The 129,726-nt window shown below is 41.0% G+C and overlaps 5 protein-coding genes across 9 annotated transcripts; 4 read left to right on the top strand and 1 right to left on the bottom strand.

Moving 5' to 3' along the window:
• The first annotated feature begins 20,680 nt into the window (after positions 1-20,680).
• Positions 20,681-29,491, top strand: TEX30 (testis expressed 30). The gene is made up of 5 exons (XM_065648587.1): positions 20,681-20,752; positions 23,838-24,068; positions 25,508-25,559; positions 27,057-27,262; positions 28,449-29,491. Exons 1-5 carry the CDS (start codon positions 20,735-20,737, stop codon positions 28,620-28,622), a joined length of 681 nt encoding a protein of 226 aa, XP_065504659.1. The 5' UTR covers positions 20,681-20,734; the 3' UTR covers positions 28,623-29,491.
• A 1,824-nt stretch (positions 29,492-31,315) lies between these two features.
• POGLUT2 (protein O-glucosyltransferase 2) lies at positions 31,316-46,320 on the bottom strand. Of its 2 annotated transcripts, XM_065656615.1 has the most exons (10): positions 45,843-46,320; positions 43,091-43,296; positions 42,469-42,674; positions 41,632-41,709; positions 35,148-35,320; positions 33,893-34,130; positions 33,109-33,318; positions 32,668-32,757; positions 31,792-31,896; positions 31,316-31,575 (listed from the first exon to the last, which is right to left on the bottom strand). In XM_065656615.1, exons 1-10 carry the CDS (start codon positions 46,007-46,009, stop codon positions 31,558-31,560), a joined length of 1,491 nt encoding a protein of 496 aa, XP_065512687.1. In that variant the 5' UTR covers positions 46,010-46,320; the 3' UTR covers positions 31,316-31,557. The 2 variants fall into 2 exon arrangements, with proteins under 2 accessions (XP_065512687.1, XP_065512697.1); XM_065656625.1 differs by lacking the exons at positions 42,469-42,674; positions 45,843-46,320 and having other exon boundaries at positions 43,091-43,176.
• A 4,867-nt stretch (positions 46,321-51,187) lies between these two features.
• On the top strand, positions 51,188-67,714 carry BIVM (basic, immunoglobulin-like variable motif containing). Of its 4 annotated transcripts, none has more exons than XM_065639816.1 (11): positions 51,188-51,265; positions 52,598-53,201; positions 54,643-54,769; positions 55,686-55,781; positions 55,866-55,970; positions 57,841-57,935; positions 59,238-59,370; positions 61,606-61,677; positions 62,504-62,587; positions 65,228-65,324; positions 66,238-67,714. In XM_065639816.1, the coding sequence occupies exons 2-11, from the start codon at positions 52,712-52,714 to the stop codon at positions 66,526-66,528; spliced, it is 1,590 nt and encodes a 529-aa protein (XP_065495888.1). In that variant the 5' UTR covers positions 51,188-51,265; positions 52,598-52,711; the 3' UTR covers positions 66,529-67,714. The 4 variants fall into 4 exon arrangements, with proteins under 4 accessions (XP_065495888.1, XP_065495906.1, XP_065495898.1 ...); XM_065639826.1 differs by lacking the exon at positions 51,188-51,265 and adding an exon at positions 52,050-52,114; XM_065639843.1 differs by lacking the exon at positions 51,188-51,265 and adding an exon at positions 53,859-53,952 and having other exon boundaries at positions 53,127-53,201.
• A 1,673-nt stretch (positions 67,715-69,387) lies between these two features.
• Positions 69,388-83,718, top strand: ERCC5 (ERCC excision repair 5, endonuclease). The gene is made up of 16 exons (XM_065639802.1): positions 69,388-69,491; positions 69,942-70,063; positions 70,670-70,845; positions 71,363-71,478; positions 71,579-71,671; positions 72,392-72,452; positions 73,296-73,439; positions 74,305-74,512; positions 74,776-75,720; positions 76,124-76,356; positions 76,740-76,859; positions 77,714-77,927; positions 79,699-79,843; positions 80,684-80,886; positions 81,700-81,782; positions 83,119-83,718. The coding sequence occupies exons 2-16, from the start codon at positions 69,976-69,978 to the stop codon at positions 83,671-83,673; spliced, it is 3,384 nt and encodes a 1,127-aa protein (XP_065495874.1). The 5' UTR covers positions 69,388-69,491; positions 69,942-69,975; the 3' UTR covers positions 83,674-83,718.
• A 3,762-nt stretch (positions 83,719-87,480) lies between these two features.
• On the top strand, positions 87,481-103,645 carry LOC135993706 (protein-lysine methyltransferase METTL21E-like). The gene is given in 5 exon segments (XM_065643755.1): positions 87,481-87,550; positions 99,166-99,323; positions 101,846-101,963; positions 102,883-102,939; positions 102,942-103,645. Coding segments are annotated over 5 exon segments (768 nt in total). The 3' UTR covers positions 103,307-103,645.
• The last annotated feature ends 26,081 nt before the right edge of the window (positions 103,646-129,726 follow it).

Genomic DNA, 129,726 nt, shown 5'->3' with positions numbered 1-129,726 from the left:
AACCTGTGTAGTTAGTATAATTTCTTTTTAATTTTGACTACTAACTAGAAGCTGTACTTGCCATCCATGTAGTAGTCTGTCATGTAGCATAATTTCATAAAAGTCAGAAAACTGGGTTGCAATTGCTTGTAGAAGGCCATTCTTACAGCCTAAGGCAGGAGTAGCTGTACCTAAACCATTCCTGGCAGATGTTTGTTTGCTCTTCAAGATCACCAGAGAGATGCAGTCTTCATTTTTCTGAGGTCTATGATGAACAACAGATTGCAGATGCAGGGCCACCTGAGGGTGAGAGCAGGTTTGCACGGTTTGTTTTTGTACAGCCCCAGGCTGAAGCTCCAAATCAGAAGATCACTCAGCAGTAGCACAGTCATTAAGGACATTCCAAATCCCATTAAATCCAATAAGATTAAACTGAAAAATACATGTGAGCACTTTGCTGAATGACAACTGCAAATGTGTGTGAACGTGAGATGGGATGACTTGCCACCTCACTGTATCACTCGGTGCCTTGCGAGACTGAGACACACAGCAAGAGGCTACTCCAGCCCCTTAAGAGCCAATGAGTTTGACAGAGAACAGTAAGTGTTGAGTGTCCTGTGAGTTAAACTGTGCTTCTCAGCAAGATGACAGGGAAAAAGCTAATTTAAATAGAATTAATAGCATAGGTAGACAGATACAACACTCCTACGCCCTCTAAATTTCAAAAGTATTTCTAAACTGAAAAGTTGATGTCACTCATTGATGCAAACATCTATTCTGACAGAGGAACACATAGAAGGAAACTTCTCTTTGGTATGTTGTTTATTTTATTTTTTTTTTCTTTTCCAAACTACATCAGTCTGAAGACCGGACAAGAATGTACTCACTCCTGAAACCTGGAATGGGATCCTGCAAACAGAGCTATATCCAGCAAAGTTTTATAGACTCAGAATTATCTCCAGCATCTGTGCAGGAAATGTGAGAAAGGACATTCTCCTTCTGAGGTTTACGATGTTGCTAATGAGGGTAAGGTTGCCTCCACTCCCTCTTGTCAGCTCCCCCATGCACACTCAAACTATTCCATCATTTCAAGCTGTGCCCTTCAACACCAAACTGCTAAGTGTTTTTTTCTAAAGGCTACCATCTAACGGGTTGGATGTGCTGAGTACCCTTGGAAATGCAAGAAGACTTGTCTAAGAGCGTTCTCTGCGGCATCTGCCACTCTTCTGTATAAAGCCGGATCACCGTTTTGTGTGTTGTCCAACTGTAAAAAACATTTCTGAAACATTTCTCTGCCACACCACTGATGGGAGAATTTGGGACCAGTTAGGCATTGCCTTAGTCCTTGGTAACAAAATGCATCTTCAAAGAACGACACTGGCATGACTATCCTGAGCATGGTAGCACAGATCTTTTCAGCCAGCTGCTATCCAGGACCAGGACAGCAATAGCCAAAGGCACCAGAGTCAACTGGAAGCAGCCAAAGCAGCGGAAAATCCTTTAAAAACAAACAAGCAAACAAAACTTCCCATTTTCTTTTTTTTTTTTTTTTGAAAGTTTGACCAAAAAATATAGTCTCAGTTGAAGAGAACAACTTCTGCAAATGTACTACTTAACTCACAGCGTTTTAAAGTTTTACCTCTGCACTTCTAACTTAACATCTGGCTATGCTGCTCTGAATAGAAGATGACTTGCTTCTATGCTCAGAAGCTCCTTTAATAAGGATCTTTGATCTGTTGGTTTTAAATTACAGCTCAAAAATATCAAAATTCTTATTTGCTACTAATATGTAATAAACAAGAGAGGAAAAACATGCATACAGCTAAGCTTGTCCTATGCAATACTTATCTTTTTCTTTGAATTCACCAGTGAGCAGTTGTGACTTATTATAAAGGAGAATGCCATGCCAGTGTTTGCTAATCACTCTTCCTAACAGTAACAGATATCCAAGACGGTCCAACAAAGTGTAAGTCAATCTTAATGTTCAGTGCAAGGCAATATCCTGAAAGAAAAATGACTTGGGTAGTTTGTGATCAGCAACTTGAATTACAGCCTTGGTACTCTGAAGATCACACCGTTTCATTTAAGAAGCATGACCGCATGTTTGTGAAGTGAGGACTGGTTTTTTATTTCATTGCAGAAGCCAAATTAGAAATCATAAAGATAGCGTGATAGCAACAGCCTGCCTCATCCAGAGGAGGAGAAGTCAGAAACTAACTGTTAAGAGGGAAATAATTATATATATGTATATAATGGATATACTAATTATAACATTGGTCTGATGCTTCTGTGCTTGTTCCACTGCTCTGATCTCTGAATACAAACGTGATATTCATTTTTTTCCATCGTAAGTACCAATCCTTTCCAATTTGTCGGAAACACTTAAATGACTGGTGTCCTGTGTCTCCAGAAAGGTCTCTTTGATATAATCTGGGCTCCACAGCATTGCTCGAAGATGAGACAGAAGAGAAGCAAAGGCCAGGGGCTGCCTCCCTTTGTGTCCCCATCGGTGTCATGAAGGACGAGGCTGTGACCCTGCAGGCTCTGCCCGTGCTCCTGGAGCTGATTTGGCTGAGGACGTGGGGATGACCTAAACGGTGCCCAGTGCCTGCAGGGAGAACCTGCTCCAGTTATTACTCTGGAGGAGTTCAGTAATTTCTGACCCGCAGTCTTCAAGGCCTAATTAGCTCAGGCTGAGCTTCCAATGAGCCCCGAGACCCTCCTGAGTCAAGCATCACAACATCGATCACTGGATCCTAGATCTGACCTACTCAGCCCTCCATGGGGTGGGAGGGGACAGCCTGCATGGGCACCTCCAGGAGCTCTCCAGGAGGGGGACCACCAGCAAGCCAGGGCTCATGGGGAGCTTGGCACTGTAGCACCCACCTGCTCACCTATCGGCGCATCGAGAAGTAGCTACCCTTGGTGCAGCCAGCTGGCAGCTCCCCCTCACTGGAAGCAGGACATTTTGTGGTGAAGGAGGAAGAAGAGGAACCACGCTCTCACTTCCAAGCACCATCTCATGCCGGCATGGAGGCTCCCACCCTGCCAAGAGCCCTGTGGCTGACTCGTTTAAATGAATTTAATGGGGTACTCACCAAGAATGAAGCCTGTGTTCTGAGGGGTTGTTTTCCACAGGAGAGCTGCAGCCGCCCCTTCTCTGTCTTTTCAAATAATATTTTTTGGTATTGGAGTAGTTGACATCCTGCTTTATCCTTGGGAGAAGGACATCCCATGTAATTATGGGCTGGAAAAAGGTTGTGCAGCTACAGACATATGCGATGGAGTTATATAAGGAGTTGGACTCGATGATCCCTGTGGGTCCCTTCCAACTCAAGACATTCAATGATTCAATGATGATGATTCTCCAGCCAGAATCAGGAGTACCTGGATCCAGCACACTTGCATTGTACATGGACAGCAATAGAGATGTTGAGAGGTCACCTCACTCATTTTTTCCTCACCCTCCTTCTTACCCTCCTGTGTTTCCAGGACGGTCTTCTCGCTTCTTGGCTAGAAAAGCCACTGGCAGTTTTACACGAGTAAAGACTCCATTCACAGAAACAGGAGCTTTTCCAATCTTGGCCTGCTTTAAAGACGTGCATTTGGACCTCTGACCAAGTGCCTAATTAGTTGTTGTGGCTATTATAGCAGTCCTAGTTCAAGAGGACAGTGACTAACTCAGGCTGCCTTTTCTGCTGGGCTGCCGGACCATGGGAAGAAGCAGTCACACCACCTCACCCGGGCACCTCAGTCAGGTGGCTTGAGAATGCAGGAACCAGGATTATTGGTTCCTGATGGAAAGCTATGACTAAGAACTAGTCAAATGTAATTTAAACACACCTAAGAAGTGTGCTACTTATTGCATCTACAATGTAACATGGCCTCAGCAGACCAGAGACTCTGGCCCTTCCGAGCCTGCTGAACTCGTACCTAAGCAATTGCGTTATTTATTTTCACTTTTCTACTGTCAGTTACTTTCTCTCATTGACTCAAGTAGTGTTGAGTTTTCAAGAGAAGGTACCAAGTCAGTTTGCCTGTAAAGCACTCAGCATAGTGAGGTTTCCACAGCCAGCTGTCCTTTCATCCCGTCCAGTTGCAGATGTCCTGTCTGGACGGGGGTTTCACCTCCTCCTTCAGGCACAAGGAAGGAGAATAGGGAGGTGGTTAATCCTTTGAATTATAGACTTTAATATACACACACTGTAACTTCTCTGATTTAAAGCCACTTAGAGCAATGGGACATGTTCGTGCTGGAATGGAAACACAATCCTGTTTGCTAGAATAAACTTCACTATACAAACCAGGCTTCCTAATTCAACAATTTTATTTCGCTAAGAGAAGACCCCAAATTCTAATTCAATAAAGTTCATGGTGACACAGATCTGGCTTGTCACTTGGGCATGTGTAGCTCTAAGCATCAAATAATGCAAGGCATGCTCAAGTTATGGATGTGCTTAAGAGCTTGTGTTTGACGTTGGTCCCCAGCAGCAAACTCCTTTGGGTCTGACGTGGATGTGATGTAGTTTTAAGTAATCCCTTTTTAGTTAAATATGGCCTGGAAAGCAGATGTTTAATAAGCTGCAGATGCATTTAGGGGTCTTCATATTTAAGATTACTTCTTATTTTAAAAGAGACTGGGGGTGTTTATTTCTATCAGAGGGTGCAACTCTTCACAAGTAATTATTCTTGTATTCTGAGCTTCCCAGCCTCCCTCAGCAACTTTTCCAAAAATCCTTTGATTTTACTGTATAGGAGGATCCTGAAAGTTTTGGAAATAATGTGTTCCCTTACCTCAGTGCACTTCAGAGGTATCACCCTACTGGAACAGCCCTGATACCCCATTCAACACCTCTGACTATACGTACATCTAAGAGAAATTAAGTTTAGATTGAAATACCTGTATCCATATGTGTGTACATGGACTTCACACATACATGCATACACACATTTCTTTTAAAAAATCCCTCACAAAGCCTTTGACACGCACCTATTTAAAAAAGTGCAGTGAGTTTTTGAACCCAGTTGAACACATTTCACTTCAAGCACCCCTGAACACATCTGGATCTTTACCTGCAGCTGGATCCCTGCAGCACTGGGAAACACAACAAAGCTGGACACCTGGCATGGCCAAGCACCGTCAGGCCAGCTCTCCCCTGATTCTGCTCTCGACATCTCCAAGGAAAGAGGAAATACCCTGGCATGGTCCTTCCCCGGGAAACTGAAACCTGCAGTCAGAAGCACACGCTCCAGTCCCACTGTTGCCTCACCTGCCGCTCTGCCAGGATGGTGCCAGAGCGTCGCCTCTGATATCTGTCATAGTGTCAGAGGTGTTAACATCTGATTACAGGAAAAAATGAGCTCTGCCACCAAGGGAAAAACTGATGCTGCCTTTCTGGTGTCCTACGAGATTTATCTCCTTGGAGAGAGGGTTTTTATTCCAAGTGTGAAATAAATAAAATGACTGTGAGATGTGCTTCCATTAAATTGAAAACAAGGGGTTCTTTTAATGTGTAGATATTCTTCCAAAGTACAAGGGATATTATACACACAAAGATTTTGCTAATATACGAGAATTAAACTGTCTAGCACTATCAAAAACTGAAGTTATCTTGATCAACATCTGAGACCTCACAAGGTTTTGGAAACATAACTTACTTTTCTCCATTTTTATTCTGTTAATTTGACATGTCCATTGGCATGGGTTTTTTATGCCTGCAGTTTCCAGGGTCTGTGGTGAGCTGTTACATGAGTTATAAAGGCTGATGAAAAGAATGGCACCAGACATCACCCTCTGTAGATCAGTATTTAGGAACCCCTGGCTCTGTGAGGATTAGGTTATCGGTGAGTGAGAAGGCCTTCATGGTCAAAAATACCCTGGGGACAGTCCACTTCCCAACTTTTCATAATAAGCAGCAATGAAAGAAAATCAGCCATGGGTACCCACAGATGTAGCTGCTCTCGTCCCTCTCTCCCCTCTCTCACACGGATTTGGGGTGTCTCTGCCCCGGTGAGCTGCAGTTCCTTCCTTCACCCCAGGAGGAACTGGGAGAAGCTCTGTCTTGAGACATGCTCCCCAGGGGTGGCAGAAGCTGAGCTGTCCCTTTGCAGCTACAGCAATGAGATGGTGAAGTGCCACCCCTGGGGCCGGGCTGTTCCGACTGCTCCGACTACTCCTCTCACCCCACAGCGTGCTGATGCAGAAAACAGGGTGGGCAGGAAAACAACTCTAATGGGCAAAACTAGGAAGGATTTTCTCCATCTTTTTGCCTATTCAGTGCCCTGAATGCAGCAAGACTTTCTACAGGAGCATCATAAAGCAACTCATTGAAGGAACACAGGAGAGAGCAGGAGGACCAGGCAGACACTGATGGGGAAGGAGCATGGTTAAAGGGAGTGTAACCTCGCATGTCCACCTTCCCATGGGACGTGGACATCTTGTCTCACAGCAGGGGCTGTACCGCATGCTTGTAACTTCCAGCAGCCAGAAGAAAATGGAAAGAATATGAACCTTTGAAGACTTTCTCCGGCAGTGGGAAGTCCAGCCCTGCTCACGGCTCCTCCATGAACTCGCTGCCCGGTCCCCAGGAGGGTGCAGGCAGAGTGACCTCCCTCTCCAGCAACTGAAACAAAGAGAAAACCAGCCATCACCTCTTCTCCCACAGCCTGACCCAGTGGCACGCTGGGGCTGTCTCCTGCCACCAAGAGGATTGTCACTCCTCCTAGACTGACCAGCAACAGTGCTTTGGGGTGCTGAGGACAAGGTGGTGGTGCTCACTTGCCCAGAAAACAAGAGTCCATCCAGGGAACGGGAGCTGTGGGACATGATCCAATCGGGCTTTTGCAGGTATCTCTCCACAGCCTGGGGGGATACCTGAGCACAGCTGTGATGGAGGTCACCTCATGCATTTGGCAATCTTCTCCACAACCATTCCTGGCACTGCCTTCCTTGCCCTTCCTGCAGGCACCTGGCAATTTATTGATCATTCCTGGTGTCATTTCAAAGTCCACCACTCTGCTAGGCCAGAAAGCCCCAAAATTACTGTTTGGGACGTGGTGACAGTAGGGTGGGAGGCTCCTCCGGAGACAGACATTGAAAGCAGTTAGGGAAGTGGGCCCTGAGAAGAGCTTTGTGTTCCACCCAGACCACTCCTGTCTCAAACTCAGCCTCAAACATGATATTGTAACGGCAGAGCAAACACTCTCACCTGCCTACCCCTTGGTCACAGAGCTGCCTACTAACGCTATGTAGATCAAGTATGGCCTGAGGAGCATATCTAAAAAATTATGTTCCCCAGGGGACACTGATCTTGCAGCATCTGAATGCTGAAGGCGAGGAGGACACTGCTGCTGACTCCTGCAGCCCTGCCCAGACACAGACATTTTCTGAGGTCACTTGTAAGCCCTGCAGCACACGTGAGGATGTGCTGCCCTCACCTCTGTGGCATCAGTGGTCTCTCCGGGGAGACCTTATTGTGGCCTTTCAGTGCTTAAAAGGGGCCTCTAAGAAAGATGGGGATGGACTTTTTAGAAGGTCCTATTATGATAGGACAAGGCCTAATGCTTTTAAACTGAAGGAGGGGAGATTCAGGCTAGACATGAGGACATGAGGGTGGTGAAACACTGGGACAAGTTTCCCAGAGAGGTGGTAGATGCCCCATCCCTGGAGACATTCCAGGCCAGGCTGGACGGGGCTCTGAGCAACCTGATCTAGTTGCAGATGTCCCTGCTCAGTGCAGGGGGGTTGGACTAGATGACCTTTGAAGGTCCCTTCCAACCCAAACTATTCTATGATTCTATACATTTTGCCTAAGCTGCACGCCAGATGCCTTTTGTAAACGTGGTGTCCCTTGCACAAAGACTTATTTATTCATATATTGCTGACTGACTGATACCAAAGGATCAGGATGTCAGGGAGATACTCCACGTGTTTCTGCCCTGTAGATGCGCCTTCAAGCTCATTACCCTAAACACTGGTGGTCAGCTACCCACAGCAGCATGGGGTTCTGTCTAGGCTTCAAACCCTGTCCCACAACTGAACGGAACAGCTCAAGCTGTAGCTGTTGAAGTGATTGTGCCACTATACTCAATGCTGGTGAGGCCCCACCTTGAATGCTGTGTTCAGTTTTGGGCCACTCATCATAAGAAGGACATTGAGGTGCTGGAGAGAGTTGAGAGGAGGGTGACGAAGCTGGTGAGGGGCCTGGAGCACAAGTCTGAGGAGCAGCTGAGGGAGCTGGGGCTGTTCGGCCTGGAGAAAAGGAGGCTGAGGGGAGACCTGATCGCTGTCTGCAACCACCTGAAAGGAGGTTGTAGCATGGAGGGGGTTGGTCTCTTCTCCCAAGTAACAAGTGATAGGACGAGATACAATGGCCTCAAGTCGTGCCAGGGGAGGTTCAGATTGGATATTAGGAAAAAATTTTGTCATGGAAAGGGTTGTCAGGCATTGGAACAGGCTGCCCAGGGAAGTGGTGGAGTCACCATCCCTAGAGGTGTTTAAAAGGTGTTTAGACGAGGTTCTTCGGGACATGGTTTAGTGCTGGAGTTAGGTTATGGTTGGACTTGATGATCCTGAGGGTCTCTTCCAACCAAAATGATTCTAAGCTGAGGTCCATGCTGCAAGGTTTTACTGATTTGATGCTACCGGCCTAGGAGTGCTTTTTTGAGGGGCTTATTTGAAAGGAGGGCACTACAGACACACCTCAGGCTGTTTTCACAGCACCACTGCTCTCCCACTTCTGATGCATGTTTTGATGGGGATTTCTGCTGTCTGCGGAATATCTGGGGAAGAATTTTCTGAAGGGAGCAGCTGACCGGCAAGGGATCCAGCCACCCTCGAAGCTGTCATGTGAGATTTTTCACAGGATGCCAGAGAGGGCAACAAAATCAGCAAGATCACAGGTTTTCCAGGCATGGCTTCCCAGTCGCTATTAACACAAGCATTACTTCACAGTGAATAAACTCCACCTACTCCCCTTGCAGAGATGTGGTACGAGGCTTCTGCAACATTTAATGCTATTTAAGCTCGCAAAATAGGGCTTTAAAAAGGTTTAAATGCTGAGTTTGTGGTAGACCTTCCAGAGGGTCTCCTGCAGGCCTAACATTCATGAACTTGAAAACAACTTTGGTATAGGTAAAAAAAAAAAAAAAGGTGCTGTTTTCCATGTGCATAAGCATATCTGCATATTTTTGTGAGTCTTCCCATGTGCTGGTATTTGAAAATGCACCCCATTAAGTTTCTGGCCAAAGACTGGATGATATAAACATAAACATGAGAAGAGCTGGGGTGTTCTTCTGCTATATTTTATTGTCTGTAATAAGCACCATATTAGCACCGGAAATGAAGAATGGAAAGCTTCAAAACTGTGAACATAGCCCACCGATGTGTACACATTGCAAATCTCCATGTGTACGCACAGTGCACTGGACAGAAGGTGTTACCAATGATCCCTGTGGTCCCTTGAAGCTCAAGATGCTCTAGCCAGTCCTCGTGATTTGGAAAATCCTTCTATCAGTTGCTTGCAGATTAGTCAAGACTTGCCTGCTGTCATTTCAATGGCGTAATAAATGTACATGTATCTTCCAAAAATGTGGCCTTATTTTTACAGCTGCTTTGAGACTGGGAAAATGAAACTTTTATTTATTATTTTTTATTAATATTTCTGTCATTTGCTTCCCTTGCTTTTCTCAGCAGTTTCTCACCATCTCTAAGACACAGAAGGAGGAAGCCTATGGTTTCTATGCTCCTGCAGTTCTGGCTAAGACAGCAACTCAGTAGGCTCCAGGAAGACCATGCACTTCAGCACAAAATGCCAGCAAAAGGCCATCCATATGGATGAACACCTAACTTGCAATACGTACTAGCATTACCAGCATGGCTACCACTTTGTCAGCTTCAGTGCTCCTGCTGCTGAACCAATATCCTGTAGTATATGCAGGTGCAGTGGAGGCCAGGCTGCTTGCATTCAGTATGAGAAACTGTTGTGAGCGAAAGTAACGTCTGACTAAGCCTTCCTCAAGCTGACAACAAAAAAAAGCAACTGCCAGTGGAAGATTTAAGGGAAAGCAAGAAAGCAAGAAAGAGAGAAAGACAGAAAGAGAGAAAGAAAGAGAGAAAGAGAGAAAGAGAGAGAGAGAGAGAGAGAGAAAGAATGAAAGAGAGAGAGAAAGAAAGAGAGAGAGAAAGAAAGAGAGAAGGAAGGAAGGAAGGAAGGAAGGAAGGAAGGAAGGAAGGAAGGAAGGAAGGAAGGAAGGAAGGGTGAAAGAGTTGAGGAGAGTGTCCTTAGAAAGGTAAAGAAAGGGATGTAACTACAGGAGGAGAAAAAACAACACGACATATTTGCAGTATAATCAGCCTCAAATAATTAACTAGAAAACTTGTGAAAGGTGGCCAGAACAAGAACCCATAAGCACAGGAACGTAAAGGAGTAGTTCTTCATAAAACTGGGAAGTCTCCATCTCCAGGTTTTCCAGATTCTCTGGGTGTGTAGCCAGTGTCTGGTGGTGAGACCTCAGCAGGGTTTGCAAGTCACTGCTCAGATTCACACAGTTATGCACGGACCCAGGAGAGATGGCTGTCAGAAGAGACACTCGGCTGCCAACTGCTTGACTATCGGCTATTCAGTTTCACCACCTTGGTAACCAACAACTTCGGCCCATCGGTTTCCTTGGGAAGTATCTGAGGCCTGACAATGTGGCATTTCTGACCACTCTGCTACCCTAAAATGTGGAGGTGGGCCTGCAAGAGTTGAAGAATGGTAGAGTCGTAGAAAACAAATTCTTATCTACAATCCTCCATGGAACAAAGTCAGAGGACAGAGAGATAGACGGAAGTCCGTATGAGAAAGAGAAAGCCCCAAAATGGCATGTAACGTCCTCCAAGTTCTTCTTGATGGATTCCCCTGTACCCACCTGAGAGCCCTGCTTGTTCTCAAGTCAGAACAATCTGCTCAGGCCAAGCAACCTGGGGTGCCCACAAACTGTGCCAGTCTGCAGAAAATCGGCCTGCCCTGCCAAAAGAAAGGAGAAATGTTCTAGGGAGTAGTTGAATAAACACTGTAAGTACAGCTCAGTATTAAACATTATGAGACAGTATTTAGTATTATACAGGCAAGCCCTGGGACTGGGACTTTGCATTTAAATACGTTGTCATATGAACATTAAAATAAACATGCACTAACCTGCACTGTGTGTGCAAATAGAAAACAAGCAATTAGTTTCAAAAGAAGATACATGGTTGGTTGCGCACTTCCACTAGGCAGAGGGTGAGAGGACAAATATCTGATGCTAATATTCTTTAATATAGGTATACGCTTATTGGGAGTGAGAGGGCTGAAGGGAGTAAACAGATTACCTGCCATGTTTGTACTGACAGAGCCTCTTCCTCCCCGTTTGGGACTGTGTCACTGCAAACACAACTGCTGCCATAACGGAGTCTTAAAAGTTCTCAGCAGCTACCACAACAAATGTCATACAACATTGTACTGGCAGGGACAGGACGAGATGGCATACCTGGCTTCTAATTCTGTAATTTCTATGGTCTTAGGAAGATGCCCTACTACTTACAACAGACTTAACTGCAGTGATGTCAAAGCATCAACTGAGATGTATTTCTGCTGTCTCGTTCAGTGGGATCCCACCAATATATATTGAAAGAAAGATTTTAGGAATTTTAGTAGATCGATGTATTAATGCAAAATTTATGCAAACCCGTTATTTTCTTCCAACTCTTATTTGACAGATCAACTGACCAATCTCACCAACCAACTGAACTGACCTCCTTCTTTGCTGATACAAATTCAGACCTAGTTTAGATAGGGTACAGAGCACATGAGGGCCTACAACCTCAGCCCAGCATTTAGACAGGGTCGAGAGCTCAAAGCGAACCAAGCATCTGAGAGAACGACAAGTTAGTAAACGCAGTTGGCCACCTAAAACTGATTTGGCTACAGTACAACACTGGGATAAATCTGACCTTGATCCAAACTGAGGGCTGATAGATCTCCCTTAATCTGGAAGTGATTCATTTTCTTAAGGGTCAAAATTCTAAACTGAATGGCCTGCAGTCATTCTCTCTGGAAAATGAAAACCAAAACAAAACAACAAGGCCAAAACCTCTCCGTGCGCACTGGCGCACGCTGGCACAGTCGTGACACAGTTTGCCAAGCTGCCACCTTCTGCCTCCATCACCAAGTTGCCTCTTGACTCCAGGGGTGGTGTGCCTGATGTCACTGCTCAGACATCCTCAGCCTGATTTGCTGCCATTGGCAAAGACCGACGAATTCCCCATGGAAACAAGTCCTCCAACTTCTGAGTGTAATGTTACTATCCTTAGTGTTTTCCCAGAAGGCCAAAGTGTAATGAGCTTTTTTTTTATTTTTGGTTGTTTTTCAGCTAATGGGGTTAATTGCAAAACAGACATGTGAGAGACCTGTGATCTTAGATGCAATCTCCAAAGTAAACAATTTGGTTTTGCTTTTTGAAGTAACCAAGTGACCAAGGCAACGCTGCATGTCCCTAAGTTCAAAGGTTAGAACTGGGATGACCAGTCCCACATAAATAAATCCTGTAATTCTACAGGATCTTTGAAGTACTCACTGTAAGATGAAGTACTGCGCTTCATCTTTCTTCTAAACTTATTTGTGTCATATAATCTATTGATTTACGAGTGCTGAGGAAAATAAGTGCCAAGCACGTCTGGGGCTAAAAGCTGTCACATGGACACCAGTTAATTTGTTGCCCCTGCAGTGTCTTGTGGAAGATTTTCCAATTGGCACTAAATGAGTCCCTGTAAAAGGCAGGCAGATTCTGTGACGGGCAACCCATAAATTCAAGTGGAGGTCAGGCTACCTGACATCACTAACTTCACATAGCAAGAAGCTCAGAGAAGAAATAGGTCAGGACATATTTAATGGCATAACAGAGAAGCTCTTGTGATGTTCAACTTTATTTAAAATCTGGATTTTAAATGAGCCTCATGTACAATGTGAATGTTACTGCCTCAATTATCTACCAAAGGTCTTGGGAGTCTGGGGAGGTCCCTGCTGACTGGAAGCTAGTCAATGTTATTCCAGTCTACAAAAAAGGCATGAGGGAAGACCCAGGGAACTACAGACCTGTTAGTCTAACCTCAGCTCCTGGAAAAATTATGGAGATGATTATACTGGATACTATTGAAAGACATTTAAAGAACGATGTAACATCAGGCACAGTCAACACAGGTTCACAAAGGAAAAGTCCTGTTTAACTAAATTGATATCCTTCTGTAATAAGGTCACCTGCCTCATGGATGAAAGGAAGCCGGTGCACAGGGTGAAGAATGGGCTGCAGGGCAGAGCTCAAAGGATTGTAGTGAATGGGGCTCCATCTGGCTGGCAACCAGTCACCAGCAGAGTTCCTCAGGGCTCAATCTTAGGACCAGTTCTGTTCAACGTATTTATCAATGGTTTGGATGCAGGAGTTGAATGCACCACGAGCAAGCCTGCTGATGATGCCAAACTAGGAGGTGCTGTTGACTCTCAAGAGGGACAGGAGGCCTTGCAGGGGTATCTAGATAGATTGGAGCATTGAGCTATGACTAATGGGATGAGATTTAACAAGTCCAAATGCCGGATTCTGCACCTAGGATGGAGTAACACTGGGCACAAATAAGGATTGGGAGAGGAGTGACTGGAGAGCAGCCCTGCAGAAAGGGATCTGGGGTGCTGGTTGGCAGCAGCTCAGTATCAGCCTGGTGGCCAAGAGGGTAAACCCCATCCTGGGGTGCATCAAACACATCATCACCAGCTGGTCAAAAGAGATGATTATCCCACTGTATTCAGTGTTGGTGTGGCCTCATCTCAAGTACTGTGTGCAGTTCTGGGCCCCATCATTTAATAAGGATGTGAAGGTCCATAAATGCACCCAGAGGATGGCACAGGAGCTGGCGAAAGGGCTGGAAGGCATGTCCTATAAGGAGTAGCTGAGGACTTTGGGCTTGTCTAGTTTGGAGAAAAGGAGGCTAAGGGAATAACCTCATGGCTCTTTACAGCTTCCTGAGGAGGGGAAGTGGAGAGAGAGGAGCTGAGCTCTTTTCCCTGGTATCCAGTGATAGGACACGTGAGAATGGTTCAAAGCTGCACCAGGGGAGGTTTAGACTGGACATCAGGAAACATTTATTTACGAAGAGGGTGGTCAGACACTGGAACAGGCTTCCTAGAGAGGTGGTCAATGCCCCAAACCTGTCTGTGTGTAAGAGGCATCTGAACAATGTCCTTAACAATGTGTTTTAACTTCTAGTCAGCCCTGAAGTGGTCAGGCAGTTGAACTAGATGATCAATGTACATCCCTTCCAACTGAAATAGTCTATTAAACTATTCTGTTACATATGTCAATGCATGACAATGTGTAAGTTAAAAGAGGAAAATAAGGAGAAGCCAATAATTATACCTTTCAGTTCAGCTTCAATTCCTAGGCACTGTAAAAGTAAATACACTCTTGAACACTCTCAAGAATGGATTTGCTAAGTTGAATCAAACCAAATTATTTCTCCTCCTACACCAGGGCAGCAGATTTTGTGAACGGCAGTAGATGTTGACTTTAGCAAACTTTGCTACTGCTTCTTTCTGTCAACTAGAGAATCCTAATATAAATTAAACTTCCAACAGCAGACATGCAAGGCCAGAAAACCCTTCTCAGTGATGCAAGTGATATCCTATCGGAACACAAGAATAAATCAAAGAGGGTTCCATGTGCTCCTTTCTGGAACTCACTATGTTTAGAAATATCTTGGATTACTGAGTAGATAATGTGCTTCTTAAATATACAGGTAATGTGAGACTGAGAGGGACTGCTGGAATGCTTTGGAGAGTGGGGTTACAAGGCAAATGTCTGCATAAATGAAAGAAATGACCTGGAGGAATGATAACTGAGGAAGGTACGGCAGACATCTGTGGAGTCTCAGGGTTACTCTGCAGTTGCTCGTGCCCTGACAGCTTATGTACAAACAAAGAGCCTCATTTTCTAATTTGTGTGGATCCGTGTGAGCTAAAGAGAGGTGCAATGTCGTCATCTGCATCTTAGAATGAATCAATCTGTTAATGGAAGTGGAAATGGCCTAAGAGCTTGCAACAAGGAGCAAAACGTACTGAGTTCCCGTATTTAGGGGCTGTAACATGGCGTTTATAATTATAAATAGCAATAAACTCCAGATAAGTAACTCACTTGGATGACAGATGACATGACTGCAGAGGGTATCAGTTTTTTGGACTGAGAATTAAATGTTAAAGAGTCTCAGATCTTAACACAATGTTCACAATAAAGGTAATCCTAGCAGCGGCAATAATGTTCTTTACCGTCCCTAACCATGCTAATCTTCTGAAGAAGCAACTGACAGAAACACAGTGAAACTTCAAAGTGAAAACACAAACAGAACTGAGTTCAGCATTCAAAGATTGTACGAACAAGCCAAAACTATTAATTCTTCCTTTGCAGCAGCGGGAGCAGAAAGGTTTGTTCCACTGGCTCCTGGCCAGGCCAGCTCACCATCGGCCAAGAGGAGAGAATATCCGGAGCGACCTCCTGCCAGCAGTCCCCAGTGCAGTCCCAAAACACGCATGAATTGTAACAGCTGCCACTGGAAAACAAAAGTGTTTGCATTTATCGAGAACAATGAGGGAATACAAAATCCCTAACAAAGACCCTGAGAAATGTATAGCATCCGAAAGTTGCCATCCAGAAGCACACGTTGTGATGACACCTTCCTTAATTAAAGTAAGGACCTTCCATTTAGCACAATTTCAAAGCCAGGAATGTTCCCAAAGAGTCTCGTGCAGTTCGAAAGGGAAAGTTTTTATGCACTGCACATTTGTTAGCTGATGTCATCCATGCTCCCAGAGTTTGTGACCAATATAATGCTGCAAAGGACACCAGTTCTCTGTACATGTCATAGTTTCATAAAAATCAATATCTAACAAATAAGCATTACAGTAAGTGTGTTACTGCTGTATTACAGTCTGAATATGAATAGGCTAATTAACGATGGATGGACACAATGAGAAAGCTGAGATCACAGGAAAAACTAGAATAACAAAACAATGATATTGTTATTAATGCCAAGTGAATAAATCACCTAATAAATACATTTTGTCAGCCTGAATTACAGAATTACCACTAACAGGAATGGTTTCAGTTTGGCTTGAGTAGTTCACCTTCTGACTAGCCTATGCTCCCAAGGGAAGTTACAGCCAAGACAGTTTCTGACCTCGCTGGTGGTCAACATCTGTCTCTGCAGAATGCTGGGCACACAGCATGTGTACACGTTGCTGCATATCCACGGGAATCCTCAGGAAAAGAAAAAATGTAGGGTCTCAGTCAAAAGCCAAGTTTCTAATTTAGAGAGAGAACTGAACTTCTTAAACAAGTATGTATGTCTCCAGCTTAAAATAAACCAACCAACGAATCCTGTTTTGATGGTCTTTTATTAAGAAGTTTGAGAAAAGCGAAACATGGTCTGTTTCTGATCTCCACACACCCTTCAGCTTTTAGTTATTTTGCACTGAAATACCATAAAACTCCTCATATTATTTTATACTTTTGTAATTATTTTTATACATTTTAACAAATCTACTCCGACACATGATTTGTGGGAAAGGTCACAGAATCACAGAATGTTAGGGATTGAAAGGGACCTTGAAAGATCATCTAGTCCAATCCCCTCGTCAGAGCAGGAATACCTAGATGAGGCTACACAGGAATGTGTCCAGGTGGGTTTTGAATGTCTCCAGAAAGGGAAACTCCACAACCTCTCTGGGCGGCCTGTTCCAGGGTTCTGTGAAGAAGTTTCTTCTCATATTTAAGTGGAACCTCCTGTGTTCCAGTTTGTACCCATTGCCCCTTGTCTTATCATTGGTTGTCACTGAGAAGAGCCTGGCTCCATCCTCGTGACAGTCACCCTTTACATATTTATAAACATTAATGAGGTCACCCCTCAGTCTCCTCCAAGCTAAAGAGACCCAGCTGCCTCAGCCTTTCCTCATAACGGAGTGTGGAGGATGAAGACACAGACTCTGTCAGGGCACAGACCAAAGACCTTTATTTACACAAACTGCTATGCTTTATAGCTCTTTCTGCTGTCCACGTGCTATCAGCGCTATGCCGATACGGTAAAGTCTTGTAATCGTGTGTATTCTTCTATCACTGTGTTGGTTAAAGTCCTTTGTCCACACAGTGCTGCAACTCTGGAACCATATTCTGTTTCTTGCTGTTGCTTTCTCAAAACTTGCTCATTCTGCTTCTCAAGGGCACAGGCCTGTCTCATCAAGGTCAAACCCTTCCTCATATCCTACAAGGGAGATGCTCCACTCCCCTAATCATCTTTGTGGCTCTGCGCTGGACTCTCTCCAGCAGTTCCCCGTCCTCCTTGAACTGAGGGGCCCAGAACTGGACACAATATTCCAGATGAGGTCTCACCAGGGCAGAGTAGAGGGGGAGGAGAATCTCTCTTGACCTACTAACCACCCCCCTTCTAATACACCCCAGGTACCATTGGCCTTCCTGGCCACAAGGGCACAGTGCTGGCTCATGGTCATCCTGCTGTTCACCGGGTCCCATCTGTTGCTCCTATTGCATATAAATCTAAGTCTCTGATATGAAAAGCTTTATTTATAATCCAAGAAAAAGAACAGCGATTGTCTGATGCACTACCGAAAGTAAACAGGTCCCAAGTTTAGATTGGGGATAACGTCATTCTTTGATAAACAGCCACCGTTTCTTCAAACATAGCTGTCTGTGGCACATCAAACCTGTCAGACCTGCTTACAGCAGCGCATAGGTTATTATAACACACAACATACGTTCTCATTGAGACATGTCAAATCACATACCTTTCATAATTTTCATATTTGATGACAAATTTAGATTATTATGCACTATATAGTGTTTTCAGAATAAACTTCTATTTCCAGAAGTGACGTAAGGTTAAAGTTATAAAATGATGACATGCATCTATGAAACCAATTTTTCTTATATAACATTACTTCAGAAGTTCAGAAAATACTCATAATCAGTATTTTCAAAGGTGGGAGCTTAAACTTAGACTCTTAATTCATATTTAAGCATGTAAAGGAAAGCATTATGATTTTCGGTGACTCCTGGCAGCAAATACTTCTGGATTTCCAAAGCTATTCAGCACACTTGAAAATCAACCAGAATCTACTTAAAAGTCCTCCTAAACCCCATCATAAAAAATACACCCATGACTTGGAATCTAATACATGTATTTATATCTAAAGCTCCTGGCCTTCGGCATGTTAGCAATACTTGGGCCACTAAAAAGGACTGTTGTCTTCCAGAAGGAAAACTATTGCAGAAAAAGCATGGCAAAAATAGACTGGTCTGACTCTGTTCCCATGGAACAGAGGATTAAGGAACGACAGTCTGTCCTTCCTCCACAAATTCACATGTTCATGTGCACTGCTTAGGACTATACTGGCTCTTAGCCAGCCTACCTCAAACGCTGTGCTTATGCAGAGAAGAGTCTGAAGTACTGAAAGGAGATTTGGGCTAAGAAAATAAACAGAGAAAATAAGAAGTAAACTGCTGGCAGCTTGCTGTATGCAGAAAGCATAAGAAAATAGTTTTCTAGTGGCAGGGGGTTACGAATGGATAGATTTAACAGGATGCACATTCCACAAGCACTGGAAACAGCAGGTGAATAACAAGTGCAGGTGGACTGAAGAGGGAGGAAAAATTAAAAAAGAGAAAATGCAAAAATCAGACCAAGAAAGAAGCAAAACACCACCAAAAATAGAAACTATACCAGAGCACATAAGCATCCATTAAGTATAAGAAAGAAAGCAATGAAGAAGGAAAAAGTAAGAAAACTAATATGAAGTTTTCCTTAACTCTCTTCATCCTTGTATTCCTTTGTTCTGAATTGAGATTGAGGCTGAGGCTGCAACTGCTTCAGGATAACAGATCTTCTCAGTTCCCTTTTGCCAAGTATCTCCTTTATAAAGCCTTCATTGCTGCTAGGTATTAATTGGAATGGTGTGATCTGCACCCAAGATAAGTTAATCTGGCATCACTCTGCAGCAATTTCTTTCCCCTGGTCTGCTGGGCTCCCTGAATGTGAGCTCTGGCTCAAGGAGCAGCTGCCTCAAAACCATCCGGAGCTCAGCTCCCAGTGAAAGGCGTACAACACACGCAGGCTGTGCTGGTGGCTTTCACTCAGCTTTACACTTCCGCATCTCGCTTTAGCTTGACATTTTTTAGGCAAGGTAGACATCGAGACAAATAAAGCTCACTGTCTTTTTCAGCTTGATTACAGCTGAACTTCTCTGCTTCTGTCCTTAACATGTTTTATGATAACAATGCCTGGGCTGGGAAATTGCCTGTGAGGCCAGCAGTCCTTGACAGCAGGGGTGGTCACTCAGATAGCGGGTACATTCAAGTTGCCCTGCTGGATTCACTTCTCGGGGGGCTGTAATATTTGGATCCCAGCACTTGACAACACCCAGCAGAGTGAAGGCGAGACACTCGGAGCACAAGCCAGAGCACACTCAATTTCCAGCAGGTAAATATGTGAAAAACAAAGCTCCACTCGGTGACGGCACCTTCACTCAGCTAAATAATAGGGTCTCCTAATTTATATGTTTCATACACTGACAATGGAAGAAAACATGATCTCTGGCTAAACACTTTGCCATAGATGATTTTAGACAGGTTTTTTTACATATCTGTGAAATACTCAATACATAAATACCACAAAGCATTGTTGTAAAATACTGGTGCTCTCTTCCATCAGTTAAAGGCTGCTTTTATTGAACACGCTATTTTTTAAATTATTATTATACAATAGAGCACAGCCCAGGGGACAGCTCTATGTTAGTACCTAAACATTAGCCATGTAGTCTGTCTCTCCTGTCTGCGAATGCTGGGTAGTTCGCCTGCCAACAGCTGCCAGAAAAACTGCCCCATGTCGCTCTGGAGACCCAACTCATAGTACAGATCACATCCATGTTCCTTGCTGCCAGCGAGAACCCGATTTTCTGAGCAACTGCAAAGTAATTGTCTTTATTTCTTCTGTATTATCACTAGCTGCCTATTTTCCACTTGCGGGTAAAAAGTGTTTATGCGGAGTGGCGCGAACCCTCCAAACCGCATTAACTCAGTTGCAATTAATCCAGCAACTAAATAACCTTCACTTTTTAAATTCCCTCTCTAGTCACTGTGACATTAAGACATGTTTCTTCTTGGCAGACCAACAGGTTTATAAAAGCACGGTTCCTAGCCCCTGAGGCCCACGCGATGCGCACTTAACCCCAGACGCCGGTGCCTCTGGCGCTGCCGCTCCCCCGCGGGCACCGACCCGCTGCCCGACGGGCCCCCAGCGCTGCGCGGTCTCCCCAGGCCCTTTCCAGGGTCCCCGCCCCCCCCAGCATGCCTCAACCCGAACCCCGTTCAAAAGTCCCTCCAGCGCAGCCCCCGCTTGCAGCCAACACCTGCCCGCGCCGGGGTTTGTGGCGGTCCCCGGTTCCCCCTGCCCGCAGCCAGGCGGCCTCCTCACCAACCACCCCCCGCCTCTCCGCCATTAACTCTCCTCACAAGCGCTGCGCAGGCCAGCTTTTCACCTTTCGGGGCGGGGCCTTGCACACCCGTGGGCCAATCAAGCACGGCGGCAACCACCCACCCGGGGAAGCCCCCTCAAGCGGCGGGGTGCTATTGGACAGGAGGGCTGTCATTCGCGGGACGTGACGGGTGCGCTGCCGGGAGCGGGATGAGCGGGCCGGCAGAGGTATGGCCGCTGCCGTTGTCGCTCCTCCCGGCGCGGAGCCCGCCCGGGCAGGGCTGAGACCAGCCGCCCGTGGAGGACGCCGGTGGTTCAGGGTGTCTGTCAGGGCGGGAGGCGGGCGGCCCGCAGCCTGCCGGGGGGTCCGTGAAGCCCCGAGCCGGGGGCGGGTCCTGCGGCCTGGCGGGCCCGGCCGCACCGTGGGGTCACCGGCCCTTGGGGCCGCAGGGCTTGGCCTGACCCAGCAGCTGCGGCTGCAGGCGGAGCAGCCGCCCGTGGGGGTTCGTGTGCCTGTTTTGCCTTCGTATGTGTAAGGTCCTGCAGTAGCTGCCACCCCCTGTGAGGAGCCCCTGGAGCCGGGGGTGGGTGTGCGGCCGCCTCTGCCTTCCTAAAGGAGGGGTGTAAACTTGAGGAAGCGTAGTATTTCCGTCTTAATTGAAGAGAAGCTGCTAGATTCATGTATACCGTGATTGAGTTACAAAAGATATACCCGTCATTAACCAGTTGACATGATAAATGCTTTCTGACCAGCTGCAAAACAAGGGGATATTTTTCAAGTTTTAGGTTCTTCTGCATGACAAGTGGGAGACAGAAGATTAAGTGATACATCGTTTAGAAGCAGAATGCTTAGCTTATATTTAATAATTAATAGAAGTAAGTAAGAAATATAATTAACTTCATAAATTATTTCTTAGTATAGATGTATGTTAAAAATTTCCAAAAATGGTAATGAATATGGAATAATTGTCTGAATATAAGCAATGCAAGAGCATCCAGTCATTGGAGCACTTATGGAGAATAATTCCCAGTGTTCCCCAGTGCTGTCAATAAAGAATGCCCACTTAACAGTATAATTGACTCTGCTGTTAAGTTTATTTCTTTGTTTCATGATTTTAGTGTAGGCATGTATGTATAAATTAATCCAAGTGATTAGATGGGTCCAGTTACTCATCTGTTTTTAATATCTTCAATGAAAAGGTCCCGGGTGCCACAATAGCTGATTGTGGGATGTTGTCTCCAGCTGGGTACTTCAGTCCCTTGTATGACAGTTAAAGTGATAGAAGAGACGGGATTTCCAGGGGCTGCATGATAATAATTTATAGCTCTGTAATCTAGTAGTCCCAGGGTGCCTATAGCCTAGGAATACAAAACTTTGAATGTTCTGATAAGAATGCAGAATAACATCTGTCTTACGGGGATGTCGTCTTTGCCAAGTACTTGGCGTCTCAGAGGGTCAGGCCTGGAGTAGCTGTGGGATTCAAGAGTTCTCACATACTTCTACATGTTTGGGTTTTATTCCCTTTTCACATCCTTCTTAGTTCTCATGACACACTGATTTTGTGGAGGAGGGGGAGATGTTTTCATCAGATTCTTGTATTTCCCTGCAATATGCTGTATGCTTACCTGGGAAGTGGTTGAGTCACCATCCCTGGAGGTATTTAAAAGATGTGTAGACGTGGTGCTTAAGGACATAGTTTAGTGGTGGACTTGGCAGTGTTTGGTTTATGGTTGGACTCAATGATCTTAAAGGTCTTTTCCAACCTAAATGATTCTGTGATTCTGTGGCTGTTGGCCAGCTGAGCCCCGTCTGGCCTGGTGTCTTCACTGAGCGACGGCCTTGTAGTCAGGCAGCAGCAGTTCTGGCTGTCAGGCTTCTGACCATCTCTGCCACGTAGACATGGCTGCTGGCCGCCCCACACATCCGACTGCCGTCCTCTGGCATCCTCCACCCGTTTCAGCTGGGCAGAGGCTGTAAAGGTGGCAGCTTCATGACACCACTGACAACCTCCTTCTTCCCTGCACAGTGTCTCTGTAGGACCACTGCCAAGAAGAGCCTTTGGGAGGCAGCTGTGGCATGAAATAGTGTTTCAACCCAGCCCCTGGGTGTTTTCCTTCTTGCTTTCAGAAGCTGCAGCATGTACAGGGGCATATGTGCTGTCCAGTCCCCTTTCATTCAGCTCAACATCAGCTGGTTTTGTGTCTCATTCAGCTCCTCCAGATGTCTGTCACAACTGGAGGCTCTCCGCCAGCCCGATGCTGGCTTTGTCTGAGCCTGTGCTGTCACTCTCCTGTCTCTGGGGGAAGTTCAGTCTTTGACTATATGCTGGCTGCTCCTCCGCTGACTGGTTACTGCTGTCTAATTTGGAAACATTTGCTGGGCTGTGTCTTTATGGCCTATATTTCTGTGGTTTATGCTGCTAGTTGGGAGAATAAGTGCCTTGCTTATCTTAGAATATATATTATACAAATACATGAAACGTATCTTGTGACATCTGCCATCAGTTATTATTGGACTTTTAATGAAAAAAGTAATTCCTTTAGGGCTTTTTCTTATAGCGGCGTGTAATGTCTAAAACTTAGTATATTCAAATCCATTTTTCTTAATACTCTGCTGTGGTCTTTTCCCTATATAATGAAGCTTGTACATGGATGCTACAGCTACAGGACTAAATAGTTGCTGCCAGCTTGGAGTTCTCTTAGTCCTGTATACTCCATATGGCTCTACAGACCCAAAGTAATTGGTTGTAATAAATGTTTAGGGGCTTCCTTAATTCTTTTATTTAATAATGTCTGTGAAAGATGGGAGATAAAAATACTTTTTCCACTAGAGGAAACTGTGATTATAGAAGAGTTCATATTTCCTATTTATTTTTAAGTCTTATAGAACAGTAATTTTTTCTTATGGTGGAAGACTTAATATTCAAGTCAATTATGGCAGTTAGCTTTCTCAAACAGCTAGATATATCTATATAGAGAAGGTATGTCAGTTTATGCTGTGAAGTATCCTTTGAAGCTAGGGTTGCTTCATTTTGTAATGGAGAAAATAAGGATTGGAGTAATAAGGTGACTTGCTCATTATTGCATGGAAAACCTTTGAGTCAGAGGTAGAGTTACTTGTTAATACTCTTAAAGAGAAGGAGTAAAAGTGGACTTGCAATTTTGGTTTCTTTCTTAATTGTCTGATTTTTCTTCATCATAATAGGGGGCTGAGGACATGCTTTCCTTTTGGTGGTGTTGGGGTTTTTTGTGTGTTTTTTTTTTTAAATTATTATTATTATTCTTAATATATTGTGTTTTGTTTCATTTCTAGGTTAAAGTGACAATACCTTTTGGAAACAAGTATCTTGATGCTGTCTTTTCTGTCCCAGAGAAGAAACCAACATGCGGAGTGATTCTTACCCATGGAGCTGGAGGAGATATGAATTTCCCTCACTTAGTGTCTTTGGCAGCCTATCTTGCATCCCGTGGAGTTCTCTGCCTGCGGTTTACTTGTAAAGGCCTCAACATTGCTTATAGGACTAAGGCCTTCAAAACAGTTGTGGTAAGAAGTGACCAAATTCTGCCAAAGCTTAGATTCATGTGTGTCATCTTCTGGGCTTCTTAAATTATGGCCAGAGATTAGTCAAGCAACAGTGAGAAAATGGAAGTGATGGTTAGCTAAATGGAGCCCTGTCTGTGAACAGAAACAGCAGGAACAATTTTTATATGAGCAGTAGCTGGAACAGCTGCAGCAAGTCTGTGAATTGAGTATTTCTCAAGCAAGCTTGAGAAAAGGATGTGAAGAAAGGAAGGGTGTTTTGTGGGAAAACTTACAGCTTGAAAAAATGAAAGTATTTAGACTGGAAACAAGAGGTAGGTGTTCTAAGAGGGCTTGGTAAAGGGAGGGAGATTAAGTGATACAGCTTTGGGAGTGGTTTTGAGAGGAAAGAAGCTGACCTGGGAATTGTTCTGGATCTCTGAGAGTTGGCAGCTGGGACAAAAAGACTTGGGGGAAAGAGATGGGGACTCAGGGTCACAGGAGGAGTTGAAGCAAAAGAGATTGGGAGTAGCGTATGAGAGCCCTAGAACCTAAATAGTCACTGATTTCAAAATCAGTTTAAACTATTATATGCATGTACTGTTCTCTTTCTGCTGCTGCTACAGTATTTAAGATGTTCTCATGTACCTAGATTTTGTTAAAATGAACAACCTTTTGTTATAATAGAAGCAGCTTACAATATCTTCCTGTTCTGAGGTGTGTAGGAAGAAGTGGAAATTTTCTCCTGATTATCTAGCTACTTTTACTGGGGCATAGGAAGGTAGCTTGAGCTCTTTGCATTGAGCATCAGACTGGGACTCAAATCCAGTTCTGAAGGAATTAATTTGTATGATGTCATTGTGATCATATGTACATTAATTTGAAGTTAGACTTTACTAGCTTAAATGTGGATCTGTTCTCCTTTCAGCACAATGTTGTTAGTGAGCTTATATGCTGTTGTGTAAAGGTAATTCAAAGACCTCTGCGAAGATAACATCTGACTAGTTACCTTCTAGAAACTGAAAAATCAGTTGCTGAATTTTATCTTTTCTGTCAGACATAACTATTTGTGTCTTAAACTTTTCATTGGAAATGTGGGACCTCAGTGAAGGGCATTTTTGCTGACTTATTTTGCCTTTTGATGTGCTAAGTGTGCATGCAATCTCTTACTATAAGTTGATAGACAGTAATCGTGTATCTTTTGGTAACTTAATAGGGCATCTGATTAAAATTTTAGACTTGCTGAGATCTAATTTGAAATTGGTTATGTTTATTGTGTTGTTGCTGCAAAATGTTATGAAATCATTTGTGTCAAAAAACCAAGAGAGCACTTTGTATGTTCTTTGTTAAATCTGCAGTGCTGAAAAAGCTTCCTATTTTGTGTTTAGTAGCTACCAACAAAAAAGTCCCCGGCTTCTCAGCTGTCTTAATTCTGACTTGTAATGTTTATCTTATTTCTTTAGGAATACTTAAAGCTTTCTGATGATTATAAACTTTCGGGTGTCTTCCTTGCAGGTATTGTTTGAGTATCTATAATTTTCTCTGTTATACTGCCTCTGATGATACCAGTCTATAATTACTCCATTTTTGAAGTCCGTCCCACTTTGGTAAGAAGTGAATGAACAGATGTGCACAACAGGTTCCAGGTTGAGGTGGGCACTAAAAGCTTGCTGTCTAACATGGGAACAAGCTGAATAAAATCCCCCTTGTCAGTATTGCCTAGGGAAAGCAATTCAGCAGTTGGATGCTTTATAGCCTTAATTAATTGATTAGAAGTCCGCAGACTGCGATGGGAGCATAGGTGCCAGGCCCCCTTACAGATCTGCGTTGGAGTGTCTGAAGGCGACCAGCCCTGTGCTGGTGGCAGTTTTGCAGCTCGGCTTTCTTGCAGCTGGCTGGGGCAGCTACTGCTTCTCATGTCGCAAATGGGGACACCCAGTGTGCCGCTTTCACTGTGTTCTCTTGGGAGCATGGCTGTCTTGACCTATTTGTCCTCACAATGTCACAGGTCTTGCTCCAGAAGGAGGAAGGACAGAATAGACCATGTTTTCCAGGTACTTTGGGTGAAAAATTCCTTGTCACTTGTAAGCAACAGGGTGCAAGTTCTCTGATAATCCATGTGTACTTTTTAACTGCAGGTTTTGAAAAATTCTGGTTACTGGTAAATGGAAACCCATTTTCCCCAAGCAGATTTTGGTAAATAAAACCTAGTGGCAGACAGAAATTCAGTTATATTATGTGGAAAAGGGAAGTAGATGGCTGAGATGAGGAATAACTTGATATGGGAAACCCCAAATGTTCTCTGACTAAGCGAAACGAAATCTGTGCTGATGCAAGTTAATCCCACTGGAATCAGCCACTTCCAACACTCAATTACAGAGCATTGTCAGCTCATATGCCTCTTCTTTGAGGAGATATTTTGATATCCCCTTGCTATTACTGACTGACCTCAATGCTACAAGTTCACACTTTATTTGTTTTTTCATTTTCCCCTTTTACTTTTAGGCTGAAGTTTGAAGTGTGCATAAACACTTGCTGGATTAGTTTAGGGAGTAAGGAGCCTAAAATTTTGGTTTTAATTCGAACGGATTTAGGTTGCATGGAAAAAAAGGTACAAGATAATAGCATTGCTATCCGGAATTTCAGGTGTCTGGAGCATAGGACCTGTCCCTCTCTTCCCCCTGCTCCCAGGATGGGCTTTTCCTTCCAGTATTGCAAAGGATCCATTGTCATTTTTATATATATACATATATATAGAGACACGTATTTTTTTTTTTTTTAGTGGGGATGTGAAATCATAATATAACCAGACAAATATTTTAGCAGAAAATGTTGAAATTAGGATAAATATTTTTCACAGAGTAGGTGAATAAAAGTATCCCTGGCATTTTGTACTACTACTACGCTGAAATACACTCAGTTGGATTGTTTTTAGGAGTTGTTTCCTCAAACAGAATGTAGATGAAGTGACAGCAGATACACTTTTTTCCTTTATTTTAACATGCGAGAAAGGCCGTTCCATGGGCTCACGAGCTGCTGCCTCTGTGATACACCAGCTTAGCCTGGAGGATGATGATGACTTTATTCAAGGTCTAGTATGTTTATCTTACCCACTGCATCGACCAAAACTTCAGTCCAAGCTCCGGGATGAAGATTTATTATTTATCAGGTGTCCGGTGCTGTTCGTCTCAGGATCAGCAGATGAGATGTGTGAAAAAGTGAGTACCCCTGTAAATCCTGCTATGAAGGGGCAGTATGGGGGAACTGGAATTCCAAGTCTGAGTGACACCTATACTGATATACACAGCTGTGACTTTGATTAACAACCTTCTCTAAATTATATATATATATATATATATCTTCTGAAGGAAGCCTTGGGTAGGAGACTTCATTGGGCATAAGGAAGCCTGGGGGTACTTGGCTTTTGCTGCTTAAAACTTCTGGATTGTGCTTGATCATCCACTTTAGCAAACTCATCTTCGGGCCGCTAAAATACTGCTGATTTAAATGTTTTGTCTTTTTTGATAAGATTGTACAAATTAAAAGTGGCCTATGGAAGGAACGAGTTATATGCTATTCTGTTTTAACCGTTTCAAGTTACAAAACATAAATACTGTGCTGTGCGATCAGTTTCACATTCAGCACATTTTCATGACTAATTCTTCTAGCAAAGCAGCTCTACCCACAAGTCAGACTTCTGTGGCAGTGATATTTTTGTAAAGAACAGGTGTGCAGAGGCGAGAGTACAGCAGTTTTCTGCCTTGTTTTCTTGCAAATAAGTATCTGTTGTTCATGAACAGTTTAGCTTGAATTTGGGACTGTGTACAATTAGCATTTTGAATGCTTGGACAGTTTCTAAGGAGTTGTAATGATTTCATGAGGAGTTACCACCAAAGTCAGCCAGGCTGGCAACCAGCACATCCTTGGAGTGCCCTCTTAATGAAGGAATCGTTAAGACTTTTTGAGCTGGCGCTTAGATCTGTTTGCTGAGAAGGTGGAAGGTAGTCAAAGCCAGTCTCTAGGGAATTATTAATACATTGCTACTCTGCCACTGTAGACAAATCTGACTTGCGAAGTTATGTGATTTTATTACTAGCACTGTCATCTGGCAGTAAAAGTGGATTCCTTCAGTGTGGGGAAGGAGCCTTCACAGGCTTGGGACCTTTGCAGGTTTTGAAGTTCTAATTTTCTGTTGTTCTGTGTTGGAGTGAGGGCTAACATTTGAGCAAATTCCATCACTGAGCACAGTATCATCACATCTTTTCAGTCAGCTTGTTTTTAATGTGCACGCAGATCCATTTTAAGAGCTTCCCATTATGTGTTGCGCAGGCAAAGCAAGAGACATCTATGAGTTGCACGGTTTGTAGCAGCTCATTCTCTAACTGTTTCATTCTTATTTTCTAGCAACTGCTAGAAGGTGTGGCAAGCAAAATGAAAGCCCCTAAAAAGATCCACTGGATTGATAAAGCAAACCATGGGATGGCAGTCAAAGGACGAACAACAGATGATGTCATGGAAGAAATAAATGCACAGGTTTTTTCTTGGCTTAGAGAGAATATTGAACTGGAGCACAAATGATTTGCTGTGTTTAAGTGGTATCTTCATTTAGCTTTTCCTAAATGCAGCAAATTGGAGTCTTTTGTTTCTGAAAAGGATATTTTCAGAGGTCTAAGAGTAAATGCAAGTAAAACTTTTTTGTGTGTGTGAATGAAAAAAGTTACGCAAAACAATAAAGAACTTTTTAAAGGAAGGACAGAAAATGTACCAAGTATTTAAATATCATGGCAGCATTGTTTTCTGTATTTCTATGCACACAACTGTGAACAACACTTAGTGCTCTACATTAACAAGTAAATGCTGTTGACTGATTATTTCAAGTAATATAGTGGAAAGAATCTATTTTGATGGCAAACCTTTAGATGCATTTCATTTTTTACTATATTACTGATGCTATGCTTGTTTGAAATTAAAACCTCCTGATTTGTAGAATCCTGCAGGCACATCCGCTGCAGCTGGCTGGCATGGGGGTGCTACTCCGCCTTAGTGCCGTGCTGTGGCACTCCACTGTGCTTCACAACCTGTGACGCAGGTAGGGGAATCTCTCGTCATTTAAAATGTCACTGCCCTAAGGAGCCAGAATCTTGGTTTATGGGGGGAAGAGGAGGAGGAGGGAAATGGGCATGTGCTAATGGAAGCAGGTTTGTGCATCAGGAGCAAAGAACACAGAACCATAGAATCATTTAGGTTTGAAAAGACCTTTAAGATCATCAAGTCCAACCATTAACCTAACACTGCCAAGTCCACCTCTAAACCATGTCCCTAAGGACCTCATCTATGCCTCTTTTAAACACCTTCAGGGATGGTGACTCCACCACTTCCCTGGGCAGCCTGTTCCAGTGCTTGACAACTCTTTCCATGAAGAAAAGTTTCCTAATATCCAATCTAAACCTCCCCTGGTGCAACTTGAGGCCATTTCCTCTTGTCTTATCACTTGTTACTCGGGAGAAGAAACCAACTGCCTCCATGCTACAACCTCCTTTCAGGTGGCTGCAGAGAGCGATCAGGTCTCCCCTCAGCCTCCTTTTCTCCAGGCTAAACAGCCCCAGTTTCCTCAGCCGCTCCTCATCAGACTTGTGCTCCAGACCCTTCACCAGCATGGGTCATAGTTCTGAAAAGTCACTCTCCAGCCCTTCCCTTGCGTAAAGGGCTGGTCACATGGGCCCTTTGGAGAGATGGGCATGGACTGTTGACTAAAAACTGATAAAAGATAAATTATGTTTATACTGGTGGAGGAACTCCTAGGGGAGGAAGCAGTTCTGCCTCTGATGTGACACATTGCACAAGGCTTCTGTCAGGAGGACCCCAAAGAGGCATGTGGGGGTCTGGGCCTCGTTACCTGTTCAGAGGAGGAATTTGGGTCTTCGTCTGAGCTCTGCCGTTGCAGAGTGGATAAAGCACTGTGTGAGCTTGCAGCTGTAGACTTCTCTGTTATGGGTTATAGGTAACCTGTGAGTATAACCAAAGGTTAGAGCAATATAATAATGGCTTACAGCCAAGCCAATAGCAAGTAACAGCTGAACGATGACCCCCGACATGAAATAGCTGGTCAGTCCTCAGAAGTGCCCCTTGGCACCATCTCTTGAGATGGTGGTCTTATCTCCATGACCAAGAGTCCCCCTGAAAACTGCTCTGCTCCTTCTGCATCTTATGGCTCGCAGGTTGCTGAAGGTGAGCTGGCAGCTTTGGCTGGACGTTGTTCTTGGGAGGAGCTGTTGCGTGTGACACTGCTGAGCTGCCTAAATGTATGGTGAGTCAGCACTGGAGAGCTGGGACAATGTCTGTGGTGCTTTGGCCAGGTGCTGAGATCAGATAGCTGTATTTTGGTGCTGTATCATATATATAAAAAAAATCTATTCATGACCGTAGGTTAATATAGTTAAATTATATATACTGTTTACCACAAACAAGCTATTCCTTAGGCGTGCTTTTACTATAGTAAAAAATAATAGGCATGCAAAATTTAAAAATGTTAATCAGATAGATACAATATTATTCCGTTGTTTCTCACAAGATGCCTCAAGAATGCTGATCTCCCAGCAGTAATGTTGTTGAATAAGCACAGCACACATCTAAGTGTTTGCTAAGATAGCTATATGGATTTTAAACTGGTTGGCTGTGTTACAGATAAAAGAAATCCTCACTTTAGACTGGAAACATTTGCATTAAATTTAGAATTTGATGAATTTAGACTTGACTTTAAATCCACGTATGGATCATTTTCTGATGATGTTGATATGCTCAAAAATAACAGTTGAATTGCTTAATCAGTGGGAAGTGGGCATTTTAAAAATTGACTAGACTCCTGAAACAATGATGTGTCTAATTTCAGTAGTCACTGTTCAGTTCTACTTAATTATTTTCATATTCCCAAAGAGACAGAGTTTCACAGACAAAGCATCTATTAAAAATCATATGGAACTTAACACTTTTATCTAATATTCCTGAAGTGCCCAATAGCAATGTGCTTTTCCTTCAGGTTACAAAAGATGTATTATAAACCCAACATCATTTTCTTTGAGAATACTAATTCTCCCAGAAGGAGATGACTATGGATGGATGGATGGATGGATGGATGGATAGATAGATAGGATGGGGGGTACATTTACAATTTTTATCTGCCCTTTTTGCAGAACACGCTTGCACATAGACTCAGTATAACAAGCATGAGCAAAAAACCCCTGCGTTTTCAAGGTATCTGAGGACAGTAATACATGGCTGATACAAACATGGTTTTTATTAAAAAAAAGGTTTATGAAAAAGGCTCTGCAACCACTGCATGATTAAAAAGGCAATAGGGGGTGCTTGGTTTTCTTCCATACGTAGATCATGATACAGTAAACTTCATATAATATCCATTGACATTATCCACTGGCATTTTAATCCAAGTTTTTCTTCTTTCCTTAAGAAGACAGTCTGAATGTAGGTAAATATTTAAAAAATTATTTTATTTCTGTCAGAGTTCATCTTTGGCCTGCAGTCAAGAAAGAAGAAACATTCGTCAGTTAATTGGAAACTCCGTTTTTAACTGTCTAGTCCAGCAAATACATTAAGAACGGTTTCTAAGTTTGAAAGGCGTTAATGGCCTGGTAACTGATACCGTGGGGTATTGAGCAACAGCTGTTCCAATCTGCTTGAATAAGAACCAAAGACATCCAGCACTTAGAGTTTAACGCTGTATGTCCTGTACCTTTTTTCTGTGGCAAGTACATGGAAAAAGGTCATCCTCAGGCTGCTGCACTTTCTCCATCCCATCTCTGATTTTTGGCTCACTCACTTGCAAGTTGGCATATTCCTAGTTTTTAAAAAAGGAAGGTATAATTAATTCCTAAACTGGTAGATTGTACATCTGGTTGCACCCTGTTTCCCTGAAAATAAGACCTACCGTGAAAATAAGCCCTAGCATGATTTTTCAGAATTTTTGAGGGCACTCAAAATATGAGCCCTACTCCAAAAATAAGCCCTACTTACAGTTCATAAAGAAAGTCAATTTAAATAGTGTCCAGGCAGCTATAGATGTAAAAAAGTAATAAGTTTTGGAGCAAAAATTAATATAAGACCCTGTCTTAAATTTGGGGAAACAGGGTAAATACCTCACCAAATCAGCTGAGTAATTCTGTAAAAACTCTGGGGCTACACAATCTGTTACTCTACACTGTGTCACGGATGGGTTAAGCAGATGCCTGAGTGCAGAGAGGGGCCCCTTTGGGTGTCTCACTGGAGTTTTGGTATCTCGGTGCTAATGCATAGATATTTTCAGCTGTGGTTCACAGGGTGCGTGCATCTGATGTGAAATTCTTTCATCATTGTGGGCAACATATTCTTGCAGATTAGATCAAGATTTATGGGATCCGATCGCTTCTCTCAAAAGTGCCAGGGTAGTCTGAAGGGGTTTCATAGGGCAGAACCACACGCAAAGTTTGTAAACCAGCTGAAGTTCTTAATTGGTGCTGCTTGATTTGTGGCTTCAGTTACTGGACTGGCCAATTTCCAGCAGCTCTGTAGCCCTAAATTCTTTCTGTGGGACTTCTATTTTTGTGGTAGTAGCCGTTAAAAATATACCCACCTGTAAAAGTTTGAAATAGTAACAAAAAATGTGGTCTCCCATGAGATTATTTCTTGCAAATTCTTGTCCAGATTTTGCAATATTTTTTGCCTGGCAAAGAAAATAAAAGGGTTTTTTTTAATTCTCAAAAAATATTTCAGGATGCCAGTATCAATTCTGGAGTTAAGTATAGCATTGATAGTTTAGGATAACTTATTTTTATTTAATCATTCTTAAAATTAAGGCATTCTTATGAAAATACTATTTTAATTTTTCCAAAGTTCAATTTAATTTCAAATTAAGGGCAGTATTATGTATTTTTCAGAAAGTGTTTTTCTTATTTGTAGAATTGATGACAATAATTTTCTAAGCGCTTCTAATAGATTTTTTTGTTTTAAAGAAATGCACTTTTTGCCCTCTCTGTCTAGAAACATTGCTGAGTACTTCTAAATGTATATTTACCTCTTCATCGTGCTCTTTTGCCCACTGTAGTTTTTCCAGTAGATCGCTCAGGTCACTTTTAAATGGAATATAATGTTTCCATGGCTGCAGCTCATTATAAAAATGCTCATAGTAGATGGAATCTTGCTTTAGCACCACACTGTTTCCTGCCAGTAGATAAGGCAATCTGTATGCTGCCACTGTGCCATCAATATTGATTTGATATTTATACTGGAAAGAAAATGACCGTTACGTTATTAACAAACAGAAGACCCAAGTAGCTTGGTTAGGTTATATTATTCTGAGGGCGCTGGTATTACTGACTTGCCGATATTGAGAAATGTAGGATTGGCTAGGCAAGCATCAATGTTTAAGTAGCTTTTATTATTTAGCTTGGAATTCATCACAGTGCAGGGTACAGGGAGATGCCCTCTTCATCAATTAAGTTCTCTGGAAATTCTTGGATGCCCATCCTCGGATGCAAGGGTAGATGTGCCACTCCATCCACTGATTTTCCCACTATGTTAGTTATGTTAGTAGTCCTGATCGCTGAATCAGGAAAAAGAAATAAAAAGGAATTTGGAGTTACATAGATTACACGAGGTTCTACAGAACCTTTAGATGTAAATCAAACATTATTATCCTCAGCATTAAGGGCTACATAGCAGTTAATCCCACTGGAAGGATGCCTGCTCATGCTTGGTACTGGTAGTGTGCTGAAAAAACTAAAAATCACTTTATTATTAATAATATATACAAAGTTATTAGATAATGGGAAATACTGAGAACCTCGTTTAAGGCTTACCTTAAAAAAATCAAAAAATGAAATGTGCTTAACGATGGGGCCATAGAGGCTCTCATCATGTTTAAAAAAAAAAAAGTTTGTGAAAGCAGCATCTATGATCTCTGGGTATTTTCTACTCAGTTTCACAAGTTCAAGCCTCTCTTTGCGGCTGTCACGTCCTCTCCAGAATGCTGTGGTGTTCTTGTCTTCCCACGATGGGCCAGTATTTGCTTGAACTGACATCATATCAAGACTGACTCTGGAGGAGAAAGAAGTGATTTAATAGTGAAGCCTACTGGAAATTTTTTTAAGTGCAATTACTTGAAAGAGTTTACAGTACTAATAGGCAAATACCAATGATGAAGTTGTGAGCACGCCTGTATATATATTGTATCAGTATTTTTGCAGCAATAAAAACAAATAAGGAATGTCAAGTTCACAGATCTGTGGCAAAATGGCATCAGTTCGATGACAACATCACATGTGGAAAGAGAGTACCTGTCAGTTGTCATGGAAAAAAGTGGATAAAAGTGGATATGGTTGCCAGACAGATGAAGGTGATACAGGGTAATGCAATAGCTGATAATGGTGATGAAGCAGTCATGATAGTCCAAAGCAAGTGTTTTTAGTTAACTAGCTTAATGCAAGATATTTCACTTCCTTTGCTAAATTAAAACACATAAATTGGGGGGGGCAGTGGGAAGCCAATTTAGGAACAGTCTTGGTAATAAAGACAAGGAACCTGAACAGAATGCAGTGAAACGATAAACAAGTTCAAAGTTGATAACTAAGATCTCTTAGAAGCTGGCTTTTGAGTGTTTCAAGACAGCGACAGAGCAGTTACAAAGGCTAATTATCATGAGTAACCAAAGGGGAGTTGGTAGGTCCTAGGGTGAGTTCCGGCTATGTTGGGCTTTAAAAGGTATAGAAAAATATTTTAGGAAAATCAGGAAAAAAGGTACCTGGCCAGTTGTCAACGTGTTCATAAATATCTACAAAATATCTACCCTTGAAACATTCCCTCTAAGTGCTGTTTTCAGTGACTTCACCATGTTTAGATTAATTTTGATCTTTGAAACGGAACAGTGAAGTATTTTAATATATGTCATTTATGTTACGTATTACATAACTTGGTTAATACTAAGATGCTGATTATGCAGCTATTGCCTATCAAGTGCCAGTGTCTCAATGAATAAATAAAGAGTAAACCAATTAATATACTGTTAATACAAATATCTTTTTTTTAATTTTGTGAAAATGTTAAGCAATTTCTTACCGTCCCATAGTCTCCAAAACTGAGTCTGTCAAGTCATATGTTGGCATGACAATGTCTTTTGACTCACTGGACCCACACCATGAGAAGATGGGGTGCAGGTTCTGTGAGGATTTCCTTTTCTCCAGAGGCCAGTCCCCCAAATTAACAAAAAATTCTACGTCTGGCATTTTCACCTAAACAGAAGCAAAGTAGGCACAAATGCATTTTAATACAAAACACCATTCTCCTGCTGGCGTCTTGCATTTTGAAAACAACCTCAGTAAGAGAAGAAATGTCAGGTCTCTAATATACTTACTGTACCCGTAATAAATAGCTAAACTTTAGAAACACGTTAGAAATACTCAGACCACAGAGAAAAGCCTACAAGAAAAAATTTTTTTTTTTTTCTAAGATTTGCACAAAGTCACAAAAATGCCTTTTTTTTTTTTTAAGGGATAGGAACACCCCAGTTTAGAGGATGTTTTCTTGTTATACTTCACAATTGGCCACACAATTTTTGTACCAGGCTAGTACTGGGATCTAGTAAGCAATCATCTAGTTCTAAGGGAAAATGAACCACCTTGTTGACTGTACGGAAAATTGCTGTTGGGTGGTAGATTAGTTTTATGTTACATCCATGAACTGATTTGCCCTGTGTCTGCATGATGACTAAATCCAACAGGAGAGAAGTAAAAGAAACTTAACAGCCATGATGAAAAGTCCACATTTAGTCGGCACTGGGGTTTATTAATAAGCATAACTTCCTCTCACTTAGAATAGTTGATAGTATGGAACCATATCTGAAATTGCTATTGCAGGCAAAAAGCAGGCAAAATACTGTTGATGGCCGGGAAACGTTATAACAACATGACAGGGGGCATAATTTTGCTGCTATATGGAACTTGAACGCACACTCATCTTGAGCATTGTGTGTGGTTCTGGTATTTGCCAGTCAAGAAAGAGAAGTTACACCAAAAGGCAGCTGCTGTGATAGGGATGGACCAGCTGCCTTGTGAGGAGAAACTGAAAATGGTGGGACACTTCAGTTGAGAGAGCAGAAGGCTGAAGGCGACATATGGTTGAGTTTTACAGAACCCTGAAGGCATGGATAGTGTGCATGCAGAACTAATGTCACGTCTGTTCTTAGTTCACCCTTATCGTGGACATCGATTTTTTAAAATATAAAACTTCACTACATCCCTCAGTTGCCTCTTTCAAAGCAAAATAATCCGATTCAAATTAGCTTGTCTTTGTCCAAACATCCTTCTTGCCAGGCAGTTCTTTTTGAGAAAGAGATATGAGAACTGTGCTGTTTTCACAAGATAGGCACGTCACAGGTTTTATACTGTCACATAATATTTTTTTCATTTTTGCCTCCCTCCCTAATAAGTCTTAATTGGTTATTTGACTGTTACGAATATCTGATTATTATACTGACATTTTTGGAAAACTGTTAGAATAACTCCAAGATCTGTGTCCTGACTATCAGCAGGTAATTTAGAGATCACGATTGTATGTGTGAGATTAGGAACATTTTGTTCAAGTGTTATCATCAACTCTGTCAGTATCTGTATGAGAAAATACCTCCTCTGAAGGAAAGAACACTTATGATTGTTAATAATTCTCAAATGAAAATGTGTTATACATGTAAAAATAGAGTTGAAACATATTGCTGACTTCTCATTATATATATGCATAAAAGCATTTCTCCTCTCAAACCCCTTTATTCTTCAGGTCAGACTGGCTGGTCACAGCCTAACACTTCAGGATTCTTCTGTGTCCCAAATAGGTTTTGTTAAGTTTCTGATTTAATTTATACGTATGGACAGAGATAGAAATGAAAAATTTGCTAAATATCAAACACCCTCCTAAGTGGTTGAAGATATTTTTCTCTGACTTGGCAACATGGGAAAACCTTTGGCAGAGACACTCAGAAATTCTAAGGGCAAGAGACCCAAAGCAGGACTTTTTGTCTTCAGTATACAGACTGACAGAAAAGGTTTTATTGAGTACCTTCATTTCAAAGGGTGTTTGGCTACACCTTCTAATATTCGGCACAAAACTCTATTAGCACAGTGCCATCTAATGGTTATAATGGACATAGAAAAGCTATTTATCAAACATCTGTAAATTACACATTTCCTTTCCGAGCTAAGTAAAGTTGGCTTGTCCACCCAAGTAAAGACCGATAGTTTTTATCTTTAGTCCAATCTGGTGACAAATCATGATTTTAAAATTCAATCACCTCCCTCCAGCACAACAGCAAAGGCAACAGCATAGATGGCAGAACAGCAGTTCTAGAAAACACAGCAGGCTCGCCATCTCTGTGAAGAATTATGTTTTGCTTCACATGGAAGCGCAATTTATTATAGACATCAATACTTTAAGATCTTGCAATAGTTCATGCTTTACTAGCAAATATATGCACAACATCGACAGAGGTGAATAATGCCCAATTCAATAAATGATACGCAATATTTTCTTGTTGGGAGCTAGACAATCCCAAATCACTTCACAGTTCATAATAACCTGGATATCATTTTCCACATGCACCAATGGGAAATCCCATAAATTAATATTAGTGTCATTGGTTAATTCTTCAATTTGATCTTTAAGTTGTTGATATTTCTTTACTTTCTCTACTGCTGAATTGGCCAAAGACATTAATTTACTTTCATATCTAATTGTTATGTCAACTACCAGGGCCTGGTCTCCTTTAACAAATACCAGGTCCAGTTTATACAATTCACTTTTCTCCTCTTTCAATAACAGTTCTTGGAATACTACTCGTTCTTTCTTTTTAGCTTTGTCAATCAAAATTTCTCATAATCAGTTATGTCTTTCAATCCTGGCATCCTGAACTGCAGGACAATGCCCAATAATATGTGCACAGGTCTCATTCTCTACCTAGCAACATCAGCATGATTTGAGTTTCTTGTCTACCCCTTGGCAAACATTCTCTTGTGGGGTAGAAATTTGCTCTTAATCGTAGAGCACTAATGAGCTACCTGTGGAGAATGCCTCTGCAATATACAATCCATTCATTACTGTTTTTATCCCTCTCAAAGTTTGAAATCCCACAGACCTGGGCTAAGAGCTTGGTCCAATTTACCAATTCTTTTTTCCTCCAGTTACAAGGCCTCTGAAAGTTGATTTTTGGAGCGGGTCTCTCCCATTCTAAGTCTAGTTCCTCATGGCCCAATTCCTCTAATATCACAAGGATCACTCCAGGGTCCCAAATAGATGGAGCTTTATCCTTATGCCCTCTTGCTGCAATCCATTATCTTTCAAATGCTTTTCAATACCCTCACATTTAACGACAGCTCTTATTGTCTCATCCGAAGACTGCGCAAGTCTCTGTAAGTCTTTGGGCTTATACATTAGGAATCAGTGCTGAGAATCTGCTAATGCCCAGCCCACCGTCCCAAGTACTTGAATAGAGGATGGCACCACAAGCATTTGTTGGTAGATGTAACCATTCCTTAATAGCCGTTCGAATTGCCAAGTCAAGGGTTTCCAGGTATGGCTCTTTTACATTGGCCTGATCTGCTAAGTAGGTCAGTTGTGGAATAGCATTTCCTTTCAAGATGTCAGCTTTCTGAAAAGGCTCCCGTGCCACCTTTCTAATTTTTTGAATCCAGCCCTTTACTTCTTCCAGAAGTTCTGACTTTTATATTCCTTTCCAAGGGTCCACACATAACCCTAGATATTCTTCTGAGTTACCAGGTTCATGTTCAGTGGAGTGCCGCTGATCAACCAAAAAGGACAATCATTAATCATATAAGAGTCTTTTGCTGGCTGAATGTAAATGCTGTGGCACTTTTTTCCCTGTATTTTGAGGCCAGTTGTGTTACAAAATACCTTCAAAATGTCAATATTTTTTTGCATTCCTGCCCATGATCCACTCAACAATACCAGGTCATCTGCAAAGGCCACAATTGATATACTTTTTGAGCAGTGTAGGAATCCCTCTCCTTTCTCTTTCAATTTCCACAGCAGAGAGTCCAATGATAAATTAAATAAAATTAGAGACATTGGATCACTTTGTTTAACACCAGTCTGGATCCCAATGAGATCCAACTGTTCATTCTTCAAGAAAATATGAGTACAGATGTTATGGTACATATTTTTATTCAGGGCAATAAGAAGTTGGTCCACGCCCTTCCGTCTAAGAGCTGTAATGATATGAGACTGGCTCATGGTGTCAAAGGCTTTAGGTAGATCAATGAAGACCACCCCCAGGAGTCACTTTTCCCTTTTTGCACTTCAAACTGTAATAGTTTCAAATTTTCTGTACATCCTGATGACTTCGTAAGTTCCCTTTGTTGTGGGTTGATGGGACTTGCCTTGGTCAATCTTGCCGTTAAAACTGAGAACAACCTCAAAATGGTTGATCTGATGGTTACTGGCCACCAATTACTGATGTCACTTTGGTGGTCCGGTAGGGCCAATTTTGATATCAACACAGTCTGACGTTCGGTATTGTACCAGTTACCAATTTATTAGTACAGTGCCATCTAATGGTTATAATGGGCATAGAAATGATATAAATTATATATGGTCTACATCCTCAATGGCAGAATCATTCAACAGGTTGTCTTCTTCTCCAACCCAATCGATATATTGTGTTTCAGTGACACTGTCTTAATAGAAATTCCTACAGTGTTTAATGGGGATGAGACAAATTGTGTTTTCTAGATCTGTAAACAGTTTCTGTCTTTTGAGTTAGCAAATCTTTTCCAACATTTAGCCTAAATACCTTTGATGCAATTTAGTTCCATTATTTCTTGTCCAATACTACTGACATCAAGAACAGCTTACTTCCATCTTCCACAGAGCAACCTTTTAGATAATGAAAGGCTACATTCATGTCTCCCTTAGACACTGTCAGTTGAAACAATCCCCACTTAAATGAATCTTCATTTGTATGTCCAGTCATTCTTACCACTTCCCTGTGCAATGTCAGTAATGGAACAATCTTGAAGCCTGACAGCCAAAGGCAGACACAGAAGCACAACTGATCCATTCCTAATCCTGAGAATAGTGGAAAGGTTACTTTACATTTCTTTCACGTGTTTGTTCTGTTAATGTGTGTGTTTAGCTTTTCGCAACAGCACACCACTGTTGACTCATGTGAAACTTGTGATGCTGCAACCTTCACACTTTCCTGCAGAAAATAACCACCCACTCCCTATTTTAAATAGGTGCCATAACTACAAGACATCCAGCCTTTCCATACTATCCTGCCCTTGTCACTTATTATATCCATTTTTCCATACAATTTATCTTACTTGCTAAGAATTCTTTTAATTATTATGCTGTACCATAAAGTGCTTGCAGGTTCTTTCATTTTTGTTTTCTGAAAATTCAATAATCCATCATCCTAGTCTATCATTCAGTCAAAATATAACTAAGTTATTCAATGGGGACTGAGCCTAGGACAGTTCTCTGAAGAATGCATTTGTAACACAATTTACCTTTCTGGGAATATTGGCAACTATTATTTAAGTCAGGCTTTCCAAGCAGGTTACAGTAGCTGCTTCTAGGCAAAGTTTTCCTATGTTGTTTATGAGAAACTTGTGAGACCCTGAAAAAGCTAACTAAAATTATGATACTTGACATCCATACAGGAAACTTATTATCTTGTTATAGGACGAAATTACATAAGTATGGCTTGATTTTTTTGATCTTAAATGAATGTTTTTTCACACCAATTACCTTATCTTTCAGCTGTTTAATTTTTATGAGATTTTTAAGGAATTTTTGGGAGTCAACATCTCCATTTTTCAGTAGCTCTTCTATCTTCTTTCTCTCCTTTTTAAAGACAAGTGCTTTACCACTTTACAGTCAAAACCACATATTAACTCAGATATCTTCATCTTTCTCTTACTACTCTCTTTAGATAACGTCACATATTTGCGTGATGAAACTTCAGCCCTTCAGTCACTATGTACATAATGTCAGGATTTTTTTTCCAAGGTTTCCTTAAGGAAGAGTCTGTGTGGTACTTTTTGCTTGTACATCAAGGGAGTTTCCCCACATGTCACCCGCTGGGCTTTTGGTGGTCTTTCTGAACCATTCTTGTCTTGTTTTCAACTTACAGAATTCAATGCAGAATGATATAAATTCCCTATTATTTTCAGTCATCTTGTAAGATGTACTAGCAGAGACAGAATTTTCTGTTAGATGCTACAGGATGATTTACTTAGTCTATAGAAAAAAAACCCCAAACCAAAAAAACCACAACACACTTTGTCCAAATCTATGAAACTATAAAATCCTGCTATTCAATTCACATTTGTGATACTCCACACACTGATCAGACAGCATTCTAGAATATGCCAAGTTCAAATATGGAACATCCATCTGACTTTTCCATTATCAATCAAAGAACAAGAAAGTATTTTAACAGAAATATCCTACAAATATGCTGAAATGTATTTGTTAATCTCAGTCTTCTATAAATTAGGACATATAGAATAAACGACTGTACAAATGTACTCACTTTTCTTGTCAAAGAAAGCAGTATGGCATCCATGAAAATTCTGAAGCCAACATGTTCCCCATACGTCTTGATATAAACCTGAAAATAAATGAAGTTTTACTGGTCTGGTGTTTTAATTTCAGAGAACAGCCAGCACAAATTAGAGCTCTTTTAAGTAACTAGTCAGATTGTATGGCTGTATAGATTTATGAATCAGCTGAGAAGCTTTAGAAATCTCACCTCTCTAACTCATCACAGAAGAGAGACAAAAAAAAAAAAAGGACAAGCTTTGCTTGCATTTGCAGACATTTTAGGTCTGTCTCATGGAAACAAAAAGTGGTTGCCTGTTTCTGTTGTGTTCCATTGTTCTTGTTTCCATATGAAATTCTACTGAAGTCAGTTGAGTTTTGTTAAAAAGAATTGTAGCTCTGGTCCTCAGTGGAGCCAAAAGTAGTATTTCTTTACCTCAGAATTATGCACAACATAATTTATTGATGCATGTCAAATTAGATGATTGGGACACTCCACAGCAATATTACTCACAGAATGGGAAACTGAATTAGCATTTAGAAGACTTGGGTCTGTGCCCAGTACTCACACTGATTGCTTGGAAAGTAATTTCCCTTCACTGTGCTACAGTTGATTCAGTTGTAAGGTGGACAAAAAGCACTTTACAAAGTAGGACAGATATTACTGAGCTCATATGCAAACTGCAAAGTATTCAAGGATAGAGAAGCAAGTAAATGAAGTTTCCTGAGGAAGAGACAAGAAGCCTTTCAACTGGGAAGAGCCAAGCAGCCTAGTTGTATGACATGCCACCAAATCCCTATATGGACTTCAGATCAACTCATTCCGTACCTCATTATCTTTGATGGTGTAATGACACAAACTCTGTCTCTGTCCAAACCTCTGTGGAATTTCTTTTGCAATCTTATCTGGATCAACAATGGGAAAATTGGCTAGGTCTCTTTGAATCTGTGGAATGATTCGAGGGCAGTTCATCTCTTCCAGCCATGCACTGCTCTCCTCCTGAGGGCAGTCACAGTTTTCATGGTAAATAGGTCCTATCAGGAACACAATTGTTTTATTTTTAGTACGTCACACTATTGCGCTGTTGGGATCACAAAATCGGGTCAGGAACTGAGCATTCGCTGCTTAGGGCCAAACCTTCAGCAACTCTAAAAGGACATATTTGAACTTTTTTTTTACTCCAATGGTGTCATGTCAAGCTACATCAACTTCCATGTGAGCCCTCTAGATATATTTGCTAGGCAACAGCTTCAACAGCATTTGTTTCTTTTTACTATTTTGAATAGTACATGCAGGACACTTATAATGATTCCATAATTCCAACGGGATTTGATAGTCGGAAAAATACTGAGGTCCTGCAAAAACCTATGCTTATCCTAGAAGACATTTGGGGATACAGTTTGTGAGAAAAAGCCACAATAGAAATTCTATGTGTAGTGCTGCTTCTTACCTTTTAAAATATATGGAGACTTTGCGACATGTTTATCTCCAGTTTTGACTTCTATCTTCAGGGTTTTGTAGCTTGCATACATCCTGTATCTCACAAGGAAGGAACCATCTTTCCTATCTAACACTTGCACACCAATCCGAGTGAACTGTTCATCAGGAGCCGTGATCTTCACCTGGAATGCATTTTCACCTGGCGTTGAAGTGAACCTACCCAGAGAATAAACAGGAGCTTAATAAAAAAGGAATCACACAGCAGCTTTCTTAGTCTGATCACTGACAGATTTCCAGTGACCTTACTGAGCCATGCTAGGGCTTTATGAGCACATCCTAATGTTCACAAGCAAGGCATGATTTTTCCAAAGGGAATTTTGTTAGGCTACCTAAAACATCTCATGCTGTTAGAAGCAGAAGGTATCAAGAAGGTTCCATTCAGATACTCATTAACACAGCTTCAAAACTACTTGGTGCCCTATATGTTGAACGGTGTTGGAAATACAGTCTTTGATTACATGGGAACAGAGCACCTTTAGAAATTCAGCATAGTTTTTAATTACTAGTAGCTCAAGTGTAAAATGATGGGAAGGTAGAGAACACGCAGATATATGGACCTTGGTGGATGTATCTTGGTGTCCTGTACCATAGTGACAGGACAAGGGGCAATGGTTTTAAACTGAAATAGGGTAGATTTAGATTGGATATAAGGATTAAATTATTCACCATGAGGGTGGTGAGGCACTGGAACAGGCTGCCCAGAGAAGCTGTGGATGCCACATTCCTGGAAGTGTTGAAGGCCAGCCTGAATGGGGCTTTGAACAACCTGGTCTAGGGAAAGATGTCCCTGTCCATGGCAGGGGAGTCAGACTAGATGATCTTTAAAAGTCTCTTCCAACCCAAACCATTCTATGATTCTCTAAAAAAAATACCAGGATAAGCTTCACTTTAGCAGCTTAATAAGTCTGTTATTTTACATACAGAAGCAAAATATTTCCAGCTTACTTTATTTTCCAGGTATTGTTTAAGGAAGTAAAGAACAAAGTTAAACTTCTGAATCATTATGGTAGCTCATACAGGGGAAAAAAAAAGATATTGCAAATGTGAGTGTTTTGGTAGGGAAAAAACATAGTGGGATCATGTAATTCAATGTGTATGTATAACATTTTGGTAAAATTCATCATACATCAGTCACAGAAAAATTTCCATAAAACCATAAAATAATTTGAAAAATAATGAAGTTATCACATATCATAGAAGTATTAACAAAGTTAGCACAATCAAAATGCTGCATCTGCCAATTTTCTTCCAACTCTTTAAACATGGTCCTGAATATGTAGAGAGAACTTGGGATAAAGACAGAGTTGGTGGGAGTTGCTGGACTGACAGATTACAGCCCAGCAGTCTCGTCACCTTTCCCGAAACTTGGCCAGACATACTAGAGAGCTGCCAGTTCAACTAAATGCAGGAAATATTTACTGCCCAAGATAAACTGAATTGGCAGCTTCCAGACTTGTGTGTCCCACGGTGCATCTAATCTGGACAACGTGGATGGAGCACTCTCCTACCTAGCTTGTACAGTCAACATTTCTTTCCTGTAGAAATGGAAAGCCATGGGTGTTCTCTGAAAGTTTACCTATTTCGTTCCTACGAAGTTTATCTAATGGCCTACAGAGTATTTCCTAAATGACTCTACTGATCTTGTGCCTATGTGTTTAGGAGAAATATGGATGTTCCCAACAGTGGAACCAAGCAGGACACCTGAGCAGGTATATAATAAATGTATTATTGCTATGGTGTCGACAAAGTAGAATAAATCATAAATTGTTCATAGAATGTTCTGAGTTGGAAGGGACCCACAAGGATCATCGAGTCCAACTCCTGTCCCTGCACAGGACAACCCCACAGGTCACACCATGCGTCTGAGGGTGTTGTCCAATTGCTTCTTGAACACTGTCAGGCTTGGGGCCGTGACAGCTCCCTGGGGAGCCTGTTCCAGTGTCCACCACCCTCTGGGGGAAGAACCTTTTCCTCATGTCCAACCTAAACCTCTCCTGGCACATCTTCCTGCCATTCCCTCGGGTTCTGTCATTGGTCACCAGAGAGAAGAGATCAGCGCCTGCCCGTCCCCCTCCCCTTGTGAGGAAGCTGTAGCCGCCATGAGGTCTCCTCAGTCTCCGTTTCCAATTGTTGATTGGACCAATACATGTGTTTTGCTGTTGAACATTTTTATCATAGTTTCTTTCCTCAGCTCAGCCCCTTGAGCAGTTATTTGATACTCCTGAAAAGATTAATTAGCTTTTTTAAAGTGATACAGAGAAAAATTCACGGGGGCGGGGGAGGGAGCCTTCAGCACCAGTAGTTTCCTTTTCTGCAAGAAAATCCCATGCGAATATCTGCCTAAAAGGTGGAGGTGTCGGGGGCACGGGCGGGGAAGCTCAGCCCTGCCGAGGCCGGGCCGGGCAGCCGCGCTGGCACCGCTGCCGTTCCTGGCGGGGAGCAGGACGCTTCGCTCCCTCACGAAAAATCCAGCAAGTACGATTTGGACCCGGGGCCCGCAAATATTTCGGCGGCCGCCCAACGCGGAGGGGGTGGCGGTGCCCGGGGAAGGGCGCGTAAAAAGCTCTGCCGCTCCCCGCCCCAATCCCTTCAGCCGCCCGAGCGGGACGGGGCAGGGAACGCGACTTTTTAACTGATCTCTCGGATTTTTTTTTCTGCCCGCAACCGAAGCCTCCGTGAAAAGCAGCCGCCGCCGCGCTTACCTCTGCCCTTCGGCATCCACGGCCTGCACGTAGAAGTAGCGAGCGGGGAGCGCAGCCTCCGCCCGCAGCCCGGGCCCCCATACCGCGCTGCGCTCGGGGCTCGGCCGGCCGCCCCCGCCCGCCGCGACGGCTCCCAGGGCGAGGCAGAGCGGCCACAGCCGACGCATTGACAGCGCTTCCCCCCGACGGGGAAACACCGCCGGGGCGCGGGAATGAGCGCAGCCGGGACCTTCCTCCTGCCCTCACCGCGGCACCGGGGAGTCCCGCCCTCGGCGCGGCTGCATGGGGTGGGGGCCTGAGCGGGGAGGATCGCGGGGCCTCTGCCTCCCTGACTGTGGACCCGCCTGCCTGTTCGGCTCCTCACGGTACCATCCCCGCGGCGCCCGAGCGGGGCGGAGCGGGGCGGGGCGGAGCGCTCCCCTGCTTCCGCAGGAGCGGGGCAGCTGGCGCCGCACTTCCCGCGCCGAGCGGCGCTGCCGGGAGCCGTAGTGCGGCCGAGAGGCGGTTGGAAGCGGTTGGCGGCGGTTAACGGCCCACGCCGGGCTAGCCCGGAGCTGCCTCAGTCCCGGAGCGGCCTGCCGGCTCCAGGGACTCCGCCGGGATCACCTCAGGGGTAGGGGACTTGGTAAGAGGAACAAAAATCTTTTAGAAACCCCTAGGCATAATGTAGCAAGACTAAGCTTAATGTAGCAAGACTAGGCATAATGTAACAGAAACCTAACGGAGAAACAATAGCTTTATAGAGACAGGACATGAGGCAAAGCGGGATGCCCCTGGCTTGCAAGCTGGGAAAGTGGAATGTTTCACTAAATGAAGAAAGAGCTACGTGGCTTTTGCTGAGTAGCAGCACAAACTGACAACACACACGCTCAAGAAATCAGGTCAAGAAGCCGACTCTGGGGGGGCACCAGGCCACGAAGACAACAGGGGACCACCAGAGACCCCTGATGAAGACTCTGGAATACCAAAGATGGACTGCCAGCAAAGGGCGGGGTTACGGAAATAATTTATATTTAATGTTAAGTTTAATGCATCAACTAAGTGGTAGAAACAAATGAATATGCAACAGGTGTATGTAATAAATACCAAGAAGTGTGAATCATGTGCACACTCGATTAGAGTAATCCTCCGAGTGTCCGGCGTGCTGCAATGAAAGTGCCTGCTTTTTAGTGCTTTCAAAACAGCGTTAAAGAGTCTTTGCTGACTTTTCGGTATCGGACTGGGGAAAGCTGGCTCTGCCCGTGTCTCTGACTTGGGCATCCAGATATATCGGTGTCACTGTTTTCTCCATGTCATGAACTTGAGTGCTGCCATGAGCCAGCAGTGTGCCCTGGCAGCCAAGAGGCCCAACTGTGTCCTGGGATGCACCAAGCACAGCATTGCCAGCCAGGCGAGGGAGGTGATTGTCCCGCTCTGCTCTGCACTGGTGCGGCCTCACCTGGAGCACTGTGTGCAGTTCTGGGTGCCACAGGATAAAAAGGTTATAAAGCTACTGGAGAGCGTCCAGAAGACAGGCCATGAAGTTGGCGAAAGGTTTGGAGGGGAAGCTGTATGAGGAGTGGCTGAAGTAATTTGGTTTGTTCAGCTTGGAGGAGACTAAGAGGAGACCTAATCACACTCTACAGCTTCCTCACAAGGGGAGGAGGAAGGGCAGGTGCTGATCTCTTCTTTTTGGCAACTGATGACAGAACTCGAGGGAATGGCAGGAAGATGTGCCAGGGGAGGTTTAGGTTGGACATTAGGAAAAGGTTCTTCCCCCAGAGGGTGGTGGAGCACTGGAACAGGCTCCCCAGGGAGCTGTCACGGCCCCAAGCCTGACAGTGTTCAAGACTGGACAACGCCCTCAGACACATGGTGTGACCTGTGGGGTTGTCCTGTGCAGGGACAGGAGTTGGACTCAATGATCCTTGTGGGTCCCTTCCAACTCAGGACATTCTATAATTACCTCTATAATTTCCATAACATTAAGGTGAGAAATGAAGAGTTTACAACCAGGAAAGCAGGTTTTCCAAATTCACCCCAGAGCAGCAGAAACAGATGCACAGCATCTTGATGCTCAGGTCACTGTCCTGGATTGTCAGCTTCCTCACCAGCCCACTGCCATGGGGGCAATCGCCCAGCGTGCACCTTGGGTGATTCAGCAGCCCTTTGCCTGTCAAATGATCCAACCTCAGGTTTAATGAGCAGATAAAAAGCATAAAAAAGAAAAGCCACAATGTTTATTGCATTTTGAACCAGAAATATGCTGATTTTAGTCCAAATAAATACTCAGTGTCTCCATATTTCAGCATTCACCCCTGAAACTCCAAAATTTCTTGGTTATCAAGAAGCAAGCAAGCCAAAGGTGGTTCAAGTTGGACAAACGGCAATGATGCATGTGTGTATTGCTAAACAGAGCTTTTCTAAAAAGTTAAGAGTTTGTTCTGCTTTTCGGAATGATTTTACATATATACATAAAATCCTGAAAACCTTAAATTAGCATTGGACTCTGAAAAGTGATGTGACCTCTTTTGCACAGAGGAGCAAATGCAGAAAGCAAGTGTGAAATGCTGACACTATTCCTAAGTATGTACGTACACACACATACATAAATGCTTCTATTTGTCACTTACCTACAGAAACCTCACCAAAATTCAGGCTTCTTCATGGAAGAACTTCAGTTGCAAATGATACCTCCAATTTTGTTCTTGATTGCTTTTCTCTTGTTAAGGCAAACAACACAGAAAATTGAATCTCATCGTCAAGGAGTCATGAATTTTGAAGAGATTTTGTATATTGAAATAATGCAAATATGTTTGTAGAAAAGCACACACAAAGTCATTCACTTTGAGAAACTTGCAAGTTGAGAAAGGGCCACTTCAGCTAATGAATGTCGTCTTTTCCAGCCACCAACCTCATTACAAAATACCTTAAAAAGTTATCAAGCTCCAACTTCAAAAGGCACATTTTTTTCTCTCCTGCTGTTCCCATTTACATGATTTTTCAGGACATTCAGCTGTTAGAAGACTTGCAATTTCCAGTCTAAAAATTCATGCAGGTCCTAATTTATGTCCATGGCCCCTGAGCTCCTCTCCCTTCCCCGTCTTAACTCTCTTGATGTGTTTTACAGGTTGAAATGCACTAGTCAGCTTTCATTTTGCTGCATGATACAAGGCAGTCTCTTTTAGTAGAAAACAATTTTAAAGATGTTTTTATTTAAAAATAACTTTTACACCTATAGAATTCACAGAATGTCTTTCCTCTTCCTAGCAGGGCAGCATCATCACATTAAAAAAAGGCACAGCAGAGATGATGTAAAGGTGACACACTTATACCCCCCTGCCGTTCTCTCCTCCAGCTTTTCTCCCTCACATAAGTGCAGCTCGGGGAATCCATGTAGAGATCTGGCACTATTTGTCAGCACCCAAACAAGTTGTAAAATAAATCATGCAACCTAATTTTAGTCCTGGCTGGCAAAGCAAGCATTGCTGCTATCCTAATGCCTATAATTTGGCTCAGAGAAAAATGCTTTAGAGGCAGAATTGTTTAATTACTTCAAAGGCTGTTGGCCGACGAAGGCTCAACAGGCTTCCAGCTGGCAAAGGCATGAGGGACGCTCTGCATGATGAGAGGCAGGTTGCCTCAGGATGAAGCCACAACCAATTCTGAATCTGATCTAGGTCTGGTCTTACTCGTGTCCAGGGGGATGGCAAACTTGGCTGCGCCAACAAGCGTGAGAGGACTGCCCTCTGCCTAACCACTGAAACTATCAAATAAGTCTTAACGTCTGAGGAAGGATTTTATTATTTTTTCCATTACTTGCAGCACCTCTCACAGCAACTGCTGCTGGGAGCAGGGGCTCTGTGGGCTGAGGGCATCATGCTGTAATCACTAGCATCTAATCTTCTGCCAGCAGGACACCATATAACTTTTTGGTCTTCCTCTGCTTTGGTTTTCATTTAAAATTTTATAACTACTTTGTTATAAAAACAATAATTTAATATTACACATCTGAATATTTTAAAATAAATAATTTTTAAATACTTATGGCAGTACCGAAAGTACTCCGCTCATGTCTTCAGTGTCACTGTGTTTGTTCACGTTGAAAATATGCTGACTGCAATGCAGATGAGATGGGAAATATTGACAGCAGTTCCACACACTGTTACCTGAAATAATCTTTTTTTCCTTTATATAGTTTTCCACAAGCATCTTTGTTACATGTATCCTCACTACCATCAGGGAAACTAAGAGAAACCTGGTGCAAATAAAAGATCTGGACGTTTGTCCCCCACTCCCCCGGAGGAATCCAACACTCACATTTATGCTCCTACACCTTCCCCACCTTGAACGGGAATATTTGACTGTGTTAGAGGGCAATACCGAAACTGAGCCAAGACTTGCCGTGAGCCAAGCCGAGCCTACTTTAACCTAACGGAGCTCGGGGTAGCAGGGCCGGGAGTCCCAGGGTACCCTCCTGTCCCCGGAGCACCGGGCAGGCAAGAGCGGCCTCTGACCTCCCCACCTGCCCGGGTCCTGCGCTGGGCCGTGCGGCGGAGCTCCGGCACCGCCACCCGCAGCCCGACGGCAAGGAAGCACCGACCGCGGGCCCCGGTACGCGGGAGCGCCCGCATTCCCGGAGACTGCGGTGAGGGCGGGGGGTGACCCCGCGGCTGCCGGGGCCGCAGTCTCAGCGGTCGCCTGTTCCAGAGCTGGGCAGCTTCACTGCCAGGGATGACCGCCGGCGATCGGTAACTTGTATCAGGATTTTCTGCGGTCACGTACCCATTAGTCATCGCAGCTTCCCGTTCTGCACCTGGAGCCCCCCGCCCCCAGCAGGTAACGCCGCGCGCCCCGCTCCTCTCCCCCAGGCAGTGCCTCCCCTCGCTCTCCCATCTACCTCCCGCCTTTCCCGAATCCCCGTGCGGCACCCGGCGCCTCACCTCGGCGGGCAGGCGAGAGCGCTTCCCAGCCCCGGCCACTCCGGGGGGAGCGCAGCCGCCAGCCGGGGTGCGCACGGCTGCTCCCGCGGCCTGACCCCCGCCGCCACCCCCGAGATCCGTCCTCCCGTCCGCCTGTGGGCCAAGGCGGAGGAGACCATGAGGGCGAAGATGGGGGGGGGGAGACAAGGCTAAAGATGTGCCTCTCGCAGCGCCAAGGTGTGGTGGCTTCCACCTCCGGCAGACGCGCAGGCGGCTGCTCTCACACACCGTGAGAGGCCGCAGCGGGAGCACGGCCGCCGCCGCCAGGCCGCCCCGCGCCTCCCCCCCGGCCGGCCGCGGGAGTTGGTGCCGGCCGGCGGCGCTGAGGAAGCGGGGGGCGGTGGGGGCGCAGGTGAGCCCACGGCGCGGCACCCTCCCCCCGCGCGCCGTGTCTGCTTCCGGCGCGCTGGCGTCCCCGCTCCGCCGCGGACGGGGGAGGCGACGCAGGCGGGCGCCGCGCAGGTAACGGGCCGGGAGCGCGGGCTGCGCAGCCGCCATTTCCCTCCACCCCCACCGCCGGGTGCCCCCGCACCGCCGGCCTTTGCAGGCGCTGTAGGAGGGAGCGGGCCCGCCCTTCCGCCGAGCCGCGGGCCTTTCCCGCAACCCGAGGCTGTTCACTCTGGAACCGACTGTCGGCGGCGCGGGGGGCGGGCCCGCGGAGCCGCGCCGAGGTCTCGATTGGCGGCGCCTCAGCCCTCCCGCCCCTCCCCGGTGCTGGGCCCGGGTGTCCCGCACCCCGTGGGCAGCTGCGCGGGTTCCCCGGTGCGTGAATCCCCACGGAGATGGGGAGAGCGGATTGTGGCGGGGCTGGGCGCCGCTGGGCTGCGTTCGTTGCCAGCAGCTGCGGAGTACGTGCGTGTGTTTTGGTATTGCCTTGTAACCTTTCAAGTAGAGCCCTGCTTGTGTTTGGTCGCAAGACAAGCTCTGGCAGAGACACGCACTGTTGGTTCGCGTTCCGTGGCCAGAAGAGTCGGTATCGCAGGATTTTGCTCTTCAGTGAAACTCCTGCCTCCGGCGTGCCAGAGTTCCCATCTGCTGTGTGTGTCTTTACACCGCAGACGTGCAAGCTGCTGAGATGATGGATAACGAGGACTGTCAATTTGCTTTAAAAAAAAAAATCACTAAAAGCAAGCCAGCCTTCTAAGTTTGTTTTTGGTAATTCTTAGCAACTATAAACAAAATCTGATGCTTTGCTTTCTCACATCTTGAAGAATTGGAGGCACATAAAAATAAAAGGGAACCTTTAACAGCCATACAAGGACAGGAGTGGAACAGATTGAGGATAGTATTGTCAGTTTACAGTCAACAGAGGTAATAGTTACAGTAATTTTCTGTAAGCTTGAACTTCATTTTCAGCAAATGTGCAGGATTCTTCAGAATGAAGTGATTTTAGGTTGCTGTCTCTCTGATTTATTAATTTGCATGAATTATTTTGTGCTCCAATTATGCAAAGTATTGTGGCTATAAGGAAATAGAAGTAGTCAACCACAGCTATGTAAATGTAGGAAGGTTTTTGTTTTAGTTTTGTTTTTCTTTTTACTCCTGTATTGCTTCATAAGTGTAATCACTCATGTTGTATTCACTGTCGCTACCACTATCATGTGGTATCACTATGGTGTATGCTGTGGGCACCTCACACCTCTTAAGCACCTCTAGAATTCTACAAAGACACGGTGTGTATTGTGATGTATCTGTAAAGGTATTTCAGCTTTTATTGGATATGATTTCATAGATAAGTTTTGCGTATATTTTATGTAATTGAGACACCTGTACTAACTTGTCATTTTCTTTCAGGTACCTCATCAATAGCTTGCAGAGGCAATGGAGGCAATGATGCAAACTCTGTTGTAATTGAAACGTAAATAAAAAATATTCTTAGCTGTACGGTACTCTTTTCAGTATCATTCAATGCCTACCATTTCAGAAGATGAAAAGGAGAATGGTTCTAGAAATAATGGAAACACTGAAAACACACCTGGGAAAGCATCCCCAGAAGCTTCTCTTCATGATCCCTTGAAGCCATACTGCACGTCAGATGCCTCCACTGCATCCTTGGTGTCCAGGGGAGATGGGCATTATCCATGGGGATGTCCTGTGACTCATACACAAGAGAAATTTTATACCATCTGCTCAGACTATGCTTTTTTAAACAGAGTACCATCTATTTGTAAAAGCCCAAGTGCTTCAGTTAGTGCCTGTCTGTCAGGCAGTGCTGCCTTAAATGCTGGAAATAACACGCCTGGCTTACTCAGCATTCAAACCAGTGCTTCAGAGATAATCTACAGGGAAGATGCTGACTTGGAAAGCTTGCCTGGCGATCTTGGAAAGCTTCCCTTGGCGTGGGAAATCGACAAATCAGAGTTCAATGGCGTGACCACAAATCTGAAGAACAAAGCAGGTGAGGTGGTGAAGATTTTATGTTGTGATAGGAAAAGGCTTCGTGTTTACAGCTTCTTTGTGGAGGGGGCTGGTCAGCACAGGTATCTCTTGAGGAATTGCTGTAGAAGAGCCTGTATGTGATTTCAAACAATTTGCTGGGGAAGTGGCTCTAAAACAAGGCTGGCCTTTGCTTAACTGTGTATGGAGTTTTTTGGGGGTATTGCTTTTGGTGACTTTTGGTTTGGGTTTGTTTTCCTTTTCTTCTTTGGGTTTTTGGGGTGGTTTTTGTTTAGTAGGGCATAGTGCATTGTGCAGTGATTACATGTTAAGTACAGGTTTGTCACTTGCAGAGATGTTTCAAGGTACTTGAGAGATGTATTTTGAAATTAAAGACATGGTTTACTTATGGCAAGTAAATGAAATAATTACAGTTATTTAGGAAAGCAGTTGTTTTCTGTAATGAGAACATATGTATTTTGATTTGATATATGTATACAGTGTTAGGGAGCCCATTTCTTCAAAACTGGATTCTTTGCTGTTTCCTATGTTTTTTCTCTGCCTGGTCACAAATTGCAACTGTGAATCAGGCGCTTGCATATGCATTTGTGTTTTGTGTGGTGGGTTTTTTTGGTGTTGTTTTTTTTCTTTCCCACATAATCCCTTTTCTTATCTACAGCTGGCTGTAGCTGTTTTCCTTAACGGGTTGCCTAGCTAGTCAAGTTCCTGTTTTGTCTACTAGCCTGAAACCGGTTTAGCAAAACTTAAATACGGTTAGTAAATTGCCACTGCCTTTTCATGTGTATTTCTGGTGTCTTTAAAAATAAGAAAAAATGATAATATTTTACAGGATGGTAAATTTTGCTAAAATATATGTAGTATATTTCATTTGGATATGATGGCTTTAAAATGGAACAAAAATATTCCTGCTCTAGCATGTGGCCCAACTCTTTCAATTTTCCACCATCTCAGTGGCTTACAAAAAGGAAAAGACCTTGCGGGTATATTATTCTCACTGGATTTGCGTGGAAGTTTTCATCAGAAAGTGTAGCTGGTTACAGAGCATGGCTGTAAAAAACAAGTGCTTCATTATTTCTCCTTGTACATTTAATGTTAGGAGATTGGAAGTCCATGTTGGCCTGAGAGTCTATTTTTGGGATGGATGATTTAACGCATTAGAATAATGAGATTTACTGCTCTATCTGAACAGTTGGGCAGGTCACCATTAATTCTATTCAGAAAAACATGATGTTGTTTACAGAGCTAATGGCAGCCTTACAAACCTGTTGACAATCTTGACTATACATCTGAGATTTTTCATTCAATTAATGTTTAGTTCAAGTTTGGACTTACTGACACAACCAGTGTCTCTATTGAGGTTCATGCTGTAAGTAAAAATATTTAAGAAGATAGATACAAAAGGTAAACTAGGCATTCATTTGTTTCTGAAATCTGTTTTGCAGGCAACATGAAGAAGCAAGTGACAAAGAAAAAATCCCTAGACAAAAAAAGCAAACAATACAGGGAGTGTTCTCAGCATTCTGCTCTTGAAGATGTGAAGGAGAGGAAAGTGTTGGACCTTCGGAGATGGTAGTATTTATGAATTTTATTTGATTATCGCCATACAGTTTGTTGGTAATCAGTCTTGCTGGTTATCTGATTTCAAACTTCTTAGTAATGTCTTAATGCTTTTCTTTCAATTAGAAATGGGGATATGTTAAACATGTAAACTAAATCTCATACTTTCTACAAGAAGAATGAGAGCTTTCCTCCCATTTTTTTAAATTGTAAAAACATTTTTCTTTCTAAACATTTTTTTCTTTTAGTAATGGGGATTCATTGCTAAAAAACCCCAAGTTCATTAGCCTGGTCAAGCAAAAAATAACCTTAAGCATAGTACTGATATGTGTTACTCCTAATTTTTCTTTTGACAGGGAAATACTTGATCAGAATCTGTCAGTTCTATACCAAATATATCATATGAATATAGTTCACTAAATTCACTTAGTTTAATGAATGGGTCTGGTTCTTACTGTATATCTGTGACATCAGAAAGGTGGAGTTAGCCTAGAGAATCTGCAACCTGGAATGACATTCTTTAGTAAATTGATAGAGGTGCAACTTACTACATGTTCATGTGTTAGAAGAGACTGGATCAAACTGTACATTATGTTAGTACAGAACCGTTTTTTCCTACAGGATCTTTTGTACAGAACTCCCATGGGGCTGTTAGAAATTTGACTGATTTGTGTGAAATAGGGTGGTGGTATCTGACAAACTTAAAGAAATTGTTAACGTATTTGCTCTTTGTGTTGTTGTTGTTGTTAAGAATGTACTATTCTTTCTCTTCTTTTTTTTTTTTTTTTTTTTTTTAATACCGGCTAAGTAAAAGCATTTAATATAACATGGCACTTCAGTGGCACGACACACAGAAAAGTAGTTCAGGTTGCTCCTCTAACTAAATCAAGAATTCTTTCTAATGTGTTTGGGTTCTTGTTTGGTTTAGGTATTGTGTTAGCCGACCTCAATACAAGACTTCCTGTGGAATTTCATCCTTAGTGTCTTGCTGGAACTTCTTATATAGTACACTGGGAGCTGGAAGGTAAGTCACACACAGACCACTTTGCCTCTAGAGAGTCCAAAATATATTGCTAATCACTTCATAAAACAACTTTTTTTTTTTTAGTTTACCACCTATTACTCAAGAAGAAGCTTTGCATATACTCGGCTTTCAGCCCCCATTTGAGGAGATTAGGTTTGGTCCCTTCACTGGAAATACAACTTTAATGAGGTATGTCTGGTGCTTTTGATGTAGCTTGATTGTTAATGTATGCAGAAATAACATAAAGCTAAGAGACAGAACCTTTATAGTAATAGTTCATTTATTTAAAAAAAAAAAAAGTGGCTGACATGAGTGAGTTAGTCCTCTTAAGCTTTAGAATAATGAAGCATACCTGGGTATTCTGACAGTGTCCAAAGAAACCTTTAGAAGAGTTTTTTGTGCTAGCTGTTTTGTATAGTGCAATGTTGCTACACAGATCAGGTGAACATGAAATTCTGTTTGATTTTTGGTTCAGTTTGTTTAATGGTTGTATGTCTAATGAATCCAGTCTCTTGGTTAGGAAATTTTTTCTTCACCCTCACTTTCCTGTTTTTGAAAATGCACGTCGAATGCTTGTTAATGTCATTGAAACAGCCTGAAAAGGCAATTAATATACCAGTAGCTTTACATAAAACTTAATTTAAGAATTAAAAATGCCATAGTGAGTGCTGCACCTTTGCTGCAATGGAGCTGTTCAGGAAGAGGAGGGGGGAAAAAAAAAAAAAAGGAAGATATGAGGCTGGAGTCACAGAAGACTTGGACTTTCAAATTCTGTTTCACTTCTGCTCTGCTGTTTCCTGATCTTGATGAGTTGGGTCTAAAATCTTTGTCCTTATTTTCCTGTTTTATTAAACTCATAAAGAATTTTAGGATTAAATGGGGCCAGGAGCATATTGTACTTGAGTGCTGAACGTCTATACAGGGCTTTGGTGTGTTACCTTCCGTGAGATTCCAAAATTTTGCAGTGTTTTTGCCTGTTTCATGATTTGCATTTGATATAGTTAGTATTTTTGAAGGCAATATATAAGGTTTGGCACAGAACATGGGTGCTGGATTTGAAAATGTGGCAGCAGTCTGTTCTTTAATGGTAACGTACTGGCTAGATCATTGCAGAGTGTTACGAAAACTTCCTTCTCTGCTTAGGAGACTTGGATCTAGATTTTGTATCTCTTTAGGAGTACATCAGTGTATAGCAACCCTTATAGACTAAACTGATAAAATGTTCTGTCTCTTTATGTCAATCGTCTATACAGGTAAAAGTTAAACTTGGAATTCTTCTTCTTTTTCCCCTGTGAGTGCCTTAAGTGCTGCAGAAGAGTTACCCTTATTAGGTGGTGTTCTTTTTTTGTGTGTTTGTTTGTTTTCTGCCTGGTTAAATTATTTTTAAGTACTTGGCATACTGGAAAACAGGAGGGCTGAGAGCCAACACCATCACCCAATGTAGCTTTGTGATTGAGGTATCTTCAGACATGTGAATTTGAATGTTCTTATGTGGAAAATTGAATATTTAAGGCAAAGTCGTCTTTGCAGACCTGTCCTCACTCCCTGCCGCTGTGAGGTGCTGCAGTATGGGACTCTTGTAACACCTTGGCATTGTGAAACTCATGTGACAGAAGTGCAACATGATTTGCAGAAAGTCTCACTTGAAGGGTCGTGCCTTCTGGTGTCTTAGAAGATTCCCTTGGTGTAGCTTACAAATCGTGGTTGAAGTTTGACACTTCAGAATTTGAGTGTATTTCAAAAAGCTGAGTAACTGAAAATTAAAAGTGACTGGATGGAGCACAATAGGACCAACGTTTCACATCCAGCCCTTTGGTTATTATGGATCTATGTTGGGTCTGAAAAAGCAAGGTGAAAAAGCCTTTGTGTATTTATTTGTCTCTCTAGGATATGTTAAGTTTTGTTTGCGTGATGGTTCTCTACAATCTTTATATCAGTGTGGTAGGTACTTAGTAGCACACTGAGACTTTTTTCCTAAACTGTCAAGCAGGGGAAAAGTGAGAGAAAATTGCATTTAACAACTCTTGAGTTACTACAGTCTCTAAGTTTATTGTTTCAGGTGGTTTAGACAAATAAATGATCACTTCCATATCAAGGGATGCTCATATGTTCTGTATAAACCTCATGGGAAGAACAAGACAGCTGGAGAAACTGGTACGTAGCTAATCCTAAAACATTCATCTTACAGTGTATAAACTGAAAAATCCTGCAATATGTAGCATTTGAGTGGACAAATTCTTCAAGTGGTATTTCCAGTTTGAGATAAGCAATCAAATAACGCCAAGTTGCCTGTTTTTTCTGGTTTTACTCTAATTTTGCTAAAACTTAAATTTGTAGTTTTATTTTGATAAAATATATTCTGTGCTGTAAATTCTGCTATCACAGAACTGGAATTTTAAGGTATCTAAGAGGATACTGCACTGCAGTTCTGTGTTGGTGTCCTGGAAGATGTGTTTGCTGTAATACACTGGGGGAGCAACACATTTTTATTTCAGCATTTTGGAAATCTATGTTGTATAAAAACTTAGAATGTACAGCATGAAAAATATTAATATCTTTAATGCATGTTTAAAAGTACAAAACATTCATTTTTTGAAGTTAGTGAACTCATCAGTTCTCCTTGACTTCAACAGCTGTCTCTAAAAGTTAGGTGATTATTCTAAATTAGTTTATGAAGCTGCATTTTTATGTCTACTTTTAAGTGTGTTCCCTAAAGAAAAATTGTACTTTGATACATGGTTTATTAGCTTTTAGTATAGTCTGGGTAATTACCTTCTAACTGGAGGGTTTTTAAAAGGATAAAACTACGCTGAAAAGTTTTGGGGGAGATTGTTAAAGGGGAAATCTTTCTTGTTGTTGTTCTTGGTATCCCATTTGAGAATTCTGTCATGTTTCAGTGCCTTTTCTAGTCTTTTCCTGAAACTGAGCACTGCAGTCACAAAATATTGTATGCCCAAGAGTGGGAGGTGTTCCTGAGATGGGAAGCTCCAAGAAGCTCACGATATCAATAAGTCTGAAAGCTTTCAGAGGTTTCAGCGGTATCATTGATGTGTGCTACATTTGACTTGGGGCAGTGGGACTGCTTTGTGTTGCAGTGTGTATTTCCTAGGTTAAGAGATACCTTTTTGATTGTTTGGTTGGTTGGGGTTTTGTTTTGTTTTGTTTTTTGTTTTTGTTCTTTTCCCTTTTTTCCCAGAGCAAGTAACTTTTAATAAGACTTTGATCTAGATACAATGCATACTTTATATTGCGTTTCCCTAGTACAGACTGTGTGGCAGATGTTAATATTTTTTGTACCAGGCAGGAAATTAAATATTAAGAAGTTTGAAATCAAAACTGTATATATGTGCATGCCTGTCAGGTCATGTCCTCTTATTTTAAAAAGCAGCATAACTATTTTATATTATCAAACAGGATCCAAAGCACTCTGGGCTGTAACCTCATCTTTCTTTGTAGCTGCAGGGGCCCTTGCAAAGCTAACACGTGGACTGAAAGATGAAACTATGGCCTACATCTACCATTGCCAAAACCATTATTTTTGCCCAATTGGATTTGAAGCAACCCCAGTAAAAGCCAGTAAAGCCTATAGGTAAGATACTGTGTTTATGCTTATTTTAGTGAAGGAAACATACAGAAAAATTTAGTGCAAGTTAATAACCATTTTTATCCCTAAATAACATTTCAGTGTATGTTGTAAAAGCATTTATGTCTGAACTAGCAAAACACTACTGTGTCATTTGAAAGGACTTAAACACAACTAAGCAGACTAGATTGAAAGAACGTAAACAGAAAACTGTGAATGGTAGGAAGGAATTGTTTAAAGACATTGTTGCCATATATAGAGAGGGTAGTTATTTACTTGAAGGACAAGTGAAGATAATTGGTCTGAAAAACAAAACCAAATGGGCTGAGAAATCCCAGGTGTTTTTTAAGAAAAAAAAAATAAATGAAAAGCCAGCTAATTACGCGGGGAATCTGCTTCTAGAGAGCTTGGGAGAAACAAAATAAGTGTGTGTGCGCGTTGGCATTTTTCTTTATAAACTATAAGCAAAAGGCCTACAGTTATATTAATCCATTACAATGTGGATGTGAGAAAATCTGCATTTTCGGAAACCCGTGTTTGTGTACAGTGAGAACAGGGAATGTGTAGCTATTGCAGGATGGTAGTTATGTACTTTTTTTGCAGTATTGACTAATGATGATAAACTGCAACTACTGGAGTGTAAGGCTTAAAAAAAGTAAAGATATCTGAGTAATTTGTTACCAAGAATTGTCGAGGGGCTGGAGGAGAGAGAATCTCTGGACTACCACAGTATGTTTGGCTTTTTAAACATTGCTTGGAATGCTGGAGCACTTCTCAAGGACCGAGAGAAAAGTTAATGTGCCAGTTGTTTTAGAATAAAAATACAGTTACCCAAATAATTTCAGATTTGTCAGGGTGACATTACTCATGATAAAATAATGGAATAGGTGATATAGGTGTCAATTTAATGTAGGTTTTAAAAGAGGATAATAGTATTGATATTCATACTGAGTTTAGGGAAAGTCTTGTAATAAACCCGCAAATTTTAAGTTTGAAAGATTTTGTAATCTTGAGGCAATGTATCTTAGCTTTTGTAAGGTCTTTAACTTGCTGCTGTATGATATGCTGAGAGTAGTTTGCTTTATCTCATTCACAGAATCATATTAAATTAAACTTTTTCCTCTGTCAAAGTATTAATAGTTGCAAACACAGTATGTGTTGGAGGTTTCTGTTGGACTTTCTCAAGGTTCAACTGTTGGTCAGTATTTGTTAGTATTATCATTGAGCATAAGAAGACAATCCCTGACAAAATTAGCAGATACCAATAGCAGGGAGTGCTAAACAATGAAGAGAGTAGGTCACTGGTGTAAGGTGAGACTCAGTCTTGCACTTCTCTTCCCAAGCAGTCTACCGTTGGCTGTGTTGAAGACATAGTCACATTAAGCAATGGAGAATTCTAGCTCTATTTTAGAGTTCAAAATGGTAATCGTTTGGAGGGAATAAAGCATAACATCTGGATCTCATTTGTTCCCAGTGTGAGTCCAACCATAGGGTTAATGAAAGCTTTTAGTATATGAACAGAAGAATACAGAAGGTGTTTTAAGACTGCATTGACTGATATGCCATGTGAGTGATAAGGGTGTGGAAAATATGGCCCAAATAGAAGCCCAACACATCAGGCTGCTTAAGTTTACCAAAAGGTTCATGGCTTACTTGATCAGTTACTAAGAATCTGCACTAGAAGAGCAAAGTAAAAAAAAAAGTTCACTCGATCAAAAATGCAGTTTGAGAAATAATACAGTCCAGTGTGTGGAAACTTAACATGCCTTATATCTAGTTTGAATTTATATTGTTTAGTAATGAGCAAGAACAACAATTTAAATACTTTACCCATGGTTGAAATGGATTCTCAGTCACTAGTGATTATGTTTCTAAGTCAGTATCAGGTTGTCTTCCTAACAACAAATCTCTTCTAACAATCTAACATGAAGTAATGAGTTCAAGGAGCTTTTATAGCTTTTATTGTAGGCTGGAGGCAAGACCAGAAGAGCACCCTGTTCTCTTCATATCTTTTAATAAATTACTGGGAAAAAATATGCTTAGGTTCCAGAAGCACTATCAATAGATTCTGCAGCAGTTCTTGTTTACCCGTTTTTGCATTCTAGTTACAAAGGCAAGCTTCTTTAAAAAAAAATAATCTAAGAAACATAGTAAGTTCCGAAAGAAATGGGTAGGTAGGTTGCTAGGCTAAGTTTAGGAGGCAGTTTTTAGGTCACCCACAGACTTCCTGTATGATCTTAGGTTGCTGGATTTGGACTCGGGAGACCTGGGTTCAGTTCCCAGTTCAACCACAGACTTCCAGTGTGACTTTAGGTAAGTCAATCTATCCTGTGTCTTGGTTTCCCATCTGTACAATGATGGCATACTTTGTTATTTTACAGGGAATTATAACTAAACAAATTATGGTAAGCAGTAAGGCCTTATGCTGTCTAATTCCCTAGGCAGAAAAATCTCAGTTTTTGTTACAGTTGAAACTGAAGTACTTTTTCATAGGATAATTATACACAGGAAGTCACAGAACAATCCTCTGTATCTCATCAGTCTGCCCTGATAACAGTCACAAATTTTCCCTGACAGGGTTACTGCAGGCTTTGAATTTCTTGGAAGCTGCTCACAAACCTGAACTAGTATTGGTTGAGGGTTTTGTTTTTAATATGTGATAATGGATGCTTAGGAGTTGTTTTCATACAGGTTACAGCTGTTTGTAACCATGGTCAGCTGAGGTATAGCTTAAAAATAGTGGAAGGGACTCTTTCGTGACTCTGTGGGACATCACAGATAGGGAGGAAGATATTTGTTCCATGTTTGTGTGGCTTTCCACAGCTCTTATTTCCATTGTTATGTTTATATTTGGATCTTAGAGTAAACTGCCTTTCATCCAAGTAACACTTTTTCATGAAGATCTTTTTTCCCAAATAATAAGCAATAGCTTCTATCTTGCTTCCAGGCCTTGTGAAACAAAGTTTCCCCATATGCAATTGCAAACACTATTTATAGCATAGGAGCTGTTTTCTAGTTTGGCTGAGGAGACAATCTTAAATGTTAAAAAATCCTAAAAAGAACAATAGAATGTCAATCTCTCTTTTTCTTTTTAGTATGCACAATAAATCTTACTAGGATTGTATCTTCTATTGAACAGAGGTCGTGTCTTGCAGCAAGAAGTAGAATATTGGATCTTAATTGGAGAGCCAAGCAGAAAACATCCAACAATACACTGTAAACGGTATGTTACTTAGTAAGAATATAAAACAATATGTTTTCTTTCAAAACCATTTGTATTTCTTTACTAAGAGTCACCAAGTGACTTTTTAGTTCTTTCAAATGAATATACTAATATATGCTAGGCTTGGATAGGTGTAATCTTAGATGGGTAAAAAAGTGGCTGGATGGCTGGGCCCAAAGAATTGTGGTGAACAGAGCCAAATTGAGTTGGCAGCCGGTCACGAGTGGTGTTCCCAAGGGCTCCGAATTTGGGCCAGTTCTGTTTAATCTCTTTATCAATGATCTGCGTAGGGGGATTGAGTGCACCCTCAGTAAGATTGCAGACAACACCAAGTTGGGTGAGAGTGTTGATCTGCTGGAGGGCAGGAAGGCCATATAGAGGGATGTGGACCGGCTAGATTGTTGGGCTGAGGCCAACTGTATGATGTTCAACAAGGCCAAGTGCCAGATCCTGCACTTGGGTCACAACAACCCCAGGCAGCACTACAGGCTCAGGGAAGAGTGGTTGGAAAGGTGCCCGGCAGAAATGGACCTGGAGGTGTTGATTGACAGCAAGCTGAACATGAGCCAGCAGTGTGCCCAGGTGGTCAAGAAGGCCAATAGCATCCTGGCTTGTATCAGGAAGAGTGTGGCCAGCAGGACTAGGGAACTGATCATTCCCCCTGTACTCAGCACTGGTGAGGCCTCACCTTGAATCCTGTGTTCAGTTTTGGGTCCCTCACTGTAGGAAAGACATTGAAGTGCTGGAGAGAGTTCAGAGAAGGGCAATGAAGCTGGTGAGGGGTCTGGAGCACAAGTCTGATGAGGAGCAGCTGAGGAAACTGGGGCTGTTTAGCCTGGAGAAAAGGAGGCTGAGAGGAGACCTTATCGCTGTCTGCAACTACCTGAAAGGAGGTTGTAGCATGGAGGGTGTTAGTCTCTTCTCCCAAGTAACAAGTGATAGGACAAGATGAAATGGCCTCAAGTTGTGCCAGGGAAGGTTCAGATTGGATATTAGGAAAAAATTTTGTCATGGAAAGGGTTGTTGGGCATTGGAACAGGCTGCCCAGGGAAGTGGTGGAGTCACCATCCCTGGAGGTGTTTAAAAGATGTGTAGATGAGGTTCTCAGGTACATGGTTTAGTGGTGGACTTGGCAGTGTTAGGTAACAGTTGGACTCAATTACCTTAAAGGTCTTTTCCAACTTAAATGATTCTGTGATTCTATGGTATAAAGTTGGTGTCTAAATTAGACCTACAGACTAGGAGAGCTACAGGGCACTATGTAGAAATTTCATTTATTAGTTATATTTGCCATGATAAATTAATAGAATAGTTTTCTGAGCTTTACTTTACATGCTAGTTCATAATGCTTAATATTAATTTCTGAAATGACGGAACAGTACAAAAGAACAGTATTTCTTGATAAACTAATTCCATGGCCAAAACATAAGTTTTATCAAATAGATTCTCTGCCACCTCCTGAGTTTATTATAGAGTGATTTTTCTCGATACATTAGGAAAAGACTTGTGGGGAGAAAAAAAAAATCACACAACTTCTTTGTTCTTCTCTACTTTCTAATTTGAAAAATTGTTTGAAAGTGCTTATCTGACAGTTTCATAGCCAGTCAGATCTATCCTAGTATGTTAAACTCAAAAGTTTTTTTTTTGTTTTGTCAGTGGTGTGACTATGTCAATAACTGTAAATAGCTGGATATTTTTGGCTAATGAGATTAAATGCAACAAAAATCACATTATGCATGTGGTTGCTGTGCTGAGAAATGGCATACTATACATCCCACTGGCAGAGTTTTGTTCTGTGGTATATGGGCTACAAATGTCACAGGAAAAGATCTCTGGATATAGAATCCAAACCTTTGTAATACTGTTTTTGATTGTGGAGACATTATTTTTCCTGCTACAGTCCCAATGGGAGGTATCACAAAGTTCTGTGCTTAAGGTAGAAGGGCAAAAGTTGGGCTAGAAATGGATTTTCTGAACTTAGAGAGTGGTGTTAGAGAGAAGCAAGTAATTAAACATTAAAAGAACTGAAAAGGCAATGTGTAGGCTTAAGGAGGTCTAGAGTATGGGGATATTTGTTTCACTGGGACTAGAAGGAGCTATGAAACTCTGAAGAGGTGAGTGAACGGGGAATGACTGAATCGGTAGTTTATTACAGAAGGGAATTAAACAGAATGGAGGAGTGAGTTATGGTGAGACCTGTCTGATAAAACCGGATTTACTGGGTGAGAAAAACAGACAAGGGTTCAAACAAAATAATATAAAAGGGTAAGAGAGGATTAAATAAAGTAGAAGATAATTTTACTCCTTGCTTAAACCACACTTTGGTTCTTCCTTTCACAAATTGATGAATTGGTACAGGTAAGCAATGCAACTAATGACTCGTGGTGCTCTTACTTTGGAAACCATTTCCCAAGAGGACAAATAGTCACTGTGAATGCATTGATTAAAAACGATGCTTTTATAGCTATCTGGATGTCTCTAATACTGAGAGTTTTATATCTTTACGCATTTGTTTATCTTTAAATCACTGCTAAGACTGTTTAAAGCTGCAAATCTGTATTTGCATGTGTATGTACATGAGTGTTAGTGGTGCTGAGGTTTAATAAATATCAGCTGAGTAGTAACAATTTTATTCTGTAGGTGGGCAGATATTGTCACTGACCTAAACACCCAAAATCCAGAATATCTAGATATTCGACACCTAGAGAGAGGATTGCAGCATCGAAAGACAAAGAAGGTAAGGTAAACTTACTGAGATGGGAGGAAACTCACTACTGTAGACTTTTGGTGAACTTCTTCATACTTCAACAGTTTAAGATTACTTCACTAAAAGAAATTTGTTATGAGCTGTTGAAGACAAAAGTTAAATGTGGGGGTACTTACATATCAGAGTCATTTATGTTTGCTTGCAGGACAAGATAAAATACAGCTGTAGCCTGGCATACACTAGGATGAACCAGGATATCTGTGTATACAATATATTTGGTCACAGTATTTAATCTTGTTGGCTTAAAATGTAGCTGTAGCAAGTATAGAAGTACTGTACAAATTACAGACAGATCCTTTTGATGCATGGCCTTCTAGCTACATGTAAGCAGGAAAGTACAGTCAAGTAGGATCAAACTTAAAAGAATGCCTGTGTCTCTGTTGCATGGAATTACTGCCAATTCACATAGCTTTCTTTCCTATAGATAGGGCTATATCTTGTGGGCAGGGGATGTATTTTTGATTTGCAGATTGAAATTCTATAAGAAATAATAGGCTGAAGAGATTATTTGAAATGTGGAGACCCTATGAAAGAGTGTCAGCAAGCTGAGAAGATGCCAGAAGAGACAATTTCAGTGAAAGTGACAGGAGAGTGAAAAAGACTGATAGAAAAGTTACACAAGCCATGAAAGATAAGATAAAAAGGATAACTTTAAAAGATGAGAAAGAAGGCAGTAATCGAATCTGGGAAACAATCAAAATGGATTGAGCAGAGTTGTTTGTTTATTGATATGGTTTTGTGGAGGGTGTTTTGTTCCCTGGTGTGTTGTTTTGGGTTTTTTTTAACAAATTCTTTTACCTGCCAAGATGTTAATTTCAAATATTGATGTATGTTAGAAGTGCACCTGTGTGCATTTAACAAAAAACCTTTTTACTTTGATTAGGTTGGAGGAAATCTTCATTGCATCATTGCCTTTCAGAGACTTAACTGGCAAAGATTTGGTCCTTGGAATTTTCCACTTGGAAATGTTAGACAGGATAAACAATCCCAAACACAAGGACATGGAATTTCCAAATCTGAGAGTGAAGACAATATCTCTAAGAAACAACATGGACGACTGGGTCGATCTTTCAGTGCTGGCTTTCATCAAGAATCAACATGGAAGAAATCTAATCTTCGTGAGAGGAGGAACAGTGGGTATCAGAGTTATAATGATTATGATGGAAATGATTAAAATTAACTTTAGAGAATGGAGTTGATATATTAAAGTTAGTTTTAATCCAGACATATTAGGGATTATTAGTCCTAGAATGCATATGAATAGAAATTATGGTATAAGATGCAGCTTCGTAATTGTTAAATATATCTGATGATACGGTTACAATGGATGAGATCTGCTGTATAAATTGACAGAAAAGCACAGATTATTGTAGTTTTGCAATCAAAAGTATGACAGAAAAATCAATCATTTCTTCTGAAATAATTGTACTGTGTCCTGATCCATGAAAACAAAAGAGCAGATTGAAATTAGTTAAAGTAATAAACAGACTTCATTGAAAATACTTGGTATTCAAAAGCATGAAAGATTATTACATGACTTTATAAAAAGGGTTATTCTTCAAATTATGTGGTAAAGTAAACATTGCCTTCCTTTTTAATGCTCCATTTTATTAGGGCTGCCCATATCCAGTGAAAATTAAAAAATCACACAGGTTAGAAAACCTTGTCTGATTTCCGAAGTGAATGTACATTCTCCATTTAGTTCCCAGTAGACTTCTGTCAGATAATCATATTTTGTCAAGTAGATCTCAGTTACTTTTCCCTTAGCTAGATGCCTGTTTTAGACTGAGAGGAATCGCCTGTGGCAGGGAAGGTTTGAAGACAGACCTTCTTTCTTGCTTTTGCTCTGTGGATACAGTGGCTGAATTCTTATCCTGGAGCCTCTTGAGAGCACAGACTCGCTTAACACAAGCTTGTGAAATTCAGTATTAAAAAGCTGCATTTACCATTAACCAAATGAGCTAGCCGAACACTGTGTTCTGTTGGCGTTTCTTTTCCTTGTTCAGTCTTAAAACCTGTTGTCATTTTTTTCCTGCTCTTTTAATTTTGTATGAAGAGGATGCAAGTGCTGAAAACTGCTGGCAGCCCTAATGATATACCTCTCAGCCAGCAAACAATTAAAGCTTTTTCAGGTGTCCATCTTCAGTCTCTTTCTTATTTTCACCCCCCTCCTCCAATTTGAAATTTATTCAGTTGTTTGCCCAAACACATCTCAACAGTTGTAGCTTTATGCATACAGATGTTCATTCATACTTGCTCAAGTAGTAATTTTTTGACATTAAAAGATTTGTCATGGATTGCAGGGGTTTTGTAGGTTGCTGCTTTTGTTAACCAAAAATGGGAAACTTTTAGACTTTTGTTCATTCAATAAAATTTGTTTTCTATTTTGTTGTTTGCTTTTCATTTCTCTTGGGAATGGTGACCCTATGTTTAGTGAAGGTTTTCAGGAAAGCAGGTAAACAAACAATCAGATTTGCAAACTCTGCTTAGCAAAGTAATTCTGGAGGTAGGATCTCTTTGCTCATAAGCCTGTAGAGCCTTTGTGACAACCTCTGGTATTTAACTTCCCAAAGTCTACAGGCTGACAATTGAACAAAACCCACGGGTTTTGAAAATGCAGATATTTTCCAGATGAACTATTTTTGGACTTCATTTTTGCAAGCTGAATTTGGGCTGAGGACTCAGATCTTTTTAGAATACTTCAGTGGTGTTCTTTAGGGTACTTCAGGCTTAGGTGAGCTGCATAAATGTCTCCTACTTTTCCCTAATAATGATAGCTGCATTGAGGAACATTATGTCTCCAATACCAGCCTGCTGCTGTTCTTTAATGGGTGTGTTGTGAGGGACTTAATTTTTACTGTCACTTTGTTTTGCTCTTGGTTTGGGGACTCACACTTCATTAAGCAGGTGGCATTGATAAGAACAAAAATCTTTTAGAAACCCCTAGGCATAATGTAGCAAGACTAAGCTTAATGTAGCGAGACTAGGCATAATGTAACAGAAACCTAACGGAGAAACAATAGCTCTATAGAGACTGGACATGAGGCAAAGCGGGATGCCCCTGGCTTGCAAGCTGGGAAAGTGGAACATTCCACTAAATGAAGGAAGAGCTACGTGGCTTTTGCTGAGTAGCAGCACAAAATGGCAATATGCACGCTCAAGAAATCAGGTCAAGAAGCCGACTCTGCGGGGGCACAAGGCTGTGAAGACACCGGGGCCACCGGAGACCCCGATGAAGATCTTCGAATACCAAAGAAGGTCTCCCGGCAAACGGCCGAGAGAGGCCGAGAAAGGAATATGCAACAGGTGTATGTAATAAATACCAAGACGTGTGAATCACATGCACGCTCGATTACAGGAGTAATCCTCCGAGCGCCCGGCGCGCTGCAATGAAAGTGCCTGCTTTTTAATGCTTTCAAAACAGCGTTAAAGAGTCTTTTTGCCGACTTCTCGGTATCAGCGTCTTTACCAGATGAAAGATGCGCATCCCGGGGGACACGCTGCCGGCACCTGGCAAAGGCTGCGTGCGGCTTTCCACAGGGGGTCCCGGGTGGGAGAAGCGGGTGCCGTGCGGGGCACGGGGGAGGTGCCGGCAGGGGAGCGGGACGAGGGTCGGGTGCAGGGGCCGTGCCGTTTGGCAGCCTTCCGGCGAATTTTCTCAGAACCACGCGGCAGCGTTGCCAAAAAACCCAAACCCGACCAAACAACAACAAGCGGCTTTTTTTTCCTTTTTGCGACGTTGTGTTCTGTACCTCACCTCCGTGCAGGCGGGAACCCGGCGGGCAGCCGCCGGTCTCCCCACTGTGGCTCTTCCGCCTGGGGTGTCCCACAGGCAGCCGAGGTCCCACGGAGACGGCAGCTGGAGCCACGAGAGCGGTGGCTCCGGGGCGTGCGAAGGGCCCGTGAAAACGCTGCTTTTCAGCCCCTCGGCAGCGCATCCGCCATGACACCCCCGGCTCCGCCCCGCGAACTGCGCTTCCCGGCGGGCAGCGCGGCAGCGCTGGGAACGCGCATGCGCACACCGCGCCGGGAAGGGTCCGGGCGGGAGCGGGGTTGCCGGCGCCTTCTCGGCCTGAGGAGGCCGGTCCCCGTCCGCGCGCCGGGCTCCGCCCCCCGCGCGCCCCCGCCGCTCCGCAGGTGAGTCTCGCCGCGCGTCCCAACGGACACCCCACTTCCCCGGCCCCGCCGCCTCCCCCGCCCTCCCCCGCCCTCCCCTCATCCCCTTCGGGACGGGCCCCTGCTGCCTCCCGCGGCCGCCGCCGCTCCGCACAGCGCCTCAGCGTGTCCCCGGGGCGGGGGGTGGTTGTCCCGGGACAGTGGCGGTCTCTGCAGAGGGGGCAGCCGAGGCTCCTCTGGAGCTGTCGGCCGGCCAGCAGCTGTAACGCTGCGCTTGACGGGATTTTAAAAAGATTTTTCAGGTACCGGAAGGTGAGGGGATCGTCCGGAGCCGGCCCGAGCGGCTGCCGGGGCGCCCTCAGCGGCCCAGCTCGCCTCGTTGTTCCCGTTAGCAGTGGTACTGCGTTCTCGTTAATAAAGCATAAGCGGATTATCTAATTCTTAGAATATTCCTTCTTTTCTTCCTTATAGACCGATCTTCTTTCAAAGTGGCTGAAAAAGGACAATGGGAGTTCAAGGACTTTGGAAACTGCTTGAATGTGCTGGGAGACCTATAAACCCAGAAACGCTGGAGGGAAAAATTCTTGCTGTTGGTATCCTTTAACAGTATAGCTGAGGAAACAGATTTCTGAGGGAGATTATTTTAACTGTTTCCCTTATTTCTACACGATCTATTGTGTTTAGCTTTTTTTTTTAATTAAATCATGGCAATATTTTGATAAGTAGCTTTAATGCTTTATAGTATGTGGAATACTTAAGCTCTTCTTCTTTTTTTTTTTTTTCCCAAGATACTTTTTTATAGCTTACTTACACAAATGTTAGGGTATTGTGCTTTAGAAATAAATGTGCTGCTCTCAGTAGGATTATAAGATGAAAAAGTTTAAGTACTTTTGCATCAACTTTCCTATCATATATACGTGGTTAAATGCTGGAAAGAAGTTATCCTTCTTTTATTTGTGAAAATAACTGGGGAGGTACTACTCACTGCACAGTTGTTTCAATTCTGCTTCTTGTCCAGGGTAGTAGTGGCAATCATTTTTCTCTGAAGTTTACAAGTGTTTGGATAACCTTGGCTTTGATAAGCCAAGCCTGGAACAGTGGGCAAAAGCCACTCAGTCGAGTATGTACACTTTACAGAAACTATGAATATGGTATATGCAGAAGATAGCACATTTTTATCCTCTTAACTGTTCTTTAAGATATCAGTATTTGGTTGAACCAAGCAATAAAGGGAGCCAGAGATCGTGGTGGTAGTTCCGTACGAAATGCTCACCTCCTCACTCTGTTTCATCGACTCTGCAAGTTACTGTTTTTCCGAATTCGGCCTGTCTTTGTTTTTGATGGAGAGGCACCGCTTCTGAAGAGACAAACCTTGGTAAGTACCTTTGCTGAGTCATTGCAATGCAAAATAGGAGGCATGTCTGCTGATACCAAGTAGCCATTTTCAATTTCCTTCTTATTCTGCTTGTGATTGTTTCTGAGCCACAAGGATGGAGGGCTTGAAGTGCACTGCTGTGCAAGTGTTCTTTGCAATCCTAGTCTTGGTCAGCTGCTGGAGATGCAGCAGCTCCTTTTTGATATATTCAGATTTGACTTGCATAGAAAACAAATTGCAGAGAGGTAGATGATGGCATAAGCCTGAGTCTTGCTTCATAATGGACTTGAACACAACTGTCACAACCATTTGTACTCAGAAGCTGAAAACTGTTCCCAAGTCCCACAAAGGAAACTGACATAGAGGGATTTGGAGGATCCAAAGGCTGTGTCCCCATTGATGTAGGATGAGTGAGGAGTTGCTCGTAGACACAGCATACAGAACTATAACATAATTCACTGGATATGTATCTTCAGCATCCAGCAAAATCTTGTTCATATTAATCTTATTTTCACAGGCTAAGCGAAGACAAAGAAAGGAAATTGCCATCAGTGATTCTAGGAAAACTACAGAGAAACTCTTGAAAACGTTTTTGAAGAGACAAGTTATCAAAACTGCACTTAAAGGCAAAAGGCAAGAATAAAAATTATTTTCCCCTTGTTTGTAAGTGGCAGGTGAGTTTTTACATAGCTGTTAATCAATATTGTATTTTTTTTCTTTTTCTTGCCATAAGCAATGAAGCTTTTCCTAGTATTACACAAGTTCGAAGAGAAGAGATTGATGATATGTATGTATTGCCTTCTTTAGAGGATGAAGAGAAGAACAGGTAGGTAGAATTAAGAAAAATAGCTGAAACGGTTATAATAAACTCAGATAAAAGTATAAACCTCAGGGTTTGATTCTGCTGAAAGGCCTTTGACCCATGAGACTCCATAATATATAAAGTATATCTCTTTAATTTATGTTTTCTTTCAGTTTCTTTTCGGAGAGTTTGGTTTATAGCTCTGAAAACAGAAGCCTTCTGGTTATTTATGGGAGGGTCACAGAAGAAGCTTTCAGCCCACAGATTAAATTTCTACACTGGATTCATGTTTAAGGATGAAAGTGCTACCTCAGTCTCTGTGGCCATATCTATATGACTGCATGGAACTGATTTATGCAAGCTTGGGTAGCTGGTGTGGAAATGCAGAGCTATCCATTAGATTACTCTTTGCACAACTTGTAAATACTTTTCTATACTTTATGTGCTGACCATATAAGAATCAGTTAATGATTTAAACAGCAACAGTTGTCTTAATCTAGTTCTAACTGAGATAAGTCTGCCTTCTTGCTTTCTGTTCAGATCTTTTTGACTTGTTTATGTAGTTGTATGTATGTGTATGTGTTTGTATATGCATGTATATATATGTGTGTGTGTGTGTTCTTTGGTGTTGTGTGTGAATTTTTGTACTTACCAGTGAAGGGTTGACAAATGTCCTTTTGCTTAAAATAGGAATTTTATTTTCCTAGCTAAATATCTACTTTTTTTTCTCTTTGTGATTTTTAGCTCGGAGGAGGAAGAGGAAAAAGAATGGGAAGCGAGAATGAGCCAAAAAAAGATGTTGCAGGCAAGTGCATCCTAATTGCCCTGTTACTGTGAACAATCCCATCATTCATGAGCTGCACTTAAAAAAAACAAACAAAGAAGTTTAAAAAAAGTGTTTGGAGGTATAGATCTTACTATAGCATTACTTACCAAGTGAACAAATTAATTTTAAGTAGTGAATGAACTCCTGCTAATGAGGAAATACAAATGTAATTTTTTCCACTAGAGTACAGCAGAATAGGGATTTCTTATGGTACCTTTTTTTTCTTCTTACTGCTTTCTCTGGACTTGTAAAGACAAAATTTTTTTTGGTAATGATATAAGTGAAATTATTCATTTATGCACATATAATACTGCATATTTAACAAAATTCCCATGCTTCTCCAAATATGAATTGATCTTGAAGCACTTTGATCCTTGAATTATCTTGGATAAATTCCATGTTCCCTTCTGATATGCTGATCTCATGGCAAGAGGAGGAAAGAAATATTTAACCTAAGAAAAAGGCATCATGAATAATAAAACCATCTCTGCTTTCATGAAAGTGAAAAAAAAGAAAAAAAGCTCTTGTAAATGCTGTTTATCTTTGAAGTAGCTCGTATTCAGAAGGAGAACCTCTTTGGAAAGATAAGATCAGACTAGCTGAGGCTATAGGACCTGCTTCTGCAATTTATACTAAATATCTTTATAAAAAGAATGAAACCCAGTTTCTTTTATACTCTACATCAATAATTATGTACTCTGTTAGGTAGTAGTTACCTTTTTTTTTTCTTAACTGTTGTTATTTGAAATGATGTTCCAAATATCTTATTGTCCTTGCTGTACTGTGTTATAAAATATGTTTGTGTTGTTTTCCTTTTTGTAGGAAGAGTTATGTGAAAATCCTAATTCTGTAGATATTGAATCAGAAGATTTCAACAAGCTGCCTCCAGAAATAAAACATGAGATCTTGACTGATATGAAAGAATTTACAAAGCGAAAAAGAACACTATTTGAAGCAATGCCAGAGGTAATATTTAAAATAGTTTTCAAGCCTTCAGAGTGGAGCTGTTACAGTTAATGCCAATGAAGACTATGTAAGAGTATCACATCTGAAAAGCTTTATTACCTCTGTATTCGTAATCTTATCTCTTGCTTTCCACTAAAATTGGCAGAGCTAATTCAGTTTGACATTAATGGAAAAAAAATCATGCTCTGTGTCATGCCTCATCAGCATTACGCTGAAGATTTCAATTTCAAGAACATTTGACTGGCGTGGATAAACCAGACAGAATTACCACAACTTGGATTCCAAACCCTCAGGTTGTTTGAGGAGCTGGCAGCTGGGAAAAGGTTTTTGTAGCTCGGGCAGGTGTGTTACCAAAGCCATTCAGAGACAAATGGGAAATCCCATAGTGTCACTTCTGCAACAGCTTTTCAGAGCACAATTGGGTTTTAAAGCTGTAATGTATGTTAGGTCATATGATAGCTTGTGCCTGAGTGTAAGCTAACAAACGTCATAATAAAACTATCTACAGGTGGATTCTGTTATAATTGCACTGTTTTTAAGATAGAGGCCTGCTCCGTTAGCCAGCAAATTTCGTTGGTCACACCCCTAAGACCTCGTTGTGTTTAGCCATGATTCAGAACTACTTAATGGTACCTTTCAGAACTGTCATGTGTTACCGGGCTAGTGTTGCTGTGACTTGGCAGTACAGCAGTCAGTAAAAGACAAATGTTACCTGCTTAAAGGAAGGTCTTAAAAATAGCTCCAGAGTGTGGTAAATGAACTTGCTTGAAAGGTGCAGCTAGTGTCATTTTATTTTAATTGACTGGATTGTTGTGTATGTGGGTTTTTTTTTTCTTTGTGGTGTTTTGTTTGTTTGTTTTTCAAGGAGTCCAATGACTTTTCCCAGTACCAACTTAGGGGTTTGCTTAAGAAAAGCAACCTCAATCGATGCATAGAAAATGTACAAAAAGAATTGAGCCAACAGCACTCAGGTGAAATCCAAACACAATATGAAAATGAAGGTGGTTTTGTGAGAGAAGTGGAATCTAGCAGGGTATTCTCTGAAGATACTTCTCACTATATCCTAATAAAAGGTATGCCAGGTCTTAATTTTGTAAAATTTCTTGTTTAGTGTGTACAGTCCGCAGCTATCAGTTTTAAGAAAAACCCGGGTGTTGTTTACAGGTGCATGTAACCAGTACTTTTTATGAAATGTGCATTACTCTTAGACATAATTAACTGTGATCTACAAACGTGTAGAAAACTGGTTTATTAATCTTTATATAATGATGTCCATTATGTAAAAAGTATAAAGCAGTTTTTTACTAAAAAAAAATAATCAACAAAAAACTTTCAGGTATTCAAGCAAAAGAAGCTACAAGTGGAGACTTGGAAACTACTGCAGGACCCTCATCAAAAATGTTTGAATTTGCTAAATTGATGAAAATCGGTGAATCTCCTGCTAATACAAAGCCAGTTGCATCTGACAAGTTGCAGACAGAGAACGATAACAATGTGGTGACAGCACCACCCTCTCCTCGGACTTTGCTTGCTATCCAGGCAGCTATGGTAGAAAGCAGCTCAGAAGAAGAACTGGGCGATGAAGATACAGGACGATTGAACGTGGACCAATCTGTAGAGGAAGGCAGTGTGTCCCCAAGAACACTGCAGGCAATTCAGCAAGCTCTGAGTGACGGTGATAAAAGGGAGGAAGTTGTTACTGTTAGAACCGATGGAGTGCTACCACGAAGGTCAGAAGCGAAAGATTTTATGCTTAGTAGCTCAGATGAGGAAGATCAGATTCCTGAAGTTAAGGAGGGAAAAAAATTACTTACATCTACAATTCGTTCATCAAACCAAGTGACTATGCAAGACACTGAATTTGAACAAAAGAATCAGGAGTTGAAAAAAAATCACATTACACCCAAGGACACCAGTATATCCAGAACTGAAAATTATTCATGTATTGACAATACTAGAAAATACAAAGATGATGTAGACAAAGAAGATGGTTCCAAAATGGACTTAAATTCTTTGGGAGATAAGGATATAAACTTGTGCACACAGAAGCCAAGCTGTTCCCCTGTACAAACTAGTATAGGGGCTTTGATTCATGCTGAAACAACAGACTTGTCTAAAAAAGAGGAAAACTTGAAAATTTCTGAAAATACAGAGGAAGTAATTTCACAAACAGAAAAGAATGTATCTGAGGTACAAAAGGATGTTAGATTTTTTCCAGAAGCAAAAGGTCCTGAGGAGGAAAGAGAAGTGATATCACAGTCTGAAGACAGTGATTCTGATGGTATGTGCTTTTTAATTGTGTAAAAATGTAAGAAAATAGGACCTAATTGTATTCGTAACCAGTTGAAATTAACCTTTTCTCCTAGTAATAAATGCTTTAAAATACATCTATTCCTAGCGATGTAGGAGGTGGGAAGAAAATCTGATCTATGTTTTCCCTTTGGTGTTATGTTTTGTCATTGAAACCTGAGTATAGAATATGGAGAGTCAGGAAAGCATGCTGTTGTGTACATTGAACTGAACAGGTGTATTAACAGTGAACCACTTGGTTTCTATAATTTCATAATTCTTATATCTAGTTACTGCATATAGCAAAACAATAAATCACTGCTCAAGTTAAAAATACATACAAATACCTCCTTTTAAACAAGCTGAAGCTTGAAATCTTTATTTTCCTTCAATAGGAAGCTTTATTGAAGTGGATACTGAAATCAGTAATGAGGCTGAGTCTTCTCCTAAATATGATGAAGAACTTGGTGATGAAACAGCAGTTCCAGAAACTGAGGCAGACAGGCATGATATTGTCACACAGGACTTGCTGAAGGAGTCTGATGAAGTGCAGTTGGCAAACAATCAGAATGTTGAAAAAGAAGATGATGGTGAAGGTGCAGTGGATGAGTGGCAAGACATCAGTTTGGTAACTCCTTGTTATTTGTTTTGAGCTAGTAATGAAGTGCTCTCTCCCCAAGCAGTTTTTAAGGAAAACTGTCGGAGAGCTTCTTACTGTTTCATTGCTTTCTCATGAATGTATTTAAATCTATGGGAACTGATTTTTCTTTAAAGATGCTGGTTAACTATAATCTCTCTGAATTCAGAGGGAAACTTTAAGGTTTTAGCACTCTGATAAAAAGACCTATCTCTGGTCTTATAATTCACTGCATTAGAGAAGCTATCGTGACTTCCAAGTGTGAATTAATGGAGCGTATACTACTAGAATAATTGTACTTGGAGACTTAGTGCCTTACTTAACTAAGTATACCTGAATTGTTGAAATGATGAAAACCTTGTTTTATTTTTCAGGAAGAGCTGGAAGGATTAGAAAATGACCTTTCTGCTGAGCAGAATATGCTTCATGCTCAAAAACAGCAGCAGGAACGTGTTGCTGCTTCTGTAACGGGGCAGATGTTCTTGGAAAGCCAGGTAGTATTTGTTGAACCATTTTGATTTGATATGGGCCAGGAGTGTCAAACTCATTTTCACCACTGGCCCTATCAGCCTTGCGGTTGCCTTCGAAGGGCCAAATCTAATTTTAGGACTGTGTAAATGTGGGAATAGTTACATTTATACAGTCTTAAAATTACATTCTGCCCTTTGAAGGCAACCGCGAGGCTGATGTGGTCCCTAGTGAAAATGAGTTTGACACCCGTGACAGAGAATTATGTGGTCACCTCCTCCACTCCAGTCAAACATTTTCTCAAAAGCTGTTGGTAACTTTGCTTAATTACAGCTAGGGCATATTTAACTGGGGTTAAATAATGTATTCCGTAAAAGCAAATTGTGTAAAATGCATCAAAATATATGTATATCAAAACATCATCTAGAGGATGACTAGTCTGCCCAGTGTTTTTTACTTGATGTTTCTAATATGTTTTCATACTGTTTGAGCTAAGGTGATGACTGACTTCTTTGGTGTTTGTTTTTAACCTGCATCTTTATTTAATGGAGCCCACATAATTCGAATGCATGGACTTTTCTCCGTGTTAAAGCAGTGGTTATGGAAAGCACAAGTATGCTTGTGTAATTAAGCTAGTAGATTCTCAAACTGTGTAGTAGCAATATGATCAAGTAGTGCTTGACTTACGTGGCACTGTCTACCCGAGATAAGTGGGATTTCCCCCTTGACTTAACTGCGCTTGGTGCTTTTTAGTGGAAATTGAGATTTTCTATGAAATTTTAAATACCCAAGTGTGAATCTAGCAGTTTGAGTCAAGCAGAAGTATAATAGAAGTTCATTTTTCAGATGAAATACAAAGTGATTTTTCTCTATCCTACAGGAGCTTCTTCGTCTGTTTGGCATTCCATATATTGAAGCTCCGATGGAGGCAGAGGCACAATGTGCTGTACTAGACCTTACTGATCAGACCTCTGGGACAATCACCGATGATAGTGATGTGTGGTTATTTGGTGCACGACATGTTTATAAAAATTTCTTCAGTCAAAACAAATATGTGGAATATTATCAGTATGTTGATTTTCAAAACCAGCTAGGTAAGCCTCAGGTACTGATTTGTTAGATACAGTCTTAATAAGACTTAATGTCTTAATTAGACTTAATAAGACAGCACTACCATGTATCTTTTTGAAGTTGTGTTTCCTACAGAATTTTGTGTGTCTGTTATTACGATGCCTGTTCTTTGGAGAGTCTCTTAAAGACATTCCAGTGGGTTCCTGTTTTTACTGCCAGATGACCCCTCTGAATTAACAGCTGTTAGTTCCACTTGCATTTAATACACTGATTTAGAGTGATGATCATCAAAGCTAGAGGTGTGAACTATGGTACCACTTTCTGTGTAAATGTCAGCATGACTTTTCTGACATGGTGGGAAAATTATATTCCATTGTCATCAGATTTATACACTTCTGGAAATTGAAGTTAATTTTGGGCATGTTGACACGTAGGGTATTAGAAGAGAATCCAGCATATCCGCATCCAGCTGTGTAAAAGGTTTTTCATTTAAGTAATACTGACAGGTTTTTTCCTCTTTCAGATTGCTCATGTGCCAGTCTAATCAAATTGTTGCTAATGATGTTGAACTACTAAACTTCAGTGTCATGTAGTATATTAAGGGAAATATGAGCCAATTTTAACTTACACCTTGCTTAAGCAGAACTCTTTAAGTCAGTTTTGACATTTTAATGTCTTCTGCATGTAAAATTTCACATTTTTATGCAGTGAAAAATATGTCTTTGGTTCATTCTCCCAGCAAATTGATTGAAATATTTTTCCCCTACTTATACCTATTTAGGTATGCTACTGTACCTTACTTGGAAAGGACTGCTGTAAAAGCATGTGTGTGTGTTTTGTTTGTTTGTTTTTTGTTGTTGGTTTGTTGTTTGTGTTTTTTGGGTTTTTTTTAGCTGTTATTGATGTAATAAACCAAATCATTTATTTATTTATTGGGGAAAAATAGTCACCATCGGTCTTCATGTCACTTTTCCTCTGCAGTGTTGTACTTCTACTCCTTTTCCATGCGTTGCACAATTCTTTCTTGACAGTTGATGGATATTGCTTTGTGTGCTTAGACACACATCCATCCTTTTCTCCACTGTTTTCTTTCTTTGTTTTTTTTTAATGATTATTTTTAAAATCCAAACTCCTGAGGCTAGTCACTGAAAATCAGTGTGGTTGCCTCGGATCTCATAGTGTACCAATTAGAAGTGGTCAACTGCGTTCTTCCTTCTTTCTAGCTGTTTCACAGACTCTTTAAGTCTACATAATAACTGAAGTACTACAGAGCAAAAGACTTCCAGTTTGGGAACACTTTTAAGATGCAGAGATGTTGATATTATTGCCTGGAATTCAAAACTGAGGACTTCAATGTTTTTATTTTTGATTCGGGAGTTATTAAATTCAGCTCGGAATTAGATGAAAACAGGACGGTAACTGGAGAAACATATGTAAAATAATGTCCTAGCTCTTTAAAACACAGAATTTCCCAATGGTCTTTACATTGTAACATTGTAATTTAGGCAAAATGTATTTGCCAATTTAGCACAGTTTAGCACAGCTACTGGTGCTTCTGGTGCTTGAGCTAGCTGTAGCGTATCGACACTTCTCCAAAATATAATTTAGCAAATTCTGATGTTGAATTAAATGTAATTTTACAGAGTTAATGCCTTTTTGTTCCTTTTGCTATGTTTGTTTGTTGGTGTTGTGTTTGTTTGTTTCTCCTTTCAGATAATATATTATTTTTTAATTTGTAAGAGAACAGATGCTGAATCCCCTGGTTTTGTTTGGTTTATGTACTTTCTTTTACAGGGTTGGATCGAAGCAAGCTAATTAATTTGGCATACTTGCTTGGAAGTGACTACACTGAGGGTATCCCAAATGTTGGCTTTGTAACAGCAATGGAGATTTTAAATGAATTTCCTGGACGTGGACTGGAACCTCTCTTAAATTTTGCGTATGCTTCATTGTATCTCGCGTTTTTGTCTCTCCATAACATGAATATTAGCGAATATACTTTTCTGTGGCTTAAGCACACAACAAAACAAATGACCATTATTAAGGGGACTCTGTTAACTGTTAAATATCTGACTCCATTATATCATTATTTGAAATGGCAGGTAAATAAGGTGACATGTTGATACAGCAATTACAGTGAGACTAATGAAGACGATAGAACAGCTGTAGAACTGTGCAACTGCTTCTGAGTTCATTGCAGAACTGGATCCCTAGTGGAGTGGAGGTTGTTTTTCCCTGAGTTTGTGAGAAGGTGCTGTAGCTTGCTCGTAGAGAAAAAGAGACTTGATGACTTGATGAGTGAGGAATGGATGACCTGGAAAGAGACAGACAGGTAGGCTGTGGGGAAGAACAAGATTTGAAGAGGGCCAAGCCAGTTGTATTAGCAATGGCGAGGATGGTTAGAAGCCTTGTTTTTGTTTTGATTTTAACCAAAAAACCTCCAAAATGATCATTATATATGGAACATCCTTCCCAAGTGAGGCTGAATTCAGGGCCTTCTGAACGTAGGGCTTCTGGCAGCTTACAGGGAATCCAGGTGATGTTTGCTACTGTGGTTTACAATGGCTGCATTTACTGTATGTGTTTTGTCTTTTCTGTTTTCAGATTATATGTCCCTTTGGCCATTTTTATTTGAAATTTCCCACCTCATCTCATGCAGTAACTGAAGTAGGGAGACTAATCAAGGCTATTGAAATTAGCATGGTGGCTCTTGATAGTCCAAATCGTATTTTATGTAGGCAAATAAATAGTATCCTTTTTTTTTTTTTTTTTTTTTCAGTGAGTGGTGGAATGAGGCTCAGAAGAATAAGAAATTGAGACCTAATCCGCATGACACCAAAGTCAAGAAGAAGTTGCGGGACCTGCAGCTTTCTTCAGGTTTCCCAAATCCAGCAGTGGCAGAAGCATACCTGAAGCCTGTGGTGGATGAGTCAAGGGGTTTGTTCACCTGGGGGAAGCCTGATGTAGAGCAGATCAGAGAATATCCTTTTACTATAGGGCTGCTTCACTTGGCTTGCAAAATGAGTCTGGTAGCTGAACCGACTAGTTTGTTGTGATGTTACACTTCCGTAACTGTGCTGTGTCTATTTCTAGACTTAGAGTGAGATTGTTTGCACACTCCTGATGTACATTTGCTGTCTTTCACAAATGAGTTTCAAAACCTTGTCAGAAATGGTGATTCAGTCTGCGTTTTATCCCAAGTTATTCACTGAATTTCTTGCAATAACGTCTGTCTCTTGCATCTGCTGCAGCTTGAGCTGCAGTGGATTATTGAAAAGTAGATAGCAGTGCATGCAGAGCTAATAGTTTTTTAAATGGTAAATAAAACTTCTGATGTGTTCAAGTATAAAAATAAGGTTTATTTATAGCTATTTTGCCTTATAGCAGTACTGTATAGCCAGAATGAGTTCTGTGTTCACTGAGACATGCTTTTGGAAATGATGATATTAGAGAAGTTCTGTGACTAATAATGATCATAGAATCATAGGATGTCCTGAGTTGGAAGGGACCCGCAAGAATCATCGACTCCAACTCCTGTCTCGTCATATGACAGCCCCAAAATTCACACCATGAGATGTAACAGTGTGATTAAGATACATAGTGTAATATTAGAACCATCCATGTAGGTCAGCTATAATAAACTTAGAGTATTTTCTCTGTTTTTGTAGTAGAAAAAACTTTGAAGTAGAGTAACATTCCTCCAGACATTGTTTATTTGAGGAATTTTCGTTTTACATGTTTACAAAATACTAGTAGTAATAGCCATTTTGTAAAGTTCCTTAACTTTTTGCACATTCTGTCAGGATCACTTCGGCTGGACTAAGACAAAGGTAGATGAAATCCTTTTGCCTGTGATAAAACAGCTGAACCTGCAGCAGGTAAAGCATGCAAAACTATATGTAGTTTAAGGGTAACTGGAAAACTGTAAGAGAAGCATTTTAAAATGAACAGCAAAACTTTAAAATACATTTCTCAGAAACTGGGATTTGGCCATGATTTTTTAATTGTAACATATATATTTTTAAAAGTCATTAAACTTGCTTCTTTACACTTCATTTCTGTATGATTTGGGTGTGCTGTGAGGTTCTCTACATAATTTCAATTGTTGGTTGCAAATTTTGTTGTCTATCAAGCACCTGTCTCAAGTCCAGGATACTGTTTGTTCTGGATGTAGCTGAAACTACAGGTATCTCAAGCACCTTTAGTACTTTTAAAAGGCAGTGTGATGTCTCTGGAAATGATTTATAAAAATGCCCTTAAGATTTTGGTAAAGTGAGACTACCTATTGGGTACCACGTGTATCGTTAGAGGAGGAGTGCAAACTGCACCGTTGGTTAAGTGTCCATTAATAATATTACTCTGATTTCCAAATAAATGTGCTGTCAACTTTATAAAATTTTAAAGTGAATAGTGGTGCATTCTGTGATACTGTGAAAGTCAGTTGTAAAACTGATCACCTAAGGTCAGATTCTTTTCTTCTGCTGCTGTAAGCAAGATAGATACATAGTCTAAACCAGTCTTCTAGGTTCTCTCCATTGCTCAAAGGAGTGAAAGGTACCAAAACCTGTAGTTAAGTCAATATACTTTGACCGGAACATCTTTTGGAAGCTTCTGTCTCTCTTAAACAATTTTATGGAGAATATAGATGACTAGCTTAATCTATACAGCAAGCCTAGCTGTGGTTGAATAACACAGACCCATTGTGTGTAACTAGTACTAGTTCTGCTCTCAAATCTTGATACTGTAGCAGCACGTGTTACCATGAACTGGAGTGAAATTGACTGTATTTTGTTGCACTAGCATATGCAAATGTCAAGTGCACTTAAAACATTTGCTTAGTAAACATTCTGTTGTTTTAACAGCTTGAAGCTAAGGATGTGTTTGAAGGACATATTTAAGAGCACTACAGACATCTCTGGTTTAGGGTTGAAAATAGCAATATATGTCTGATCATTAGTGCCACAATGTTTATAAAATTTCACTGGAGTTGATTTATTATTTAGTTTCTGTAAAGGTTCTCGTTACATAATTTATAATAAAGTATAGGTATTACTATAATAATGCATCTTATTGTTCACATCTATTTGCATGCGTATTAATTTTATTAGTACCTTGTCCTGCTTTATTTTGGGATGCTTTAAATTATAGCTGAGATAACAACTGAGGTCCCATCACAAGGCATCCAAAGGTGTTTTTCTGTTTTATTTTTGGTAGACTCAGCTTCGAATTGATTCATTCTTCAGACTAGAACAGCATGAAAGACAAGCTATTAAAAGTCAAAGGCTGCGCAGAGCTGTGACTTGTCTGAAGAGAAAGGAAAAAGAAGAAGCCGATGAAATTCAGGAGGCCACTGCTGCTATGGAGGTTGAACTTAAACAGCATGAGGAAAGGAAAGGGAAAAGTACTGCAGGCTGTGCGCATCATCAAGCTGTGGCAACAGAAGTCCGAGGTGGAAAAAGAAGAAGAAAACATTCAGATTCCGGAAAAGAACATTTATATGGAGGTGGTTTTATTGGGAATTTGCATCTTTCAGAAACTTCTACTGACTCCTCAGTAGAGGAATCAGAAAGCAGAGATTTAGGCAAAAGCAAAAGGAGGAAAAATTTCTCTACAATGGAGACAGTGGACCATAAAGAGAAAAAGGGATGTAGTAGCTCAAGTGATGAGGATGAACTGGGTAATGTAGTCATGGTGACTGCCAAACCTGTGTTTGAGGGCAGAAAAAAGAAATCACGGAGTAAAAGAGCAATAAAAAAGAAAAAGCCTTAAAGAAAAAAAGGTCTTAAAAAAGAGAGACTCTGTGTTTTTATGACTTAAGCTTTGTAAATATTCTAATGAATTTTTGATTAAAAATAATAAATTATCCCTATTTGTTGTGAATTTTGTGTCCAGAACTTAAATAGGAGGGATTTTAAACAATAAAAAAAAATAATTTTAGTACATTTACTCATGAAGACCTAGATTAGACTTAAAAGTTTTCTGGTTTGAGATTTTAAAATTGAGCCCAAACATCATGTCCATTCATTTGCATTCTAATTGAGGTGAGAAAGCTGTTAAAATCATGTGCAAGCTGTTGTTCCCTTAACTTCAAACTTACATGAAATTTTGAAAACTACTTGGATTATTTCTAGGTACTGAGAGAAGGAAGATCCGTTGAATTAGTGTTGTTTTTCTTATTCCCTGTTCACTGTTCCTGTCTCACAAGTTTTGTGCTTAAAGTAATGCTGCTTATTGAAGGATTCATGAAACAATGTAAACCCTCGTAAATTCTCATGGAAAATCACACAGTACAGCAAGTCCTTATAGAATCTGAGGTGCAGTAATTGTTTATGTTTCAAATGTAGATGTCATGTTTCTAGACGTGGAGTTACATGACCATGTCCAAACACAGAATTTGTCTGCAAAAGTGATTTTCAGAGGCAGCACTTAACACTGGATTAATTTGTGAGAGAAACACTGTGTTGAGCTCAGAATTACCCCCCACCTCACCTGTCTCTCTGAATGGTTGTAGAATTTACTTATAGCTCCTATAGATTAAGATGGAAAAGCACTAAATGCTGGCAGTTGTACTTGTGCTCTTACGTTACCTTTTAGACCTCCTTGCTCCTTTTGTCTTCTCATTTAATATTTCTACTTCATATCTCATTGTTTCATTGTCTGAAAGTCCGAATCTGTACAATTAAGTTTCGTATGAAACATTAGCCTCCCCTAAAAGGACTGAGGTGAACTGGGTAGAATTTGGCCCTTATAGTTGCAGAGAGTCTAATACTTAATGCACAGTGTTTACTGGGCAAAAACTATGCCCTTTGATATGACTTTTGTAAAAGATTATAGTATTTTAAGCAAATTCTCAGCCTGGATAGCCAGTTTACAGCAGTGTTTTCTAAATCGGTTATTAGTATTACTGAATTTTGCTTTAAAAGTGTAGCTTGGGTCTCAGTGATGTGTTTGATAGTTTCTAAATGTAGTAGAGATCCTATCAATTTATTCTGCCAAGAATGGTAAAGCACAGAGACCTTCAGTTCTCTGTAGGGCTTCTTTAGTATTCTTGTTCAATAATTTATTGTTTTTCAATTGCACCTACAAACCCCCGTTGAGGTTGGAGTCTAATTTTACTAAAAATTGTGTAACGTAAGAGACAGTTACTGTGCCAAATGGATTATAGTCTAAATAAGAGAAGTCTTCAAGATATTATAACCTGTGTTTGTTCCCGTGGCAGTAAGTGGTTGCGATCTGTTGAGCAAATGCACATCTTGTGCGTGCAAAAGAGGAGTGGTACTTGTGTAATTATGCACATTGACAGCTGACTCCTCAATATATGTCTGTAAAGTGGGCTAGGATTTGGGGGGTCGCGTTCCTTCTTACAGTTCTGCATTTCAATGTGCATTTATATGTTCCCGTCACACCCGCGCCCCTGCCCCTTTGCAAATTGGAAGACCCCTTTCACTCTGACCGATGACTATTTGCTCTGTTTACTTTTTAGTAACGGTGAGTGGTTACTAATCCAGTGCCACCATCTAATTTTTGTTAAAAAATCCCCCAAACTCGGTCACTTCATGGGTTGGCGCTCCCTTGCGTGGGTGCCCACGGCTGTTACAAAATCCACTGCCTGACGTCAGGGCGGGGGGTGCGGTGCCCGCTTTGTGCCGGTGCTGCAGCTGTCGGGATTTATTAGCGCTGCTGGTGTGGGGACGTTGGCTTCAGAGCAGCCGTCTGCCTGTGAGGGAAACCACCGGGCAAATAAGGACTTCTCTGTTCGCCTGCTGTCTTTGGAAAGCTGCAGCACATTCAGGTAATGTCGGTGAAACATAGTAGGTGCCCATGGTGTTTCACTTCTGTCGTCTTTTACTCGAAATTACTTTGTATTATTTACTTTAAACAGCATAACTCAGCATTTGAGCTTTTTCTGCGCTGTTTAGTTGCTTGCTTTACTCCTGAATTAGTGTGCTAAAGTCAGACAGGTTGTTGTGTAGTTCAGTGTACCTCAAAGGCTATTTTTAGAAGGAAAAAAAAATGTGGAAGACCACAAAATACAAAAGGTTTTCCCTTTTCGGGTGATTTTATAGTGCAATGTTGCTTGTCCTTCAGAATGAAAAGGGACTGATTATTAACCTGTTCTTTTTATCTTCTAATGGGAAGAAAATTTGTCTTTTTTGTACTTCTGAGGTAGATGACAAGCTGATGGATGTGTATAACACTCACTGCTTAATGTCCCAGTAGTTTCTAATGCTACTTGTTATTCTGAAGATGCATACAAAGACTTTGAATCCCACTGAATCTCTCTTCTGTCCCCCACGTGAAGGTGTTGCTAAGCTTACAGATAGGCATAAACATAAGAGCAGTGTTTTTGTTCTACAAGTTACAGTGATATGTAGAAGCTGCCTAAGTTATTTTCCACCTTCCAGTAGGTTAATGGCTGCTGGCACTGTGGTGATGAGGTTAAACATCACACCCATGTGCCTTTTGCAGCGGGAACTCAGGAGAGTGTAGGGTACATCCTCTCTCAACAAGACAGGGCTGTTCTGCACTGTCCTCTTTCACCTGAAGCCTTGAGAGGAAAACCTGCCCAAGGCTTTGCACTTTGAGGAAGTTTTCTTGATATTCAGCAGTTTTACTTTGATTTTTTTTTTAATAGATACTTATTTACCCATTGCCTTATTTACTTGCATCCCTATTGGGTTTTTAGCCCTCTGTAGATTAACTGTTTGCTGCCTATAAGCACTCCTGCAAAAATTAGTCAAATTTCCATAAAACAGTGCAAAAGTTTTCAAAATTATCAGAGCACTGATTTTTTTTTTTTTTTCCTATGAACTCCATATTTTTCTAATTGTAAAATATCTAGAGTTGGAGACTATTGGTTGTCTGTCTACAGCTGGAGACTATTGGTTGTCTGTCTACAGCTGGAGACTATTGGTTGTCTGTCCACAGCTGGAGACTATTGGTTGTCTGTCTGCTTTTTTGCAGTTAAAAATTGTGTTGTCCTCTGTCATACTTTCCCTATTACTTTTCCCAAAGTCTGCATGTTCTGTGCCTGTTTATATAGGCACATTCACATTCTGTTCTGCATGATATCTATAGATCTTGCTTCCTACTTATTCTCATGTGAAACTTTTGCTAGGAGATCATTTCCTTCCTCTCCAAATCAATTAATTCAAAGAAGATTAGATCCTTTTCAAAAATTTTTCTTCTCTTTCAGACATTTGTTGCTACCTTTCCTTTCAATCATTTATGAGCCTACTGACCCTGTTTTGAATTGATTCTAATTTTAATAGTTAATAAGATATATAGATTTAAACCTTTATCAAAGTTGCCTTTTTTTTTTTTTTTTTAAATCTACTTGCTTTTTCACCTCTTTGAGAGTAGAACAGTTGAATTGGTTTGCTGCTTCTGGTTCTTTTATGCTTTGAATATTGACATTTATATCTACATGTTTTTACTACCAATAGAAGTAAATTATAGCATAACACATGTAAAATAATTTTAATCTTTTTGTGAAGTGTTATGTGGGGAAAAAGAAACAAAGTCATTTTATTCAGACAGGCTTGTATTTCTCTGTCCGAGGTTTTGTGGCACAGTATGGATTTGACATCGTCACAACATAATCATCTACAAAATGAACTGATAAGAAAATTTGAAAGACCAGAAGGTAAAATGTTTCTTATTTCACTATATTTTCTTGTTGCACTTAGAAGTATTGTTAAGTATAAGGAACAAAGTGTCTTGCTGACAACGAGCAATCTTCTCATTATTTTTTCTGAAGAATTGTGTTTATGGCATTTGTACAGAAAATGCAACAGATAGCGCTGCTGTGGTATTCTAGCCATGCAGTCGGTATCTGTTTTGCCAGCAGACTCTAGTCCCGACAGTTTCCTACCAGTGCCTGGCATCTTTCCTGCAACTGGTTCCAGGGAATGAAGCTGTGACTATGATCAAGCTATTCAGGAGACGTCTGTTTACAGGGCATCAATTAAGGAGAATTGGTTATTACAAGATTGGTTCCTGTCTAGAGAGCCTCAAACCTAATTTTCAAATAACTTCAGAGGCTGCTGGAAGCTTTTTCTCTTAAGCAAGTTTATGGCTGTGTATCTTTCCAGTTCATAGAATCGTAGAATAGTTTGGGTTGGAAGGGACCTTCAAAGGTCATCCAGTCCAACCCCCCTGCACTGAGCAGGGACATCTTCAACTAGATCAGGTTGCTCAGAGCCCCGTCCAGCCTGGCCTGGAATGTCTCCAGGGATGGGGCATCTACCGCCTCTCTGGGCAACCTGGGCCAGTGTTTCACTCCCCTCATTGTAAAAAATTTCTTCCTCATGTCTGGCCTGAATCTCCCCTCTTTTACTTTAAAACCATTACTCCTTGTCCTGTCACAACAGGCCCTGCTACAAAGTCTGTCCCCATCTTTCTTACAGGCCCCTTTTAAGCACTGAAAGGCTGCAATAAGGTCTCCCCGGAGCCTTCTCTTCTCCAGGCTGAACAACCCAACTCTCTCAGCCTGTCCTCACAGCAGAGCTGTTCCAGCTCTCTGACCATTTCTGTGGCCTCCTCTGGCCCCTCTCCAACAGGTCCATGTCTCTCCTGTGCTGAGGGCTCCAGAGCTGGACACAGGACTCCAGGTGGGGTCTCACCAGAGCAGAGGGGCAGATCCTAAAGCATCAGGAGTAAACTCCTTTTTAGAGATAGACAGGGTTTTAGGTCAAGTGCATATGGTGTTTTGGAATGGGGTCTAGTTACATTCTACATCTGAATGCGAAAGAAGAAGGTGTTTGGTTTGTTTTGGTTTTGTTTGTTTGTTTGCTTTTGTTTTTTGTTTTGTTTCGTTTTCTCCAGAATATTTTTATTTCAATTCTCAGCTGAGTCTTGGCCCATGTAGAGCCAGGCTTTTGGGCTTCTGATTTCATCTGATTTTGCTTTGCTATCTGTTCAGCAAGGCAAGGTGGAGCTTTGGGCATGACTGCAATACTAAAATGAATTATTTGCTTACAGAAACAAATGTTTTTTATGTTTCTTATTTTGATTTCAAATACTTTTTTTTAAAAGTACTCTAAATTGATGACCATCTCTGGAAAACTGATATTGCACCAAGAAGATGACTGATAGGGATTGGTAGAGATTGCTATTCCACAAAGCGCTGTTCAAGTGCCTTGATCTGGAAATTTTCTTTAATGCAATTCCCTTTCCCGTTGTGTAATTCTAACTTGAACAAAGAGCTCAAGTTGATCCTATGCAATGAAACATGATTGTTGAGCAAAGAAATATCTAGAAATATGAATATTAAACATAGAACTACTAGAGACTGAAACACTGATGACTGCCATTATGTATTCTGCAGTACGTGAGGGCCGAGGTGAAGTTGCACAGGCATTTTAATGCTTCTGCAAGCTTTGCTCTCTAACATTGATACTGTCTTCGTGCAGGATTCAAGGTGAGGAGGAGTGAGTCTGCATGTAATTTCTTTAGCTTTTGGATTATGAAAATAAATTGAGTTCTGGAACATCATTTCAATGTATGCAAAATTAGCTGGTAGAGAAGAATCTTTAGATCAAATGCAGAAATATATTTCGCTTAGCTGACAGAGTAACTGTTTTGGTAGCAGTAGCAGGTGGTTCTCTTCCATGTCTAGAAACACCAGTTTAAGAGGATGAAGAGACATGAATGGGAAATGGGATAACTTTACAGTTTCATCAGACACCAGGCTTTGGCATATTAAATTCCATACCAAGTTCTGGAGCTGAAGGGTGCTGAGTCTGCTGCATGGAGACTTACCTGCTGGATCACCCTGAGCCTGTGCCTTCCTTGTTCTCATCCTTTTCCTCTACTGCCTTCCCCGTTCCCATTTCATTAACTTCACTTACCCCATCTCAATCTCTGTTTCTCAGGGTTCTTAGTTCTCAGTTTCCCTGCAAGTTCCAGTCTGAGCTCTTTATATTTGGTGCCTTTCCCCTCTCCTTCTTAATTGGCTTGTTACAAGTTGTCCAGGTTAAAACTCCTTATTCTTGTTCATAACTCCCATTACTACTGGCTCTCAGCTTATAGGTAGGTCCTTATCTGGTCTGATCTTTCCTCTGGTGTCTTTATCCAATCAGTTCTCCATCCCACCTGCATTGTTAGGTGTCTCTTTCCTTTCATGATTTCTCTTCATCATTAGCTTTAACTCTCCTTGGCTAAACTTCTCTGAGATCAGATTCTGCCACTCCCATCTTCATTTCTTGGGATACCAATTACTTTACCACAGCTATACTATTTAAATTCACCCCAGAATAATTTTATCTCTGAGACAAAAGGAGGAGAGCAAGTTTGCAAGGCATACTTGTCCTTGAGACTCCATCGTCTCACTTCACTTGGCCAGGGCTCAGTTTTTAATCCATAAATATCTGAGAAAATGCTGACCTGGTAACCTTCACATATCTCCTGACATTTTAGAAGGAGCACACTCCTTCTGCTCACCCTGCCTGACAGATGTCCTAATTGGTGGCAATTCCTGCCATCATTTCAAGTGTCCGAGTGGAGTCCAGAAAGGTGCCCTAAATGGGACACAGTTGGAATGGAGGCAAGTGAGAAGCAGCCTAATCCTGTAACTTAGAAGTTAAGATATTCAGCTGGGAAGAGGGAGTGACTTAGCGTCTCATTCTGATTTTCTGAGTTACTTCTAGAAACACTTATCTTTTTCACTCCTTTCCTCACTGGCACTTTTCCATTAACTTGAAAGTCTTTTCTATAAAAAAGTGAAAAAAAGTCCTGGGACCAGAGCGTGGAGCCCATGCCTGCCTCTTCAGACCTGAGTGCCCAGTTGAGAGGTGGGCTTTTCTTTGCTTGTTGTCCTTTTAGCACGATTCTTGCAGTCCTGGTTTCCTGATGGCCCACCTCTGGTAGTGATGGATGGAAGCACTTGGTTCTGTAGGGCACCTGGAACATGCCCTTCAGGTGAGCTGTGAATTTCAATCCTTCTGAGGAAGATCCAGCACCCAGTTCCTCCATTTTCTGAGCATGTAAATTGCTGAACCGTTCTTTATATAGTGGACTTCGATATTAATGGTGCTGGTTAAAAAATGAGCCTATTTATACTATATATAAATGACACTTTTGCTATATCTTCCCACCATCTGCTTTCTCTTATTTAATCTTCCTATTTTTGTTTTATTCTCTTAGCTTTGAATTATGCTTCTATCTTAAAAACAAACCAAAACCAACCAAACAAAAAACCCCAAACCAACCAACCAAAACCCCCTCAAACAACAAAAACGAAGCAAACAACTTCTTCCATTAACTCTTATCTCAAAAGTATTAAACTCCCCCCTGCCCACAACTCACAGAAGTCACACCATTAGTTACCTACATGTCTTTTTCTTCACTGCAGGTTTGACTTGAAGTGTCAGAACTCAAATTCTACTCCTTTTAGGCAACAAGCTGTCTCCAAACAAAGAAAAAAAAGACTAAGAGAAGTAGTGTGGAATAAAACTTGATTATAACCCAGTTAAGGAGTAACTAGAGCTAAACTTCGCCTTCATAGCAAATCAGAATAGTCTAAAAATACCTCTTCTCTGCATTTATCTCTTGGCTATCTTATAGTAACTTATCTCTGAGCTCTTTTGTTTGAAAGTGGCAGAATTCAAATACTACACTAAACCTCAGTTGTACAGATCTGAATTAACACGTATTTGTTCCTTTTCTGCACTCCACAACAAGTAGACTCGCTTTTGCTGAAGACATTACTGAACTCAAATGGAAACTTCTTGTGTATGGATACAGCAGAAGTTGGAGGCAACACTCAAACAATCAAAGCATGTATTAACTCTTTAGAGAAGTCTGTAACATATTCTTCCCTCTCAGCTATGTGCCTAGCTTTTCTGTTTTCACATCTTTTCCCTTTGCAGTAGTTGCATTTCAACAATAAATAAAATATTTCTCAACTGCCACATGAGAAAGTTGGTATGTTTGCATGGATTGGTGGTGTTAGGTTGCTTTCAGGTCCTTTCCTCAAAGAAATATTTCAGTAATCCAGAATTATTGGTAGGGGAAAATTGGCAGGCGTTTTGTTGAGTCCCTTCTGTTATGCTGGCTGTGGTATTTGGCATGTTCTGGAATGTCATTACAGGGAAATAAGAGCTTTGAATGGCACAAAGCCCTCTTGACCGGGCGAGGTAAGAGATATGAAAGATTAGACTAGTCAGTGGCTTACAGTGTCTAAATCACTCATCCAGATCCTTCCTACCCATCAGGAAACTGGCTGTCGGTCTTTTCTAATGTATATTAGACCATCTAATTTAAGAACACAGCTTGCTTTTGTAGTCAAAGGGAAACAATTTAGTTATATTTAGAGATGAAATAGCTGCTGAGCCTACACCTGAAGATGTTTTCAATGCCAGACAACCATGACAAAGTAACAAGGGAAGTACTTGACCCATTTGAATTCAGTATGTGTTCACAAGGTAATCTGACTGTGATAGTTCTATTTTCAGCCTTCTAATGGTTTTGTATGACCTGTCACTTGGATGGGGCTGGGATATCAGTGGTGTGAATTCCAAATTGAAAATGCCCCTCTTAAGCCTGGTAAATACATAGACTGGATACTGTGAGCATACACCCCTCTCCTTTTCTCATCTCATGCTCTGAGCTAAGTGCATCTTGTCTCTTGGCGGAGAAGAGGCTGCCCTTGGGTGGCAGTTCTGTATTTCTGCATTTCAAAGTATAAAGTTTCAAGCATTATATAACCTTGATGTCATATCTCAGGTTAATCAATATAATATACCCCATCATTGCCATTGGTTCAGCAGGTTGAGCTTGTAATGAATATACTGGAACGCCTACAGTGAGTTACATGATAGTTTCCCTTTTTGTAGGTAGGGATGAAGTAAGGAAAAATTAATAGTGTAGTTTAGATAAGTACTGGAACAGAGCTTTGCTTTATATTCTTAGGAAGGTGTAGGTTACATATGACTTCTGGAAAGTCAAGGGCGTGATTAGATTTCCCTCCTAACCTCGTCCTTTAAGGTTCCTTAAGCTGTAATGGAACAGAATGAAATAGAAATAGATGGAATGAAATAAAGATACTACAGTGATACCACCTGGAATTTGGGGACTAGTCTGTGATTCAGGATTGTTTATGTTTCCATGGAGCTATCCGTAATGCTTGCAAGACCAGGGCTCTGATACTGAGATGTCAGTAGCTCATAAAAAATTGTGAGACTTCAGAGTCCCTTAGAAATGTGACCTAATGTAGATTTGGGGTAAAGATCTTATGAACCATTGAAAATACCCAGATGGATTCACAAGGCTACCTTTAGAGAATTTCCATCAGTGCAGTAATTAAATTCTTCTCCAGTCATCTCTTACAGGTACAGAGCTAGTTGCAGATCTATTCCACAGAATCACAGAATGGTTGGGGTTGGAAGGGACCTCTCCTTGGAGGTCATCTAGTCCAACCCACCTGCTAAAGCAGGTGCAACTAGAGCACATCCCTTTCTGATCTTTCTGTGGGTGTCTTCCTGACATTGGGATAAATACATAATTATAATGTATATATGTAGAATGTATATTATATCTATTATGCATATGTTATATATATAAAATAAGTCTTGAGTTTTCACTTTGGATGACTCCATTTCCATGCGTCCAAAGTGGGGACGTCTGAAGAGTACTGACTATTATGAATTCTTGGAACTTTGTGCGTTACTTCATCAGTAATATCAGCACAGGTAGTCCTCCTGTGTTCATCAAACTCAGAGAAAATTGCTGAGAAGTCTTAGAGGAACGATGTACATCTTCACAGCTGTTGATACACAGTGCTTAAAATATTTGTAAGTACAAGTCTAAATGGCATATTTAAAATGCAAACTCTACAGGTGAGAGTATACTGCTTTGAAGAAGGGAGAATATGTTGCTGTAACATTGAACTTTGTCAGGTCAAGTTCGTGCTGAAGGCTTGAATTTCATTCTTTTTGCCAGTTGGAGAAGATCCATCAAAGCAGCAGAGATGAAGAAGACAGCTGTGTCTTATTTCCTTGTCACCTTGAGCTGTGACACAATTTGACCTCAAGAGATTAAGTAAGGTCAGGCCAGCACTTGAGACTAATCTGTGCTTTTCCCTCTGTAGGTTATTTTGACAAATCATCATATGAAACTATTATTTCAAAATTAATGCTGTCCTAATCCGTTAGCACAAAGTAATTGGAGGATGTTTTTTTACTCTGTGTGAATGAGTCTTAAAATGGAGATATTGACTGTTAGTATATTCTTCACAGCTTTTATGTGGAAGGGTCATTTTACTTCATTTTTTAGCCACATTTTCATTCAGGTATCTAGACAGTGGAATCTATTTCTTTTTTAATATTATTTTTATTCAGCACCCTTGTCTTTACTGCTTTTCCTGCATTTTAAGTGCTGTTTAACAGTGCCTGTCCCTGTTCCCTTTTTATTCAGTGGAGAATGCACTACTGTAGGCAGTATCATTAGTTATACAGTAAGAGATTTAATATATGCTATCAATCGATGGAAGATACCCAACTGAATTTTAAGGTTACTGTCTCCCGATGGAGCTGTATATTCCCAAGCATGCTTTTATGTGACAATTGGTGTAAAGGGAACAGCTGATCATGTAGCATATTTCCAAACAGAGGTACAATTTCTACTCATTTCAAGCAAAAAGTGTGCGGATAAAGCTAGCCTAAGGTGTGATTCGCTTAATTGTTAAAGGAAAAGATGCTGCTGTTTGCAACTTGTTCCATTCTGACCTGGTCTGTCTCTTGCTTTCCCTTTACCACTTAAGGACTTCTCCAACTCTGTCTCAGCAGAACTCACCTACTTTTGTTTCTTTAGGTTTTGTTCTAATATAAAACTTTTCATTTGACATTTGAACGTGTCAGCAAAATCCTCTGGTTCCTTACACAAGGTTTTGTAGCTTGACATGCATTTCTCTAACTAATCTGTCACTGACTTCACAACTCCAGTTTTCCACATGATATAGTATGTCTCTTTGGAAAACTATATTCTCATTTCAGTTGTAATAATGATGATTGCTTTGTCTGTGAGAATGATGTTTGTGGTGTTTTCTTAATGATGTGGTTGATACAGTGCAAGATGTGTCAGCAGTAGATGACTTTTCTCTCTCAGCCCCGAAATTAACTTAAAATCAAGGGATTTCAAAGAACATGCTCCAAAGACATTAGACTTTTATGAAAAACAACACCTCAAATATTTCAAAGAATGCTGTAAGAAATTAATATAGTGGGCAGAAAGTTTTAAGAAACTTAAAGACGCTCAAATTCTGTTTCAAGAACAACTTGAGGCATCTATAGATGAGAACTTTGTGAACCCAAGTTCAAGGCCAAAGAAGAGCTGTCTGTTTCACTAAGAAAAATTACCTCAGTTTCTATATGTTACCTGAACAGCATGAGACTATCTCATCTTAATGTAAATAAAGTTCTAGCACCTGAAACTCCAGTGGTTTCTGTGTATACCTGCTCATGCAAAGAGATGAATAGACTGAAGAAAGTCATTCCATGCCTCTCCAAATCATGCAAGAGGAGTGAGGGCAAGCCTACCAGTTTGAACCCAGGCAAATGAAAAAGGGAGGAACCAAACCAGTTCTAGCAGACTTTCAAGTTCTGACAGTTTAGTATGGGTGATCGAGTAGTATTGCTGGAAATCACAGAGTCACAGAATGGTTAGGTTTGGAAGGGACCTCTGGAGATCATCTAGTCCAACCCACCTGCTAAAGCAGGTTCACCCAGAGCAGATCACACAGGAATGTGTCCAGGCTTGAATGTCTCCAGAGAAGGAGACTCCACAACCTCTCTGGGCAGCCTGTTCCAGTGCTCTGGCACCCTCGAAGTAAAGAAGTTTCTCCCCATGTTTAGATGGAACCTCCTGTGCTTCAGCCTGTGCCCATTGCCCCTCATCCTATCGTTGGGCACCACTGAAAGGAGTCTGGTCCCATCCTCTTGACAACCACCCTTGAGATATTTATAAACATTGATGAGATCTCCTCTCAGCTTTCTCTTCTCCAGGCTGAACAGACCCAGCTCTCTCAGTCTCTCTTCATAGGAAAGGTGCTCTAGGCCCCTAATCATCTTTGCAGCCCGCCGCTGGACTCCCTCCAGAAATTCCTCATCCTTCTTAAACTGGGGAGCCCAGAACTGGATACAGTTCTCCAGATGTGGCCTCACCAGGGCAGAGCAGAGGGCGATGAGAACCATTATGTGCTTGCATTCTTAGGAGAATTGAAAGCCAGGTCAGTCAGGTCACCTCTTCTCTTGTCTGACTCTATTCTACTGATGAATCAGCTCTTGTTTTCTTAAAATATCATTAAAATCCATTCATTGAGCCATAATTTCAACAATTTTTCTTCCTGAACAAGAGAATACGGACTAACAGAGAGATAAACACTCCCAGGAGAGTAACTTCCTATCAGCTTTTTACATCTATTATCAAGAAACTAGTTTGATCAAAGTACCAGTAGAACTTTCTTAATGTTTGTAGATATTAAAAGACTTAATCTCACTTACGTTTTCCTTACTCTGATAACAATTTTCTTGTTGCTTGAAAGATTTCCCACTACTTTGTTATTTTTGTGTTCTGACTGCTCTGCAGGCAGTTACAGAAAAATTAACTCCTTTCCTTTTGTGCAGTCCCACAAAGAGTTCAGTTATTCTGAAAGATATAAAGCGGAAAATAAGAGTGCCTTTTGCAGTATGAAAACTTGTAGGTAAGTAAGCAGGTCTGACTAAAAGTCTGTACTCCTTATTTTGTCGGTACTTTTCATAGAATCCTTAGCATCCTGGTCCTGATAAAATTTCTCATTAGAATTTTGAAGCCTGTCTACCACACGATGTCTCTGATGAAACAAATACTCTTTCTGATTCTCCACAATAGTAAGATCTTCCTAAGAGGAAGACAAAAATATATAAAAATTATGTGAACGTCTCCAGATGACCCACTTGGGGGATTACCAAACGGATAAGATTGACAAAGATTTAAGTGGTGTTTTTAATCATCAGATTTTGGATTTTTCTTTCAGGGGTGTGGACAGTTTAGCTCAGGTAGGGAGCAGTGGTCTGAAAACTCTGTTAGTGTAGGTGCTCTGCAAGGCTTAAGTAGAAATATTGCTGATAATGTAGGAAATAGGTGGGAAATGTTTATTGAGCACTAGAGGGGTAGCTGTAATACTGCTGAAGTTTTATAGATCTTCTGGCAGAAACTTTATATGTTAGGACTTAATAAGTTATGGCTTCTCAGCAAAACTGGATCCAAAACAGATGTCAAGGGAGGAAGAATCAAGAAAAATGGTTGTAATTGGGAGGTAATAGAAGGAATAACTTTTTACTTCCACGGCTAGTACTGATCACAGAACAAGACCACTGCTCTAAGCAATCAGAAAAGATTAAAAGCAGGCAATATCTGGTGTGCCTGGAAACAGGATGATTCATTAAGTACGCTTATGATATGTGTAATAAGATAGCTCCATATTAATTCTTTCATAAGAAGAGATTAATTTTGCCCCAGAGTAACATTTCTCTGACACTTAACTCATGTTTGTGCAGAGTTCCCTGCTAGCAGACACAATGACACGTGTTTTCTCTCAACATTAGAGACTTGCAGAAGCCTTGCCACATGCTACTTATTTTCTAATGTCTTAAAATGTAGTTTCAATTACCTTTATAAAATTATACTGTTTATATTTTTTCCAGTAGTATATGCATTATGCTCTTTTTAATTTTGCTATGTCCCATGATTAGGGTTCCACCACCCAATAAATTCTTTGAGTAACGTGGGTTGGTTAGTTAGTTAGTTTGTTTTTTAAATTTCAGATTATGTCTTAGCATCAACATACTAGGATTGAACTTGAACATTTTTGCCTTTTCATCCTTGTTTGTCGCTATTCTCTAGTTTCCTCTCATGCTTAGAGTAAGTTGAGTAACAAACAGCACTGGCTTATAAGCCTGAACATCTTCCTGATGTGTTTTTGTTTGGTATCATCACTTTCTTTGTTCACCCCTTCTTTTGTTCCTTCTGTCACAAGGAAGGGAGAGAGACTTTGTGAATAGGTTACGGCAATAAAAATACTGAGGCATATGGCAGACTGAATGTAACACTTGAGGCCATCATGTCCTGTGACTGCAGTGACTTGAAGGGGGAAAAATTGTGAAGAATCTTCCGTAGAACAATGTGTATTATGCTGATGAAAATATAAATGTTTTCATCTTTAATAGTCGTTGGGCCTGCAATTTCTGTGCAGATACTGATCTTGATGTCTGTGATTTCGATTGTAACTGCAGGCTTAATACAGAAACTCTACTTTGGACAAGATGGTAACCCAGTTATCTAAATCTCTAGCTCACTGTCCAGGAGGTGTAGCTTGTAAACATGTTTTGCTTTAGTGATTTTGCCAAGAGATCATAGCTGGCTGTGAAAGTAAATTTCCTGTGAAAACTTGGAATGATTCTAGGCTTTGCTAAGAAAATGCTCTGGACAGCTTAATTTTTTTGTTTTTTTTTTTTTTTTTTTTTTTGTAACGTTGTAGTGCAGCTTTGTGTGATGATGGCAAAAACTGAAGCTGGCTTGGTATTCAGTTAAAAAAGAATGAATCCTCTCTTGTTGGAAGAGTTATCCGGATGATGTTAGCTATCATAAATATCCTTCATTTAGCAACAGGGATGGCATTCAGGATATCAAGCCAACTGGAAAGAATCCCTCTGACAGGGCTCTGTTGGGGTGGGCAGATAAGCTTTCCTGACAACACTAGTGTTTTTGCTCCTGTCTGTCATAATTTGGGTTGCTAGGATCTGTTTCACAAGATTTGTGACAGACTTAAAAATAATAATGTGGCTCCTTTTGTTTACTGTCAAAAAGAACTGTAATGTGGGGAAAGTGAACAGTAAAAGGATATGGAAAATAATAAAAAATCTGGGCATGTAAGACTGTGAGTGTCTATACTAGGGCAGCTGTTCTCGAAGGGAAAAAGAAGTTAAGAAATTTCCTTTGGATTGCTGAAATGGAAAAAAATATACGGTAACATTCCCCTTCTTTGCTTTTTATGAACTTGGCTTCTTCAGCAAAACAGGAAAGAAATTATTTAGTCATGAACTGAAAACCTCAGTTAGAATTCAGGAGATTTCCCATGAGTCAAGCTAACCATTAATGGTGAAATGTATTTTTATTCATAGATGTAGTTCATATTCTTGCTTCCAAATCAGCTTTTCAATACAAATTTGTAGTTTCATTATCCGTCCACTCAGCTTGTTTGACCTTTTATATTTTTGCTTCCAGGGGAAAAAGAAGATGAACAGATAGTTGCAGAAATCATGAGAAGACGTTTTTTTCCTGCTTTTCTAACTTATAAGGCCTGGGAAGGCTTTCACTTCGCTGGCCATGAGATAAGAATTACAGAAGCCACTGATTGTTACGGAGCAGTCGTCTGGCCATCGGTACAATATTTATGCAGTATTGTTATAGTTCAGTTTTGGAGTCTTCTAGCACTTCTAATTTGTTTTGTGTGATAAATATGCTTTGTTGTATGTCATACCCAAGGAAAACATTCTGTGCTTCTCTGTCTCTGTTCTGTAAATCCCAAACATGAATTTAGCCTGGTTTTATATTGCTTCCTGATTCTCAGAGCTCAAATGGTAATTCTTGTTTGTGACCCTATCGCACAAGATGTTTGATCTCGTGTCCCCTCCGCACCTACCAGTAACTTTTGATCCTATTGGCCAAGCATATTTTGAAGGAAATATGGCAGTCTTATGATGATCACATTTCTGTACATTTTATAAATACAGATGGCTGTATAGCAGGCAGAACCAGGCTGCAGAAACAGCTGTGATATGAGCTCACAAAGTATTAGCACTCATAGAAGCTACTCGACCTACTCATGTGAGAAACAAATTTACTTGTAAATATGCAGAAGTGGGAAAAGCTTAAGCTGGAGCTTCTGGTTTCTTAAGCAGCCAGAAATCTAGTGGGAGAAAACCCTTGTTCTTGGCTCTTGATATAAGAATCATCAACATGCCCACCAAACGAAGAGCCTTCTTCAAGGTTTTGAATCTGTGCAATGCAGCTGACTGTTTTGAAATAGTTCAGAGATAAAGAAACCACTGTGGTCTGGGAGGTGCCACAACGCACCATTGACACTTGATACATTCAGAGAACATCCCTGCAACAGAATCGTCTCCAGGGCTCGTGTAAGAGGGAGAGGACTAAAACCCAGGAGGCTTCATTTCTGTCCCAGTGGTATCAACCTCCTAGGATTGTACTATTTTTAAGAAGTACAGCCCTAGTTCAGCTGAGTTAGCATACTCTGCCGTATTGAACTCAAAACAATTTTGCTTGTCTTAGCAGACCTGGACAAGTCATTTCTACTATATCTCTTAGTGGCCTCAGTGCATGTCTTCAAAGAAAGGTTGGCTGACAGCCAATTATTTTCAAAAAATCATGGACTGTACTGACAAGCTCTTTTTTTTTTTTTTTTTTCCTGGAAGGGTTTAGCCAGTTTTGCTGTGGAAGGCAGGCAACCTTTCTGTCTATGTCTCTTCATGTTCTGCCTTCCTGTTTCATCCAGCAGTATTCAAACTCTTCTGAAAAATATCAGTAAAATTTATCAAAAGGGTAGACACTTTATTTTCCCTAAAGTTTCTGCATGTTTAATGGAAAGGAAGTCAGATTTCAAAGTTTACCTAATTTAACCTACAGAAATTTTGATTCTGCCATCCAGTTTCTACAACAGAATATGGCAAAACACTGAGGGAAGAAATTATAGGGATATATGGAACTAACAGGAAATCTTATTATAATGTGTTTTTAAATGTCAGTCAAACATCAGACACAATCTTTAGGAACCTGGCTTTAATTAGTCTTGGTGCTCACAGACTTATTTCTATATCAAAGCTTTGTTGATTATGAGATATACATACGTTTGCATAAAAGACCCTACTCTTTTTGCTCTGATTTAAAAAGTAGAAAGCAGAAACTTTGCTTGAATTTCTAGCACGTTAACATTGGGTCAACAGTCCTCCTGTTCCTTTCCCTCTACTTCTTAATTGATTAAAAGCAAAACTAAGAACATAATTTTGTTGCACCAGACTAAGGCACTAATTGTCTCTCCAAACGGTCATCTGTATTGCTAGAAGATGTGGCGACCATCATATGTATTTGTCAGTGGAGAATATAGAATTATCAAAGTCTGGGGAAAAAATGTGAGAGACAAGCTGGAAACTATCTTTGCCAGGGAAATAAAATTAGCAATTTCTATTTCAACAGTGAACTAAAACTTACTGGTCAGTATGAGACAGGGCAGAAAAACTGAAGAAGCTTCTTAATTACAGTTTATATAAGGAGATATATATATATATATATATATATATATATATATATAAAAAAGGAGTCTGTTGTAGAGGGCTCTTTGTGACTTTGTTTGCTAAGCTTAACAAACTGAACTGGAAGAAAAAGCGTTAATATATTGGTCCATTTTGAATCATTATGGTAATTAATTATTGTTAGAAATAATTAACTATTGGGAGAGCTTAACAAGGGTTGTTGTGGATTTTCTCTCACAAGTAGACCTTCTATCAATAAGTCTTTGTGAAGGACACATTTTAACTCAACCAGAAGTAAGTGCAGTAATAAGCAGGAATTGCTGACTGGAATTTCATAGCTCATGTTCTGCACCGTGACAGATTAGATAATTGCAGTTGTTCCTTCTGGCTGTGATGCTTTGCAAGTCTATATTGAGGCTTGTTGTGGCATTTATTTTGCCAGCCTATAGAGCTCAAAGATCGTAGTGAACTGTGATCCTATAGGGACGGCATTTGAATGAATATTGCTCATTTGAACAGATGTGAATTTTTGAACAGACAAGAATTTTTTTGCATGCTTTTCAATGACAATGCATATTTAGCGAAGGGATTTATTTCATTTATTTGTTCAGTATGTTCATGGGTTCCCTCCCCTACAGGCTCTTGTTCTGTGTTATTTTTTGGAAACTAATTCTAAACAATACAATTTGGTTGACAAAAATGTGATTGAAATTGGAGCTGGAACTGGGTTGGTCTCCATAGTAGCCAGTTTACTGGGTGAGTACATGCCATTGCTCTTATGCTCTTGGACCCATCTCTCAGATGAATGCTGGAGGACAAAGAAAGTTGCTCAGTTCTTCTAAAAGACTATTGTTTGAAAGCTTCCATAGCAAGAAAAAGTAAATTCCAAAGGTCTAGTTTGGAAACCTGTTCCATTATTTTTTTTTCTGTAAAGCTGTGAGGTTATCGATGCAATAAAGGACGTCCCAGTACACGATGTTGTCATTAACAGTGTTAAATAGGGGACCAAAATAAGAAACTAATGGCCTCACAGGATATTAATGGAAACCAGGTGAAGGCAGATGTAGGTATGACCAATCCATCACCTTCCACTGACCAAACAGCTCTTGGCTGCCAGGTTACTTTCTTTCCCTTTGTGTTCCTCATTTTCTTTCAGTAACTGATGAGCAACTTGATTTTTTCTGCTACAGACACTGTTGTGTTTTCTCTCAAGGTAACCTATTTTTCCTCAAGAATAACCCAGATTGGCGACTTCTGCATTTTAACAGAATTTTAGCTTTCTGTAGTCTGAGAAAGCTTTTTGCTATGTGAACAGGAAAGAATCTGAGGCAAAGCTTAATCCTTATGCTGACTTCTTGGAGTCAGTAACTGGTATTCTTCAATCCCTAGTTGCTCACTGTACTTTTAACCAATATGATATCAAGATGCAGTAAACATCTGATTTCTCCCTACCCATCCCCAGCTGTAGATGTCGATCTGTAGATTAGAACCACTTGAAACCAAATATTTATTTTGAGCACAATGGGTAAGTTATTGGGAACATTTATGTTGTTCTGTTTCCTCTCAATTAGAGCTATCTGGTAAAATCAGGTCCTTGTGCATTGGCTTTTGTGAATGGGCTTTTACTCAAGTCTTGAAGTATATTCAAGGATTGTTTGTTTTCTTCCTGTCACAGGTGCACTTGTGACTGCCACTGATTTGCCAGAACTGCTGGGAAACCTTCAGCACAACGTCTCCAAAATACAAAGCTGAAGTGCAAGCACAAGCCTCGTGTTAAGGAATTGTCTTGGGGAATTGATCTGGAAAAGAACTTTCCTAGGTCTTCCTGTCACTTTGACTACATTATGGCTGCTGATGTAGTTTACAACCATCCCTTCCTGGATGAACTCCTCTTGACTTTTGATCACCTGTGCAAGAATGACACTGTTATTCTGTGGGCCATGAAATTTAGGTTGGATGAAGAGAACCAATTTGTGGGCAGATTTCAGACACTGTTTGACTTAGAGGTGATTTCTAATTTCCCCAGTTTGAACATAACCTTGTATAAGGCTATGAGGAAAGGTGGGATGAAAGGCAGACCTTCCAAACTGACAGTCTGAAAGAGAGATAAAGGGAGGTGACAGTTTCAGGTCTTCTGCAGCTTGCTCGTTTTAATAATTTCCATGTTAGTAGTTGCTAACACCTGCTCGAATGACATTTTTCAAGACAGCTAAAACAAAACATCAGATTCCTAGTAAATCCCTAACAAATTCCTAAATTCAATTTGCCAAAAGTTTTATACACAGAAGAAATGTATCTTAGACATTTTCTTGACTTTTATGTGCTATGCTGACAACGCCAATAACTTTCACAAGTCTTACCATTATTGTTATGGGTTGTATAATGAATATTTCCAATAGCTTTCAATTGCAGCTTTGAATGGTGTCTTATAAGATCAACCAATCATTTAAAACTATGATAAATCTTCATGTGATAAATCTTTGTATTTAAAACCTGTGATGTTAAATCTGATCTTTCGCCATTCTCACTATCGTGTAAATCCTTTGAGTAGCCTTTAGAGGACATTAAATTAGCTGAAAAAACCCACGTGGGAAATATATTGTCATAATAAAGGCACAGAATATATTAGTTAGCCTTTGATTTAATGATGTTTTCTTCCCCTTCCATTTTTTATTTAGATTCAGGGATTCTTCAACAGACAGCTGCACATGTGAGGCAAGAGGGAGTTAAATGCTTTGTTGCTTGAACAAAGCTCTTGGATGAGAAGGGTACAGCATATCACCGGCTGTCCTTTGCAAAGACCTTAAATTCTTGGAGGACTGTTCCTCCAAAAATAGATGTGTATCTGGACCTCAGGGAACAACAATGGAAAAATGACAGTGGCCATCAAGAAAGCAGTTTTGCACGGCCAGCTGATGGTGACTAGGGGTAGAAAACTAAACCAGCCTGACATGGTGTGGCTGAGAAATGGGCAGGTTTAGATATTTTTTTTGTTTTTGTAATTTGGGCAACCAAAATACTTTTCTCCCAGCTGCTCAGTACTGCATGTTCCTGTTTTCCATGGTCAGATTAATGTCCTTGAAAGCCTGTCAGAGAACTTTCTTTTGTAAAGATCAATAAAATGATTCTTTTCACACCTCATATTTTCTGATTCTGTTTGTAGTTCAGTGTAAGAGACCCTCAAGTCCCTTGCAAGCTAGAGAAGCTTTACCACCTCTGTTGTAGCAGGCAATTGCTCGAGTAATATGTGGGCTTTGGGGCTGTTGGTCTTTATCTTTTTAGCTCCTACTTGTATCCCCTCCAGGAACTTTTTTATGTATTGTCAGATTTGAGCACTTTTTTTTTTTTTATGATGACTTCCAGAACATACTAGTGTTTGTTTGTACCTCTTCTTGTGACAGATGCATGTTACTTATTTATTCTGCTGTCTGGCACAACTATGGGGCAGAACTACGACAGATGACTGGAATAACTGGAATGTACTCTTACATTTGGTTTTCTTGAGACAAAGGTGCTCAGCATTAGAGATGAAGTGTTGCAGAGAAGACAATCTGAGCTGCCAAACTTTTCCAGTGAGAGGTGGGGATCCCATGTGCGAAAGGAAGTAGTGTAGGGGATTTTGGGGAAAGGATGAATGAAGATGCGGCAGGAGGGATCTGGAGTTGGAGGGAGGTTTGTAGAGAAAAAGCAGCTACAGGGAGAAGTTGAGAAGGAGGAAGAAAAAGACAAGGGATGGCAACAGTGAGACTGACTTCAAAAAGGGTTAGGAAACATAGCAGAAGTGTAGAGCATCTTTCTTGCTACCAGCTGCATAGGGAAGGCATCCTTGGTGAGGCACGGAGGATGACTGTGATAATACTAGAGCAATCAGTATGTCTTAGCCCAGGACAGCAAAGTGGGAAGAAAGGAAGCCATGTACATTGATTCTACTTTCTGGCTCTCCTGCTGGGACATCACATGTGAGATTTTGGCTTGGAAGTTATTAATGAAAACCTTCTAAACTTCATCAGTTAGTTTCCTGGGACAAGGTTTGTAGGCAGAGGTAACATCTTTTATTGGATTAACCAGTATAGCTAGAAAATTAGACTGAATGTCAGCTGGCATGGAGTATTACCTCTGCTTACAGATGTTATTACACTTATATCCTTAGATCATTACAGCTCTAGAAAAACACAATTACAGAATGGATTTTTTTTCCCACACTGTCTAATATAAATAGTGCAATTTAAGTGAATAAAGAAACAAACATGGATCTCTGCCATTTCTAGATTTCCTCTCCCTGCTTACTTCCTCTTAATTCCCTTGCAACCGTCCAGTCCACTGCAATTGAAATTCTAATCCTTTCATCCCGAAAGGCATCTCTGTTTAGAAATGTTTTGTGGATAAATGGATTTGCACTGTAATTAATGGGTGAAGCAAAATATCTTGTAAACTCCAAAGTGATGAAGGCTAAAGAGGAAAAGGAAGACTACGACATAGTTAAATGTGACCGCTTTTAAATAGCTGTTCTGCCAATTAGCTCAGGCTGTCCCCTGTTGAGCTGCTGCTGAAGTTAACGGAAGACATATTTGTAGAATTGATTCAGGATTGGGCCGTTTAGGCCCAACAGCTTGTTAATATTTGCTGTAATGTAACATTAGTCCTGTTTCTCACAAGTCTGTCCAGAACTGCTGTGTGAAGCTTCTTGGGAAAGCTCTAGTGGCTGCTCTAGTGTACAACCACCTTTTGTCCTCTGGTATGAGGGGCAAGTTATTAGCCATGACCGATGGAGGGTGAAGTTCTATATAGCATTTGCATATGGACTTTATTTCTGCTCTTTGAGAACAAGTCTCAGATGAATGGCAAGTATTACTGACTCCTAAAGTCAGTCATAACTGTAATAATCACTTATTCTTTTTTCCAATATTTCAAATAAAGTATCAAATTGTCATTCAGTACATGATGTTGTTAATACAAACTGCATTTGTATCTGTAGTTTGTGAAAGGTGGAGTGAAAAAAAGGTCATTTAAATTTGTGGGTGAAGGAGCTCCACCTATGAGGAATGCCTAAGCTGGTCGACTTTTACAGTGTCTTATTGGGTGTTATGGTAATCATAGTAATGAAAGAGATAAATTGGGATGTATGGTATGGGTTCAATCTATTCCTTGGATTTTCTGTGTTCCAACCTAAGAATAATTTATTGAGCAGCAATATATTTAAGTAATGTGATGGTATTTGTTAGATTTTCCACAAACAATATTCTTTTCAAATGCTAATGTTTTCATGAAGGAATATTTTTACATGAAGTATTTATAAAATCATTATAGTGATTTATTTTGCTGCTTATTATATAGCATCTCCATCAAGGCATTTTTCAAATCATTACCTTTTGGTTCTCAGAATTAAAGTAACAGACACTTTCAACATTGTACAGTTTCCTTATGGTCATATTGAGTTTTTGAATTGTGATGTTGCAGCTCTGAGTGGTTTGGTTTCATTTGCATTATTAAACCCACCAATCTGGGCTTTTGCCTCTTGTAACAGCTGTAGCTACCGAATGTTTAGAAAAAGCATTGAAATGACAGTATAAATCTACTGTGTAAACCTTGTTTTCATTTAGAAGCAGTACTGGAGGCCCAGCCTGAGAAATGCAACTGCCAAAAAATACTCAAATAACTACCACTGGCACAAATGTCAATTGAATACTAAACAACTTATATTAGCTCTTATACAAGTGCTAGTCAGTGTTAGGTGGGCAAATAAGACTAGCTGCCACCTTAATGGTGACTGACATTAAAGAGCCTTTGAGTATGTCAGCACATGAGACACAATCATCTGAAGGAATACTGCATTTACCAACCAAGAGAGGATTCTGAAACCTGAATAGGTTTAGAAGACCCAGATTCAGCTAAAAACCTTTGAACTCTGGAGACCAGAAAGGTACAGGATTTTTGCCCGCTCAAAGCCACTGATACTGCACTGGTTAGCCATGAGGTGATCTCAAGTTTGGTGAAAGATAGATAGATAGATAGATAGATAGATAGATGGATGCTGTGAAGATGTCATTGCTTCATGGATGTACTTCAGAAATGGATATGTTCATTCTTATAATAGCTTGGTGACATCAGGGAAATATTGTTACACAGGTGTAAAGCAAACAGAGAACTGAGCTAAAATGTCAAGTAATTTAAGCGCAGTCACAGTGGAGAGTCCAGTACCAAAACTCTTTCACAGTAAAAATAACATTTCCTGTGCGCTATCTTGTTTGAATTTGCTTACATTAAGGAAATACCTAAATGAATTTTATTATTTCATTTAAAAATGTTTTCTGTGCCACTCTGAGAATAAACTATAAAATCTCTAAGAGTATAAACACTCAGCAATAGGCAAGAATAAAATCTTAAATTTCCCTTTTGTGTAGTTACGCCAGCCAACCGTACAATACATAGACTGCACTGGCTACTGTGGAATTTCAGAATCATTCAGGTTGGAAGGCACCTCTGAAGGTTACCTAGTCCTACCTTGTCCTAAAATCCGGGCCACATTCAAAGTCTGAACAGATTGCTTGGGTTCTCCAGTTGGTACATGAAAATCTCCAAGAAAAGAGATTCCACAAAATATCTGAGCAACCGGTTGATTTTGATATACTCTGTCACATCCTGTCTTCTAATCTAGTTGAACCTTGGCTTTCCTAACTCCACCACTGCATGTTTGAGCAAAGGCTCTGCATTCCTCCTGGGTAGCCCATCCTTACTTTCACTTTCTTGGTACTTCCTTTATTTCCATTTGAGCTCAGTCAGGATACATCTCTTTTTCATAACAGCTTTCTGCAGAGCTTTCCTGACTTTCTACATAATGGGATAGACCAGCCTTCTTTGAGGAGGTTGTTCCTGGAGATCAGTCAACATCTTGGCCCCTTTGTTCTTCAGGGCAGTCCACAATGGGATCCCATCTACTGGTTCCTTGAGCAGTCTGAATTCTCCTCTCCTGAAATCTAACATCTTTGTTCTACTACTTGCCTTCCTCACTTTCCTCAGGATCTTCAACCACCATCTCAAGGTCACTGCAGTCAAGGCAGCCCCAGGCTGCCTCTCTGACCATTATTTATGAGTAGCAGATTCAGCAGAGCACTTTCCCAATCTGACCAGTCCAGCACCTACATCAAAAATATTGACCCTAAAGCGCTCCAGAAATGTCTTGAATTTCTTGCAGTGTTTCAAGTTGCCTTTCCAACATGCATCAGAACTGGTTGAAGAACCAGGGACCATGATCCTGATGTTTCCTCAGGTTGCCTAAAGAAAGCTTTGTCCACTACCTTGTCTCTACCAGATGGTCTGCAGCAGATGTCTCTGTTGGTGTCCCCTCTGATCCTTCCCATAAGCTCTTGGCTAGCCCACTGCCTCATACATAGCAAGTTGCCATGCATCTGAACCTCTACCTCACTGAGTGCAATGCCCCACCCTCCCCCCCCACCACCCTGCCATCTTTGTCTTCTCTTGCTATTCTTCTTAAAGACATGTGGACCACAGCACTGCATCTGAAAGACGCGGCTCTAAGACATACCTGTGTGACTTTGTTACTATCTCTGAGGAAGAATGGTAATTGGAAATCAAGAGACAAGTAAATCAGGATTGCTTAAGAGATGCTGCAGACTCTTAGGAGCTATACAGATGTTAAGTCTGAATGCACTGAAATCCTGAGGGCTCATGCTCTGAGAGGTCCATAATTACATGGGTTTTCTACAGAACATTATTAATCAATTGTTAGACATAATTAATCTCAACTATCAGATTATTGCATTATTGAATTACCCAGATTATTTATTATCAGATTATTTTTATTACAAATTAGCTATAGGCCATCTGTCCTCTGTGTTATTGACTCTGTTCATATTGGTCTCAGCCTTGAAAGCAGTTCATCAAAGCAGAAAATGTTGTTACTCTCATGATGCTTGTGATTATTACACCCATGTGTGCAGCAATGACTGTTGCACTCCGAGGCGCTCAGCCTTGGCAGCAGAGTAAAAGGGTCATTAGATATTGGTTGCTTCCCTGCTAGGAGTCAATCAGCTTATAGTAGCATTGTCATTCCTGTATTAATTGGTAGAAGTGTATAGGCACTCTGGGTAACTGAAAGGATTTCTTGATGGTGGAGGAGACCATCTTTGTTTGAAACACATGATTTCTCATGATTTCTTCTACCGATCTCTCAAAAGAGTGGCCTGAACAATCACAAAAGGTGGTCCCAATGCCCTGATAGTGAAATCCTGGAATGCTCTGCTACCATGATGCTGTAAAAGGCTCCATTCCAGTGTATTTAATCTTGGACAGTGTTTTGATTTTTGTTTGCTTTGATTTACAATGGGAAGATACAGATGGAGATAAACAGCAAGTCTGATTTAGAGGCTCAGAGACTACAAGCAGAAAGAATGCTTTCTTGGACAGTTCAGCCTGATATGAATAACTGAAAATATTTGAATGTGCACTTCATAAGAACTTTCTACCCTTTTCCAGACTGGAGTTCTTCATCAAAGAAAGGAAGTTTTGGGGCAGTGTTTTAGTCCAAATTAAGATGAGAAACCTCACCATTTCAGAGCGTCATCTGGGATTTGGGTGGTGACAGTCAATGTCTGAGGAGCCCTGTTAGTGCCATGTCTCCCAAGATGGGTGGTACCCAACACTCTAGCACAGGTGCCTGGAAGACTTTGGCTCAGACTACTTGGTGGACAGAGACTCATCAACTTTTGAAATCTGGTTTTCCTAGCAACATGGTAGGCAAATAAATAGTTTCAGTCAAAATGTGTTTGTTGAAAGTGATATGTTCTGCAAAGCCTCTGTTTTGCACTGTAAGACAACTCTGTCAGAAGAGTCCTGGCTAATTCTAATTAGGAAAGTGCAGTGGGAAGAAATCTGTTGAACAAGCTGTGCAGAAGGTTGCAGAGATAAGGAATCACATGGAAATTATCACTGAGCTATGTAAAACAGCCCAGCTTTCTTCAATACTTGTTTTTAGTCTAGTGCCTATTTTTCAGTAAACTCCTAGCAGATAGGCCATATAGTAGCCACAAGGAACTGAATAATAGAGGCACGGGAAAGCTGATATAAGAAAAACTGTGTAACACAGCCCATGAAGAGAAATTTGCCTTTTAATAAGCGTATAAGGATCCCCATTTGTAATCTCATCACTATCTATATAAAATGTTTAGAGGCCTTCTAGGGTGTAACTACAACTTAGTAACGTCTAGTCAGGGAGAACAAAGGTCTCTTTTGTGAGGGTCTCATTGTTGATCTCACATTAATACCAAACACAGAAATTATCTGTTTCTACCCTTTCTTTATAGATGTAGTTCGTCCCCCACATTTGTTTATATCTTCCTCACAGGTTGTAGTATTTGGGGAAAAAAGAGATGATAGAGTATAGAAAGAGAAGGAAATAATAGATTTGGGAATCTTTTTCATACATATGGCATTTTTTTTTTCTGTCTTATAAAAATTAGAGCATGGTCTGAAGCCTCCTTGCTGCACCTTCCCAGCTGAAAGCCCTTTGCCATTCATGCAGGATTAGGCTTACCCTTGGGTTATTCTTTGGCTTCTGGCCCCATGACTCCTACATTCCTGGATGCAGAGCAGTCCAGACTCAAAAACGAAGAAGAGATTATTCCCACCTAATCCAAGGATGAGAAGAGACATTGAACTTCAGTCTTCTTCTTGAATAAGTGCTGTAACCACTAGACAATTACATAAAATTGTGTACCACCCCTTCCCAGTCTGGGTTAAGAGACATCTTCCACTTCTTTCAGTGGGAGAAGCAGATACCTAATTTAAACAGACTAGATCACTGCCAAAGTGTTTAAGTTCTGTGTAATATAAATGGAGAGATGGAGGCATTTGAAGACTCAGATGATCTCTGGAGGCATTGTCTCTCTACTAATTGTCCAGGGAGTCTTGATAATAATACTGAATAGACTGGATTTGTCCTTGCACCTTCAGACAAGTATCTAATACTTCAATGACATAATGCTTAAGTCAAGCATGTAAGTTAGGAGAACTTAATTTCACCTTTTTTGTTTGTTCGTTTGTTTGTTAGATTTCTCTTAATCCTTAAAATAATTTACTGAACCAGTTCATTGGATAATTAGTTTTTTTCTTCCTGAAAGATCATCTCTCCAGGTAACATAGCACTTGGGAGATAAGGCCCTGATATTTGATATTAGAGTTCAGTCTGCTGTGGTCCATAAGCCAAGTATGAAATGACCACAGGAGATGCAAATTCCTTATTCATACAAAACAGATCATCCCTTGAAGTTTTGGCTGTTCCAGGTAGATGCAGATGACAACAATTCTGTTATTAAATCATCTGTGAAACCTGGTGCATATTTGGCAGTTGATACGTCTGATATCAACACAGTTCTTATATTTTTTCTCCCAGCATATAGACAAGTGTTTTGACTACTTAGTGATGTTTGTGAGGCTTTCACTGTACTACATATAAGCGTTGGATGTATGGCAACTGCCGATTAAGTACAACTACATGTAATGCTGCAAGCTCCGTTGGATGCAGCCAACACCTTCAGTCGACATATTTGCTCCTACTGCGATACCTGAATTTTCTTGACTGGATTTTTCCAGTCTTCTAAAAAGTGTGAAGCTAACCACTCATTTTTCAGGAAACAACCCATTTAATTTTCATATGAAGAAGGCTTGTCCTCCACAGAAAACTTCCACTCCTCGTTTTTATCTCCAGACATCCTTATGTTACTTCAGCTGATCTGATCCCTAAGCCATTTCAGGTCTTTTATGTTTTCTTATCTTTGTCTTCCCAAAGCCATGAAGTTCCCATACAGAATCAGAACAATGTGTTGCCTGAGCAACAGGTAATTTGAGCCAAAGCAAACACTCCTCTCCTCTCCTCTCCTCTCCTCTCCGATACACTTTTTTTTTTTTTTTTTTTTTTAATGCAAGTATCTAGGTGTTCCTTTAACCGAGAACTAATTATCACAGAGAAAAGCTACACTTGGTGTAGTATCCCAAGGTTGCACAATGCTATTCGTGTCTCTGATGAATGCCAAACACTGTTCTCCAGTCTCTTTTCAGAGGAATTCTAATTATGAGGCTCTCTGCAACAGGAGGGCAACACCTCCCTTGTGCAAGTGGTCCCACTTGAACTTGTCTCACTATGTGGAGTTCATGTCACCCTTCTGATGTTCCTTGTCATTCAGGTTGACAGTGGCAGGTGTCTCTTCCTTTAGCCAGAAAGTTCTTTCCAACCAGCTAACAGCCTGTGCTCTTCCTTGAGAGGTGATCCCCATATAAATGTACTAAAGCTCTGGGAAGTAAGAAATAGGAATTGTGCCATCTTTTTGCATGTTGAAGGCCACCTTGTGTCATTAGAGATGCACAGTGCCATTGTGGTCTGAGCCTTCCCTCCCAGTGGTCAGGGATCCATCCACACAGGGGACCAATACATTGTACAGTGGGTATGTCTGTCACCAGTATATTTTCCCAAGGCCAAAGTGACTGGCCTGAATGATGAAAGGAAAGGTTGTGATAACAACTTACAAACAAGGGATGTAGGATGGGCTTTTAATAACAGGAGAACAAGACTGTGCAGGAAGACTCTGGTTGTACCTGTCTACAGCTGGAAGATCTAGACAACTTGGGACAAGTTCCTTGGAAAACTACTTGTAAGAATTAGAAGTGGAGTTGGTCACTGTCTAAGCAACTTTTCTGCCTCCCTTTTGGGCATTTATAGGCTGCTACTTGGAGCTTTGTCGTATTACCAGAATGTGTCAATTTGATGCTGCCTCTGTTGTGTTTGTCCTTCAGCCCTTTATTCAACCAAGAACCCCCTCATCTCTCAGAGGTGTGTGCTGCTGGGAGTCACCTGAACAGTGAATGAACCTATAGGCAAGCTCTTGAAAGAGAAAGAAGTAATAGCTACCCCTTTTGAAGATGTAATCTCTGTAGTTACTCTGATACATGTCCTATCAAGGCCTAGAAAATCTGGAAATCTGACACTGAGATGGAAGGACAAGAAACAACATGTTCATAGCTGCAGATACTTCTGTGGAGGGAATTGGGAGCCTGCATACACCCCTACAGATACTGTGGAAGAGAAAAAAAAGTGTACTCCCATTGTTTGTGACTATATACATGAACTCAATGGCACCACATCAAAAAGGATCAGTTAGAATTGCTTTTCCATGACTTGATCTCATCTTAAACCCACACTTTTTTCATTTATGCCTATGAGCAATCAGACTACTGGCTGTACCAGTATATGTCCTTGAAAACCATTAGCCTGACAGTATTTTCTTAGCTTGGAAACCATAATGAAGAGTGTCACCTACAAAAATTAGTGCTGGGTGAGAAGGTAGCTGCCATCCCAAGCTGAGCCTGAGGAGGCTAAGCTTGCTGGCTTAACAATGTGTGTGCATGTACATAGCAGTACATGCAGGAGCTGTTAACAGAGTAGGATTTGCCATACTATGGGCTACGTAAGGGACTACACCATTACATCTGTTCTCCCACAAAATTTCATCAGTCCAGTGTGGGAAAGGTTTATCACATAAACAAAGCTGTTGCATGCATCAGAAGCTAAAATACATGAAATTGTTGAACTGTAGTATCAGAAAGTGTTTAGCTGATTAGTGTACACATTTCTACATTCTTCTGCCATACACAAGCATACAGGTTCTTCCAACTTTTATTTTGCTTTTCCATTTTTTACAGTATTTGATTTTTTTAATAACTTGTGATATTTTTTGTGTTTGATAAGGACACATGAAATTTATCCCACTAAACTCTTACTGCAGAGATGCTGTTAGAAGGATTTATAGATAGATAAACAAGCCTTGTTTAATTAACGGCATACCAGCTAAAGAAATGGCTAGATAAGGAATTGTTTAAACTTCTCTCTTGTTACCTAATTCGAGATAACATATCTAGTCTCCAGCTTTGATCCAGAAGTACATGGATTCAATTTCTGTCTCATTTCCAGACCCACCTGTCACACATAAATAGTAATCAAGGATAGTTTTACCTTTCCTAAAATAAGATTTGCAGAATGAAAGGCTCATATTGACCACTGGAGGTCACTGTAGTTCTACAAAAAAAAGAGACCTCTTGGTTAACAACCGACTGGAGACGAGTTTAAAGATTGAGCGTTCTGGGACTTTCTGTGTTTACAGTGTGAAAACCGTGGGATAAAAACAATAAAATCCTATTGCAAAATGTGACATATTTTGGCACATATTTTCTAAAATTGTGCATGTTTAGGATTTATTTTGAGCAAATAGTGTAGGAGTCCACTTCCCACGTGCTCTTTCTCTACATGCGGTAAAGATTTTGAGTGCTCGGTGTGACAGAGGACACACCAGACTAGTGCCTATCCTCTCATCTTTACATAGGGAAGGGATTTTCCTATCAAGGAGTATTTCCAGCCTCATGTGACTGTTATCTGAAGCTTCTGCTTCCCTTAGCTGGCCACCTCTTTGGGAGATGAAAACCGTGAGGATATAGGAAATGTAGATTACTGGGGGTTTTTTTGGTGTGATTTCTTGAAATGTCCTGTTTGTCCTTCTCTGTGCTCTCCAGACAGTGAAGTGCAACATCTGCCTCCCAGCAGGCAGATGAGGTGCTCAGTCACAGCAAGCCCTGCTGCACCTGGGGCAGGGCTCCTGGGGCAGGACCCAAAAGCAGGACCCATTACTCCTGGTCACTGATGCGTAAGCAAGCATGGAAACCAGCTACAGCTGCTCTGTGACCGAACTGCCTTGACATAAACTTGTTACCTGCTGTGTGTATAGCAGTGGCACCAAGGGAGGCTGCAAAACCTATCTGAAAAGGTGGTTTGACTTTCTGGCCTTTATTGTGCCCTGAGCTCCTTGCTGCTGCAGCACTACTGCCATCAGCTGTTAAGCCAGCCAATTTAAAGGCAGCTCAAGAAGGCTGACATTTTGGCAGTAATACACAAAGTACTTTCCTGCAGCAAATCACTTTAGCATATACTCATGCTCAAGCATAGCTATGTCCCTGACTTCGAACGGTGCATAAGAATAAGGTTGGAGAATGTAGAAACTTTTTAAAAGATGCAGAATCAGTTAAGTTCTTGTACTAGGGTGCTCATGGAACTTCCTGTCTCTTGTACTCTTAATAGCCGCTCCTTGGAGATCTCTCGCAGGAAGACAGAGATCTTGCCTCCAAAAAGCCTTCAGCTAAAGGCAATCAGTCAATAGTTAACATGAAAACTACAAGTGAGGGAAAATGCAGAGGGACTGAGATTTTTCTCCAGCAGATACGCATCTACCAAAAGCACTGAGGTTGAGGTTCATCCTACCCAAGGTATAGTTTCCCATTAAAATTTAGATACGAGGGGATTCCTTCCTCTCTGCCTTTGAACTGTGCAGAGGAAACCATAAGAATGAGTGAGGGTTGACACCTTCCTGGTATGAAATGCCCACCTTGAGGTGTCAGTCATGCCTAGTGGTGGGTGAGATGAGCTGTACTCTCAGCAGCACGAGAGATTTGGCTTGGAGAAATCTGCCTGTTTCACTGGGAATAGGCTTGTTGTGAGTGAGGCAAACTGACAGACCCAATGGCAGAAAAAGTCACGAATGTGCTCTGTTGCAGAGAAGTCGTGGTCACTCACATCTCTTTCTCTTGAGGGATGTGGTAACAATCCAGTTTAATAGAAAATTCATGCATACGTAAGTGTTGGTTGCTTATTATGTGTATTGACATCCGATAGTTTATGCAAATAACTCTCATGCATGTGCCTGAACACTGATAATGCAAAGGGTGGCTAGCAGGCTTGGAAGACAAGTGTGTTGTGGATTAAGATTAAAGATGACCAAATCTCGGAATGGAAGCCTATAGATTATGTGTCTGCATATGTATGTATACTGCATGCACTCAGTGTGTCATGCTTGTAATGGGCTCACGAAGAGAAAAACAGCCCTGCAAGGTATGTGGGGTAGGTATGTACTATGTCTGTTACTGTATTGCAGCTGCTGGTTTTATGTTGGTAGCGCAATGGAGGCACCCAATTTAGAAAGGGCTTGAGATTTTGATGCCTCCATTTCAGATCATATGTTGCCTCATTTTCCCTGGGGACAGAATGTCCAAAAAACCTCTTTGTTACCTGTTAGAGATGCTCAAAATGATTATGAATGGGGCTTTCATGTGTGTCCATCAACCCCTCCCTTAGGAGTATTGCCACTTAGGTCGCATATTTTTAAGGCTGATGTTATCTGTTAGAGTTGTTTGATGTCTTCATGGACTCACACGGCATCTCTCATTTGTCTAAGGAGCTATTAGGATGTTAATATCGACATATTTGACTTCACTATGTGCATAAATGTGATCAATACGTCATTAGAATTGAGTCCTGGGCCAGAGTTTGAAGGAGAATAGAGAAATGCTATTCCAAGACAGTTCATTGCATGTGGCCCATGCACAGAAGATAGCTAGTGTAAAAACGCTTATGAAGACATTTGGGAAAAACTGGAGAACAGAGGAATAGGCTTATAGCTGGTGTCGTTGCTGGGCAATGGTACCACAAGATGAACAGACCCTCCAGCACAAAGGCGTTATTAAATCCTTGTCTGCACAAGGCTTGTCTTGACAGGATTATAGACAGAAGGGAGAGGCTGGTACAAAGGACACCATGTGAGGGGTCAAGGTGTGTGCTCTGCTGCTTCCAGCTGGCAGAAACTGGAGAGGTTTAAAATGCTGACCTTGAAGTTTGATCTGATTTACTAGCCTTCTGAGCTTGTTTCTTTGAAAGTCCAGTGATGGAAGAGAATTTATTTGGGGGCTGCAGGTTTCCTTCCACTGTACGAGCCTACGTTTGAGTCACACCAGAGACAAGCAGAGAGCAGTGACACCAGGTTTGCTTGGAGGGTCCTGGTGAAGGCTGCCAGGAAAAGGTGTCTGTGCTGTATGTGGAGGGTGGGCTGAGTCTGGATGCTGTACCTGGGTTTCCCAGACAGACGTGGAGAAAAAGGGACAAAGAAGCTGCCAGGTGCAGTGGTGATCCCTGTGTGTGTGCCTGTACCCATCTGGGGGGCATGTGCAGAAGGGAAACTCCCAAGGCAGGGGGTGGGAGCTGATGCCCCTGCTCACTATTGAGAAACCTCCTTCATTTATTTTCAGAAAGAAAATGGAAATCATGCACTTCTCAACTCATCTGTCAACTCAGTTGTTTTCAAAATGTTTCGTGTTTAAATCATTTTTGTACTATTCAATTTGAATACCAGTCAGGGAGAAAGATTTCAGAGGAAGAGAAGGTAGTTTCCAAGGGATTTACATGAAGGATTTCACCATAGGACTTTTCAAAGGGAATTTTTTTAGAAAAATTACTATTTGATGCTGACTTCCAGTGTAATTTGGAAAATCAGGTCTCTAGCTGCTGATTATAAAGTGTAGTTGACAACTCTGTAAAAACCAGCCATGCTTTAAACAGGAGACCTGGCATCTGAAAGACACTGTCCATCAGTCTGTCCATAACATCACATCAGCACCTCCAAAAGAAGCAGGACTAAACACAGGGTGATGTATCTGGAGCCCAGCTTCTCTAATTATTTGTAACTGAGTGATTTTGGGCAAGTCTCTGCACTCTTGCTTCTGTTTTCCTATCAGTCAAACATTGTTTTCCTGCCAAGTGCTATGATGCCTGCCTTCTCTCAGACATTCCAGCATTTAAAGTCTGTTTACCAGTTCCTTCCTCTGTTTTTCCAGGAGAACTGCTTGACCTGTTACCATACATTTGACAGGGATATCTGACAGCCATGACATAAGCTATCTTTTCCTCCTAGATCTTCCAAAGGAGCCTATAATACATCGCATTTTCTTTAAGGCTGTGTGACACCTCCCATTCCACATGGACACATGTCCACCAAGGTGGTATGTCTGAGAACAATAACCAAAACCTCCTGGGTCTGTGGTTTCAACCTGCTTGTGGTTTCAACCTGCTCATGGTCTCCCTGCTCTTTCTACCAATACCAACCCTAATGTAATGGTAGGTGTTACTTCTACCCATCCTTTAGCTGAAGGGGATGAATAGATTAAAGAAAGTCATCTTTGCATAAACTTGTGAGCCTGGTTCAGTGAAAAGCTCGTGCTATTATGGATCATGAAACACAAGAGAGGGAGGTGGTAGTGACAATCACATGTGTCAATCCATGCCAACAGTTTCACCAAGTCCTTTCTCGGGTCCTTCGTGGCAAGTTGCCTTCAGAGGAGCAGTTCAGTCTCTGGCTTTCCCTTCGCCTTTAGTAGACTCTGTCATGTGTAACCTGATGTGTTGTTTCCTTTTATTTCTCTGAAATTTCTGAGAGTACATTGTCTCCACCGGGATGATTTGGAAGTGCAGATAGGTTGTGGGGGTGTCACTGTCATTCAGGAGAGGTCGTGGCCAGATCGTCACTCAGCTCCAGGGCTCAGGCACATCAGTCACACAGGCTGCTTGAAGTCCTCTTCTTATCAAAACAGGTGAGCCTTATCTGCTGGCTGCTGCAGATGCTCAAAGCATTGCCAGCATGTGCAGGAACTCTGTAATGGTCTTTCCCAGGACACCTCTGCCGTAACAGTGAACCTGTTTCCATGCTTTGTGCTCATGCAGAGGTGGAAGGAATGCCCTCATTGTCTATCAGAGCAGCTCCATACAAGACAAGGGAAGGGGAAACTGCCTCTCCTCTCTAACCCTGGCTTCCTTTCTGCTGGGACAGACATGCCAGGACAGACTGCCAACCTCCCTGTTTTCCTCCTTCTCCCTGCCTGCTGGAGCTCTCCTGAATGTCTGGGCTTTTTTTTTTTTCCCAGCCAGTAGATGCTCTATTGCATTGGACCTTGTGCCTCTGGAAGTTGTTTCTGCTGGGAGCTCAGAGATGTGGTTGTCCTCTGTGGCAACTGGCATATTCCTATTTTTAACATTATAAATTAAAAAAGAACCCTCCAATGCCCCCGAATGAACAGTTTTTCAGGTCTGAGCCATCCACCAGTGAAGACACATAGTTGCCCCAACAGCTTAATATGGTTTGGTCATGTGGCAGTGGGTGAGACAAAGACCCAGAAAGAAGGTGCAGATGGACACGTACATGCAAACATTCATGTGTCATGTGTACCATTGCATTGGAATAGAAGCTCACTTCCATGCTTTACTTATCGTGCATAGGCAATGGAGGCATTTTCTATGGTTGCTCGTGGTGCTGTGTCTTCTTAAGTCACCAAGGATGGGCAACTAGCAGGGCTTATTTCTAGCTGTTGGGATTTTAGTTGCAACATGCACAATTTTGGACATGCTTCTGAAAGGTCCTCTCTTGAAATTAAAAGATCACAAAGGAATTTCATCTTTTATTTTCATTCCTTCTCAAAAACAAACAAAAAAATAGATCTTTCTGTTTTGTTAAAAAATTGCTGAGAGCTGTATCCTGGACTGCTATTCTCACTTCCCCGTGGTAGATACTGCAGGAACACATGATCATACATATCCAGCCTATCTTTCACTACACATTGTACACGGTGAATAATAATGTTTGACTGTGGACCACAATTTAGAGAACATAAAGTTGGGCAATTTGCAGTAGAATTTGGATTTAGACACATTACTGCTAGTCTCCACCACTCCCAGTATAACAGATGGTGGAAAAAGGCATTAAAATAATAAATCGTCCACGGAAAAAGCTGTAAATCCAGACTTTGCTATGAATTCAGCACCGCAGAACTGCCTTAATGAGCCATGGGCTGCCACCTACTGACATGCTGTTCAGCAGGAGGCTGAAAGCAAGAAGACTGTAACGTTAGAAATGTTACAGGATTCACTGGCGAGCTGCAGAGTTATGAAGAAATAGGTAAGGAGGAAAATCATTAGTCTGTTCATGTTCAGAGCAGGAAATAACAGCTGCAGCTCAGGGAGGTGGTGTTGTCATACTGTAACTGCTTCAACATCACATAACTTTGTGATAAAATTTTTCCTTAGGGTTTATTTATCACTGCCCTTCACCTTGCAAAGTGGGCAGGATATCTGGTTGGTGCAGTCGCACCAGAGGAATGCATACTGCAAAGAAAGGCGGCAGGTAGGCATTCATTTGGTCCAGTACAACCTGAAGAGGTTTTTAGACAAGTCTCAAGATTGCGAGGGCTTGATTTAGCACTGCGGAAATCTTCAAATTATCAATGCCTTAACTGCCCAAGCAATTAGATGGAACCAGAATTATAGAAGAAACTGTACTCTGAGCTGGAAATCAGAAATGTATCTATTACTAAGGGAATTGTTATTATTTAACATTGTAGAAGTAATTAGCTTAATAAAATTATATAATGTACAATATCATTTTGACATTAAGAAGCACTTAGATATTAATGTTTAGATATTAAAAGAAATGCAAAATTCCCCTGTTGAATGGGCAGTTTAAAGAATTATGCTTTTTATACCACCAGGGGAATTCAGCTTCTGCATGAAAGCACCCAAGCCTTAAACAGCACAGCAAAGGGGTTTAAAATGAAAGCAAAGGTAAATTATTTTGAACTTCCATTTTATGTCTCCCATGATAGGAGATACTGAAGAATGTATATTTCCTGAAATATTTTCACAGTGCATGCAGGAAAGGCTTAGATCACTATCTCTAGTCTAGGATTTATCTTGCATAGTTTCAGGCACTTACATTGTCATCTTCTACATTTTCTGCTAGATAGCAGGCTTCCTGAGTGCCTTAAAATAGATGCTTGAAAATGAGATTTGCCTGTCCTGCTTTAAATGACTACCTAAGGATGAGTCGTGTTCCTCGCTGTTGGCAGTGAAGGGAACTGACACAGCAATTTCAGACGAGCCCACCCCTTCCCTCGCTTGAGTCCTGAGAGCAGACATGGTTGGAAACAGCAGCAGAACATTTCCTCAGCTACCTGACCACTCTCTCCCGCCCTTGATTTAGAAAAGCTATGCAGAAAGGAAGATTCAATTTCTCTAACCGGGTCTACATGATCTGTGACGAGCAGCTGTGAGATCATTTACAAGCACAAGGTGCCCGTTGGCCTGCCCAGAAGCTGCGTCTACTTTTGGGCATGTGTTCTTCAGGCAGCTCATTGGGGTGGTGAGGATCTCATGGTCTGCTGTCCTTGTGGGGTGCCCTTCACTTGTACTCAGGCAGTGCTGGCATCTTCTGCCCGTACAGACTTTGGCACTTGGTTTAACGTGGCTGTGTGCCAGCTCTTCAATACTGTACGGACATATTTCTCCTTCTTTCAATTTTTGGCTTTTCTGTTGTCAGGGGAATCAAAAAAGGCCAACCAGGGTGACAGTTCTTGTGAGGATGACACACAGTCACCACAATCCTGACAAACAATTATTTCCCAGGTGAGAACATTCAAATGAGAGGCTGCTTTAGCATAAGAGAGCGAAGGGACAGGAGTGGGGCACACAGTCCATCTAGATGACAATATGCTTCAGAAACTTGCAAATTTTAATGAAAATTTAGCCTTATTTTCTTTTTTCTCTATAATGAGCCCCCTCACATCTTGCAGCTGATCAATAATTTGCTTTGACATCTGAGTTGCAAAAAGAATGGGGGAAAAAGGGAAATTCATGGCAATATGCCACCTAATTATATCTACAACACAAAATCACTGCTTCAGCTGTATCTGACAAACATCAGGGAAGCTTTAAACCTAACTAAGCATGAAATTTCTAACAGACTTACCACATGTGTGAAAATTGCCTGCAAAACATTAAAAAGTATAAATTCTACACTTTATTGTGTTCTAATTAAATAGACAATGAGGCACTGTATCTTTTTTCTTTCTTTTATTTTATTTTTTTTAAAGCCTTAGATTGTTGCATATCTCATTATAATAATTAACAATAACACTGCAAGTGAAAATCAGTTTAGAGAGAGCTTATGCCCAACTTGTCATGAAAGAGAATAGTGAGGAGAATTGCTTTCTACTTGGAGAAATGCAAGCTGTGAGATTTCAAAAATAATTATCATGACTGTGAAAAATCTGCTTGGCAGCTCATTTCATTTGTGTCTCAGGGTTGCCATTCTTTCTTTTCAATGATTTCTTGCTAGGTCTAAATACAGACTTCCACTCTGAAGTTAATTCCCCACTTCAACTTTTATACTCACTTTTGAAGAGAACTGGGAAAGAATTATGTTTGGTGACTTCCATGATAGCCAGCTTTTAACTGCACTTCATTTTCACTCCTGGATCTAGACTTCAAAGTGTCACCAAGCTATTAATCCATCCTTCAGTGTTTGCCATTTATTCCTACTCTAAGTTCTTGTTTTGCTGCGGTTGGCATCGGAAAATGCAGGCTAGCCTTAGGAGGGGCATCAGGAGCATCTGTCCAAGAACTTCACCGTCTGCGGTCTTGCATTTGTTACTCTTCGTGCAAATGTTTAATTTTACTCTCCTCAGTAGTCCCAACCTAAGCATTAAGGCTTATTATTTTTTAATAAAAGGGGAAAATGAAGAACCCTTATAAAGGGTTTCAAGTGTTAAGCCTTGTTGTAAAGAATCCCTCGATGCTTTACAGTGTAGAAACAGTGCTCTGTTGGTCACGTATAGCACTTGCCTACTTCTTTCTTCATGTGCTGCTATGGGGAGTGTCAAGGGTGTTCATATCAGGGGAACTGGAGTGAGAAGCGCTTATTATGGATGCCTATTAGGACTACATACTTGAATTAAAATTAAACTATGCATTATTAAATTTTGTCTTGGCACTGCCCCCTGGAAAAAAAAAAAAAAGAACAAAAAATCAGGAGGGTTATGGCCCCCAAAAGAGAATGGGCTTGAATGGAGATGTTGCTGGTATTTTTCTAATATAATTGAAAATATGTTATTTTGTGAAAGACATGTCATTAAGCAATTTTCTCTCCCATGCCACCTATTTTACTTTTACAAGAAAATGGACAGAATGCTTTGATCACTGTCCACCATGATACAAAAGAAATGCACAGTATACTTGAAAGAGTCAAAAAAGATGGAGAGCATCTTTGGTGGGACATGCTTTTGGGGTGGTCACCCACAGCAACTGGAGTATATAACCACATGTGGCACCCTGTAGTAGTTTTACTAGGTTTAGTCATATTATACCTCTTGTTATAATAGTAGTAATATTGTATATAAAACCTTGGAAGATGATCACACATTTAGAAAAAACTTTGTGAACTCTGCTTCACAGATCAGCAGGAAGGCTTAACAAAAAACAAAGGGAGGACTGTTAGGAGGTATAGACTGTTCTAGCCTAAGTTCAGGACTTGGCTTATTTAACTATTTGGTATGCTACAATACTTTTTATAGGACTTGCTTAGCATAAGTAACTAAGTTTCCTTAGGCCACTAGCTGTGAATTTTCAAACTTTCTGCCTAGTTAAGGAAAGAAGGGCCCCAGAGTCAGTTCAAGCCCAAAGATAAGGTAGCTTTGATCGTCAGCAGAAGCTGCATCCCTAGAGATAAGTAAAGGAATGGAATGACAAGTCTAAAGAAGATGAGAAACAGCAGAATGTGAGAACTTACTAATGTTTTGGCTATTGCCAAAGACTAATTTTTCTTCCCAGCTGCAGATGCAAAATAGCAGCTAACGATCAGTACCTACATTGATGTGCACACAGATAAGAAATGGCTCACCTGAAGAAACTGAAGGGATCCAACAAAGAATGGGGAAACTCCAGACTCTAATTTTACAATTTGCCTGAATTGGCATGCAAGGAATGTGAATCTTAGATTGTAAGGGTACAATTGCCCAGGGTGTTCTTTGCTTGGGGTCCCTCTTCTGAAGGCACCCAACTCAAGCTTCTGTCTACGCTGTACCTTACAAATAAATTATTTATTTTAGAGGAATTTCTGGAATTCATGCCTGAGATGCTGCCTTGGGATACCTAGGGCAAAGAAACTCCCTTAACAGATGATCCTTGATGCCAAATCTCCTCTGAAATCACGCTATAAGCATGTGCATGGCTAGGAACATGGCCAAATGTGGTCGTAATGAAGTACAGGCAGATGGGGAAGAGGATTTCCCTTCCCCTAGGGAAGAGGGGCAGAAAAGCACCTGGAAAGATGGTGTTTTGGAACAAAAATTGTCTCTCTAAGGCTCTGGTTGCAGAACATGCCACTTGTCAGAAGAGGGACTCTTTCTTTTGTTGTGCTTCTTGATCCCACCTGTTTGTTGCCTTCATTTGTCTTTTGCTACCTTGACAGTGAGCTCATGGTGGCAATGACTGTCTTGTGTAAGTGTGAGGTTTCAGTACACATAAGTAGAGGGGGATGTCATGCTTTCTGTCTTAGCATAACAGTAATTAATACTGAGAAGACTCACACTGGATGTGGCACAGATTCTGCCTTAATTTGAAAACGCATGTTGAAAATTTTATATATTTTTCTGCAGCTATTATATAATGACAAATTTGAGAGTAACCAAGAAAGTCTCTTTGGTTTATACAAGACTTGTTATCCCTGAAAATGTGTCCATAACTTCTCCATAAGGTTTTTTGTATTTGCGTAGTTTTATACTGTGTAATTTGGGGAGCTTTTTTAAGACATGTGACATCACTCCTGCTATCTTTACTTCAGAGGAAATTCTCTCTGTAAACATTAACATGGGATAATACTCAACCTTTCCTTATCTAACTAGAAGAACAGGGAATACACAATTATGAACCCTTTGGCCTGGAGACAAAATATCCCACATCTTGGGCAAGTGCTCAGGTTGCCAGGCAGTGATACAAAATGAGGACACTGATCCTTCCTCCCTTACCCTGTTACTGGTGGACTCAGGGTGGCTGACATGCAAAGTCTAAGGTTTGCTGTCCTCAGCAGTGGTGTCTTAATTCCTCCTTGGTGCCCTAGGACTGTCCCATACCGAGTTACATGGGTGGCGACACATGACAGCTGCTGTTTTGAAGCAAAGCAAATTAAATACCTCAGAGCGAAAAACTATCTTTAAAAAACTCTAGTTATTCCAGTGAACACAACCTAATTGCTTGCTTACAACATTTGAAGGATGAAAGCCATCCTTGGTGCTCAAACCATACTGAAACACTGTTTTCCTTGCTTACAGCTCTGAACTGCTCTCCTCTCCTACTGTATTTATGGTTTAACGGAGACCAGTCTATTAGTTCACGAAGAAACCTGGGAGGCAGTTTTAAGAAGAAATCCTATAAAAGAAAAAACAGATTATTGCATTATAAAGCTGTATATTGCAACCCGAATGTTACTACTGGCAAATCAATAACAAAACCCAAGTGATGATTTGCACATTCTACTCTTAACATCAGAAAGTGAATTTCGCTCTTTAAGTGTTATACACTATTTTTTCTCCTTCTCTCAGGCTAGCTAAAAGTAGCAGACCAGAAAGGCACTGTCATTCCTTTGCCTGGACATCAGAGAAAACTCTATGTAACTATGTAGTTCTTTGCAAAGCAGATATTGAGGCATTAATGACCATTGCATCAGGTTGACTGATCCCTCCATTTATGGAAAGCAGAGTTGTCTCTGCCCCTTCGTTTCTCCTGTCATAGCTCTGGCTCACCTCTCAGACTTTTGTCAACCCACGCCAATCACCAGCTTCGGTCACATGAGTCTGTCACTTCAAGAAATGTGGGAAGAAGTCTGATATGATGAAGAAGCTGCTCAAAATGATGTGTACAAAAAATCACACTTTTGATTTCAGCTGTTTTAAATGTTTTTTCTCTACCAGCAAAAATAAAATGACCTATGACTGCTTACAAAAGTTATTGACTCTTTAATCAAAACTTTTGCAATGTCTTAAAAATTTGAAACAGAAATATATTTATTATCCATGATCTTCAAAATAAATGTGCGTCTTAGGTCATTGGGAAGAGCAAAAAAGGGTTTTCACATACTGCTGAAAAAAGCAGTTAAAGGATCCTTTTTTGCCTCTTTAATGCGAGGCTTTTATTTTGCTTACGAGCCTATATACATTGTGTGACCATTAAGTACCTGTTTATTACTTTTATTTCACCAGTTTTGCTGCAGCTAGGTGACACTGCCACCCCCATTTTGCTGCCTCGGGTACTGCCCTGATAGCGTGGAGTGCTGCTGAGCCCTGGGCCAGCTCGCGGCGCAGATGACTGCACCGCGTTTATACAGACAAGGTGGCTCCCCAGGGACCTCCTCAGATCCTGCAGCTCTGCTACCAAGCTTCGGGTGTTTGGATTTTAAGAATTTGCATTTGAAATTCACTGTCTTCCAATCCTTACACAAATAGGACAAACAGACACACAGTTCGGTCCTGAGTTTGAATATGAAATACTTTTAGCAGTCTAGGCTATAAATCCTTGGGCTGGATGAAGGGAGAGTTCGTCAGGGAAAAGATTAAGTTTAAATCCAGCATTTCCATCTTGATAGCAGCATTATTATTGCCATCAAGAGCATGCACTGCATATCTCACTAGTAAGTAGCTCTAGCATACCTTTCAGCTTCAAGGTCTGTTCAAAGGATTTTTTGTTGTACTCTTGTTAGCTCTGGATTGACCTTGCTTTCTTCCCTATAAGTTTTTGTTTGTTTGAGGGATAAATTTAGAATAATTTTATAAGTATCTACAAAGACAAAGCTAAATCTACTCAGGCCATCTCATGTCATCATGCACAAACACTCCAGCTGAATATAAGGTATGTTATACAGTTAGGTTTCAAGTACATATATATATATATATATAAAAAAAAAAATTTCAACAAGTTAATATTTAATATTTGGCTTGTCTTATTTAGATGTGCCTGTTGCAAGGGGAAAAGCATCAGTGTTCTTGGCTGAAACTTCACTGCAAACAGATACTTATACATTTACTCATATTTTCTTTTAGCCTTTGCAGTTAACCTGATCTGGTTGCCCACAGTGCTGCTCGGTGGTCAGCCTAGGCCCTGTGGTGTGGAGCTGGGCTTCTGTCCAATATGTTTGGATGATCTGTGGGTGCATATGAAGAGAATATCTGCAAACCCCTTCTTTTTTTCAGATTATATACTCTGACATCTTCGAGGATACACATCATGTGCTCTTTTTTTTGCCTCCAACACTGCTTCTCTTTCTAAGACTTCTCAACAGTTTCTCTCTCCTTCATCCTTACCAAGGGTGAGACTCAGTCCTATCAGCAGTGTCCCTGTTGTTTAAGACCAACTGTGCACTGCAGCTGTTTCTGTTATCACATGCTGAAGTTTGAAATGACCAGACCTCTGCAAACCCATTCTTTGGCTGATTCTGCAGATTGCACCCGGTCAGTATCATGCACAAACGATCTTCTTTCGGCGTGTTCAATATCATTCGCAAATGATCTTCCTTGTGGTTACTTTCATCAGCCTCATAGTTGTCCTAATAAGTAGAACATGTGGGAGCATTTGTTGATTAATGTTGTTTTGAACATAACACCTGATTGATGTTTTGGTATTCCTGAACATGGGAGCCGGAAAAGTAGTATATTTGCATAAAGTAAATGAATGGAAGTCTTCCCCGTCTGTCTTCTTAATTCCTAGTCAATCTTGGTTGGTCTTGAAAAAGGGTTTGAAGGATATTAGTATCTTGGGTTTTTATAACCTGGCATCCTTAAGTGACATACTATATACTTTTAAAGTACTGTTATGCTTTAGACTTTAGATATCAGTTCTAAGTGCCCAGATTGGGAATCAGTGTAGAGAGTCCAGGGAAAGAGATGCTGGTTCTGCGCACGGACAACCTTGGTTTCCAGCTCAGGAACCTGCCTCAGACTCCTTAAGCTCTACTGTGTTGCAGCAGGATGGGGCTGTTCACTGTATGGTCTGAAATTATTCATTGAGTAAACGTGTTCATGTTCATGTTCAACTACACATCATTATCTACTGAGTGTAAATCAGGTGAACAGGTTTTAATCATTCAAATAATCTGTCTCATCTTGCACATTTGTTTAAATGAAAACTTGCAATTAAGATGGGAGACTGTTGCATTTTGCCTGGCAAAGTCTTGATGATGAACTTTGGTGGCCAGTGCTACAAATATCATTGCAGTTATACTGAATCATAGTTTACCACTTGACTTGAAACTATATTTGCTGACTGATTTTTCTTAAAAAAAGAAGACTTCAGATGGTTTGAAAAATGGACTGAAATTCCTTTTAGTTTTATGATGACATTGATCCTCATAAGATGAAAAAAACCACTCGTGTCTCCTTTTATAAACCTAGTGTGCTGCCATAAAATGAATAGTTTCATATGAATGACTTAGTTCTATGATTAATCATAAAACCAAAGAATTTTTTTTTATAATACAGGGAAACATCTAGCTCTCTCCGAAAGAAAACACTAAAAGGACAAGCAGGAAGTTCATCAAAGGGGCAGGAAACTTCGAGAGAGAAGAATTTTGTGTAGTCTTTGAATGAAGACTATAGTTTTGCAAATTCTGGCATTTGCTTTGGTTGCTTGTATCAATATAATGCTCCCATTATGTGTAATTTGTATAACTTTGATAATGTCAATAGCTGTAGAACAAAAAGTGCTGCAGAAAAGTGGGGTTTGTACATATATAGGGTGTTTTAAAAAATGGACCCGATTTCAAAGATACAGTGATTTCAAATTGGGTCCATCTTTTTGAAACACCTTGCATATCTGTGATGGCTTTATGCCTTATGTTGGGAGTGGGTTCAGGCAAAGAATTTGATGCATAAGCTTTGTAACAACAGTGTCTGAGGAATCACCTCATAACACAGTAGTGCCTCACCCAAGAAAAAATGGAGGTCCAAATTCATGGCTTGCTCTGTGGCAGTTCCCTTGCTCCTTGGCTCTCTCTTAGCCTAGACATGACTTCAGCTGTTGCTACTCCTGCTGCTCTTCACTCATGGCTACAGCAGTGCCCCAGTGGCCCAGGCTCATCTTTCATGACTTCAGGCCTTACCTGAAGCACACAGAAGTGGTTAAGGTTCAGCTCCTAGGTGACATTGGGGATTCTCCAGGATACCTGAGATAGCTGCTTGGGTCTGGCAGATATGCCATGGGACTTAGGAGAGATCTGTGCTCTTCCAAAGAGGCAGGTACAGGCCAGGTGGGTACTCTGGGGCACCTGAAACAGTGCTGACTACCGGCGCTCAGGCAACTAAATCATGCTCCCAGACCCCCTCTATAATCAAAGTGAAGCAATAATCACTTTTAGAGTTCAAGATTCTAGGTAAGTTGGATCATGCTGCTAATTCTTTTTCCGTCGACTGCAGAAGACTCTTCAGATGATAATGCTCCTAATGCTAAGCATCTCAGTTTGATTAGGTCTGGGTTTGTATATCTAGCTGTTCCAGATGACATGGTAACTGTGCAGAAAAGCATATGCTGATTCTAATTAGTTTCTGATTAGACTCAGGCAAAGTGTTTTTCTCTGAATAACATATTTACAAAAAAACCCCTACCGTTTCAAGGTGGCTGAAAATAATTCATGATATTTGTCTGAGTTTTGTCAAAAGACTGACTTACATAAAAGTGACAGCATGCTATAAGTAAAAGCCAGAGGAGTCTACTTTGATCTTTTTCAAGATAGTCTGCTGGGTGATGTTCTCATACCAACAGGAGCAGAAG

The sequence above is a fragment of the Caloenas nicobarica genome, chromosome 1 (assembly GCF_036013445.1).
Source record: "Caloenas nicobarica isolate bCalNic1 chromosome 1, bCalNic1.hap1, whole genome shotgun sequence".
In the NCBI taxonomy this organism is placed as follows: domain Eukaryota; kingdom Metazoa; phylum Chordata; class Aves; order Columbiformes; family Columbidae; genus Caloenas; species Caloenas nicobarica.
Note: the sequence above shows the minus strand (reverse complement) of the source record. Positions and strands in the feature narration are given on the sequence as shown.

Coding starts and splice junctions, on each gene's coding strand:
- TEX30 (XM_065648587.1), top strand. Junction 24,069..25,507: donor AGGCCTTCAAAACAGTTGTG/GTAAGAAGTGAC, acceptor TTATTTCTTTAG/GAATACTTAAAGCTTTCTGA. Junction 25,560..27,056: donor TTCGGGTGTCTTCCTTGCAG/GTATTGTTTGAG, acceptor CATGCGAGAAAG/GCCGTTCCATGGGCTCACGA.
- POGLUT2 (XM_065656615.1), bottom strand. CDS start 46,009: ATGCGTCGGCTGTGGCCGCTCTGCCTCGCCCTGGGAGCCGTCGCGGCG. Junction 34,131..35,147: donor GTTTTGGAGACTATGGGACG/GTAAGAAATTGC, acceptor TTTCTCCTCCAG/AGTCAGTCTTGATATGATGT. Junction 33,319..33,892: donor CATTTTTTGATTTTTTTAAG/GTAAGCCTTAAA, acceptor TTTTCTTTCCAG/TATAAATATCAAATCAATAT.
- BIVM (XM_065639816.1), top strand. CDS start 52,712: ATGCCTACCATTTCAGAAGATGAAAAGGAGAATGGTTCTAGAAATAAT. Junction 54,770..55,685: donor GTGTTGGACCTTCGGAGATG/GTAGTATTTATG, acceptor TGTTTGGTTTAG/GTATTGTGTTAGCCGACCTC. Junction 55,971..57,840: donor GGAAATACAACTTTAATGAG/GTATGTCTGGTG, acceptor TTATTGTTTCAG/GTGGTTTAGACAAATAAATG.
- ERCC5 (XM_065639802.1), top strand. CDS start 69,976: ATGGGAGTTCAAGGACTTTGGAAACTGCTTGAATGTGCTGGGAGACCT. Junction 70,846..71,362: donor TTCTGAAGAGACAAACCTTG/GTAAGTACCTTT, acceptor TTATTTTCACAG/GCTAAGCGAAGACAAAGAAA. Junction 80,887..81,699: donor TGTAGAGCAGATCAGAGAAT/ATCCTTTTACTA, acceptor CTTTTTGCACAT/TCTGTCAGGATCACTTCGGC.